We start from the raw sequence: 132,447 nt of genomic DNA, 5'->3' as shown, positions 1-132,447 counted from the left end.
AATGCGTTACTACACCACTGTTTCATCCTACTGGGCACAGACATCAATTCAATGATTCAGCCAGTGTGTGCCAAATGGGTCCTTTAATCAAAAAGGGAAGGATTTCAAAGCATTCACAACTCCCTTGAACAAAATGATTTATATTTCCCTCTTAAACCACACTGACGTTACAGTACATGTCCTTTGTTTTTCAGATAATCTCGTGGGAATTATAATTTGTTCAGTTATTGGAGCAATATTATTAAACTTAATGATAGTAACACTCAGTCAACAGCAGGAAAAATAAAAGGTATGGTAAAGTGATCTTCATGCAGTTCCTTTTCCTTTACACACTTCCTCTGAAAAATACACATTTTATACTACAGTTGAAGTGGGAAGTTTACATACTTAGGATGGAGTCATTAAAACTCGTTTTTCAACCACTCCACAAAATTCTTGTTAATAAACTATAGTTTTGGCAAGTCGGTTAGGACATCTACTTTGTGCATGACACAAGTAATCTTTCCAACAATTGTTTACAGACAGATTATTTCACTTATAATTCACTGGCTCACAATTCCAGCGGGTCAGAAGTTTACATACATTAAGTTGACTGTGCCTTTAAACAGCTTGGAAAATTCCAGAAAATGTCATCATGGCTTTAGAAGCTTCTGATAGGCTAATTGACATAATTTCAGTCAATTGGAGGTGCACTTGTGGATGTATTTCAAGGCCTACCTTCAAATTCAATGCCTCTTTGCTTGACATCATGGGAAAATCAAAAGAAATCAGCCAAGATTGTAGACCTCCACAAGTCTGGTTCATACTTGGGAGCAAGTACCAAGTACCAAAGTATCTATATCCACAGTAAAACGAGTCCTATATCGACATAACCTGAAAGGCCGCTCAGCAAGGAAGAAGCCACTGCTCCAAAACCGCCATAAAAAAGCCAGACTACGGTTTGCAACTGCACATGGGGACAAAGATCGTACTTTTTGGAAAAATGTCCTATGGTCTGATGAAACAAAAATATAACTGTTTGGCCATAATGACCATCGTTATGTTTGGCGGAAAAAGGGGGATTCTTGCAAGCGGAAGAACACCAACCCAACCGTGAAGCACGGGGGTGGCAGCATCATGTTGTGGGGGTGCTTTGCTGCAGGAGGTACTGGTGCACTTCACAAAATAGATGGCACCATGAGGAAGGGAAATTATGTGGATATACTGAAGCAACATCTCAAGACATAAGTAAGGAAGTTAAAGCTTGGTCGCAAATGGGTCTTCCAAATGGACAATGACCCCAAGCATACTTCCAAAGCTGTGGCCCAATGGCTTAAGGACAACGAAGTCAAGGTACTGGAGTGTCCATCACAAAGCCCTGACATCAATCCTATAGAAGATTCGCGGGCAGAACTGAAAAAGCGTGTGCGAGCAAGGAGGCCTACAAACCTAACTCACAGTTACACCAGCTCTGTCAAGAGGAATGGGCCAAAATTCACCCAACTTATTGTGGGAAGCTTGTGGAAGGCTACCCGAAACGTTTGACCCAAGTTAAACAATTTAAAGACAATGCTACCAAATACTAATTGAGTGTATGTAAACTTCTGACCCACTGGGAATGTGATGAAAGAAATAAAAGCTGAAATAAATAATTCTCTCTTCTATTATTCTGACAATTCACATTCTTAAAATAAAGTGATGATCCTAACTGACCTAAGACAGGGAATTTTTACTAGGATTAAAAGTCAGGAATTGTGAAAAACTGAGTTTAAATGTATTTGGCTAAGGTGTATGTAAACTTCCGACTTCAACTGTATACGCAGTTATGCTTTCAAGGTTGTGAGCTCCATTGTACAACAGTTACACATTTCTGGTTTCTTTCTGGTTTTTATTTGTTCAGTGAAACTGCAGCGTCCGCTATGTCAGAGATCAGATGCTGTCTGATGATGGACAAGATAAGAACAGCTGTTTCCAATGGACCTTCTGCAGGATCCAGACCTCTCTCTTTACAGCCACCTCTACAGCGCATAGAGTAGTTGGTCAAGAATTCCTGCAAAGAGAATGACTGCCTCACAGAAAACCTTTCAGTTAACTTCAGTATTATATTCTTCAATAGACATACTCCATAACTGTTTGTACGTAACCCACTTCATTACTTTTGCATCAAGGACTCAGGTATGACTATGTCTCAAGGTCAGAGTTGCAAAAATATTAAATTGTTCTACTGCTGACAGTGAAAGTAAAGTTAATAACACCATAATTTGTCTAGCTCTATGGCAAAACACAACAATGTTGAGTTAAAACAGTACTGTACATAATGACTTGTATATTTGCACTTCTAACTGTAATGCAAAATGTGAATGTGCTGGCATGTAAGAATTATTTTAGAATCATTCCACTACCACACTAATAAATGGTATTGCAGTACTGACTGAGTCAGGTGTGAGGTTCATTGTTTGAATGATTTATGACAGATAGGTTTTGGACTTTGTTTGAGCTGTAAAGATTAAGATGACTTATGTCACATTCACAATCCATTTACTCTGTAATTAATTGAGCCCTCTGGCATAATATTGACACACATTTCCCAACTACGGTACCACAGTCTCAACTAAAGTGCAGTAGTAGTCCACCATGTGGTTATACTGGAAAACTGCTACCACCAGCTACCACCAGCGTTTTGATGTATCTGTTATTCTTTTTTTTCTTTCTTTTTTTTACAGACAACGTGCTGGGCATTGGTCTTCCGGGGGACCCATCATCGTGCGGCTCTCTTCTCCAGCCTTCACCAAGTGTAACTGACAACAAAAATATATTTATTAACGTCTTCACTATCTGAGTTGGGAGCCGGGGTAGGGGCTCACCCGTGGGAGTGTGTCTCGGGGGGAAGAGCCGAGCGGCCTCACTTGAGAGACCAGTGCGATCAACGTTGACGTATGAGATGAATATGTGTGAATGTCTTTGTATTTGACCACATCACCACTACATAACTCGTTTTTTTTGTTTCATTTATTTGTATTTCATTTATTGTATTTCCTATTATTTCGTTTTTGAAAACCAATGTACAATCAATGTCCAAATACTCATACCTGCGTTCTAAATAGTAGGCAATTTAGTTTTGCGAAAATAGAATGTTATATAGTATGTGAAATTTCGAAAATCATGTATGCTTTAAATGCCAGGACGTCATACTAATTTCGGCTTTTCATTTAGTAGAATTTACTGCACACTTTTGAAGAATAGAATCGTCTTTCCAGGCTCACTTGTGTTTCACAACCACTGATAATGAACGAATGGCGGGAATCAATGCAATTAAGCATTAGATGATTCATTTTTAGGATGGGTGAGTCTAGTATGTTGATCTGTTGCTTACTGCATTCGTTTTTACTGAACAGTACATTCAAAATAACATGTAGTAAGATTAGTACACAGTATGTAGTTTTAGTAAGTAGTAGGCAAAACCCGATTTTGGACAGGGCCAACGTGTGAATAGCATATTGCAGTATGAAAGCACCTTTATTTGAGAATTTATGTATACCACCACCTCCTCTCATCCCCCACCTGTAGAATACAATTGTTGTTATGTTGTATTACTAATATCTGAAAGACAATACACAAATATATAAACACTACGAAACTGCAGCAACGAAACAATTCTCCAACAGCAACTGGCCCGGTTGTTGCAATAGAGGGTACACCAATTCTAGTTTCCATCCTTGACTGATAGACGGATTGGGGCCTGGAAAACATGGTTAGTGGACTCTAAAGCTAACAAATAAGAGTTACCAATTACGTATGGGAGAGAGAGAGAGAGAGAGAGAGAGAGAGAGAGAGAGAACTAAGTGGGACTTCACCCCTTCACCCCAGGGAGTTGTTGAATGTTGAATGGAGAGAGCCTGAGTTGTTGACATTATGTAGATAATCCCTTTCATGACCCTCCTAAAACACGCTGGCGCAGGCTTATTAGATTAATTCCCCTCTGACAGTGAGTGAGGGGACAGAGAGTCACACCCAGGGGTAAAGCAGGGCAAACCAGAGGAAAGGCCTACAGGCTCTTCATATCAACATTCCTCACTACCTCTCTATTGCGTCAGTCTATCTATTAGAACTCCATCACTCCCCTCAGATGCAGGAGCAACAGTGTCAACATGTAAGTGAATGTTACATGCCCATAGATGTACGTAGAAGTTGAAGTCACTGCAAAAGAACCTATTAGGTGTCAGTAAACCATGGCTCCGACAGTGGGGTAACCAGAAAAGTCATGCTTTGGAGTTTGGGGCTGGAACTAAAAGTTTCCCCCTCGTTCCTACAGTAGCTGACGAGTTGCATAGCAGCTTCTGCGCTGAATGGACATGCTGTCCCTGCACATAGCTGTACGGTGCGATTACTATGGAGAAGACAAAGAGCACCAGTATGTGACAAGACTGCAGAGGCCAAGCGCTGAATAAACCCCATCGTTGCTGCGCCCAGAGTCATCCACCAACTACTTGCCATTTACGCCTTGGAGCTATAAATACACATACTTAAGATTTATTCTCTCCAGGTCCCAGGGCAACAGAGGAGCAACACCACTGCCCCAACCATGCCAGTCAAGTCATTGTCATGCCATGGATAAGACTTACTGTTTGATAAGTTCTCGAATGGATCAGCTGGGTATATAAAGGGTGTGAGTGATGCTCCACAGCTGAACAAAGTCTGATTGTCCAGGGCAGTCCTTCCCACTATGAGCCAGCCTTCCTGAACTGTTTGGGGGAAAATATTGCTGCCTTTTTGTGTGTTGAGTAAGTCATTAACCCTGACTTAGTCATTGTAATTAGACAACGATTGAATTACATTAGCTAGCCAGGTGAAAACCAAGAGAGGAAACCGTTTTTTCCCTCCTAGTACCACTCTCAGGCCATTCCGAAGTCATGGCTGACCACAACAAGGTATTACCGCGTCCTCTTTTCCGCCGAGATGTAAACTGGGATCCTTTCCGTGAGTGGACACAGCCTAGCCGCATGATCATGGAGCAGGACTTTGGCCTCCCTCCTTTCCTGGATCCAGGCGATGTGAGCTGGATAGACTGGGCTAGGAGGAGACTGGCATCATCATCCTGGCCAGGGTACACACGCCATCCCCTCTTCACCCCCGGCACTGCTCCCCCTGCCGCAGTGGCACCCCAGACCTCAGCCAGACTTCAGAGACAACTGTCTGGAGGAGTGTCAGAGATCAGGACAGGACAGGACAGCTGGAGGATCACACTGGATGTCAATCACTTCTCACCAGAGGAGATATCAATCAAAACCAAGGGGGGCTTCCTGGAGATTACAGGTACTAACATTATTTCTCTGATCTGAGAAACCAGAATATGGTGGCAGTTTGAACATTCATTGTTACTAAAAAGGTTTGACATGCTCCTTATTCAATTACTTCAACTTCTATTTTAAGGTCAACATGAAGAAAGGGAGGATGAACATGGATCAGTCTCAAGGTGCTTTACAAGAAAGTACAAGTAAGTTGTAATAGAAAATAAAGTCCCTCACAATGCTATGACAAAGACATAACGGTAATGAAAGTAAGAACTCAAAAAATAATGTGTGGAATTGAACGTCTTTGCTGTTGATTGCTATAGGAAGACATTCTAAATCGTTTCCCTCGGTTTAATTACATTTGTAAAAACAGATGAAAAGCAGTCTATTGAATCACAGTAAACAAGTCTTTGCCTGTCTGTCTTTGCCTGTCTGATTGTTGTTGTTTGTTTATTGAAGGCTGCCCCCTGGTGTGGACTTGCAGCACGTCAGCTCATCTCTGTCTGGGGAAGGGGTTCTCTTGGTAGAAGCACCCCTCCCAGGCTCAACCAGCACCATCCTCCCCAGTGACATGGTCATCCCCATTCAGATCAAGCACGAGTGTGAGGGGAAAGAGTGATTCCAGTGATTCATTACAATTAGACGTAAAGCTTGGGGTAGAGCTTTAAAGCTGATGTCGGCGTTGACACCTTTTGACAACAATTTTTTGAATTAAGCCTTGGTCATTTAAGATGTCAAACATAGTGGCTTCTATTGCTATTGAAACACCATCACTTTATTTACTCTCACTGTAACTACATGTGTGGCATGTTTTTCTATCATTTCCCGCAAAGACTAGCAAAACCAAGATAAACTGAAAAATCAAGACTGTTGAAGTGTACTTTCTCATTTGTAAACTGATAGATTATCTGGGAGTCAACATGACTATGCCTAATAATGCTGGATTAGTTCTGCAGAGCATATGTTTCAACGTGATCTATTTCTATGAATTGAATCTCCTTTGAACCAAAGCAATAAACAATCCATGGCAAAATGACACATATTGAGGAGGGCTGGGGGCTCTTATGTATGCGGTGTCTGTCTTTGTATTAGAACTGCTGCCTGTGATACTTACTCTAAACTAGACCTGGAAGTAGTAGAACGTTTTAAATGAGTCAAACCAAAAGAACTACTGTGTAAATACAGTATAAAGTGAAGTAATTTCCAGTTTAGTTATTTATCAGACACTCTTATCCAGAGCAACTTCCTGTTATTGCATTCCCTAACGGAATACACTAGGGACAACGACCACATAAGTCAAAGTAAGCAAACTTCCTCAATAAAGCAGACAAGCGTTAGAAAGGTAAGAAAGGTAAGTACAACGCTAGGGTGTGGGTCCTTCCCCCCCCATTCTCTTCTCTCATTTCCCTGAAACTCTTGCCTACTTGACCGAAAAGGACTTGGCAAATGTTCCTGATGGTGGCACTGTTGCCCTGCATTTGCCTTAAGCCTTCAAGTGTGACAGTTTTATGCTAAGAACTCTGTTTAAATACATTAGAGATATACTTGTGCTTGATGTGTGCTCCAAGATCTTATATTCATTGGTGTGGGCGTGTTGACCCATGTCAGAGGCTACAACGTTCAGTCGTTCACTAACAGGAGTTGAAACCCTCTCAGCTGGTACACTGTGACAAATCACATAAACAGCGTTTGGTCAGTAGAGACAGTGAGAAACATCGATGGATACCTCCAGCCTAAAAACATCTTATGGTACTGTAAAACCTCCGATTTCGGCTGAGGCTGTTAAATGTGTTGATTATGACACCATAAAAAAAATCTATTGCATTAATGAATTAATGTTAAAGACAATGCAAGTGATCTACTCTCAGAATTTTGACATGACAGTTCTACAGTGGTCTGCAAACCAAAATATTTAAATGTAATCTGTCCTGTACTTGTACTAGGTGTCACATCCTGTCATTGGCCTGTCATGTAATGTTCTGTTGTCTGATATCACTGCAATTCAGAAGAACCTGAAGTGCAGATAAATGGTTTAGTACTTACACTTAGGGAATGTGACGACTTCACCCAAAGCAAGGTGACACAGATACTTTTTCTGCCTTTGATGTCAGTTATCATAGACACTGGCCCACTTAAGTCACATGTTAATTGTGGTTCTATACATTAGGCCTAATGTAAATGTGACGATTTACCTCAGGTACTGGAAGAAAGAAAACGATGTATGGCTACAAGACTTCAAATCAAATCAAATCAAATTTATTTTTATATAGCCCTTCGTACATCAGCTGATATTCTCAAAGTGCTGTACAGAAACCCAGCCTAAAACCCCAAACAGCAAGCAAAGCATGTGAAAGAAGCACGGTGGCTAGGAAAAACTCCCTAGGAAAAACTCCCTAGAAAGGCCAAAAACCTAGGAAGAAACCTAGAGAGGAACCAGGCTATGAGGGGTGGCCAGTCCTCTTCTGGCTGTGCAGGGTGGATATTAAAACAGAACATGGTCAAAATGTTAAAATGTTAAAATGTTCATAAATGACCAGCATGGTCAAATAATAATAATCATAGTAGTTGTCGAGGGTGCAACAAGCACGTCCGGTGAACAGGTCAGGGTTCCATAGCCGCAGGCAGAACAGTTGAAACTGGAGCAGCAGCACGGCCAGGTGGACTGGGGACAGCAAGGAGTCATCATACCAGGTAGTCCTGAGGCATGGTCCTAGGGCTCAGGTCCTCCGAGAGAAAGACAGAAAGAGAGAATTAGAGAGAGCATATTTAAATACACACAGGACACCGGATAAGACAAGAGAAATACTCCAGATGTAACAGACTGACCCTAGCCCCCCGACACATAAACTACTGCAGCATAAATACTGGAGGCTGAGACAGGAGGGATCAGAAGACACTGTGGCCCCATCCGATGATACCCCCGGACTTGTGTCCAGAAGAGCAGAAGAGGAGTGGGGCTTGACCCAGACAATCCTATGTTTGTTGTATCAAAGGAAACTATTCATAGTGCCTTTAGCCCAATAGGGGCTGATAGAATGTGCAGTGAAATCAACAAATAGGGATTAACACCCATAAACCACTGGAAGCCACAGGAGTGCATTCTGTGTCAGTTGAATATCATGTTTGCAATAGTTATTTTTTCCAAATATGACTGACTATTTCTGGCAGTGTAAGAATCCATAAGACTTTTGGAACATTGCCAAGGTGCGGCCGTTTCTCTCTCAGGATGATACAGAGAGAATCATCCATGCTTTTATTACAAGCAAGCTTGACTACTGTAATGCTCTCCTGTCTGGTCTACTTAAGAAAGCCATTGGTCAACTGCAAAACATACAGAATGCTGCAGCACGGGTACTGACCAAGACTAGACGGAGAGCACACATTACACTGGTTTTAAGCTCTCTGCACTGGCTGCCTGTGAGTTTTAGAATTAATTTTCAGATTATTCTATTGGTTGTAAATCAATCCATGATTGTGCACCCCAATAGATGCCAGACATGCTTTTAAAGTTATGTGCCCAGTAGGTCCCTGTAACGATCGTCAAAAGGAGTAGACCAAGGTGCAGCGTGGTATGTGTTCATCTTGATATTTATTTGAACTCTGAACACTTAAACAAAATAATAAACAATGGAACACAACCGTCACGTCTTGCAGGCTTTACACAGCAGTACAAAAATAAGATCCCACAACTCAAGGAGGGAAAAGGGCTGCCTAAGTATGGTTCCCAATCAGAGACAACGATAGGTAGCTGCCTCTGATTGGAAACCATACCTGGCCAAAACTTAGAAATATAAACCATAGAATGCCTACCCCACACCCTGACCTAACAACATAGAGAAATAAACCTTCTCTCTCCGGTCAGGGTGTGACAGTCCCTCAGGTATACTGGCACTGGCCTTTAACAGTCCCAAAGCAAAACTATGGACATTTTTAAAAGAGATCTTAAAACATACCTTTTTAGCTTGCTTTTCCTTAGGGTGCTTTTTAGTCGTTCAGTTTCTTATTGTCATTCTTTCATTTTTTATCGTCTTATGTTTGTTGTGTAGTAAATATTTCAGTTTTTATTTTCATTGTTTTTATTACTTTGTTGCTATGAATTACATTGTGTTCCTGTCTGAAATGTGCTGTATAAATAAAGCTTGATTTGATTTGATAATAACTTGCATTGGGCCTATATTATGAATGAAAATAAATATGTACATTCTCTCTGCTAGACAAGACTAGGCTTACTGCACTTGTTATAAACATATGTATGCAAGCACATGTTTTATTAAACAAAAATACATATCCTTTTGGACATGTTGTGCAGCTGATTTTCCTGGTGATTTCCCCAGTGTCAAGTTACTGTAAGTAGAAAAATGCAGGCCTCTTTTGATGGACTAAAGCCAGGGTAACCCAACTTTCAATTACTTACCTTACTGTGATCCCAGTCAATAAAACTTATATCAAATGATTTAAATGTCCATGCTACCTTTTAGAGTTGTGGTGTGAGAGATGTTTTAAGTGGGGCTGATGGTGTTGGCATTTGGTGCTGCACTACTGGCAAAGCAGTAAATATCAGAGGCATGGGTTGCCTTGTGTTACCCGCTCTAAATTCTAACCCTCATGTCTCACAGATATATAACTGATCCCTTGCAGTAGAAAGTTCAAGATCTTATCAGTTACAGAACTAAATAAGCTAGTCATTTACCCCACCCATCATACTTTTCTATCCACAGTATGTGGCAAAATGTGTTAGCATGATATTCAAATGGGAAAGGCCAAATATGGTTGACAGTGAGGCATGCTTTCCTCAATTGAATGAATACATCTGTGCAAGCCACAATCTGTAAGATTTCCAGTCACTCCTTGATTTCTTAACATGACTTATGTAATGCCACAAGGCATCCGTTGGGCTTGATATACAGTATCATGTGTGCATAAGTGATTTAAATTAGATAGACCTTGACCTAGTTTCCTGGTCTGGGAGTTATAGTGTTCCTTGGTTTGGGATTTGAAATGAGAGAAGCTTGCTGATTACGGTTTAATGAGAAGTTATAACATTTAAATACCCAGGCCAGTGTTCCTGACAGGGGTTTTCATCATGGACAATGAGGGCTGCCAAAAACAAAGGACTAATGTGGCAGATGAGTGATGTTGGGTATATAATGTAAGGATAAAGCTCAGCAAGTAAGGAAGGGTTGACAACTAAATTAACAGCACACTTTGACCAGGCAGGAATAAACTGTTTTTCTTACGGAATTAGTTCTAGTTAAATTGACAATATTATAGGTTACAATATTTTACATAGCTTACGTAGACCTAAGAACCACTACAAACATTAATTCTTTAGTAAAGTTATATTTGAAAGACATTTCTGTCTTATTATATGGCTTGTTTTTTTTAAGGCAAAGAACACGGCAACAGAGATCCAACATTGACACCTGCAAATACAGCCTGGTCTCATACACTAGATGTAACATAGTAAACATATGGTTACATGAGATAGTTGGTTACCTAAGCCAAAACTGAAGTAGGGTGGTTGGTCACGGTGGATGAGTGAGCGTAGTGAACGTTTAGCAACTCAAAGGTTTCAACTACTTAGTACTTTTTAGCTACTTTGCAACTACTTAGCATGTTAGCTAACCCTTCTCCTAACCCTAACCTTAACCCTTTTAGCTAACCCTTCCCCTAACCCTAACTCTTTTAGCTAAACATTCCCCTAACCTTAACCATTTAACCTAACTCCTAAACATAACCGTATCCTTAAACCTAACCCCTAACCGCAAGCCTAGCTAACAATAGCCAGCTAGCTAATGTTAGCCACCTAGCTAGAATTCGTAACATATCATACGTTTAGCAAATTCGGAACATATACGTAATACGAATTGTAATTCGTAACACATCATACGAAATGGGTGATGGACATCCACAAATTATTACATATTGTAAGGACAGATGCTGGGACACAAGAAGCAAGTACAGGGAGTGAATATTTTATGAATAAACAGACAGGAAACAAAACATGAACAGCGTCTGGACAAGGGACACAATGACATTAATGCTGACTCAGGAAAGAAACTGAGAAAGTGACAGATATAAGGGAGGTAATTAATAACGTGATAGAGTCCTGGTGAGTCCAATGAAGCGCTGATGTGCGTAACGATGGTGACAGGTGTGCGTGATGATAAGCAGTCTGGTGACCTCGAGTGCCAGAGAGGGGAGCAGGAGCAGGCGTGACACATACTGTACCATACGAAATGAAACATAAACATATCATGCTACATGGAGTATCTCAGATTTACACACATAATAATACGAAATGCTCTGCGACCAGGTTGGCAAATTATATTCTGTTGCATGTCCCATGAGATTTTCCACTAGTGTCACAGAAATAGTTTGGTGTGTGATGACATGAAACACTAAGCTGCCTGCCTTCCAGGACCTCTACACCAGGCAGTGTCAGAGGAATCCCCTACAAATTGTCAAAGACCCCAGCCACCCCAATCATAGACTGTTCTCTCTACTACCGCATGGCAAGCGGCACCGGAGTGCCAAGTCTAGGACAAAAAGGCTTCTCAACAGTTTTTACCCCCAGGCCATTAGACTCCTGTACAGGTAATCAAATGGCTACCTGGACTATTTGCATTGTGTTCCCCCCCAACCCCCCCCAAGCCCTCCTTTTACGCTGCTGCTACTCTCTATTTATCATATATGCATAGTCACTTTAACTATACATTCATGTACATACTACCTCAATTGGGCCGACCAACCAGTGCTCCCGCACATTGGCTAACTGGGCTATTTGCATTTTGTTCTTCCACCCACCACTCGCCAACCCCTCTTTTACGCTACTGCTACTCTCTGTCCATCATATATGCATAATCACTTTAACCATATCTACATGTACATACTACCTCAATCAGCCTGACTAACCGGTGTCAGTATGTAGCCTCGCTACTTTTATAGCCTCGCTACTGTATATAGCCTGTCTTTTTACTGTTGTTTTATTTCTTTACTTACCTATTGTTCACCTAACACCTTTTTTGCACTATTGGTTAGAGCCTGTAAGTAAGCATTTTACTGAAAGGTCTACACCTGCTGTATTCGGAGCACGTGACAAATAAACTTTGATTTGATTTGATTTGAGGCTATAATTTTATGTTGATAGCTGTATGATTAGACTAAAGTATGCACTGATGCTAATACACACTTATGCTAGTTACAGTTATTTAAAATGTCTCAGGTCTAATCTATTTCCAAAAGAAATAAGAAATAGTAAACACAAATAAAAATTACAAATATTTCACTCTAAAACAGCAAGAATTCTCTCAGCCTCATGGCAAAAGGTGTAAAATAGCATGAGATTAGCGAAACAAATGCACCCCAAATGAAGACAATTGGCGATGTGGATGCATTAATAAAGTAAGAGTTATTATAAATAAATGTTAGGTAGGCCAATGATGTCAAAAAATGAAGAAGTTATGCTTCTAGTATCAGTATTGTCAGGGTCGGATTAATGCATGGGCTTACCGGGGCTGAAGGCCCTGGGCCCAGGCCCGTGGGGGGGCCCAAGAGGCAGCAAAAAAACAAAGTAAAACAAATATACAGTATATACAGTTGAAGTCAGAAGATTACATACACCTTAGACAAATACATTTAACTCAGTTTTCACAATTCCTGACATTTAATCAGAGTAACAATTCCCTGTCTTAGGTCAGTTAGGATCACCACTTTATTTATAGAATGTGAAATGTCAGGATAATAGTAGAGAGAATGATTTATTTCAGCTTTTATTTCTTTTATCACATTCCCAGTGGGTCAGAAGTTTACATAGACTCAATTAGTATTTGGTAGCATTGCCTTTAAATTGTTTAACTTGGGTCCAACGTTTCAGGTAGCCTTCCACAAGCTTCCCACAATAAGTTGGATGAATTTTGGCCCATTCCTCCTGACAGAGCTGGTGTAACTGAGTCAGGTTTGTAGGCCTCCTTGCTCGCACACGCTTTTTCAGTTCTGCCCACAAATCTTCTATAGGATTGATGTCAGGGCTTTGTGATGGACACTCCAATACCTTGACTTCGTTGTCCTGCTATTTTGCCACAACTTTGGAAGTATGCTTGGGGTCATTGACCATTTGGAAGACCCATTTGCGACCAAGCTTTCTCTTCCTGATGTCTTGAGATGTTGCTTCAATATATCCACATTATTTCCCTGCCTCATGATGCCATCTATTTTGTGAAGTGCACCAGTCCCTCCTGCAGCAAAGCACCTCCACAACATGATGCTGCCACCCATGTGCTTCACGGTTGGGAAGGTGTTCTTCGGCTTGCAAGCGTCCCCCTTTTCCCTCCAAACATAACAATGGTCATTACGGCCAAACAGTTCTATTTTGTTTCATCAGACCAGAGGACATTTTTCCAAAAAGTACGATCTTTGTCCCCATGTGCAGTTGCAATCCGTAGTCTGGCTTTTTTATGGCAGTTTTAGAGCAGTGGCTTCTTCCTTGCTGAGCGGCCTTAGAGGTTATGTTGATATAGGACTCGTTTTACTGTGGATATAGATCATTTTGTATCCGTTTCCTCCAGCATCTTCAGAAGGTCATTTGCTGTTGTTCTGGGATTGATATGCACTTTTCACACCAAAGTATGTTTATCTCAAGAAGACAGAACGCGTCTCCTTCCTGAGCGGTATGACGGCTGGGTGGTCCCATGGTGTTTATACTTGCGTACTATTGTTTGTACAGATGAACGTGGTACCTTCAGGCATTTGGAAATTGCTCCCATGGATGAATCAGACTTGAAGAGGTCTGCAATTGTTTTCTGAGGTCTTGGCTGATTTCTTTTGATTTTCCCATGATGTCAAGCAAAGAGGCACAGAGTTTTGCTGTCTTGCCCTTGCTGTCTCTGCCTGGCCGGTTCCCCTCTCTCCACTGGGATTCTCTGCCTCTAACCCTATTACAGGGGCTGAGTCACTGGCTTACTGGTGCTCTTCCATGCTGTCCCTAGGAAGGGTGCGTCACTTGAGTGGGTTGAGTCACTGACGTGGTCTTCCTGTCTGGGTTGGCGCCCCCCCTTGGGTTGTGCCGTGGCGGAGATCTTTGTGGGCTATACTCGGCCTTGTCTCAGGATGGTAAGTTGGTGGTTGAAGATATCCCTCTAGTGGTGTGGGGGCTGTGCTTTGGCAAAGTGGTTGGGGTTATATCCTGCCTGTTTGGCCCTGTCCGGGGGTATCATCGGATGGGGCCACAGTGTCTCCTGACCCCTCCTGTCTCAGCCTCCAGTATTTCTGCTGCAGCAGTTTATGTGTCGGGGGGCTAGGGTCAGTCTGTTATATCTGGAGTATTTCTCCTGTCTTATCCGGTGTCCTGTGTGAACTTAAGTATGCTCTCTCTAATTCTCTAATTCTCTCTTTTTTTTTTCTTTCTTTCTTTTTCTCTCTCGGAGGACCTGAGCCCTAGGACCATGCCTCAGGACTACCTGGCATGATGACTCCTTGTTGTCCCCTGTCCACCTGGCCGTGCTGCTGCTCCAGTTTCAACTGTTCTGCCTGCGGCTATGGAACCCTGACCTGTTCACTGTGATTACTATTATTTGATCATGCTGGTCATTTATGAACATTTGAACATCTTTGCCATGTTCTGTTATAATCTCCACCTGGCACAGCCAGAAGAGGACTGGACACCCCTCATAGCCTGGTTCCTCTCTAGGTTTCTTCCGATGTTTTGGCCTTCCTAGGGAGTTTTTCCTAGCCACCATGCTTCTACACCTGCATTGTTTGCTGTTAGAGGTTTTAGGCTGGGTTTCTGTATAGCACTTTGATATATCAGCTGATGTAAGAAGGGCTATATAAATACATTTGATTCGATTTGATATGATTTGAAGGTAGGCCTTGAAAAACATCCACAGTTACACCTCCAGTTGACTCAAATGATGTCAATTAGCCTATCAGAAGCTTCATTTTCTGGAATTTTCCAAGCTGTTTAAAGGCACAGTCAACTTAGTGTTTGTAAACATCTGACCCACTGGAATGTGATACAGTGAATTATAAGTGAAATAATCTGTATGTAAACAATTGTTGGAAAAATTACTTGTGTCATGCACAAAGTAGATGTCCTAAACTATAGTTTGTAGACTTGCCAAAACTATAGTTTGTTAAAAAGAAATTTGTGGAGTGGTTAAAAAGCAAGTTTTAATGACTCCAACCTAAGTGTATGAAAACTTCCGACTTCATCTGTATAAGGAAATATATACAGTATATATTATATATGTCACACCCTGATCTGTTTCACCTGTCTTTGTGCTTGCCTCCACCTCCCTCCAGGTGTTGCCAATCTTCCCCATTATCCCCAGTGCATTTATACCTGTGTTCTCTGTTTGTTTGTTGCCAGTTCGTTTTGTTTTCGAGAAACCTACCAGCATTTTCCCCCTTAGTCCTGTCTGTTCTAGTTACTGTTTTCTAGTTTTTCCCGGTTTTGACAATTCTGCCTGCCCTGACCCTGAGCCTGTCTGCCGTTCTGTACCTTGCCACACCACACTGGATTATTGACCCCTGCCTGCTCTGACCCTGAGTCTGCTTGCCGTTCTGGACCTTTTGCACCCTATCTGGATTACTGACCTCTGCCTGCCCTTGACCTGTTGTTTTGCCTGCCCCTGTGCTAGTAACAAACTTTTGTTACTCCAGCTGCTAATCCACAGTTATTTTCTAAAAAATAACTGTGGATTAAGTTTTATCACAAGCACATACAGGTTAACTGCCAAATAAAAGAACCACCAACATAAAGTGTCATAAAGGGGTGAACAGCTTCAATGCGCCTTGGCATAGATTTTACAAGTGGACCTAAACCATGCCAGGAAAATGCACCCCATGCCATAACATATACTTTGTATTAGGGCTGTCCCCAAAGAAAAAATTATTGGTCGACTGAGAGTCGTGTTTCTTTCCCATATATAGACACATCCTATGTGTTTTAATCAAATCAACTATAGGTACTGAGCTTGTCTGATGCTTTAAGCGCACTGTTTGATTAAATAATTAAGACACACAAATGACTAGAGGGAGTTCGACTTGCTGCGCCGCGTATTTTGTTTTTACAGCTGGTGACGGTGTGACTAGCACCCGTTGTCTCTCTTTGCTGCAGTGACCACCACAGAACATCAACAGTATTTATCGCGCTGTTCGTGTTGCTGAAGATGCAACATAATTACAGCCATTTATGACGGAAAAGTTCCGTTACCGAAATCCCTGATTTGTTCAGGAAAAACATTCCCAATTCCCTCAACCCTTGCTCTCTTTATGTGAAACATGTATGCATCACATACACGTGACCAATAGGGCCTGACCTATAGCCTATCATAATCACATCAATAAATTGGTTATAACAAACTCTGAACACCATAACACGTGACAGCAAAATGGATGCAGAGGACGTGACAAATATACGAGAAACGGGGGAATGCTTACTGGTTGCCCAGGCGGTAACGGGGAAGTCAGATGTGTGGAATACATTTAACTAGTTGTGGAAAATACTGGAGATCAAGAAAAATAAGTTAAAGAGCAAGCACTGCGTGCACATTATGTGTGCCGAACAGGTGCTGTCAGATTACAATATAATTTTTCTGACCGTTTGGAACAATGTAAACAACACTTAAGAGTGTGCAAAGCTGTCATCAAGGCAAAGGGTGGCTACTTTGAAGAATCTCAAATATTAATTATATTTTGATTTGTTTAACACTTTTTGGGTTACTACATGATTCCATATGTGTTATTTCATAGTTTTGATGTCTTCACTACTATTCCACAATGTAGAAAATAGTAAAAAGAAAGAAAAACTGTACATTTTTGACTAAGCTTGCCCAGGCTATTCATGCAAATGTTTTATATTTAATATTTCACAATATTAAAGTATTGGACTCTGTTAAACATATAGGTCATAGAAAGTATTACCAGCAGTGTGGCAGCTTCTTCAGAGGTAGTTGAATAAGCTCACGCCTGATGTCAGGTAACAAGTTATAGGCGTGGAAGAGGAAAGGACTGACTTAAAGAAGATCTAAAGGTCTGGTCAGGGAACACAACCATGAACATGACAGTTAAAATAAATAGTGTTTGAGGTAAGGATGACATTTTACATTTCAGTCATTTAGCAGACGCTCTTTTCCAGAGTGACTTACATTTAATTAGTGCATTCATCTTAAGATAGCTAGGTGACCACATACGGTTCCCCTTGCAGTTCCTATCATGGGCTTTTTCAGGAGCATACCTTATTCTGACATAGTAAAAGGTTACCCATTTAGATAGAGAATTAGAGGACTGTTTGCTTGGTTCTTAGCTCTACTGCAGTTGACCGTCTTAGGACGGTAAGTTGGTGGTTGGTGACATCCCTCTAGTGGTGTGGGGGCTGTGCTTTGGCAAAGTGGGTGGGGTAATATCCTGCCTGTTTGGCCCTGTCCGGGGGTATCATCGGATGGGGCCACAGTGTCTTCTGATCCCTCCTGTTACAGCCTCCAGTATTTATGCTGCAGTAGTTTATGTGTCGGGGGGCTAGGGTCAGTCTGTTACATCTGGAGTATTTCTCTTGTCTTATCCGGTGTCCTGTGGGAATTTAAATATGCTCTCTCTAATTCTCTCTTTCTCTCTTTCTTTCTTTCTCTCGGAGGACTTGAGCCCTAGGACCATGCCTCAGGACTACCTGGCATGATGACTCCTTGCTGTCCCCAGTCCACCTGGCCGTGCTGCTGCTCCAGTTTCAACTGTTCTGCCTGCGGCTATGGAACCCTGACCTGTTCACCGGACGTGCTTGTTGCACCCTCGACAACTACTATGATTATTATTATTTGACCATGCTGGTCATTTATGAGCATTTTAACATCTTGACCATGTTCTGTTATAATATCCACCCGGCACAGCCAGAAGAGGACTGGCCACCCCTCATAGCCTGGTTCCTCTCTAGGTTTCTTCCTAGGTTTTTGGCCTTTCTAGGGAGTTTTTCCTAGGGAGATTTTCCTAGCCACCGTGCTTCTTTCACATGCATTGCTTGCTGTTTGGGGTTTTAGGCTGGGTTTCTGTACAGCACTTTGAGATATCAGCTGATGTACGAAGGGCTATATAAATATATTTGATTTGATTTGATTTGACTGAGGATGTTGGCTTGAAATGTATTCTCTTTGATCAGTGCTATGATTGTGGGTCACTGAAACCCCCTTTTAGAAACTGTTATCCTACACTTTTGACCCATCCAGTGGTTTGTTGTGACAAGCTTTGTTACTTGGGGCCTTTACATGCTCCCAGTAGTAATTTAATTGGCCATTTATACGTCAAACTGAGTCAGTGAGAAACATAATATGAAATTGCAGTATGTAGTGTAATTGGTAAAACTATATAATCATTTAATGAATAAGCATTCATACATATTATACATATTTATAAATTGTGTATCTAAAATGTCATTATTTGTAAACATGTATAATAATTTAGGAACATTATAAGAATCCCAATTCATAAGCAATTATGGCATATGTAACAATTTATAAAACATGTATAAGATTATTCATGAAAATTATAGTAAAGGGTAATAGAGTAATCTTTACAGTAGTTTACCTATTAGCCAGTCCTCTGAACTAGTATTCATTTTGAGTCGTTTTTACAATACTATGACTCTTTTATAATGAACTTGTTGTTGATTCAGACATTTTTACAAATCTGTATCTAGAATCATCAAGATTCGAGCAAATGTATTAATTTAAGGAAGCCACACCAGATAATGAATGTAATGTTCAGAATTGGTATTATTGTATATGTCATAGGGGTCGTCGAATGGAGACCAAGGCGCAGCGTGTATAGTGCTCATTCTTTGTCTTTAATGAAAACACTTTAACAACAAAACGACCAACAACAGTCCCGTCAGGTACACTAGACTAAACAGAAACAACTACCCACAAACCCCAAAGGAAAACAGGCTGCCTAAGTATGGCTTCCAATCAGAGACAACGAAAGACACCTGCCTCTGATTGGAAACCATACCCGGGCAAAACATGGAAAACAAAACATAGAAATAGAATTCTAGCACGATCCCACCTAGAAACAGAAAACCCCAAAACCACCCAAAACAACCACCTGTCACGCCCTGACCACTCCACTATGGCAAATTACCTCTTACAATGGTCAGGACGTGACAGTATAGCATCCATCCAGTATTTGAAACATTGTAGTGTGTGAGAGATTATTGGAAGACAGTAGAAACAATTCATTGGAATATACACAAATTATCTAGCTGATTAGTATTGTCATAGGAAAACAATGCCTTGGATGGATCTGTGTTTGATTTGCATATTTTCACAGATCACATAATATGTCATCATGGGAATACAGGAAAATGAACACCGCTCCTAATCATTTTATTTTATTTGGAGCTAGGAGAGAAGGAGTGCAACAATCTCTCTTTGTCATTTTCCTCCTCTTCTTCTTGTCTTGATTGTCTGTGATAGTCATTGCATAATTCACCCTTTCCCACCGGATCCATTTGGTTCCTCCTCCTCAGGAAGTGGAGACGCCAGAGACAAGGACTGCCTTCAGCTGCTGCCTTCTGACGGTGCCTGCGATCGCTCTGCGATGCCCTGTTCATTTCTAGCGAGGAGCTGCAGGCAGTAGCGAGAGACCACGCAGGGGAAGGATGCATTTAAAGCAGGATGTGTGCTGGATGCTGGGAGACACGGCAGCGATAGCAGCAGCAGCAGCGAGCACGGAGGGCCTGGGAAGCGCCCACCCCCTCTCTCTCCTCCTTTTCCTCCCCCCCTGCAGGACCATGCTTGCGTGAGGGATGAGGCTGTGCACAGGGACGCCAGGCCAGAGCTGCGGCCTACTTCTTCTCACAAGAGCCGGGCTCTCGACTGCAAGATCTGTGAACGCTTTGCCACCATCAAATCAGCATCTTTGGTAGGCAGGCTCCCTCTCCCGCTGGGAGGGTCTCTCTCTCCATCCTCTCAGCAGCACATCTGTAGCCATGGCAACCGGATCCCGTTAATAAGTGTCGTTTTTTTCCATCCTCAGGTTCCCCCCTCCGCTTTCATGTGTGTGTAATCGTTTGGATTTATATCAAATCTCTTTCTATATCTGTTTATCGTGATGTGTTTTTGGTTATTGATTTACAAGCTGTGTGTGGACGTACCTTTAGCATTTTCATCCCAGAATAGGAGGCCTGCAAAACAGGCTCATACCTATTGAGCTCTCCATTTGTGGCTACATACAGTATGTACGTGATAGATGTATTAGCATGAAGAACACCACATTGACATTCAAGACACCCTTGTTATGTTCATGTATGTAGCTATTATAATTGACGATGCATGTTCTATGTTACTAGCATGAAATCTGAGCTGAGCAGCCATGATTATTTAGTGAAGAGGAGTGTGCATTATTTCCTGCCCTGGCTAATACTATCCACAGATACTGTACCTAATAATCCTCAAGAATGTACACCAATTAACAACTGCGCGTGTTTGTGTGTGTTCATGTTTGTATGTGTGAAAGTTATGAAAGAATTTGTGACAGGTGGTCATAGAGGCCATCTTTAGTTATAATTGATTGGACTTTACACATGTTGGACTAAAATGCTAATGAGAATATATTTAGTAAATTCTGGAATGAATTTACTGTAGTTATACTACATCAAGGGTGATATTCAGAGACTGTGATCTAGAGTACGCGCAACTACATAGAACCAAATGAATACTGCAGTTACCCTTAGGTGTACAGTACATAGTCTTTGTGAGGTCTCTCTTCTCTATTTCACTTAAGGTATTCTTGCAAAGATAATAAAATATGTCAAGTTATGTGTCAGATTCACAAAGGACATTGTTCTACTGTATTTTACAGTCTATTACTCAGTGCAACTAGGGTACTCGTGTTTCTCCTTTTGTGAGTCCATATTTAACGATATAGTTCAGTACATTTTAATTGTACAGTAGGTATCTCAAGCCCTCTTGCTTTTCACACCTGACTGTTCTCTCTGTGCCCTCTGACCCCCTGACCCCTGTGTCCAGGTCACCAGGTAGATCCAGGAGCATGAGCAGGACTCTGAGCTGCGGGAGCAGATGTCTGGTTATAAGCGCATGCGGCGGCAGCACCAGAAGCAGCTGATCGCCCTGGAGAACAGGCTGAAGGCGGAGATGGACGAGCATAGGCTCCGGTTGCAGAAGGAAGTAGAGACCCACGCCAACAACACTTACATTGAACTGGAGAGACTGGCTAAACGGCACACCGTTCACACAGACAAAGAGGTGAATAATGATGTTGCATGGTAGGACAGTAGGTTTTGGTTGCTGTGAATGAAAATGGAAACTGAAGATGGTCCAGCCCCTTGATTAGATTGCATCCGTAGCATTTTGCCCTTTCAGCATAATGTCAGAATTTTAAACAGCACATCGAAGGGAGGTGATAAACAAAATAAATCTTGGACATTTCATATGTTCCCGTACAGATAAAGGCAGCTACAGCAGAGGAGAAGAGGATCCAGCAACAGATCATTGCCCAGCAAAAGAAGGAGCTGACCACCTTCATAGACAACCAGAAAAAAGAGTACAGGCTCTGTAAAGACAAGATCAAAGAGGTAAATGCCTAAATCATTTACACATTTTTTTCCCCTTGGTCTGAGATTAAACTGTTTGCATTTTCCATGGATTCCATGCATCACCCATTAAGCCCTGGTTCTTATCTGGATGTTGCAGGAGATGAATGAGGACCCCAGTACGCCCAAGGAGGAGAAGCAGGAGCGTCTTTCCAGGCACAAGGAGACGGTGCAGCGCTCACAGGCTGAGGATGAGGCCCACCTTCTGGACCAGCAGAGGCTGGTCTATGACAGGAGCTGCCGTGCTCTGAAACGCAGGACACTGGTCAAGAGGCACGAGTTTGAACAGGAGCAAATGAGAGAGGTACAGTTCCTCTCTGATATTTAGTTTGCCAATGATGCTCATAGAATTGCCTCTAGAATTGTCACCCCAACCTCTTTTGTTAAATGGCCTAATTTGCATTGTAGAAATCTGAAGTACTGTACATTCAAAATGAAATGAGGAGATGAGCAATATGTCCCACCCCAGGAGCTGAATAAGAAGAAGACCCAGAAGGAGATGGAGCAGGCCCTGATGATCCGACAGGACGAGTCCACTCAGGAGCTGGAGCGCAGGCAGCTGCAGACACTGCAGAGGCTCCGTGTTGAGCTGATCCTCCTGCAGCACCAGACCGAGTTGGAGAACCAGGAGGAGTACAACGGCCGGCGGCAGAGAGAGCTGCACAGGAAGCACGCCCTGGAGCAGCGGCAGCAGCCCCGGAACCTCAAGGTGCATAGAATCTATACTGCAGCTGTTGCACTGTACATTTGGTTTAGTAAGAGCCAATGATAAATCATTGTGTGTCTACACATCTAGGCAAAGACCCTTGAATTAAAGTCGCACCCCTGGTCAGACTGAAGCTCAGCCGGTAGTCATAACCGGCAAAATGATTGTTTCTTACTGTATGTTTCTTACGATTGTTTCTTTCTTTCTATTTGTCCTTCTGGAGATGTTGGAGATGCAGATCAAGAAACAGTTCCAGGACACGTGTAAGGTGCAGAACAAGCAGTATAAAGCCCTGAGGAACCATCAGCTTGAGGTCTCTCCTAAGAGCGAGCACAAGGCCATCCTAAAGTCACTGAAGGAGGAGCAGACACGCAAGCTCGCTGTGCTGGCCGAGCAGTACGAGCAGAGCATCAACGAGATGATGGCCTCACAAGCGGTAAGGGCACTACTCACCGTTAACCTCCAAACAGCCACACAATGCTTACTGGTACATGTCTTTTTTAACCCTCTCTCTCTTTCGCTTGTCTCTGTGGTCCCCCAGATGCGTCTGGAGGAGGAGCAGGAAAGGGAGTGCCAGGCGTTGAAGCAGCAGCTGCAGCAGGAGATGGAGCTCCTGGATGCCTACCAGAGCAAGACCAAGGCCCAGACAGAAGCCCAACACGAGAGGGAGCTGCAGATGCTGGAGCAGAAGGTCTCCTTACGCAGGGCCCACCTGGAACAGAAGGTATGTTTTGGTTATGTTGTAACACAGGCTCACCTCTTTAAACTGACCACGTCCCTTATTTGCTTATCACTTTTGTGGTTTCAGATTGAAGAGGAGCTGGACTCACTTCAGAAGGAACGCACTGAAAGGATCAAGCAGCTTTTTGAACGGCAGGAGAGGGAGATGGACGCTTTCGATGCAGAGAGCGCTAGGCTGGGGTTTGGGAGCTTAGGATCGCTGGACTTCCCCAAGGAGGACGACAGATGAAAATGGATGTGGTTGTGGAGGACTAGACTCTTCTCTTCTGGTGTATGGTGTAGGCATGTGCCTGCATTCCCACTGTCAACTTGACCATGGCCATCTCTACAGTGACAACGCCAGATAACCCTCTTTCTCTCTTCCTCTCTAGAGTCTTTTAGATACCACATCACAGCATAGAGCGGTCATTTGCCATGGGAACTACTTTTGTTAAACTTTAGAAAAAGGGGAAAAATCAAACAAGATTAATTCACAACACAAGTTCAACCAAGTGTGTGTAACTCAAAAGTCTTGCGTTGGAGATTACAAGAATAGAATACTTATAAAAAATAAGAACTGACTCTTTCCTCCATGCCATCATCCTCCTTTTGGTATGAATTCAGGAAATTCAGGAAATTTTAGTAAAAATTAGCACTTTGATATGTTTAAGTATTAACTCATCATGTTCATATGATGCTTAATGCGTATGTCACATGGAGGGGCATTGCGATTGTGGAATGTGAGCTGCGGACGACACCGTGGTGTTTAGCTGCTTCTTCTTTCTTTTTTTTCTCACAGAATGTGAATAATACTGTATGTGAATACTACAAGCTAAAAGAAGGTATCGGGACAGTGCCAGATCTTATATGTAAACCGTTTTAAAGAGAGATTTTACTTCATTCCATGTTGTGCTAAAGCATATGGTCCTTCACTTTTTAAACAATTCTGGTACTTTATTTTTCATTGTTCAGTATTTAGGATTTATTGGCATCAGTTTGATCAAGCTGTGTATTTTATCAGAATGATTCAACTCTGTCAAACTGGTTATTATTGCATGCACTTTAAAGACACATTCAGGTTGTGAAGTGATGCATGACTCTGTCCAGAGATTTTAGCCGTTTGTAAATAAAAGTGGTCATTGCATTTTTTGTTTTAATCCCTATTGATAAGCGCCATATTTGATATGAAAATGTCACAAATGCCTTTATTTAAGTTGTGCCTATGAAGCGGGTTTTGATTTGTCGTTGTTGTTCTTTCATGTTTGTTTAGCACGGCCAATACCATTGTTTGTTCCATCCAAATTTGGGAATCATTTAATGTTCACTAATCAAAGGTCTTGTCAAGGATAATGGTGAGAATTGTGCTGTATAACTTTTGATATAAATATTTGTATTTGAGAGCATAAATAGGAGATACAGAAGCATTGGTTGATTACTAATGACGGAACTTCACATTATACTTAGAAATATGTTTTTTTTTCTTGGTAATGCGGTAGATCAAACATACTGAAAACTCGAATCACTGAAGACTTTTATCAGATTGTATAAAAAACACAGTTAAATGGTATCACAGAATTACTGTAAATGCATAGATTTTTTTTTTTAAAGCTGTCTGGTAATAGTTAACCAGGCGGGTGGTTGCTTTGTTCTGGGTTGCATTCAAGTCGTAGCTGTTTAGTAACCAGCTGTATAATGTTTTGCAGTGTTCATTGTTGTTATTGCACATAAGGTTGCAAAATGTGTCCATTACAGTGACTGGGAAGGAAATTGCTTGGTGCTTGATTTCTAATATCACCATCAGCCTTTGACACAGACAGAATACTGGATTGAATGCCTGTCTATGGAATGTTACAACTATTTCAACATGTCCAGGTTTAACAGTTTTGAAAGATTGTTTTAAGTTGAGATCTTTAATGCAACACTGATATTTTGACAGTTGCCTCCAAACCCACACCCTAGTCCTGTTCCTCACACATTGATATCATTTAAGTGATGGAAATCACGCCCTTCCTAGTGGTAGGCTGGGCAAGTGAGATTAAGAATGTTAAAATATCTGACACATAAATGCAACAAAACTATGAACTTCAAAATACATTAATAAACAACTAATACTTTCAATGTAAGAAACCAAGTATGGCATTATTGATACCTCCAGACTCATGACTTGTGGCAAGACTTCAAGTGCCAAAGTTATACAGTAGGCTTCAGTTTTGGAATTATTTGTTGTAAATTACTCCATAGAACGGGGCATATTTTGAGGTTGGAAGGTTTTGGAGAATGTACGTTTTCTTGGCGAATGGTTTAGCTCCATATGCTATTTTCTTTGGGTTGGTTTAACTTGAGACTGGTTCAAACCTGTTATGAACCAAACTGTTTATGTGGACTTATGTTATCAAGAAAGGGGACTTCCCTAAACTAAGCCACACAGCGTTTCCTGTGTGGTACAGAGATTAAATAAAAGAGATTCTCTTGAAACAAGAGGTCTGCATCAACATCCTGCATCCAATGTCAGTGCTCCCCTGAATGAATGTGCAATTATTTTATTATTTCCTGCATTATTACCGTACATGCTTTACGTAAGGTATACCCCCTGACAATTATGTAAGAAATACACAAATAGTTATAGCATATTAGATTCACTAGAAGTAACAATCCATATTCCCCACAGTGCTGTGTGTGTGAACCGGTGGTGAGGGAAGTTACCCCTGCAGTGCTTCCTGTTTCCAAGATGCCCTGTGGTTTACCATCTTACAATGCAGACTGTGTATCTGTTTGATCTGGCTGTTGGGTAAGGACATTCTCATATGGTAGAGGGGTTGTGGCAAAAGCGGTCTACCCTCACCTGAGTTGTGCTGACAGGGATGTGGTCGAAGGGGTTCCCCCTGACATTAAACACTTCTGAGTTGAAAGGAGGAAATGTGGGTCATAATCATGAAAAGTGAAATGAGTGTACTCTTTACATATAAGTGCATGTATTCTCACAGAGCACAATGACTAAACAGGAACCTAACCAGGATTCATGTTATTCATATTGAGTAAAGCAATGATGTGTAGGTGAGTAAGTCCACACATCAAAGTCCGAGACAAGCAGAAATGGAGCAACATACATAATTATACATCACGTCTCAGGTTGGCAAAATGTTTCTGTTAAAAATAACTGTTTTCAGTATTGGCTGTTCCAGACGACTGTGTGATCTCGCTCTCCGTAGGTGATGTAAGACCTTTAAACAGGTTAACATCAGTGGAGGCTGCTGAGGGGAGAACGGCTCATGATAATGGCTGGAACGGCGCAATTGGAACGGCATCAAACACCAGGAAACCATGTGCCTGATATATTTGATATCATTCCACTGATTCCGCTCCAGTTATTACCATGAGCCCGTTCTCCCCAATTAAGGTGGCACCAACCTCCTGTGGTTAACATTCACAAGGCCACGGTGCCAGACAGATTACCAGGACGCGTACTCAGAGAATGTGCTGACCAGCTGGCAAGTGTCTTCACTGAAATTTTCAACCTCTCCCTGACCCAGTCTGTAATACCTACATGTTTCAAGCAGACCACCATAGTCCCTGTACGGAAGAACGCCAAGGTAACCTGTCTAAATGACTATCGCCCCGTAGCAGTCACATCCATAGCCATGAAATCCTTTGAAAGGCTCATCATGGCTCACATCAACACCATTATCCCAGACATTCTGGACCCACTCCAATTCTCATACCACCAAAGTTTCCTCAAAAAAATGTCCAGCACTAAGACATTTTTGGGTCTGCTGAGCGCAAACTTCAACGATGTAAAAATTCAGTTCAACTTCCAGCTTGCCTTTACTGTGAACACTGAGGCTGTACCCGCTTGAAGTTACAGTTTCAGACAGTGGTCAAGTAGGCTACTGTGGCTATTTTGATCATAATTTTGGTCTACCAGAGTGTCCTACCGTCAAAAACAATGAAAAAAATGCATCCCATAACACTTTAACATGGAAATAGCTGTTTTATCATTCAGCCTACGTGTGGTGTTCAATGTTGGCCTACATTCCATGAGACTTTTGAAAAAAACATGCAGGGCTTGACATTAACCACTTGTCCTTCAGACAAGGAGATGACTGAAAATGTTTTTGTGTTGTTTGATGTAAGAAACCATTTCACAAAATAAAGTCCATTATTATTCCCAAACCGTTATTACAGAGAATTAAACAAATTATGCTACCCTCTGCCTATTGTCAATTTAGCTTATTCAAGCCTGTCTCAAAATACAACACTGCATCTTTAAGACAAAAAAAAGCTCTTTACCCGACTTGCTTTTCAAAGATGGCTAGCAATGTACACGTTTTGTGCTCTTTTAGGAAGCAATCACTCCCCCATTGCTGACTACAAATTATTTATAACTGCGCTAATAACTCACTAACTAGCAAAAGATATGAACAAACGTTGCTACATGCAGCTCTCATTTTGATCTCAAAGCAAGCACATGTACTCAAAACCACTCATGCTTTAAACACAGTTCAGTTCAAAGTAAACGGCACAGATCCATATATGGCAATCGTCTATTTGCATATAGGCCTACTGCAGCTCTGATTGGTTATGCTGCACCGGTCTGTGTAGAGTATGGGCTGTGTCCTGTGTGTCAATGCAATTGAATCCTACTCCGATGCATTCTGACTACAACAAAATCTCTTGCATAGTTAGTTTTGCATACTAAGTCTTGCATAGTTTGTTTTGTTTCGGTATGTTGCATTGAAAGTGGCTAATATTACGTTGATTCAATCACAATTTCCACAGTAAAGCGTAACGTTGATAGTGTTAAGTAAGGGGGAAAACGCTAGAAAGTTGAGTGAAGTTCAATCTCATGCTTCTCTGCGCGGGCTGATATTTCTTCTGTGTGGTAGTCCCAGGAAGCTGGGCCCCCGCACATGTGCACAGCTTAGAGGGAACATTGCATACCGCCCCAACAGATCCAGAGATGACGCAATCTCTATTGCACTCCCACCTGGATAAGAGGAACACCTATGTGAGGATGCTGTTCATCGACTACAGCTCAGCGTTCAACACCCTGGTGCCCTCCAAGCTCATCACTAAGCTAAGGATCCTGGGACTGACCACCTCCATCTGCAACTGGATCCTGGACTGACGGGTCACCCCCAGGTGGTGAGGATAAGCAACAACACATCTGCCACGTTGACCCTTAACACGGGGGCCCCTCAGAGGTGTGTGCTTAGTTCCCTCCTGTACTCTCTGTTCACCCACGACTGCGTGCCTGTGCAGGACTTCAACACCATCATTAAGTTTACAGACAACACAACGGTGGTAGGCCTGATCACCGACGACAGTGAGACGGCCTATAGGGGGAGGTCAGTGACCTGGCAGTGTAGTGCCGGGACAATAACATCTTCTCTCAATGTCAGCAAGATAAAGGAGCTGATTGTGGACTACAGGAAATGGAGGGTCGGCCATGCCCCCATCCACATCGACGGGGCTGTAGTGGAGCGGGTCGTGAGCTTCAAGTTCCTCGGTGTGCATCACTAAGGAATAATATGGTCCAACTTTGATGTAAATGTGTGCTTGTTCACAAAATATACACACACCAAAACAGTTGTGAAGAGGGCACGACAACCAGGGGCGGAAATCCCGGGGAAAAATATGATTTGTCCCCCCCAATATATCACTGAAACATAACTATGTAATTTAAATAATATTAATAATACGCAATGAAAGCAATTGTGCTGATTGTAGACACTTAATAGCGCGTTTTTAAGTTTCAAAAGATTGCGACCCCCCCACCCTTTTCCTCAAAATGGTTTGATCCACTGGCAAGGTAACAGAGGGGTTGTAGCCACTGTCTGAAAGGCACTCAATGAACGTAACTGAAGTGAGGTTAATCCAGTCAATCGCGCACTCACACTAGCTGAATATGCAGAGCTAGCGTGCAAATATTAACTATTAAGCTAGCTAGTACCTATTCCATTTATGTGGCCTCGTCAAAGATGGAATCTTTGCTATCGTCAATTTATTCCGAGATCAGCATGCAGATGATGTAAGTTAGTGCTTCAAAGTCCCTGTGATAAGGTTAGCGATAAACTGAAGTCCAAACTGAACAGAACTACACTCTCTTCTACCATTGTCTTAAATATATTTAATGGTCTCGCTGCAAAAGCAAAATTGTCGCAAGGGAACTTTTATTTATTTAACCCGGGTAGCAAAGATTATAGCAAACACCACTGAAACTGAATTGGTGCTCGCTAGCTTTGCAAATTCAGCTATTGTTGGAAGCCAGCCAATATGAAACAAACTATTAAAATTACAAAAGGTTGCAGCATATGTTGTGTAAATGGTGAACTCATACAGCTGTCAACTCTTGTCATTTTAATCCGTTTCACATTTGCTAGCTACCTTTTAGATCGAAGCCCAAATAGAATGATAAAAGATAAGATGATAGAAGCCCATCTCCTACTGTAAATAACCTACACACTGTGTGTGTGTAGCCAGCCAGCCAGGTAGAAAAATGGCAGAAAAATAAAAGACGGACATCAGAGTATTTTTCAGTACACCAAAACGCAAAGTAAGAACCCTAGTAGCCTAATATCTCAAAGACTAGTTGATAAAATGTTCATAAGAAAGAAATGAAATTCTAATGGAAATGTTTCACAGTGATGTCATTAGGCAGAGCAGGCAACAGATGGCACACAGACAGCAGAGTTGGGGACAGATATGCAGGGACAGACTGGCAGAAACAGGGAGTCTCAGGTAAGTTTGTTGAGTCTTTGTTTGGCAACATTATGAAAGGTTCTCCATTTTTTTTACTTGTAAAATAGGAACATAATTGGAAAATGCCATGGATACCCCCACTCTCAACTTAAACTGGTGACTGAACTAAGATTTGTTAAAGGCAATGGTATTGCTGTTGTGATTAGTTGTGTAGTTTTGGGTACCGGTAGTTAGGAGTACGGCAAACACCTTATTTCTTTGGTTCCTCAATATACATTTACCGTATTACAATGTAGGCTATGTGTTACAGCACTACTTTTGGTGTCCCCCTCAGGAATTGCTCTTGAGAAAATTTCATGTAATTGTCCCCCCCAAAGTTGATATCAGATTTTCGCCCCTGACGACAACGCTGAAACTTTTTTGCGATGGGCCTTCGGATCCTCAAAAAGTTCTACAGCTGCACCATTGAAAGCATCTTGACTGGCAGCATCACCACTTGGCAACTGCTTGGCATCGGTCTGCAAGGCGCTACAGAGGGTAGTGTGTACGGCCCAGTACATCACTGGGGCTGAGCTCTCTGCCATCCAGGACCTCTATAGCAGGTGGTGTCAGAGGAAGGCCCTAAAAATTGTCAAAGACTCCAGCCACCCAAGTCATTGACATTTCTCTCCTCTACCACATGGCAAGCGGCACCGACGTCTAGCACCAAAAGGACTCTGAACAGCTTCTACCCCAAAGCCATAAGACTGCTAAATAGTTAACCAAATAGCTCCATGGACTATCTGCAATGACCTTTTTTGCACTAATTCTTTTTGACTCTATGCACACACACACTGGACTCTACCCACACACTCACACATACTTACCCTGACACTCCAACATACACACACGTACACACTCATCACATATGCTGCTGCTACTGTTTATCAATCCTGTTGCCTAATCACTTTATCCCTACCTATTGTATATGTACAGTTGAAGTCGGAAGTTTACATACACTTAGGTTGGAGTCATTAAAAGTAATTTTTCAACCACTCCACAAATTTCTTGTTAACCAACTATAATTTTGGCAAGTCGGTTAGGACATCTACTTTGTGGATGACACAAGTAATTTATCCAACAATTGTTTACAGAACGATCATTTCACTTATAATTCACTGTATTACAATTCCAGTGGGTCAGAAGTTTACATACACTAAGTTGACTGTACCTTTAAACAGCTTGGAAAATTCCAGAAAATGATGTCATGGCTTTAGAAGCTTCTGGTAGGCTAATTGACATCATTTGAGTCAATTGGAGGTGTACCTGTGGATGTATTTCAAGGCCTACCTTCAAACTCAGTGCCTCTTTGCTTGACATCATGGGAAAATCAAAAGAAATCAGCCAAGATCTCAGAAAAACAATTGTAGAACTCCACAAGTCTGGTTCATCCTTGGGAGCAATTTCCAAATGCCTGAAGGTACCACGTACATCTGTACAAACAATAGTACGCAAGTATAAACACCATGGGACCACGCAGCCGTCATACCGCTCAGGAAGGAGACGCGTTCTATCTCCTAGAGATGAACGTACTTTAGTGCGAAAAGTCCATATCAATCCCAGAACAACAGCAAAGGACCCTGTGAAGATGCTGGAGGAAACAGGTTCAAAAGTATCTATATCCACAGTAAACAAGTCCTATATCGACATAACCTGAAAGGCCGCTCAGCAAGGAAGAAGCCACTGCTCCAAAACCACCATAAAAAAGCCAGACTACAGTTTGCAATTGTACATGGGGACAAATATTGTACTTTTTGGAGAAATGTCCTCTGGTCTGATGAAACAGAAATAGAACTGTTTGGCCATAATGATCATCGTTATGTTTGGAGGAAAAAGTGGGACGCTTGCAAGCCAAAGAACACCATCGTGAAGCACTGGGATGGCAGAATCATGTTGTGGGGGTGCTTTGCTGCAGGAGGGACTGGTGCACTTCCCAAAATAGATGGCATCATGAGGTAGGAAAATTAGGTGGATATATTGAAGCAGCATCTCAAGACATCAGCAAGGAAGTTAAAGCTTGGTCGCAAATGGGTCTTCCAAATGGACAATGACCCCAAGCATACTTCCAAAGTTGTGGCAAAATGGCTTAAGGACAACAAAGTCAAGGTACTGGACTGGCCATCACAAAGCCCTGACATCAATTCTATAGAAAATTTGTGGGCAGAACTGAAAAAGCGTGTGCGAGCAAGGAGGCCTACAAACCTGACTCAGTTACACCAGCTCTGTCAGGAGGAATGGGCCAAAATTAACCCAACTTATTGTGGGAAGCTTGTGGAAGGCTACCCGAAACGTTTGACCCAAGTTAAACAATTTAAAGGCAATGCTACCAAATACTAACTGAGTGTATGTAAACTTCTGACCCACTGGGAATGTGATGAAAGAAATAAAAGCTGAAATAAATCATTCTCTCTACTATTATCCTGACAATTCACATTCTTAAAATGAAGTGGTGATCCTAACTGACCTGAAAAAGGGAATTTTTACTTGGATTAAATATCAGGAATTGTGAAAAACTGAGTTTAAATGTATTTGGCTTAGGTGTATGTAAACTTCTGACTTCAACTGTACATATCTACCTCAATTACCTCGTATCCCTGCACACAGGGGCACCAGCGGCAGCGTAGCCTAGTGTTGGACTAGTGTTGGACTAGTAACCGAAAGGTTGCAAGATTGAATCCCTGAGCTGACAAGGTACAAATCTGTGGTTCTGCCCCTGAACAAGGCAGTTAACCCACTGTTCCTAGGCCGTCATTGGAAATAAGAATTTGTTCTTAACTGACTTGCCTAATTAAATAAAAGTAAAATAAAACTAATAGACTTGGTACTGGTACTGTGTAAATAGCTAAGTTATCTTTACTCATTGAGTATTTATTCCTCATGTTATTATTTTTCTATTTATTCTTCTTGTTACTATTTTTACTATTTTTATATTATTATTTTATTTCATTTTATTTTGCATTGTTGAGAATGGCTCTTAAGTAACCATTTCACTGTTAGTCTACACTTGTTGTTTATGAAGCATGTGACAAATACAATTTGATTTGATTTGGCTCCACCTTGGTACTTAATTTCCCAAATGTCATCACTGATCATTCATCACTGTTTTGGTCATGGTTGGTTCAAACAAAAATGGAGTATCCGGTTTATTAGTTATAAACAACACCATAGTTGGACCATCATCATCTGATGAAAAGTGGGCCTCTCTGAAACACAGATGAACCAAACAGGAGTTTCCTGACAAAATCAACTTTTGTGGGTTTCAAGAGCTTTGAGGTGTGTCTTGGTTTGGTGTTGGGGACAGAGACACACTACAGGGTGCGGTACTGTTGTTTCCTGGCCGACTTTGTTGACTCTGACCCTTTCTTTACACTGTCTTTTACACACTGGGGAAAGTCTCCTCTTGAGAAACTTTCGTCCTGTGCATTGAAAAGTTCCCGTGAGCCCACATGCAAGTGTAACCGATGTGAAATGGCTAGCTAGTTAGCGGTGGTGCGCGCTAATAGCGTTTCAATCGGTGAAGTCACTCACTCTGAGACCTTGAAGTAGCTGTTCCCCTTGCTCTGCAAGGGCTGTGGCTTTTGTGGTGCGATGGGTAACGATGCTTCAAAGGTGGTTGTTGTCTGTGTGCAGAGGGTCCCTGGTTCAAGCCCAGGTAGGGTGAGGAGAGGGACAGAAGCTATACTGTTACACAAGGGTTTCTCATGAACCTGAAAATGGGTACAGGGTCTTAACTGACATACGCTGTGAGTTCACTCTGTTTTGTTTCCTCTATATAGAAGAACACAGTTATACAGTATTTTCTTTACTGAACAAAATATAAACACATGTAAAGTGTTGGTCCAATGTTTCATGGGCTGAAATAAAAGATCCCAGAAATGTTCCATACTTTTTGTGCCCAAATGTTTATATCCATGTTAGTGAGCATTTCTCCTTTACCAAGATAATCCATCCACCTGACAGGTGTGGCATATCAAGAAGCTGATTAAACAGCATGATCATTAAACAGGTGCACCTTGTGCTGGGGACAATAAAAGGCCACCCTAAAATGTGCAGTTTTGTCACACAATACAATGCCACAGATGTCTCAAGTTTTGAGGCAGCATGCAATTGGCGTGCTGACTGCAGGAATGTCCACCAGAGTTTTGCCAGAGAATTGAATGGTAATTTCTCGACCATAAGCCACCTCCAACGTTGTTTTAGAAAATTTGTCAGTACATCCAACCGGCAGCTAGCGACTGGAACGAGCTGCAACAAACACTCAAACTGGACAGTTTTATGTCTTCATTCAAAGTCCCAATTATGAACACTCTTACTGATAGTTGTGGCTGCTTTGCATGATGTGCTGTTGCCTCCACCTTCTTGCCCTTTGTGCTGTTGTCTGTGCCCAACAATGTTGTGTTGCTGCTGCCATGTTGTGTTGCTACCATGTTGTTGTCATGTTGTGTTGCTACCATCCTGTGTTGTCATGTGTTGCTGCCATGCTATGTTGTTGTCTTAGGTCTCTCTTTATATAGTGTAGTGTTGTCTCTCTTGTGATGTGTGTTTTGCCCTATATTTTTAATCCCAGCCCCCATCCCCGCAGGAGGCCTTTTGCCTTCTGGTAGGCCGTCATTGTAAATAAGAATTTGTTCTTAACTGACTTGCCTAGTTAAATAAAGGTTAAATAAAATAAAACAAAATAAATAAAATGTATGTTGTTCTCTAAAGCACATAAAACTAACTTTGATGATTGAACCATGTGTACTTTGGATGGTGTCCATACTAATCGTGTCCCTGCTTACAAATATCTGGGCATCTGGATAGATGAAAACTGTCTTTTAAAAAGCATATTGATAAGTTAGTAAAGAAGCTGGGAATACAAATGGGCTTCTTCTATAGAAATAGGTCCTGCCTCTCGATAAATAGTAGAAAGCAGATTATACAGTTGACGTTCCTATCAGTCCTAGACTATGGCGAAATCATCTGTATGAACACAGCTGCCACCTCATTAAAGCCGTTAGATGCAGTTTATCATAGCGCACTGCACTTTATTACGGGCGACAATACTAGTACTCACCACTGCATTCTCTAGCAGGAAGTTGGTTGACCCTCTTTGATGTCACATAGGTTGATACATTGCTATGTTTTTTTTTATGTATAAAGCCCTTTTACAAAAAGTCCCACTGTATCTAACATCATTACTAAACTTTAGACATTCGAGTCACCGCACCAGGTCTCACGGATGGCTAACTCTGGAAAATCCTTTGGTCTCTACTGAGTTAGGTAAATCAGCTTTTCGTTTTCTTACACCTTATTTGTGGAACAATCTTCAACATGTTGTTAAATATGATGTTCTGGTGCCTATACGGCAATTCAGAAAGCTCATTGAGGACCTTATTACTGATGAATGTGTTTTGATTACTGTTTTTTTATTTCTGCCTGCATTCCATATTTTGATGTCTCTATTTTATGTAATTCAGTGCTAATCTGTAAAAGAGACCTTGGTCTCAGTAAAATAAAGGTTAAATAAACAATTTATAAAACTAAAAGGAATTTAAAACGATATCATATGATACCCCAACTGAACAGATTGCAACACTGCATTAACATCTTTTAAAACTTCACAACCACTTACTCTAGGAGGCGACAGCACTACTACAATGAATTGTGTCAGAGTGGGTTGACCTGTTGTGACTGGTACAAAACAAATGACCTCACATATGCATAGGTTATTATATGAATTTGTTAGCACAGCTTTTACAGTACACTACCTTAACTCAAAGATTGTAATCCATTGACAGTCATACTGTTTGTAAATGTATGTGCTCAATCCTGAACAAGGCAGTTAACCCACTAGGCCGTCATTGAAAATAAGGATGTGTTCTTAACTGACTTGCCTAGTTAAAAAAAGGACAAAAAAATAAAAAAATCCAAATGTACAAATTAATATACCTGCAATGCTGTAATATATACTGTAGATACTTCTGGTATCTGTGAACCCTGTGGGAGTGAGCTCAGACCACAGACAATGGTGAACATACACATACATTTAGATTTGGTATATCAAATATAGTAATTCAGGTCTGAAAAACAAATCTGGGAAATGCAGTTGCTTCACAAAGAAAGAGCTGAGCACGTCATTTCCTCCAATGACAAATGGGTGGTTTCAGTCTTTTAAAATGTTTTTCAGGGGAGTGATCATGACTAGTCTGTGTCTAACACTTGGCCTGTGTCATTGTATGGGAAATGAGTGGTCATGTAAAGAATATGTGTCCTCAGCTGACCATATCACAAGCAGCAAGAAGTAAGTAAAATTACATTATAAAACCATTATTGCTATATTTCATATATGGTGAAAAACTATATATTCAACCATGTGGATACTGTAGTACTTGCTGTAATGTCACCTGTATTTATGGAACATCAATGTGCAGACATTAAATGAATGATGATGTGCAAATGTTGAATGATTGTACTCATATGCACAGGTACAAACTTAGTATGTGTCCACTCAACTTGTATTTTGTCCTTTGCGCATTATAAAGACATTTTAAATACTGTAACTGTTACCACAGCTACTTATCGCAATATATTTCATACTTCTAATTTAGATTGTCATGTAACTATGCTAAAGTCTGTGATATAGGTGTTAGTGTGGTGATTTTAATTGTCTCACCTTGCTCCTCAGCATTGCTCTCTCTGTTACTGGCCATTGATTCAGTGAGTGCTGGAGTAGTATGTAGGAAGCAACCGTGTGGGAGTTCCCTACAAAGAAGTTTGAAGCTAACCAAACTCATACACAAGGAATCTGTGGACCTCTTAAAAACATATGTAAGTCAAGGCATAATATTTGTCCAGTATTTTAAACTGGGTAGTTCGAGCCTTAAATGCTGATTGGCTGACAGCCGTGGTATATCAGACTGTATACCATGGAAATGACAAAACATGTATTTTTACTGCTGTAATTACGTTGGTAACTAGTTTGAATGCTGATTGGCTGATTGGCTTAATTATAGCCTCGGGTAACATGTACAGTTGAAGTCGGAAGTTTACATACACTTAGGTTGGAGTCATTAAAACTCGTTTTTCAACCACCCACTTGTTAGCAAACTATAGTTTTGGCAAGTCGGTTAGGACATCTACTTTGTGCAAGACACAAGTAATTTTCCCAACAATTGTTTACAGACAGATTATTTCACTTTATCACAATTCACTGTTTTAATTCACTGTATCACAATTCCAGTGGGTCAGAAGTTTACAAACTGTGCCTTTAAACAGTTTGGAAAATTCCAGAAAATGATGTCATGGCTTTAAAAGCTTCTGATGGGCTAATTGACATCATTTGAGTCAATTGGAGGTGTACCTGTGGATGTATTTCAAGTCCTACCTTCAAACTCAGTGCCTCTTTGCTTGACATCATGGGAAAATCAAAAGAAATCAGCCAAGATCTCAGAAAAAACATTGTAGACCTCCACAAGTCTGGTTCATCCTCATCAACAGCAAAGGACCCTGTGAAGATGCTGGAGGAAACAGGTACAAACGTATCTATATCCACAGTAAAACGAGTCCTATATCGACATAACCTGAAAGGCCGCTCAGCAAGGAAGAAGCCACTGCCCCAAAACAGCCATAAAAAAAGCCAGACTACAGTTTGCAACTGCACATGGGGACAAAGATTGTACTTTTTGGAGAAATGTCCTCTGGTCTGATGAAACAAAAATAGAATTGTTTGGCCATAATGACCATCGTTATGTTTGGAGGAAAACGTGGGACGCTTGCAAGCCGAAGAACACAATCCCAACCGTGAAGCACGGGGGTGGCAGCATCATGTTGTGGGGGTGCTTTGCTGCAGGAGGGACTGGTGCACTTCATAAAGTAGATGGCATCATGAAGACGGAAAATTATGTGGATATATTGAAGCAACATCTAAAGACATCAGTCAGGAAGTTAAAGCTTGGTCGCAAATGGGTCTTCCAAATGGACATGACCCCAAGCATACTTCCAAAGTTGTGGCAAAATGGTTTAAGGACAACAAAGTCAAGGTATTGGACTGGCCATCACAAAGCCCTAACATCAATCCTATAGAACATTTGTGGGCAACACTGAAAAAGCGTGTGCGAGCAAGGAGGCCTACAAAACTGACGCAATTGCACCAGTTCTGTCAGGAGGAATGGGCCAAAATTAACCCAACTTATTGTGGGAAGCTTGTGGAAGGCTACCTGAAACGTTGGACCCAAGTTAAACAATTTAAAGGCAATGCTACCAAATACTAATTGAGTGTATGTAAACTTCTGACCCACTGGGAATGTGATGAAAGAAATAAAAGCTGAAATAAATCATTCTCTCTACTATTATTCTGAGATTTCACATTCTTAAAATAAAGTGGTGATCCTAACTGACCTAAAACAGAACATTTTTAATTGGATTAAATGTCAGGAATTGTGAAAAACTGAGTTTGAATGTATTTGACTAAACTTCCTACTTCAACTGTATATGATGGAATCATCCACAGTCTAATGGGAATTGTAAAACTACTTTTAAGCTATTTTATGGCCAAATCATAATGGATTATAGGCTACCTGTTGGATTTTGTAAAAGTGCTTCCAAGAACTTCCACTAATTTGATATTTATTTTCATTGATCTCCAGAAGGTCAGTCAAGGAGACATGTCAGAGCTGTTCTGCCAGATGTCAATCAACAACGTTCCTGACCCAAACATCTCTGGCCTTGACCCCTCAGAGCGGATGTTGAGCATCTACTCCCACTGTAAGGCTTTCCTACCACACCTGAAGAGGGTCACTGAGCAACAGACAGACTTACAGCCACCATCCAGCTCACTGCTGAGCAAACTCTCTACTGCCCATAACCGCACCAATGGTCTGGCCAACCAAATAAACTGCATTTACCAAACCCTCTTTCCAAACCTGCCCATCCCACCTGAGCCTGTAGACGGACCGACTTCAGTACCCCCCTCTCAGAACGTGTTCCAGCAGAAGGTCTATGGCTGTGTGGTTCTAAAGAGATTCAAGGAGTTCCTGTCACGGGTCACACGTGAACTAAGGACCCTAAAGAGCCAAGTGTGCACTAGGAGGACAACATTTGCAGACACAAATGCACTGTTCTGAGGCTGACCTTCTATTTATTTTATTTATTATTTAATGTACACTTGAATGTATGGAGGCTTATTGCTGCCACTGAAAGAAAAAATGGCCGGCCAATATTTTTCAGTGGCAGCAATAATCCCCACGTCATTTGAACGTCGTCATTTCTGTAATATTTGGTTGAGATGTTAACCAATGAGATTTCAATCTTCATTCATCCACTCAAAAAGACAGCCAGAATTTTGTTGTATTCCCAATGTGTTATCGATATGCTTTCAACCATCTAAAAGCGCAACCAAATTCCATTGAAAAACAATGTCAGATTATTATTTTTTTGTCATGTAAATGTGTTATCGCTGCACTTTCAACCATTTAATAGCACAACAAAGTTCAAATGGGAATAAAATGTGATATATTTTGTATTTATGCAACAATTTAATGTGTTATCACTGTGCTTCATCTAATAGCACAACCAAATGATGTGTATTGCAGCTGAGATTACATTAAAAGTATATAGTGCAAGTGATCAATGCTGTTCGAGATTTTGTGCAGATTCAAATAGCAATTGTGAAGATCACTGACCTGGGACCTTTGCATGCTATCTTGAACATGAATGCTTTCTATGATTATAGAAGACATTTGGAGTTACAGTAACAAATCAAAATCAAATCAAATCAAATTTTATTTGTCACATACACATGTTAGCAGATGTTAATGCGAGTGTAGCGAAATGCTAAGATATTAGATTTTAGATATTACCGTGCAGTAATATCTAACATCTAAGCATTTCGCTACACTCGCATTAACATCTGCTAACATGTGTATGTGACAAATACAATTTAATTTGATTTAATCTAACCTAACAATTTCACAACAACTACCTCATACACACAAGTGTAAAGGAATGAATACGAATATGTACATAAAAATATATGAATGAGTGATGGCCAAACGGCATAGGCAAGATGCAGTAGATGGTACAGAGTACAGTATATACTGTATAACATGAGTAATGTAGGGTATGAAAACATTATATAAAGTGGCATTGTTTAAAATGGCTAGTGATACATTTAATTACATCAAGATGGCAAGATGCAGTAGATGGTATAGCGTACAGTATATACATATGAGATGAGTAATGTAGGGTATGTAAACATTATATAAAGTGGCATTGTTTAAAGTGGCTAGTGATACATTTATTACATACATTTTTCCATTATTAAAGTGGCTAGAGTTGAGTCAGTATGTTGGCAGCAGCCACTCAATGTTAGTGATGGCTGTTTAACAGTCAGATGGCCATGAGATAGAAGCTGTTTTTCAGTCTCTCGGTCCCCGCTTTGATGCACCTCAACATGGCAGTGGATGTGTTGCTCATTTTAAGTTTGTATAAATACTGTTACATTAGTTTGTAAGACAGCCTTAAATTTGGGCTTTAAACTGTATTGCATAAGTGACACAACCAAATATCAACATTTGAAGGAGATGTATCATCTGCTTGGATAGTTCCATCTGTGCCACTGACTTATTCTAGCTTTATTTCCAGTTTGTCTACAAATTCATAATTTATACACTACCGGTCAAAAGTTTTAGAACACCTACTCATTCAAGGGTTTTTCTGTATTTTTACTATTTTCTACATTGTAGAATAATAGTGAAGCCATGAAAAACTATGAAATAACACATATGGAATCACGTAGTAACCAAAAAAGTGTTAAACAAATCAAAATACATTTTATTTTTGAGATTTTTCAAAGTAGCCACCCTTTGCCTTGATGACAGCTTTGCACACTCTTGGTATTCTCTCATCCAGCTTCATGAGGTAGTCACCTGAAATGCATTTCAATCAACAGGTGTGTCTTGTTAAAAGTTAATTTGTGGAATTTCTTTCCTTCTTAATGCATTTGAGCCAATTGGTTGTGTTGTGACAAGGTAGAGTATACAGAAGATAGGCCTATTTGGTAAAAGACCAAGTCAATATTATGGAAAGAACAGCTCAAATAAGCAAAGAGAAATGACAGTCCATCATTACTTTAAGACATTAAGGTCAGTCAATCTGGCAAATTTCAAGTGCAGTCGCAAAAACCATCAAGCTCTATGATGAAACTGGCTCTCATGTGAAACCGCCACAGGAATGGAAGACCCAGAGTTACCTCTGCTGCAGAGGATAAGTTCATTAGAGTTACCAGCCTCAGAAATTGCAGCCCAAATAAATGCTTCATAGAGTTCAAGTAACAGACACATCTTCACATCAACTGTTCAGAGGAGACTGTGTGAATCAGGCCTTCATGATCGAATTGCTGCAAAGAAACCACTACTAAAGGACACCAATAAGACACTTGCTTGGGCCAAGAAACACCAGCAAAGGACATTAGACCGGTGGAAATTTGTCCTTTGGTCTGATGAGTCCAAATTGGAGATTTTTGTTTCCAATCGCCATGTCTTTGTGAGACGCAGTGTGGGTGAATGGATGATCTCCACATGTGTATTTCTCACTGTAAAGCATGGAGGAGGTGTTATGGTGTGGGGGTGCTTTGCTGGTGACACGGTCTGTGATTTATTTAGAATTCAAGGCACACTTAACCAGCATGGCTACCACAGCATTCTGCAGCGATACGCCATCCCATCTGATTTGAGCTTAGTGGGACTATCATTTGTTTTTCAACAGGACAATAATCCAACACACCTCCAGGCTGTGTAAGGGCTATTTTACCAAGAAGGAGAGTGATGGAGTGCTGCATCAGATGACCTGGCCTTCACAATCCCCCGACCTCAACCAAATTTAGATGGTTTGGGATGAATCGGACCGCAGAGTGAAAGAAAAGCACCAAACAAGTGCTCAGCATTTGTGGGAACTCCTTCAAGACTGTTGGAAAAGCATTCCAGGTGAAGCTGGTTGAGATAATGCCAAGAGTGTGCCAAGCTGTCATCAAGGCTATATGGGTGGCTATATGAAGGGTGGCTATATGAAGAATCTCAAATATAAAATATATTTTGATTTGTTTAACACCTTTTTGGTTACTACATGATTCCATATGTGTTATTTCATAGTTTTGATGTCTTCACTACTACAATGTAGAAAATAGTATAAAAATAAAGAAAACATCTTGAATGAGTAGGTGTTCTAAAACTTTTGACCGGTAGTGTATGTTAGATTCACATCTCCATCTCAACCAAAAATCTAAAGAATAGGACTAAATAACATCTAACTACACAGATGGAGCTATCCAAGCAGAAGATACATCTCCTTAAAATGTTGATATTTTGTGGCACTGTATCACGGCTGTTCAAATGATCAGACCAAAGCGCAGTGTGTTCGTAGTTCCACATCTTTATTAACCGTGAAACTAAATGCAATACACCAAACACTTGAAATAACAAAACAACAAACCGTGACGCAGAGAGGAAAACACACTACTCAAAACTAACAACCCACAAAACCAAAAGGAAAACCCCCCTACATAAATATGATCTCCAATTAGAGACAACGAGAACCGGCTTCCTCTAATTGGAGATCATCCCAATAACCCCAACATAGAAATAGAAATCTAGAAAACCCACATAGCAACAGAAAACAAGAAAACCACCCAAAACACCCAATGTCACGCCCTGACCACTCTACTATAGAAAATGACCTCTTATAAGGGTCAGGACATGACAGTACCCCCCCAAAGGTGCAGACCCCGACTGCACACAAACAAAACAACCACAAAACACAAAGGGAGGGTAGGGAGGGTGACAAAAGTCTATGGCGGCTCTAGTGCTACACCCAGAACCTTCCTCTCCCTCTGATCCTCCAGCAACGGAGATGGCTCCGGCTCAGGGTATAACCCACGTTCCGCCTGCAGATCCTTCCGCTTCTGTAACACCGGCCTGTGGACCATTATGAGAGGAATCGGACTGTAGATAATTACCGGAAGCTCTGTGCTGCAGACCACCGCTGGAGGTTCTGGCCTACAGGCCGCCGCTGAAGGCTCCAGACTGGGATGCGTCGCTGGAGGCTCCGGACTGGGAGGCGTCGCTGGAGGCTCCGGACTGGGAGGCGTCGCTGGAGGTTCCGGACTTGGAGGCGTCGCTGGAGGCTCCGGACTTGGAGGCGTCGCTGGAGGCTCCGGACTGGGAGGCGTCGCTGGAGGCTCCGGACTAGGGAGCGTCGCTGGAGGCTCCGGACTAGGGAGCGTCGCTGGAGGCTCCGGGCTGAGGTCCGTCGGTGGAGGTTCCGGGCTGAGGTCCGTCTCAATAGGTTCCGGACTGTAGGCCATCTCAGTAGGTTCCGGACTGTAGGCCGTCTCCGTAGGTTCCAGACTGTAGGCCGTCTCCGTAGGTTCCGGACTGTAGGCCGTCTCCGTAGGTTCCGGACTGTAGACCGTCTCAGTAGGTTCCGGACTGAAAAACGTCGCCGGAAGCTCTGGACGGGGAACTGTCGCCGGAAGCTCTGGACGGGGAACTGTCACCGGAAGCCCTGGACGGGGAACTGTCACCGGAAGCCCTGGACGGGGAACTGTCGCCGGAAGCCCTGGACGGGGGACTGTCGCCGGAAGCCCTGGACGGGGGACTGTCGCCGGAAGCCCTGGACGGGGGACTGTCGCCGGAAGCCCTGGACGGGGAACTGTCGCCGGAAGCCCTGGACGGGGAACTGTTGTCGTAGTATCGTCGCTCCCTCTTTGCTGCTTCAATTTCCTCCCTCGGGCAACGATACTCCCCAGCCTGCCTCCAGGGTCCTTCCCCATCCAAAATTTCCTCCCAAGTCCATTCCTCCAGATACTCCCTCCCACGCTGCTTGGTCCTTTTTTGGTGGGTTGTTCTGTCACGGCTGTTCAAATGATCGGACCAAAGCGCAGTGTGTTCGTAGTTCCACATCTTTATTAACCGTGAAACTAAATGCAATACACCAAACGCTTGAAATAACAAAACAACAAACTGTGACGCAGAGAGGAAAACACACTACTCAAAACTAACAACCCACAAAACCAAGAGGAAAAACCCCCTACATAAATATGATCTCCAATTAGAGACAACGAGAACTGGCTGCCTCTAATTGGAGATCATCCCAATAACCCCAACATAGAAATAGAAATCTAGAAAACCCACATAGAAACAGAAAACAAGAAAACCACCCAAAACACCCCCGTCACGCCCTGACCACTCTACTATAGAAAATGACCTCTTACAAGGGTCAGGACGTGACACACTGACAGCTAAACATAATTCAATATCCAGCTTGTCTACAAATTAATAATTTATATGTTGCATTCAAGTCTCCATCGCAACCAAAAATCTAAGTTAAAGAATAGGATTAAATCAAATCAAACTTTAAATGCATTTTAAATCAAGTTTGATCTGTTTAAGTCCTATTCTTTAACTTATATTTTTGGTTGAGATGGAGACGTGAATCCAACATATGAATTATTAACTTTAAGATTCAATTTTAAATCAGCCAAAGCTTGAAACCCTAGGTGTATATCTATTGTCTATTTTTAGATGAACCCTGGGTTGAATGTAATCAATAGTTGTTGAAGACTTCGCACATGTTACACTGAGTGTACAAAACATTAAGAAAACTTTCTACTCGTCGGGGCATGGACTCTACAATGTTCTTAATGCTTTGTAAATACTGTAATTAGTGATAAACACTAAATGTAAAAAACATTAGGACCACCTTCTCTTTCCATGACATAGACTGACCAGGTGAATCCAGATTAAAGCTATGATCCCCTATTGATGTCCCTTGTTAATTCCACTTCAATCAGTGACTAAGCGGAGGAGACAGGTTAAAGAAGGAGTTTTAAGCCTTGAGACAATTGAGACATGGATTGTGTATATGTACTATTCAGAGGGGGAATGGGCAAGACAAAATATTTAATTGTCTTTGAATGGAGTGTGGTAGTAGGTGCCAGGCACACTGGTTGGAGTGTGTCAAGAACTGCAGCGCTGCTGGGTTTTTCACGCTCAACAGTTTCCCGTGTGTATCAAGAATGGTCCACCACCCAAAGGACACCGAGACAAACATGAAACAACTGTGGGAAGCATTGGAGTCAACATGGGCCAGCATCCCTGTGGAGCGCTTTCGACACCGTGTGGAGTCCATGCCCCGAAAAATTGAGCCTGTTCTGAGGATAAAATGAGGTGAAACTCAATATTACGAAGGTGTTCCTAATATTTCGTACACTCGGTGTATAACAAAGTACGGTTACATTTCAATAGCTCTGTTAAACCTACTCTTTGGAGTGACTTCAAGCAACAGTGAATCTATTTAGTTGTTAAGAGATCTCTTAATAACCATTCTCACAATAGCACATCGGTAATAGTCAGTGAAAAATATCAAAGCTAAGCAGGGATGGCCTTAGTTAAAACCCTGGAAGGGAAACCAGATTGATAGCTATAGATAAATCAACTACTATGTGCTGCCCAGATGTATTATTTAATTCTGATAGTGGATATAACGTTGAAGATCTGACATTTTTTCAAAGGTACAAATTCAACATATTTTATACAAGGTTGTCTATGTTGAAAATTGGTTACCATGATGACATAATCCTGTGGTTGAAATTTCACCCTCAAAACAACAGTTTATGTTGATAATTTTTTTCAAATCTAATGTATTTTCCATGTAGATCCCACGTCACCATACGTTGACAAAGTAAGTTGGACAAAGTTGATTCAACCAGTTTGTGCCAAGTAGGAAACTTCCGTTGGGAGTATAATTAACGTACGTAGTTATATTATGTTTGTGTGGAGAATGTATTAACTTGTGTTAATATGGCCCTGCAGTATTTTTGTACAATAGGGTCATAAATACTTTGAGATTTTAAAATGAATGTCTTTTGTCAAATCTGAGTCACTTTTATAGTTTTGTAAACTAATTTCACATAATGCTTTTCACAGGATGTGCTCAAGTAAAGTCTATGATGTTAACCTTACACTGCAAAAATTCAACCCAGTGGTCCAAACATGAGAAATTATTCTAAACCAGGAAGCAATTGAGACACTGAGTCTGTGATCTCATCTCACAATGACGCATGTCTTGAAGACAGCACAGCATCTGATAGGAAAGATTTTGTGAAACTGGCGGGCTTCTGTCTGGCCAGTCACAAGGTGTGGGTGTGTATGGGTCAGATTATCTGTGTGTTCTGGGGTGATGTGTTCATATAGATGTAATGGTAATCTGCATTACACCATATAAAGCAGATCTGTACTGGCACGCAATATAAGAGTGCCATGATTATTCAAACATTCTATGTCAAACTAATTATCAATGGACTGTCAGTTTACATGATCAGGTGCCAATTACAACCAAAGTATGTTGCGTGAGTGTTACTTGGGTGGATAACGATTGTTAAGTACACGTGTTGGCAGTTGACATGAATGAATGAATGTAACTGATAGTTTGGTAACAGTGAGCATCTGTCGAAAACAATCCGAATAAGCAGTACAGACAAACACCATCAGAAATATTCTAGGCTTTCCTTAGATCACGAGCTCATGCAAAACTGGAAGTTGAGGAGGGATACACTCTAGGTCATGAATCAAGTTCCCTGTTTTAACCCAGAACTTTATTTAAAGAGACAAGTGGGTAAGTGGGCAACATCTGAAATCCTAATACATCACTGGAATAAAAGGTAATTAACACAGATTCCCTTTGGGATTGAAACAGACTTGATAATCATCCTTTTTAGGTGAACCTAAGCGTTCTATTTATCATGTTATTTTCTATATCCAAGATGAGGCGAAAGGTCATATATATATACAGGGAAAATGGGAGGATGATGAAAGCTGCTACAGTCAGCTAAAAGTCAGTCAGCTCACAAAGAACAGACAGAGAAAAACTCCCTTCAGATAAATTTGGCTAATTTTATGGGAGAACCAGGAAGTCTGCAGGAGTATTCTCCTTTGGGAGTTGTTCATGTAAATGTAATGTACTGTGCTGAAAACTACAAATAAAACCAAATTACAGTCAACTATGGTAAATCATTGTTCATTTACAAGAATGCACGCACAATACAATTAGGTCAGTATGTTCAAGTTCAAGGTTCAACTTTATTGTCCCAGAGGGAAATTGGTTTGGCAGCAAAGGAGGATTAAAAACAGCATTGAACAAACAGTATAAAATCCACATGGATTACAATGACACACAGTTCTAGTGAATACAATGGTCTAGCTGGTCCATCAATACTAATAGCCATCAATACTAATATATACAGTAGGCCTACTAGTGACCGACATTAGAAGCACAAAAGTATAGTGAGCCAAAGTTGTCTAATAAGTAAAGTGTCCTGTGCAATCTTAGGTCATCTTGTCAACAACATATCATCAATGTGCTGACAAAACCCCCAAAACATTAACGGCAACATCACCTTCATCATCATCAACAACATTTTACCATCGTCATCCTCAAAATCACCCCTAGCCTACCTCCATATCTTCCCTGTATTCAAAAGGGAAATGGCTATAGGGGTGACAGAGTGCTTGTACCATCAGTATTAACAGTGGGACATATACTGGGAGGCAGTGGGTAGGACCTGGAACTCAAGGTGTAGGGGATGGGCACAGTCAGACAGGATGGATTCTGCCTTCTTCACCACTTATCTGTTCTCTTGTACAGGTCAGACAGACTACTCTGCTGGACTTCCGTGATCTCACTGCCCACTTTCACTATTCTAGCTATCATTGTGCCAAGATACTTGTAGTTGTCTACACTGTCTATCGCCTGTCCTTTGATGATAATGTTGTGAAGGTAGGGGGGTGATGCCTGAAATCCATACACATATCTTTGGTTTTTGTCACATTCAGTTGTAAGAATCCACTTCGACACCAATGTACAAAATTCTCAACAACAGGGCCATGGGGCAGTTTCATTGGACTGAAGGAGACTAACTATTACAGTCATCCCTAAACTTCAGTCTCGGTTCTCGTACTGGCTACGACAATCATCAGTCTACAGGATATAGAGGAGTGATGAGAAGACACACCCCTGGGGTGAGCCTGTTGATGATGACAGCTCCCCTGACAGGCATCCATTCACCCTCACGCTCTGGGTTCTGTTGGTTAGAAAGTCGAGGATCCAACCCACTACATGAGAGTCTACACCAAAAGCATTAGTGAGTTGGTTCACTAACAGATGGAGTTGAATGGTGTTAAAAGCAGATGAGAAATCAACAAATAAAAACTTGCCATGAGTTTTTTTTGCTACCCTAGATGTTTGCACGGAAGGTCAGTTAGGGTGACAGTAGCATCCTGTACACCCCGCTTAGCCTTATATGCAAACTGAAACAGATCAAGAAGGTGCTGTGTCTTGTCCAGAAGCGCTTTCTTAATCAGTTTCTCAAAGGACGTAATGACCAAGGAAGTCAAGGTGACTGGTCTGTAGTCATTAAAAACCTTTGGGTGGTTGTTCTTGGCGACTGGGATCACAGTAGACTGTTTCCATAGATTTGGCACCCTCTGCTGGCTGAGCGACTTATTAAAGACGTAATTAAAGATAGGGCCTAGTTTCTCTGCACAGGAGGTGAGCAGGCGGCTACCTATATTGTCTGGTCCCGGGTAAAACTCCTGTGCCATTTGATTGTCAGAATTAAAGCCATCTAGTGACACCTTTTAAAAAAAAACTTTTATCCCCACAATAGTTTTCATACCATCCCAGGCCGAGACTAAATTGTTACCAAGATCTCTTTCAATTGTCCTTGTACATCTGTTTAGCTCTCCTGATTTCACCTCTTTCTGCAGCCTATTTAAGTCAGTAAGGTTTCCATCTTAACATTTATCTTACTGTTTAACAGAACCCTGAGAGACTTGCTAACCCAGGGCTTAATATTGGGGTACGTAAACCTTCACAACCTTATCTGGGATGACTACATCTTCACAATATGAAACCCAGGAGCTAACAGCATCAGTGAGATCGTCAATATCAGCACGACTCTTTAAACATTTAAACAGTACACTCATTCAATACACCCCTATAGGGTCAGGGAGGAATCTCAGTCCAGTTCTTAATCCGCTATGTAAGCACTTTACCCCTCGACAGGGCTGTGTGATATACCGGGATAAGGGCCATGCAGTTGTGGTCAGCTGTGCCCATTTCAGGGGTAGGGGGGGATTTATACGCTCCCTTAAAAGAACCGTAACACAAGACCAGGATCTTGTGATTTCTGGTGGGCATGTGACGTACTGATGAAAGTTCCTCAAAGTTTTTGACAAAGTACGGTGGTTAAAGTCCCCAAGGATGATGTTCGGGGCATCTGGAAATGTAGTTTGTAATTTCTGTGTCATCTGGAGTATTAACTATGCGGCATTACTCTCATTTGCCTTCGGGTGGATGCAAACCACGGTGAGGAATATTTAAGGAAATTCCTTGGGCAGATGGTGGGTGCGCAATGACACGTATATCCTTTGTGCATAGTTTTTCCCTAAACAGTAGGCTACAGTTTTGTACCAGCCCTCATTCACGTAAAGACACTCCACAACCCAGTGTCTTACCAGTAACCTCGGGCCTCTCGGTCCAAGCGTATAGGTGCTCCAAACCAGTCAATCACCAACTCACAGTCCAAGTCCATATTCTTAAACCATGTCTCTGTAAGAGACAGAATACAGGAATTTCTGAATTCATGTTCGAAACGAACATGGGCTTGCAGTTCATCAGTTTTACGAAGAGACTTGGCATTTTCTAGAATGATAGAAGGCAGGAGAATGCGTGACAGAGATTGGCGCTTTGTCCTTTCCCGGACTCCACTCTTCCCCCGCTTTCTCATCTTGCTGTGTAGCCCGCCAGCAGCCCGCTGGTAGAATCCCATTGACCATTATTATAATCAAATGCATCAAGGTTTGGGTAGATTAGATCCAAGGGAGGATTGGCATTCTGGGGATAATTCCATTGGAGAAGAACACTTCCTGCTGTACTGGATCCATTGATTATGAATGGGGAAGTTCTTGCAAACTTTGTGCCAGGTGAAACACCATCCACTATAAAAACAACGCTGCTAACGCCATGTTCCCGAAAGGAAATAGAGGAAGAGTTCAACACTGCCCTTTCTATTTCATTGATCTACTAGATCATTGTATTCCGTGACTTAAAACAGATTATCTAAAACTGGTCAAATACAAAATAACAAACACAGACAGAGAAACATTACATTACATTACATTACATTTAAGTCATTTAGCAGACGCTCTTATCCAGAGCGACTTACAAAATGGTGCATTCACCTTATGATATCCAGTGGAACAACCACTTTACAATAGTGCATCTAGGGGTTAGAAGGATTACTTTATCCTATCCTAGGTATTCCTTAAAGAGGTGGGGTTTCAGGTGTCTCCGGAAGGTGGTGATTGACTCCGCTGTCCTGGCGTCGTGAGGGAGCTTGTTCCACCATTGGGGTGCCAGAGCAGCGAACAGTTTTGACTGGGCTGAGCGGGAACTGTGCTTCCTCAGAGGTAGGGGGGCCAGCAGGCCAGTGGTGGATGAACGCAGTGCCCTTGTTTGGGTGTAGGGCCTGATCAGAGCCTGAAGGTATGGAGGTGCCGTTCCCTTCACAGCTCCGTAGGCAATCACCATGGTCTTGTAGCGGATGCGAGCTTCAACTGGAAGCCAGTGGAGAGAGCGGAGGAGCGGGGTGACGTGAGAGAACTTGGGAAGGTTGAACACCAGACGGGCTGCGGCGTTCTGGATGAGTTGTAGGGGTTTAATGGCACAGGCAGGGAGCCCAGCCAACAGCGAGTTGCAGTAATCCAGACGGGAGATGACAAGTGCCTGGATTAGGACCTGCGCCGCTTCCTGTGAAAGAAACACTTTGCAGCTGGTTGCTGCAAGAGCATGCACACCATGAGAGTACAACCTGAGTTGAATGGAAACTAGTTTAGATGGGCAGTGAGGTCTGTGTGTGTTTGTCATGTTTGGCTAAGGTAAGGGTGACCACCCTCACCACAGCATAAACACTATGACTGAAGGAGCAATGCTAGAACTGATGTCTGGGAAAAACAGTATATGAGGAAGTTGAAGGTTTTTGAGAAGGTTAATTACATAAATGCACTTTGATGTTGATTAAGCTCAAAGCAAATTCAAGTTTCATTCTAGATCTCTCACCAAGGCTGTATGAATTTTTTTTAAATGCTGTAATTCCTACTTTATCATTCAAATTAACACCAAAATAATACACGTGTTGTATTTAATGTTATCCCAATAAAAAGAGGTCACATCATTTACATTATTCCTCGCTACAATAACATCCCAAAAAAGGAATGAAAATATTTTATTTTACAGTACAAACATACAGTATATGGATATATGGATTTTCAAATACAAAGACAGCTAACATGCGTAGCTAACATTCATATATGGGGGGATAACATTGTTCCCATTTCTAACAGTCAACAAATGCTTGTCTGCGAAGGTTTCATTCTTTGTAAAAGTCGGATGCACAATTCACTTGAAAGAACAATCTTCAATATCAGGAGGGTGTTGCCATAGCTCAAGTACATTTGCAGTATGCTACACTGTATACCAGTACCAGTATGCTAGGCTGGTCAGTTAAACATCGCAACGGCAATACGTACTTTGTTTCTATTGGTCAGTAACTTGTTAATGCACATGGAAATCTAACCTTTGATTCCAAATTGATGGCAGTGGCAGCACAACAATTATGGTGTGCATGATGGTATAGATAGAAGACACATGCTCTTGGTTTTCCTTGTGCAAATTTGTTTAGCTCATTCCACCCAGTGCCATACAGTATAATAGGAGATGAATTGCATGCACTTTAATAATAGCACTACATGATTGGCTATTGCTTTATTGCGATATTATTACTGATTTATTGCTTTGCTATTGAATTGATTATTGATTGATAGCATTTAGTGCATTGTTTATATTCTTGCATAAAAAAGTATGTTGTGACAGATACAGGTTGTCATCAAAACTGCATGCTAAATTCATAACATACCAACTGTTAATCTGTGTATATTTGCATAGTTACTCATTCATATTTTCAATGCAGTCCATTTGTAAAAACATAACAGTGTCAGAAGCTACTAGACAGTAGAAGCTTAAACCTTCCCCTGATCAAAAGCTCATAGCAACTCAAAACCAAACCATAAACAGAGGTTTCTAATAGTTTGTCAGTGTACTTAGTCAGTGACGTGCAGTCAGGGTAGGCCCCGTTTACCCTGTGATAATGTAACAAAAAAAGCTGTTATGAAAAGCCAAATTAAAAAACTAAATTGTATAAAACATTTTCATTCTTTTTTGTTCATGTTTTTTCTCAGTGAATCTGGTGTTTTTTATGCAAAACCTCAGGAAAGGCGTTAGGGTATTCATGCCTTCCTTTCTAGCCATTCAAATCGTTGACACTGCAGTCGTTCCTGACTCCAGTCACTGTTAATAGACAGTGACTGAGCCAATTTCATATTTTACGCATGCGTATTGCCTAAACATGTTGTGTGGGTATTGCCTGGGGTAAACTGTGCATATTTGGGCATGTCTACATAATTTGACGCTCGCACCGCTTGAACTGAACAAAGCTAGCTAGCTAGCAAAAATAACCTGACAAATTGACACTATACTGCACCTCAAACAATTTTCGAAGTTGAAATAATGTAACATACTAATAGAGTGTTCAAAGAGTGGAATGTCAACTAAAATTAAAGTTAAAACCATATAGAGGCAGCATACAGGATCTCTACAAGACGTGGCATGACAGGTAACCGCCATCTGTCAGGCAGGCGAAAAGTGAGTACTGGGCTGTCCAATTGTCTGAAACATCATTACCAATTAAGACTTTTTACCCCGACTTTTACACATCTTGGACATTTGCTTTATCTTTGTGGACATAATGGGAATGGGAATTACTTTTTGAGTCAGTGTGAAAATGGAACCGAAGGAGGCCTTGGTGATGTGTATCCCACACGACCGTTTGAATGCATTTTTCAGTAATTTCGATTGTTGATATGAACATTTTGTTAGAACCTTATTTATTATAATCGTGTGTGTGTGTAATAATATTTCACATGATAATATTATTATGAGTGTGTGTGTTTGCGCGAGAAGCGCATTGGAAGAATTGTAAATCCATTGTGAAAGGCTATGGAGTATTCAGATGAAATGTGTCCATATATTGGTCTTTTAGTGCCACCTACCAGTTGTAACTGTGGATGCTAGATTGGTCTATTGCTGAGTTGAGCAGTGCATCATTTTGTCAGATGATATGAAATATGCCGCAATCGCATCTTGGCTACATAGGTATTTACATTTGTGACTCATTTCAGGAAACTAGGCGTATGTTGTGCGTCACTAATTCACTACTTCAAAATGTGTTTTTGGGCAGAAATGCCTTCTGGGACATGAGAACTTTCATGTGCCTTAATAACAAACTTGTATGCAATCTGTAAATACGAATACAATTGTTAAATTACGAACTTAGTTGGTTTAGCCACGGAAAAAGACAGGAACCTTCCCGCTAGCTAGGATTGGCTGAGATAATGGATGGACTGGACATGGCGAGAGATAAGTTCAGATTGTTCTGCAATGTAGCACGCTTCTGTCTATGACATAAGCTGCTCAGTATGTGTAGGTAATCCTTTCTAACGCAGCTTTTTTTAAAGATATCACGAAGAACTACAAAAGTGTTGCTAATGCGCTCCACTTTCTGGAGGTCCACGTTTTGAAATCAGTGGAATGTCCGGTGAAAGCAGAGTATGATAGCAAAGGAGATGGAGAAAATTCTGCCGTTTGATAGCAAATATGCGGAGGGAGTCAAAAATAGAACACACAGAAGGCTGTTGTATAAAACACCAGTCTCCGGATTACATCTTCAAACTAAGAGAAACTATGGCATCCGTGAGAGGGAGAAGCGTTCATCCATGTACACGGGTAAGAGAGTCTAGCTAGCTACATTTTCAGAAATGAACTGTTTCTAATTTTGTCAGAAAGTAATTTTCATTGCAAGGTAAAGCGTACTGTTAGCTAGCTAGCTAACGTTAGCTGGCTGGCTCGCTAGCTTACGTTACATGTATGATCTGTGTAGTAATATTATTTGTATCTAAGAGCCATTTGCATTGCTAGTTATAGCCTAATGTTAGCTAGCTAATATTGAACCCAGTTGGCTAGTTTTTAGCTACCAGCAGATTCATGCAGGGTAGTAACGTTATGAGTTGGAATTATGGTTTATTGTTTAACTAGCTAGCTACATGTCTAAACAAAAAACTCCACTATGCAAGTAATCATTTCACTGTACCGTTTACACCTTCTGTATCCTGTGCATGTGACAAGTAAACTTAGATTTTATTTGATAAAGTGTGTGTTTACCAGAGACGGTAAGGTGAAGAACAAAATGACCTGCACCAAAGTCAAATTAGGATATAACATTAGGCCAATGAGACAGTGTTCAAGTTCTAAAATTCTCCAGTAGAATGCCCTGCTTTTATTTTGTCACACTCACAACCTTAAGCTATTTTCTGTAATTAGCTCACCATTAACTTGTAAATAATGATCATGTTGTGAGTTTATTTTCCTGTAATAAAGAATATAAATTAGTTAAAGTAAAGACATTGTCAGCAATATGATATGGTCATTATTTGAACTGGCTAGCCAGCTAACTCAACGTTAGATAGCTGGCTAACAAGCAAGAAACGAACCACAACATTGTTTAGAAAGTTGGTTTTAGTTGTCTGGTTTGCTAGATTGACATATACTAAATACATTTTTAAACGGATGGATTTATTGGTGTTAAAATACACCAGTTATGCAATTTTGGACCACCAGGCTGCTGATGTCATACAGCCTGTCAGTTTTGTGTTTATACTTTTTCATAACAACGACAAGTTTGATGTCGGACGACAATAGAATGTCCATGATGTCACTGCGACAACTGTCTACAGACATGTCGCTAGACGTAGTGTAAACCAGCCTTAAGTCTTGAAAGCTTTGGTTGTTTAGTACACTACTGTACTCACTCTGCTTAGCACATGGCCTCACATGTGAATCCTTAAAGAGATGGGTGGGGCTAAGGCTTAAGAGGGTGTGAACGATTCTGAATTGGTGTAGACAAAGATGAGCTCTCCAGTAGGTGTACCAAAACATTCAAGGGACATTTTCTCAAAAGTGGGGTTATAAGTTTATCAACTTTCTAAGCAGAATTCCTTTCCCATTGTTCCTCAACTGTAGTGTATGATATACCATTTTCTACCTCTTTGAGTCTCTACTTTTATCCAATGTAAAAAACACCATTTCAATTTTTGATACATAAGACCAAATCGAGCCGGTTGGTCACATTTGGTGAACATTGTTGTCAATTTTGGTTAATAGCCTGTGTCACTCTGGTTGTTGGAGCCATCTGTTGCATGGTGAACTTGGGCTTCATGAAGGTTTATTTGTGAGTAAATCTGGCTTTGATAACAGCCAGTGCTTACCCAGACACCAACCACACGTCACTGCTTAAAGTGTGCTCTAACTGGCCACTAAATTAAATACCATAAAAGAGTGCTGGTGCTGCATAGTAATAAAAAAGGTGGAAGATCCTCACTTGCACAGGTTCGTCGTGTCCATATTCAAAAAGCGAATGTTCATTCTTGTCTCGATCTCAATATCTTTCAGTATCTGAAAATAAATAGATTTACTACCAGTATATTACATAGTTACTAAACTCTGATGATGCCTTCAACTATGTGTACTCTAATAACAAGACATCAATTGTGCTGCTATTGGCAAACAGCAAACAGCAGAGGGATGGGGCTGGAGAAATGTAACCACTTTAAAATTCTAAGACAGAGCAATGGATGCGAGGACAGACCATCCATCATATCAAAATTATAGTTTTAACCATATTTTGAAGCTATACAGTGTTTGTTTGCAAAACCATTGAAAAAGAAAAGCTAAAGCTAGACACAAAATAATGTTTTATTACAAACCTTTAGGAAATGTTCAAAAGTGATCCCCTCGTAAAACTCATCTGGTTCCTGAGAATGAAGAATGAGATTATTGAATATAATTTAAAAAAAACTAATAACAGGTTCCAGGTCTAACACTCAGAGTGAGGAATATAATGTTTATAAAGCAGCCGTACCATGTGACCCATGGAGATACTGGCTACCTCCAGCATGGCAGCGTCTGCTATGCCTTTAGCCGTTTCCTTCCCCAGGGCTCCACTCCGAGACAGCAGCTCCTCCACTACCTACAGTACATACAGAGGCAAGGCAGTCATGGTAACAACAGTGATAGGCAGATAGAGTATTTTTTGTATTTCAAAAGATAGGCCTAGGCAGTGGCTTACATGTCGGTACTCCTCCAGAGTGATTGTTCCATCATTGTCTGTGTCATGCATGTTAAACAGGACTGGGGAAAATAAATAAGAAAGTGTTAAACTCTTTTCTGTTGGTCTGTCTTTACAAATATTTCCTTAACAAAGGTCTGCAAGTGTCACGAGGCATCACTGTAACGCATTTGCTGAGTAATGCTGTATATTATGGGATATATTTGATATTGTTTGTTTATTTATCTTTTGCAGAAACAGCAGCTACTCTTCCTGGGGTCCACAAAAAACACAAAACATGACAAGTAACAAAACACTGATACACTGTCTGGAGGAAAAATGTATAGTCTGGAGGGACAGCCTTGAATTGTACATCTTGTCTCATACAATCATTGGTTCCTGTAGGTGCTGGGTAGAGATATGAGGGGGAGACTGTCATGACCCCCCCCTCAGCCCTTTTGGCAGAATGCCCAGAATATGTTCTATAAGTTAAGATATGAGATGGTGCCAGACACACGCAGGAACCAACCTTATGAACCATGCCTATGTAGCTTGTCTGTGTAAGCAGTATATAAGAGAAGTAACGGGACTGCCCCGGGCAGAGCTCACTTCAGACCGGTACTTTATGCATCTAAGTTTGCCTATGTTCTCTCCAGCTTGCTGACAATAAATAGTGATTCATTTAAAATTGACTTCGAGTGTCCCTGTGTTGAATTTCGATGAAAATTTGATCAGTGATTCCACCTGTGGAGCATCCCAGTGAAGGTCTGCAAGGGAGACATAGTGAGAAAGCGTAAGTGAATTTCCCATCTGACCAAAGACAAAGTGGACCCGCCCAGACCAGACTTTTACTGAGAGCTGCCCGGGAGAAGATACCTGATCTGTGAACCTCTGAGGGACATGTCATCTGAATTTTAGTAAGTCAATTTAAATGAATTTGTATAATTAAAAATAAAATAAAACTAAACATAAAATGGTACCACTAGTTTTGAGGCTAGAACTAGTCTTAAGAGAAGACTAGAGTGAGGGCAAGTAACGGTACTATGGTAAAGCCCCGCTGACAGCTGTCTGTAGGCATTTATAAGAGAAGTGTCTACGTGGTCTGCAGCCACTACTAATAGCAGGTTTTATTGAGCATGAGGTGTAATTTGTTTATGTATAGGAAGTAGCGGCAAGAAAAATATTGAAGATACATATGGTGCATAGGAAGTAACGACGAGAATCATTCAAGATGCAAATGGAGTAATATGGGAGATTACCGAGTGTGTTTGGGAATAGCACTAAGTGAATGTGAATGTGAGAGTTGTGCGAGTGTGGAAAGGACGTGTTAAGCTGATTGAAATTTCAATAATAAGAGAAATTATTAGTGTTAAGAGAAGAGAAAATGTGGATATAAGTGGTAAACTGAGTTCAACAAAGGATTTACATTTGGGATAATAAGAAGGTTGAAATTTGGATAGTAAGAGGTGTATGTGAAGAGATGAAAGGAGAGAGTACTCTTCCTGAATATGCTGTTAAATAGAATGCTAGTGTAAATTTCAACTTAAATGTTATTTGTCACATGCGCCGAATACAACAGTGAAAAGCTTACTTACAAGCCCTAAACCAACAATGCAGTTTTAAGACAAAAAGTGTTAAGAAAGTATTTACTAAAATAAAGTGAAGTAAATAAAAAATAAATTAATAAGAAAAATAACAAATAATTAATGAGCAACAAGAAAATAACAGTAGCGAGGCTATATACAGGGGGTACCGGTACAGAGTCAATGTTAGTTGTGGTAATTGAGGTAATATGCACATGTATGTAGAGGTAAAGTGACTATGCATGGATAATAAACAGCATAAAAATGGGGTTGGGGGCAATGTAAATAGTCCAGGTAGCCATTTGATTAGCTGTTCAGGAGTATTATAGCTTGAGGGTAGAAGCTGTTAACCTGTTATGGCTAGGGGGCAGTATTTTCACAGCCGGATAAAAAACGTACCCGATTTAATCTGATTATTACTCCTGCCCAGAAACTAGAATATGCATATAATTATTAGCTTTGGATAGAAAACACGCCAAAGTTTCTAAAACTGTTTGAATGGTGTCTGTGAGTATAACAGAACTCATTTGGCAGGCCAAAACCTGAGAAGATTCCATGCAGGAAGTGCCCTGTCTGACAATTTCTTGCCCTTCTTGATTATCTCTATCCATTACAGGGGATCTCTGCTGTTACTTGACACTTCCTACGGCTCCCATGGGCTCTCAGAAGGCGGCAAAAAGCTGAATCGTGGCTTTGCAGGCTCTGGCTGAAAAAAAGTAGCGCGTTTGGATAGTGGCTGGTCACAGTACTGTGAGACTCAGGCGCGTGCCCGAGTCGACCCCATGCTTTGTTTTCTTTCGTCTGTTTACCTAAACGCAGATTCCCGGTCGGAATATTATCGCTTTTTTACGAGAAAAATGGCATAAAAATTTATTTTAAACAGCGGTTGACATGCTTCGAAGTACGGTAATGGAATATTTAGAAATCTTTTGTCACGAAATGCGCCATGCTCGTGACCCTTATTTACACTTCGGATAGTGTCTTGAACGCACGAACAAAACGCCGCTGTTTGGATATAACTATGGATTATTTTAAACCAAACCAACATTTGTTATTGAAGTAGCAGTCCTGGGAGTGCATTCTGACGAAGAACACCAAAGGTAATCAAACTTTTATAATAGTAAATCGGAGTTTGGTCAGGGCTAAACTTGGTGGGTGTCTAAATAGCTAGCCGTGATGGCTGGGCTATCTACTCAGAATATTGCAAAATGTGCTTTCACCGAAAAGCTATTTTAAAATCGGACACCTCGATTGCACAAAGGAGTTCTGTATCTATAATTCTTAAAATAATTATGTTTTTTGTGAACGTTTATCGTGAGTAATTTAGTAAATTCACCGGAGGTTTGCGGGGGAGTATGCTAGTTCTGAACGTCACATGCTAATGTAAAAAGCTGGTTTTTGATATAAATATGAACTTGATTGAACAAAACATGCATGTATTGTATAACATAATGTCCTAGGTGTGGCATCTGATGAAGATCATCAAAGGTTAGTGCTGCATTTAGCTGTGGTTTTGTTTTTTGTGACATTATATACTAGCTTGAAAAATGGGTGTCTGATTATTTCTGGCTGGGTACTCTGCTGACATAATCTAATGTTTTGCTTTCGCTGTAAAGCCTTTTTGAAATCGGACAGTGTGGTTAGATAAAGGAGAGTCTTGTCTTTGAAATGCTGTGAAATAGTCATATGTTTGAAAAATTGAAGTTTTTGTATTTTTGAAGAATTTGTAATTCGCGCCACGCCTATCATTGGATATTGGAGCAGGTGTTCCGCTAGCGGAACGTCTAGATGTAAGAGGTTAAGAAGTCTTTTGGACCTAGACTTGGCCCTCTGGTACTGCTTAAGTACGTTTTTAGGATCTAAAGACCCATGCCACATCTTTTCAGTCTCCTGAGGGGGAATAGGCATTGTCATGCTCTCTTCACGACTGTCTTGGTGTGCCTGGACCATGATAGTTTGATGGTGATGTGGACACCAAGGAACTTGAAGCTCTCAACCTAGTCCACTACAGCCCCGTCGATGAGAATGGGGGCATGTTTTGTCCTCTTTTTTCTGTAGTCCACAATCATCTCCTTTGTCTTGATCACGTTGAGGTAGGTCAGGTCTCTGACCTCCTCCCTATAGGCTGTCTCATCGTTGTCGGTGATCAGGCATACCACTGTTGTGTCGTCGGCAAACTTAATGATGGTGTTGGAGTCATGCTTGGCCATGCAGTCATGGGTGAAGAGAGAGTACAGGAGGGGACTGAGCACGCACCCCTGAGGGGCCCCCATGTTGAGGATCAGCGTGGTAGATGTGTTGTTACCTACCCTTACCATCTGGGGGTGGCCCGTCAGCAAGTCCAGGATCCAGTTGCAAAGGAAGGTGTGTAGTCCCAGGGTCCTTAGCTTAGTGATGAGCTTTGAGGGCACTATGGTGTTGAACGCTGAGCTGTAGTCAATGAATGGCATTCTCATGTAGGTGTTCCTTTTGTCCAGGTGGGAAAGGGCAGTGTGGAGTGCAATAGAGATTGTATCATCTCTGGATCTGTTGGGGCGGTATGCAAATTGGAGTGGGTCTAGGGATTCTGGCATAATGGTGTTGATGTGAGCCATGACCAGTTTTTCAAAGCCCTTCATGGCTACAGATGTGAGTGTTACAGGTCGGAAGTCATTTAGGCAAGTTACCTTGGTGTTCTTGGGCACAGGGACTATGGTGGTCTGCTTGAAAGATGTTGGTATTACAGACTCGGTCAGGGACCGGTAGAAAATGTCAGTGAAGACACTTGCCAGTTGGTCAGCGCATGCTCAGAGTACATGTCCTGGCCTTGTGAATGTTGACCTGCTTAAAGGTATTACTCACATCGGCTACGGAGAGCATGATCACACAATCGTCCAGAACAGTTGGGCAAGTTGCTGCAGGGGGTGCAGAGCTATTGGCCGGGGTAGGGGCAGCCAGGTGGAAAGCATGGCCAGCCGTAGAAAAATGCTTATTGAAATGATCGATTATCGTAGATTTATTGGTGGTGACAGTGTTTCCTAGTCTAAGTGCAGTGGGCAGCTGGGTGGACGTGCTCTTATTCTCCATGGACTTTCCAGTGTCCCAAAAGTTTTTGGAATTAGTGCTACAGGATGCAAATTTATTTTTGAAAAAGCTAACCTTAGCTTTCCTAACTGACTGTGTATATTGGTTCCTGACTTCCCTGAAAAGTTGCATATCGCGGGGGCTATTCGATGCTAATGCAGAACGCCACAGGATGTTTTTGTGCTGGTCAAGGGCAGTCAAGTTTGGGGTGAACCAGGGGCTATATCTGTTCTTAGTTATACATTTTTTGAATGGGGCATGCTTATTTAAGATGGTGAGGAGAGCATTTTTAAAAAGCAACCAGGCATCCTCTACCGATGGAATGAGGTCAATATCCTTCCAGGATACCCGGGCCAGGTCGATTAGAAAGGCCTGCTCGCTGAAGTATTTTAGGGAGCATTTGACAGTGATGAGGGGTGGTCGTTTGATCGTAGAACCATTACGGACGCAGGCAATGAGGCAGTGATTGCTGAGATCCTGTTTGAAGACAGCAGAGGTGTATTTAGAGGGCAAGTTGGTCAGAATGATATCTAAGAGGGTGCCTATGGTTACGGATTTAGAGTTGTTGATAGGTTCCTTGATAATTTGTGTGAGAATGAGGGCATCTAGCTTAGATTGATTCACCTATGGTGTCCAGGGCACAGCTGGGGGCTGAGGGGGGTCTATAACAAGCGGCAACATTGAGAGACTTGTTTCTAGAAAGGTGAATTTTTAAAAGTAGAAGCTCAAATTTTTGGGGCACAGACCTGGATAGTATGACAGAACTCTGCAGGCTATCTCTGCAGTAGATTGCAACCCCGCCCCCTTTGGCAGTTCTATCTTGAAGGAAAATGTTGTAGTTGGGGATGGAAATGTCAGGATTTTTGGCCGCCTTCCTAAGCCAGGATTCAGACATGGCTAGGACATCCGGGTTGGCGGAGTGTGCTAAAGCAGTGAATAAAACAAACATAGGGAGCAGGCTTCTAATGTTAACATGCATGAAACCAAGGCTTTTACAGTTACAGAAGTCAACAAATGAGAGCGCCTGGGGAATGGGAGTGGTTCTGGGGGCTGCAGGGCCTGGGTTAACCTCTACATCACCAGAGGAACAGAGGAGGAGTAGGATAAGGGTACGGCTGAAGGCTATAAGAACTGGTCGTCTAGTGCGTTCGGAACAGAGAGTAAAAGGAGCAGATTTCTGGGTGTGGAAGAATAGATTCATGGCATAATGTACAGACAAGGGTATGGAAAGATGTGAGTACAGTGGAGGTAAACCTAGGCATTGAGTGACGATGAGAGAGGTTTTGTCTCTAGAGGCATCAGTTAAGCCAGGTGAGGTCACCGCATGTGTGGGGGGTGGAACAAAAGGGCTATCTAAGGCATATTAGGCAGGGCTGGGGGCTCTACAGTGAAATAAGACAATAATCACTGACATTAGGGAGAGGCATGTGTAGCCAAGTGATCATAGGGTCCAATGAGTAGCAATAGGTGAGTCAGGGAGCCGTTTAGTAGTCGCTACTACGCAAAGCGAGCTGGAGACAAGGTGATTCAGACAGCTAGCGGGCCGGCGATGTCGCAACGGAAGAGCCTGTTGAAACCACCTCGGACGATTACATCGGCAGACCAGTCGTGATGGATCTAGGGATGACCAAATTTGGGAGATCTCTAGAAACGTAGAGAAAATTGGCAATGCTACTCAAAATGCCATGGAACAATTGAATGGGGAACTAAAAGAATTGCGTAAATTGGCTCTGAAAAACAGAGAGGCTCTTGACTATCTTTTGGCAGGTCAAGGGGGTGTCACGTTCTGACCTGTAAAGGTGTTATTTGTTAGTGTTTAGTTTGGTCAGGACGTGGCAGGGGGTATTTGTTTTATGTGGTTCAGGGTGGTTGTGTGTATGTGTCCATGTAGAGTGGGGTATTTGATTTATTAGTCCAGGGTTTTGGTTATTGTTCTATGTTAGTTTATTTCTATGTTCTGTCTAGTCATTTGTATTTCTATGTTTAGTTAATTGGTGTTGGGGCCTTCAGTTGGAGGCAGCTGTCTATTGTTGCCTCTGATTGAAGGTCCTATAATTAGGGGTGTGTTTGTATTGTGGATTGTAGGTAGTTGTATTCTGTTTTGTGTTCTTCACCTGACAGAACTGTTAGTGTCGTTTTCTGTTAATTGTATACGTGTTTCATTTTGTTTCACCTTCTTCAGTATTAAAAAGAAGATGAGTATACACTTCCCTGTTGCGTCTTGGTCCTCCACACACAACAATCGTTACAGAACTACCCACCACAACCGGACCAAGCAACAGAAGAGGGAGCAGCCAAGGAAGAGGGGGGACTACAGGGAATCGTGGTCATGGGAAGAAATCCTGGCGGGAGAAGGTCCGTGGCGAAGGAACGGTGAGGACCGGGAGAAGTACGTTGGGACGAGGCTAGCAAGGAAGCCTGAGAGGCAGCCCCAATAAAAAAAAGAGGTACGCAAGATCTCGCCCATGTGCACGCACAGTCCGGTGCGTGTGATCTCAGCCCCAAGCAAAGGCCGTGCTAGAGTGGGCATCCAGCCTGGAAGGAGGATGCCAGCCCAATAGGTCTGGCCACCGGTACGCCTCCGAAGTCCAGGCTACAGGACACCTCCTCTACGCACGGCGACCATCAGGCCCCTGCATAGCCCAGTCCGCCCTGTACCAGCACCCCGAATGTACAGGGCTACTACTGCCATCCAGCCAGGACGGGTTGTGCAGGAGGTGAGCTCGAGACTTGCAGTACTCACCCAAGGCCCGGTGTATCCTACTCCTGCTCCTCGTAGAAGCCCACAGGTGCGTGTCTCCAGTCTGGCTCCTCCAAAGCCAGCACCGCGCACCAGGCTTCCCGAGCGGCAGCTCAGTCCAGCTCGACCTATTCCTGCGCTACGCACAAGCCTACAGGTGCGTGTATCCAGTCTGGCTCCTCCGAAGCCAGCACCGCGCACCAGGCTTCCCGAGCGGCAGCTCAGTCCAGCTCGACCTATTCCTGCGCCACGCACAAGCCTACAGGTGCGTGTCTCTAGTCTGACTCCCCCGAAGCCAGCACCAGGCTCCCAGTGCGGCAGCCCAGCCCAACTCGTCCTACTGTTGCCCCTAGCACTAGCCCTGAGGTACGTGGGCCTAGTCCGGCGTCCCCTACGCCAGCCCCATGTACCAGGCCTTCAGTGCACGCGCCTCGCCCAGATGGCACAGCGACAGCGCCTAACCCAGAGTGCCCGACGACAGTGCCTCAGCCCGAGTGTCCGGCACCTATGCCCGAGAGAGAAGTGTTCCACAGTCCGACGCAGCCAGAGTCGCCCTCCAGTCCGACGCAGCCAGAGTCGCCCGTAGCGAGAATCCCAAGTCCGAGGTCGACAAAGAGGGACCTCGCCCCAGAGTCTGCAAAGAAGAGGGGTGAGCAAGTGGCGGAGCGAGGGATACGTCCCGCTCCAGAGCCACCTCCGTAGGGACTAGTATGCGGGAAGGGGGGAGCGTTGCAGAGGCATCGTTGGTGACGATAGACAGGGGCCTTCGTTGGCAATGATAGACAGGGGCCTTCAGTTGGAGGCAGCTGCCTATCATTGCCTCTGATTGAAGGTCCTATAATTAGGGGTGTGTTTGTATTGTGGGTAGTTGTATTCTGTTTTGTGTTCTTCACCTGACAGAACTGTTAGTGTCGTTTTCTGTTAATTGTATATGTGTTTCACCTTCTTCAGTATTAAAAAGATGAGTATACACTTCCCTGTTGCGTCTTGGTCCTCCACACACTACAATCGTTACAGGGGGCACTCGTCCAATCATTTGCGATGAATGTTGTACTTTTGTCCCAGATCACTCTTCTAATATGACTGATCACACTGAATACATATAATTCCCCACAACCAGAGTGGTAGCTTGCAACATGGTTGGAATCCCTGTTTGGAAGTTGAGGATCCCAAATTGCAAAAAAGTTTGCATAATTGTGTTATTAACATGTTGTGTATGTGTGTATTTTTGATAAATTCACTCCTGTTAATAAAAGTATAACCTTTATTATGATGATAGTATGACCATACTAATTGGATTGTATAACCCAGAATGAAGGGTTTGAAAGTGTCTATCATTACATCTTTAACAATTATTATCATAGAAGTGATAAGTAGGGAATGTGGAGGAAAAATGTATAGACTGGGGAGACAGCCTTAAATTGTACATATTGTTTCACTCAATCATTGGTTCCTATAGGTGCTGGGTAGAGATAAGAGGGGGAGACAGTCATGACCCCCTCTTCAGACCTTTTGGCAGAATGCCCAGCTTGCTGACAATAAAGAGTGATTCATTTAATATTGATTTTGTGTCCCTGTGTTGAATTTCCACGACAACTGATAGACAAGGAGTCACACAAATGTAAAATACAACGCTATACAAACAATACAACAAAATGATACCAACAATACAACTACAAAATAATGTGCGCGTTTGAGTGTGTCTGTGTGTGTATGCCCTCACAGTCTCTGCTGTTCCATGAGAAGTTGCTGAATCCACTTTGTAAAGGTCACTTTAATATAGATCTGTGGTATCCCAGCAGAAAGTTTCCAATTATTGAGCACATTATTGATTCGAGTCACAGTGTGAGCCATAGTACACCTCAAATGTGTACAGTATCTTGTACAACCAATGTTTTCAATGTCATTGTAGTAAGTACACAAGGTAACAATAATGTTGGGTATCCATTTAAATGTAGTGTAACATTTGCCAGTGATACTGAACTGCAATACATCTATCTTAACACCACTCCATACAGTAACATTTTAATGATTGCACTCACAGCGGAGTTTTTCCCTCCTGATGCTCTCTCTCTGTTCCTCTGTCATGTCCAGTGCTGGAGGTCTGAAGTGGGACATGACCACCAGGAACTCCTCAAAGCTGATCTCCTGGACAGTCCCCTCACCATTCTGATGGAAGTTTCTATAGAGGGATACGAGCAAGGAACATAAATACCTTCATTGTGTGGATATATATTTTTTGTATTGCTCATTAGAAAGTAACCATGTGTCATTCTAGAAACAACCCATAGGCACTACGTCCTAGGCACTTCACATAAATGTGAAAGAAATGGATACAGTATACAATATGGTAATAGCTCCAACTTGCATATTGATATCTTAGGTTGTATGACTGCCATATCGATTATACATATTCAATCCTTTCCGATCTACACAAATGCTAGTGGGTAGGGGCTAATGGCTAGGGGTTGTTTCTGGACCAGGCTCACATTTGACTAATCCTGTGAGGTACCACCAAACCTACTGTCTAATGAAAATCATACTATGTAGGTTAAAGCTGGGGGCATACTGAGAGCAGTTAATCTTAAGTCTTGTTCTTGTTGAGGTACTTAACATAAACATGATAAACACCAACCTTTTGTCAAAGAAGGCCTCTATAATTTGGGTTCGGATCGGATTGCATGACAGGTCTGGAATTGTGTTGAGGTCATCTCGTCTACAAGTGAAAAGACAAGAAGATAATTAGGTTTGCAGCAGGAAGCTGGTCAATTATAATACCTGCTAAACAAAAGGCAAAACAAAACCTGTTAGGCTAGTTTATGCTAAAGAGATGGGAAGAACCACTTAATCAAAAATGCATTATGCCAGGATTACACCCATGTGTGTCTAAAAACACAAAAGTAATAACATCACAAGTTAAAAATAAAGTGTGTTAGGATGTGTATGAATGCCAAAAATGATTAAGGAGTCTTACCTCAGCGTGTCTTCATTGTGGCTCAACTGCTTGAATCTTTTGTGCAGGATTCCAATCTGCTCGAAGGAAACTGAGGAACAAAAAAGGGACTGTCATGAGTCCAAGACAGAGAGGTACATCCTGCCAACCTACCACAGCAGGTTAGAGGCCTAGATGGATGGAGCGGAAATGATGTGCATCTTCAAGATGCATCTCCAATTAGCAAAATGCCAGGCAGCATATCAGTTACCACTGAATGGGCAGGAAACCATGACAAACTGCAGAGTAATGCTGTTAATGGAACACAATTGTTTTTTAATCTTTGCAAATACAATTTATGTTTGTGTCCTGTTCTTATCTCTAATGTATCATCCAGGCTGCCTGATTTGACATCCTCAGGCTTAACACATTATACACACGGTGTAAGCAGAGAGCAGTGCTGAATGGTTATTCAGCATCTATTTTCAGTTGATGCCATCTTTCCTCATGTGAAAAGTGTATATTTGTATATTCAGATGTAAAAACTATTTCACTTTGCGTTCTCTCATTGTCATTGTCTATGTGAGTGCATAGAGTTTAGAGAAATACATTGTTTTTTAAATGTGTATATCTAATGTAACTTAAATAAACTGAATATTACATGCAGTCTGAGAGAGAAAAAACTGTTCTGGCTGAACAACAGGGATAAGCTCAAAGTATTTAAATTCATTCAAACAAGGACTGATGTCTAACAATCTCCACAATATTTGAATTGAGAGTGAGTGAGTGAGTGATTGTGTGAGTGAGTGAGTGTTTTTCAGTGTGTACAAACAATACATTCCTCAGGTTATTGTATGGGCAAACTAGTATGTGAAGAGCTAATATTGGATTACCAGTGGTATGTCGGAAACTAACTGAGGGTGGGGATTTCAGACAATGTCAGAGACAGAGAAAAAAAACTCTTTGTTCATGGCCTCATTGCTTGCATGTTTTTCTGAAGCTATAAACACAATATCTAATCTATTATTCATGGTGGTTCAATCAAGCCTACAATGTAAACGTACATAAGATACCCGGAGAAAAAAGTTACTACTCCACATGCAATTTGCAGTTTGAATATTTTATAGCCACTGCATGGAGATACAGTACCTGGCCTACACTAGTGTCTTTCTATCATCATGTCAGAATACAGCCCTTAAATAAATATAGGAGATTCATCTGGTCTAATACTACTACCAACTTTAATTTCTTTCATCTGACTTTAGTCACAAGGACATTCCATAGTTGCTCAAACAGTCTTCTCCTTGTTCTGCTTTTAATTTAGACATGCTAGTGTGATAGAATGAAATGTGTCTTAGTGCCATAATGAAAATAATAATACAGTATCATAATGTGTACCAGCAAGCAATATGCTAATCATTTAAAGGTATATGAATGTTGATAATACGATCTGTGTGCTCAGTGATGTCTGTTTGTGCTGTGTTTGATTGGTTATGCCTAAGAATTCCTATAGGGGGTTGGAGAGGCTATATTGACACGCCTGGTGCCAAAATTTATGATGACGTACACTGAGTGTACTAAACATTAGCAATTCCTGTCTTTCCATGACAGACTGACCAAGTGAATCCAGGTTAAAGCTATGATCCCTTAGTGATGTCACCTGTTAAATCCACTTCAATCAGTGTAGATGAAGGGGAGGAGACAGGTTAAAGAAGGGTTTTTAAGCCTTGAAAGAGAGTGAATGGGCAAGAAAAAAGATTTAAGCCCCTTTGAACAGGGTATGGTAGTACAGCAGGTGCCAGGCGCACCGGTTTGAGTGTGTCAATAACTACAATGCTGATGGGGTTTTCACACTCAACAGTTTCCTGTGTGTATCAAAAATGGTCCACCACCCAAAGGTCATCCAGCCAACTGTGGGAAGCATTGGAATCAACATTGGCCAGCATCCCTGTGGAACACTTTCAACACCTTTTCCGAATGTTTATATACTCAAAGGATGTCGCTCAGCTGAGAGTCGAGTGGAGATGAATGGATTAATTTCAGTAGTCCTGATGAGCCCTTCCCTGATAGCTACACTGAACAAAAATATAAACGCAACATAAAGTAAAGTGTTGGTCCCATGTTTCATGAGCTGAAATAAAACATCCAAGAAATGTTCCATACGCACAAAAAACGTATTTCTGTTTACATACCTGTTAATGAGCTGTTCTCCTTTGCCAAGATAATCCAGATGTGGCACATCAAAAAGCTGATTAAACAGCATGATCATTACACAAGTGCACCTTGTGCTGGGGACAATAAAAGGCCATTCAAAAATGTCACAGATGTATAAAGTTCTGAGGGAGCATGCAATTAGCATGCTGACTGCAGGCATGTCCACAAGAGCTGTTGCCAGATAATTTAATGTTAATATCTCTACCATAAGCCGCCTCCAACACAGTTTTAGAGAATTTGGCAGTACATTCAACCAGCCTCACAACCACAGATCATGCGTATCGCATTGTGTGGACAAGTGGTTTGCTGATGTCAATGTTGCGAACAGAGTGCCCCATGGTGGCGGTGGGGTTATGGTATGGGCAGGCATAAGCTACGGACACAGAGATACCGTGATGAGATCTTGAGACCCATTGTCGTGCCATTCATTCGCCACCATCACCTCATGTTTCAGCATGATAATGCACAGCCCCATGTCACAAGGATCTGTACACAATTCCTGGAAGCTGAAATATCCCTGGTCTGCATACTCACCAGACATGTCACCCATTGACTCTGAATCGATGTGTATGACAGTGTGTTCCAATTCCCGCCAATATCCAGCAACTTCACACAGCCACTGAAGAGGAGTGGGACAACATTCCACAGGCCACAATCAACAGCCTGATCAACTCTATGCAAAGGAGATGTGGTGCCCTGCATGAGGCAAATTGTGGTCACACCAGATACTGACTGGTTGTCTAATCTACGCCCCTACCTTTTTTTAAGGTATCTGTGACCTATAGATGCATATCTGTATTCCCAGTCATGTGAAATCCATAGATTAGGGGCAAATTCATTTATTTCAATTGACTGATTTCCTCATATGTACTGTAACTCAATAAAATATTTGAAATTGTTCCATGTTGTGTTTATATTTTTGTTCAGTATAGTTTATGCTGGCAAGAACAGCAGCATGGCACTAGTTAAAATAAAATGATGCTTATTTCAATGGGAGAAATAACGTGTAGTATTTGTCACCTTGACCTGCCAATTAGCTAACGTAACAACAAGCCGATGAGAATGACCAGTGCAACGGTGTATCAAGGTACTTGCCAACGTGAGTTGCTTCCCACCGGGCAACTGTATCACATGTCGCCGGCAGTAGCTAATGTGGCCAATTTGTCCATCCCACTTAATTTTATTCTATCATAGGATTGCAGCCTACACAATAAATAATTTGTAACCATCTCGAGGTCACCGTGATACAGTCTAACTACAATGTGGATAGTTTGTGCTGCAAGCCGGCACTGCAACAACACGGGGCACAGTGTTCTTCACTTCCACTTGTCGAGAACTGCTGTCCGGCAGTAAAAAGAGGGAAGTAGCTAGATAGAGTAGCCAATATAAGGCCTGGATGACAGCTAAAGCACATTTATTGCAGTGATTTTCACTGAAAATGTACAACTACGGCATTAAAGTCTACATTTTAGTTAAAAAAACTGAAGAATTACGGAATGGTTTTGAACACTCTCCCAAGTCCCAATTCTGGTAGCCAAGTTTCAAATTCTCGCTGAAGTTTCTAGCCACAAGCATAAACTAGCTAGCTGGGAAGGGCTCATCAGGACGACTGACTAAACCAAATCCGTTTGTCTTCCCGGCCCCTCTCAGTTGCACGACATACGTTATCAGTTTGGGCACAGGCGTGCCCATATAGCTTCTCCCATACGGGGCAGGGCGCGTGGAGCTTCCCAGTTCATTCATTACACTGACGTGAAGCTGAAGTAACTTCTCTGTGTGATTCATTTCTATATTTCCCTCCTTTCAGGTATGAATTCGATTTAGAATATATTTCAAATCCAATCAAATAAAATGTTGTTTGTCACATGCTTTGTAGACAACAGGTGTAGAATAACAGTGAAACACTTACTTACGGGTCCTTTTCCGACAATGCAGAGTTAAAGATCATTTTAAAAACAATTCAATAGAAATAGTGACGTGAGGAATAAATACACAGTGAATAACGAATACAAATAAGGAGTAAAAATAACATGGCTATATATAGAGGGTACATTGTTATTCTTCATGTCAGAATGTTACAGATGTTTACTGTGTGTTATTAATTAGCAAATGTATTTGAGTGACAATATAAATGTGCTATTTGGATGTTAAGAACCACTCGGAAATTTGCCATTAGCCCTTTTGCTAACTAGCTACCTTGGAGGCTAATCACGAGTTTCATGAGGTGTCTGCGTGATCAGAGCGTTCCCGGTGCAGCTGTGAGTGTGAGAGAGAGAGAGGGGGAGAGAGAGAGGGGAGAGAGAGTGGCCATGCTCATCTCCTGTGTGTGTGTGTGTGTGTGTGTGTGTGTGTGTGTGTGTGTGTGTGTGTGTGTGTGTGTGTGTGTGTGTGTGTGTCAGTGAATGGGTGAGTGAGAGAACTTTTGGGAAATGTGAAGCTGAATTATGTTGTTATTGCAAAGTAGAGCACTAAGATGAATTTATACATGCTCATACATGTTGTCTTTGTTTATTGAAGTGAGTTTATATAGGGATAAGATTTGATAACAATGGTATAAAGATAGAAACGGCACAAGGATAGTTAATAGTGATAATTCATAAAGGGATGTGTCATGCATTTAAAAATGTTAAAAGGTTGATAATTGATAAATGCAGCATACTGGTTTACTGAACAATAGTAAAAGCTATGCAAATGTAAAGAATATATTCATTTGTGCACTTGAGAAATGTATATAAATTGTTGATGATTTTATGCAAAAGATTAATTACACTGATGGGAAGCTGAAGCAACGTCTGTGTGATTCATTTCTATACCCCACCACCCCCCACCCTCAGGGGTATAACAGTAGCTCTTCTCCTTGCAAGGCATCAGGGAAAACACTGCAATAGGCTACTTGTAAAGATTCTCATCCAGTAGTGCTGTAGCCTACAGCAATCTATAACTCATGCTGTTTTGCTCGGTAAATAGCCCCCAGAACACCTACCACACAAGATGACGTTGTTATGGGGATCCTGTATTGTGGGGCGTTTCATTTCACAATAATGATACACTTTAGCGCAGGATTACATAAGCCTAGAAATATGATTCTTCTCAATAATTATAATGGTATCCTACAGGAAACAACGTAATACTCACAGCCGGTCTTCTCTGAGAGATCTCTGTATTCGGGTTCATCAGGTAACGACTGTAATGCGCCCATAACTCAGTAAACGTGCCAGCCGACCAATCCAGACGCATGAAAATAACGATTGGTCTCGCTCAGGACAACGCAGGTAGGCTACTGAAATCGAAACGGTGTCAGTTCAGTAGAACAGATATTCTTTCATTATCATATCCCCAACAACAAATCATGTTACAGGTCGATATGTACTGTAGGCTGCAAGGTCCTAATGTAAATGCATTTCAAGCTGCCAGCCTCTGCTGAGCGCGCACTTCCGCAACTTGGCTATCCAACGACACAACACTTTCTTCAACAGTGCATTATTTAGGTTCCTGTGATCTAGTTCTCATACTACAGTCAGCAGTGTCCTACTTAGGCTACATTGTAGTACAGTACGACATTCAATGTTTAACGCTTTATTACATGAGCTGCATTCATATCACTTGCTCTGCAGTCCTCTGTAATGTAACCCAGTCATATAAAAGACCCTGCAATATTCCATATTTTTCCATATTCCGAACGTTTGTTGAAATTGACAAATGTTGTGCCTCTAAAGTCTACCTTGAAGCCAAACCTTCCTAAAACAAATATATTGCAGTTCTGTTTTCTTGGGGAGAAGACTCTGAGCATTTCGTATTATTCTGTAAGTAAATCTGAGACATTCCATTTAGTATGATATGTTATGTTTTGTGTAGTTACATAAGACAGATGGTTAAGGCAAAAATGAAAGTAGGGTGGTTGGTCAGGGTGGATGGGTGGACATATAATGCGAATGTCTAGCAACTCAAATTTCGCGAGTTCGAATCTCATCACTGACAACTTTTTCATTTTAGCTACTTTGCAACTACTACGCATGTTAGCTAACCCTAACCCTTTTGGCTAACCCTTCCCCTAACCTTAACTGTAACCCCTAGCCTAGTTAACGTTAGCGAGCTAGCTAATGTTAGCCACCTAGCTAGAATTCTACATATACGATTTGCAAATTCGTAACATATACATTACCAGTGAAAAGTTTGGACACACCTACTCATTCAAGGGGTTTTCTTTATTTTTACTATTTTCTACATTGTAGAATAATAGTGAAGACATCAAAACTATGAAATAACACATATGGAATCATGTAGTAACCAAAAAAGTGTTAAACAAATCAAAATATATTTTATATTTGAGAATATTCAAAGTAGCCACCCTTTGCCTTTATGACAGCTTTGCACAATCTTGGCATTCTCTCAACCAGTTTCACCTGGAATGCTTTTCCAACAGTATTGAAGGAGTTCCCACATATGCTGAGCACCTGTTGGCTGCTTTTCCTTCACTCTGTGGTCCAACTCATCCCAAATCATCTCAATTGGGTTGAGGTCGGGTGATTGTGGAGGCCAGGCCATCTGATGCAGCTCTCCTTCACTCTCCTTCTTGGTTAAATTGTCCTGTGTAAAAAGCGCCAACCAGATGGGATGGCGTATTGCTGCAGAATTCTGTGGTAGCCATGCTGGTTAAGTGTGCCTTGAATTCTAAATAAATCACTGACAGTGTCACCAGCAAAGCACCATCAAACCTCCTCCATGCTTCACGCTGGGATCCACACATGCAGAGATCATCTGTTCACCTACTCTGCGTCTCACAAAGACACGGCAATTGGAACCAAAAATGCCAAATTTGGACTCATCAGACCAAAGGACAGATTTCCACCAGTCTAATTTCCATTGCCCGTGTTTCTTGGCCCAAGCAAGTCTCTTCTTCTTATTGGTGTCCATTAGTAGTGGTTTATTTGCAGCAAGTCAACCATGAAGGCCTGATTGACGCAGTCCCCTTTGAACAGTTGATGTTGAGATGTGTCTGTTACTTGAACTCTGTGAAGCATTTATTTGGGCTGCAATCTGAGGTGCAGTTATTCTAATGAACTTATCCTCTGCAGGGGAGGTCACTCTGGGTATTCCTTTCCCGTGGCAGTCGTCATGGGAGCCAGTTTCATCATAGCGCTTGATGGTTTTTGCGACTGCACTTGAAGAAACTTTAAAAGTTCTTGAAATGTTCCAGATTGACTGACCTTCATGTCTTAATGTCGTTTCTCTTTGCTTATTTGAGCTGTTCTTTCCATACTTTGGCATTTTACCAAATAGGGCTATCTTCTGTATACAACCCCATACCTTGTCACAATACAACTGATTGGCTCAAATGCATTAACCTCTAGGGGATCCCTTCCCGTTCTTATCCCGTTAACGGGATTGATTTTGACAACAGCCAGTGGAAAATCAGAGCGCCAAATTCAAAACAGCTAAAATCTCATAATTCCATTTTCTCAAACAATCAACTATTTTACACCATTTTAAAGATACACTTCTCGTTAATCCAACCACATTGTCCGATTTCAAAAAGGCTTTTTGGTGAAAGCATAAAATTAGATTATGTTAGGACAGTTCCAACACAAGAAAAACCACACAGCCATTTTCCTAGCAAGGAGAGGCGTCACCAATACCAGAAATTCAGCTAAAATTATGCACTAACCTTTGACGATCTTCATCAGATGACACTCCTAGGACATTATGTTACACAATACATGTATGTTTTGCTCAATAAAGGTCATATTTATATCCAAAAACAGCATTTTACATTGGTGCGTAATGTTGAGAAATGTTTTCCCTCCAAACCTTCCGGTGAATGAGCACAATGAGCACACATATTACAGAAATACTCATCATAAACTTTGATCAATATAGAAGTGTTATGCACAGAATTATAGATACACTTCTCCTAAATGTAACCGCTTTGTCAGATTTCAAAAAGGTTCACGGTGAAAGCACAATTTGCAATAATCTGAGTACAGCCCAGAAGACACCAATAACAAGCAAACAGAAACCCGCCAACTTGGAGTCAATAAACTAAGAAATGACATTATAAATATTCACTTACCTTTGATTATCTTCATCAGAAGGCACTCCCAGGAACACCAGCTCCACAATAAATGTTCGATAAAGTTCATATTTATGTCCAAATAATGCATTTTGTTCGCGCGTTAGGTTCACTATCCAAATCCACAACGCGCATGCTTACTTAGTCCAGACGAAAAGTCAAAAAAGTTATACTACAGTTTGTAGAAACATGTCAAACGATGTATAGAATCAATCTTTAGGTTGTTTTTATCATATATCTTGAATAAAATTCCAACCGGACCTATCCGTTCTCTTTAGGAGTGAATATGAACTCAGCTCGCTCCTAAGTCCTTGCATGTGACTGAGCCCATGCCTTATAATGGGACACCTACTTCCTTGTGCTGTTATTCCCATCAAATTCACCATAGAATCTTCAAACACCGTTCTAAAGACTGTTGACATCTAGTGGAAGCTTTAGGAAGTGCAAAATGAACCCTAAGTCACTGTATACAGTCAAGGCAATCACTTGAAAAGACGACAACCTCAGATTTTTCACTTCCTGCTTGACTTTTTCTCAGGTTTTTGCCTGCCATATGAGTTCTATTATACTCACAGACACCATTCAAACAGTTTTAGAAACTTCAGAGTGTTTTCTATCCAAATCTACTACTAATATGCATATTCTAGTTTCTGGGCCAGAGTAGTAACCTGTTCAAATTGGGTACGTTTTTCATCTGGCCGTGAAAATACTGCCCCCTAGCCCCAACAGGTTTTAAGAAGGAAAGAAATTCCACAAATTAACTTTTAACAAGGCACACCTGTTAATTGAAATGCAATGGAGGTGACTATCTCATGAAGCTGGTTAACACTTTTTGGGTTACTACATGATTCCATATGTGTTATTTCTTAGTATTGATGTCTTCACTATTATTCTGCAATGTAGAAAATAGTAAAAATAAAGAAAAACCCTTGAATGAGTAGGTGTGTCCAAACTTTTGACTGGTACTGTATTACGAGTTGTAATTCATAATGTATCATACATAATAGGTCATGGACATCCACAAATTAATAACATATCATACTATAAGAAGTATCTCGGATTTACATACAGAATAATACAATATGCTCTGAGACCAGGTTGAAACCAGGAAAGTGAAAAGAAACTGAAAAATGAAGAAAAAGAGGACCATGGGGGATTACAGAGGAAGTACAAATAAAGTTACAGCCTTTTTTTAATTGCCAAATAATTGCCAAAAATAACGTCATGAGTAAAGAAAACATAAGTAGGCCCCAATTGAAGGATTTATGAGTAAAACACTTCTTCACATTGTTATCTAGACAGAGTAGGTTATTGGGGTGGTTGAGACTTGGACTGACTGATTACCTGACTATTTGGGGTGAAATATGCAATAGCCATTATGGCCTATAGCCTACATAAACTTATGTTACCACTATGTCCTGTGTGGCTCAGTTGGTAGAGCATGGTGTTTGCAATGTCAGGGTTGTGGGTTTGATTCCCACGGGGGACCACTACGTGGGAAGAAATGTATGTATTCACTACTGTAAGTTGCTCTGGATAAGAGCATCTGCTAAAATGTAAAATGCACTATTGAACAAAATCTGATGAGTTGGTTTTTTCAAGTGAAACCACAATGTTTTCTATTACTCAAGCTTCACGCCACAAAATGCACTGTCACAGTGAATGTGGGAATTGTGGTGATCTTGACATGCTGCAGTCATCATTCACAATGTATCATCTTTGGAACAGATACAAGATGCACTTGTAGGATAGTTTATAAAATAAACTATTAACCCCCTTATATCATAATATTTTATTTTAGAAGGATTTACAATAGATGTGAAGTGTTTCACAAAATGTATTCGTTTTTTATTCTTTAATAATAGGGAGAGCAAAAATATACCACACTTTTCTCTGTATTCTCTGTTTCAACTTGTATTTATTGAAGGATACCACATGGTGGCAGCAGTTATTAAACTATAGAAAGCATTTTCTGGAACCCATCTCACCAAATGACTGAAAAGTAATTACATGTACAGTAGATGGCATTGTTGGACCCTCAGACCATTTTCACGGAGGCACACCGAGTTATGCTTTATAAAGACATAATGTTTATTATACAAGAGCACTATACATACAGTATGTTGCGGGCTATAGTTACACTGTTGTAACACACCCCTATGTTAGTGTCAAATAGAGAACAGTGTGTTGGTTTTACATTACAGTCATTTAGCAGATGCTCTTACCCAGAGCAACTTACAGTAGTGAATGCATACATTTCATTTCATGCATTTTTTTGTTGTTGTACTGGCCCCCCGTGGGAATCAAACCCACAACCCTGGCATTGCATACACCATGCTGGCATTGCAAACACCATGCTCTACCAACTGAGCCACAGGGAAGCTACATAATGGCTACTGATGCTGATGGTTTTAGTCACTGACGCATCCATGATCATTCATGGCAGTTTAAACAGACACTTTTTTCTTATGCACATTAACAAATATTAAATGAATGAGTCTAGCTGCCACTTAACAAAGGAACAGGTGCACACTAAGTGCCATGTTGTGTCTAGCTTAATTGGCAACAGTTTGCCCACGGGGAAAGGTAAGATTGTAATTCTGTATGAAGGAGATTTTGAACTCTTTTTAAAAATACATATCCATTGCTGTTGTGTGCATGTTGAATGTAGATGTGGAAATGTTGTACAAACAGCAAATAACCATCCAAACCTGTCACAGACAGCGTGAGTGCGTTGTAAATGTTGTGCTTCTGACAAGATAACTCTGCCTGCTTGCTATCTAGAATCTCATACGCTTGCATTTACTTGAAATTAAAAAGCCAATCTGAAAGCTCAACAGTGGGAGCTATTACACAATGTCACGGTTCTGAGATTACAGCCTGGCTCAAGACTGCAATCTCCTCAGCCGACAGACACCCAAAACTGACACCTCTGTGGTTGCTTAACAGAAAGTTTACAAATCCATATTTTCACCATCTCCCATCTCATTCTGAGACAGAGGCGGATGTCTTGTTATGCACACATGGTACATAATAATAAAATGCAGGACGACAGGATCTTTATAAATTCGCTATACTTTATTAGCTAGACTCAGGCATGTTCCTGTCTCTGGCCATGAAGAACTGCAATGACCTCATGATTGGTCTTAACCAATCATAGCACAGTATGTTATGCAGGAGAATGTAACCAATAGTAATTCAGTATGCAAGCACATATGAATTTTACAGTGGGTTACCGTTTAGATATTTAGCTCCTATGTCCGTTTGAACAGGTTCTTTATTATATTCCTCACTTATTTATGGATGGCCCCCTGTTGGCAAATGGCTTTTTAAAGGAGCCTGTACTCTCAGTGGAACAGAGAGCACATTAGAGGGGGCAGGTCAAAGAGGGGAGAGTATCACTGCATGAAAAGGCACATTTACGGGTCGAACAATCCAGTGCACATTTCCAAAAACATGCAATTTCTGGAAATTTGCAGGCAAGTGTCCAGCCGTGTACGGCCCTGCACTCATCCCATATGTCTCCGATAACGGACCACTTTTGTGCGCGGACATGCATGGGCGTGTATATATCCGGAAACAGTTTTTGGGCTAGACGTGCCGCTAGCGCCCCACCTCGACAACATCCGGTGAAATTGCAGAGCGCGAAATTCAGAATACAAAAATCGTAATATTAAGCATTCATGAAAATACAAGTGTCTTACATCGTTTAAAAGCTTAACTTCTTGTTAATCCTTGTTAATCTTTGTCAGATTTCAAAAAGGCTTTACGGCGAAAGCATACCATGCGATTATCTGAGGTCAGCGCCCCGCGTACAAAAGCATTAAAAACACTTACCTTTGAAGATCTTCCTCTGTTTGCAATCCCAAGGGTTCCAGCTACATAACAAAGGGTCGTTTTGTTCGATAAAGTCCTTCTTTAAATCCCAAAAAAGTCAGTTAAGTTGGCGCGCTTGATTCAGTAATCCATCTGTTCCCCTCGTTCAAAATGCATACAAAGGAATCTCAAAACTTCGTCCAAACAAGTCAAACAACGTTTCTAATCGATCCTCAGGTACCCTAATATGTAAATAAACTATACAATTTAAGACGGAGAATAGTGTGTTCAATACCGGAGATAAATAACGAAGTGCGCACTCTCATCCACGCGCGCCACAAGACTACAGTCAAAATGAGAGCCACCTAGAAAAACGACAAATTCTAGCTCATTTTTCAAAAAACAAGCCTCAAACCCTTTCTAAAGACTGTTGACATCTTGTGGAAGACATAGGAACTGCAATCTGTGAGGATTTCCTTTGATTTTCCCATAGACAGCCATTTCAATGGGTGGTCACCTCAAAAGAAAAAATATTCCGGATGGATTCTCCTCGGGTTTTCGCCTGCCATATCAGTTCTGTTATACTCACAGACATTATTTTAACAGTTTTAGAAACTTCAGAGTGTTTTCTATCCAATACTACCAATTATATGCATATAAGTAACAGGCAGTTTACTTTGGGCACCTCGGTCATCCGAACTTCCGAATTCTGCCCCAATCCCTAAGAAGTTGAATCCCCTGAAACGACCACACATGTCCACCCACTACCAGGACATATCTTGAAATTCCAGTGCACGTTTTAATGTCAGTTGCATTACATCTCCGTCCACGTCCGCCCACATCTCTCCAATAAATGTCAATAAATTACTGTGCGCTTGCTCAAGGCTACACATGCTTATTCGCCCCCACTGAATGCTAATGCTAGTCACTGCTAGCTTGCCTTAGTGGCTGTCACTGGTATATTAAATACACAATGAATTTTTGAATTAATTAATTACAGTGAATTATGAATAAAGGAATAATTGTTATTTTAATATTATTAATATCACATATCAGGGTTCCTACACCTTTTCAGAATTTTTCCCCCACCACTATTACGGTTTCCTAGCATCTCACGACATCGCTATACTATGCTATCGCTAAACATCTCTTATTTCCTTGAATAAAACATACAAATCCACTTAATCACTTCTTGAAGGATGATAATTTAGGCTAAGCAGGGCCTGAAACTAAAGTAACCAACATGGAGACATGACCTGGGCCAAGCTGGACGACTTCTGCCAGTACTCTGCTTTAGGACTGACCCCAATTAGTTGACTGGTCGATTGTTTGGTCGTTAGGCTGTTGGTCGACCGAGATTATATATATTATATTATATTATATTATTATATTTGCGCTCATCTCAGTGCGGAGGCCTAGACTAAATGCCAATTTATGCTTGATCCGAAAATGTGGTCGGAGACTCCATATGGAGGTTGTGATGAAATTGTGGAGCCTCCAGAGGCATGAAGAGACCAAATCAAGCTCTGTACCACATTGCCATGTGCCTCCCAAATGTTGTAACAATGTGGAGGGCTCTGTATAGCTTCGCATTGACATGATTGTTTGACGGTAGGTGGGAGAGTAGGGGTTGGTAATGTTCTCTAGTTGCGCCGTGATTGGCTGTGTTCTGTCACTCATGGGGATACTAAGTCACCGCCAAATCTAAGGGTAGAGCTCGAAACATGAAGACCCTTGAGTGCTGCCATAGGGTTACAATGGAAGTGCCCATCCAAGAAGGCTCAAGGTCATTGGCCACAGATAAAATGAGGTCAAATCACGTTATATCTACAACAGCTTTCATTGGACTGATCATGTCAACATCATACTTTCACAATCTTAGCTAGCAAGCTAGCAGTCATCATTAAGAATCAAGTCGACAATCTCCTTTTTAATCCTTGTCATATGAAGAGAAATTATAGAAGAAATGTATCGGTGCTCATCGGCCATTGGACATAAACATTACACAACAAGTTGGAAATCGCAATTGAGTGGTGTGGAAGGAATCAGTGGCTAACCGCAATCATTGCAAAGCAATCACTAGCCTGCTATTCAGTGGAGTGGGTGTGTGGTCCCAAGTCTGGGTTTAAGGGTCTCTTTTCCAAGTTTAAAAGGATAAACATTCAACATTGGCCATGGTGTCAATCCAGCATGACTTCTGCCGTGCTCAAAACTACTGGAAACTCAGAACTGAATGAGTTGGGATTCTGTCGCTGTACATTTCAAAAGTGCTGACCAAATAGTGACTTCATCCACTTATCCACTCGTCGTGCCCTTATGCTATAGTTTGTACATCTCAATTGTCAGTAGAAACCAATTTTTTTTAAGCTCGTCAGCCATATCAGCTATGTTTTTTTAAGAGTCAGTAAATGAGGTTGAATTAACTGTTTCGCTGCCAGACAAGGCTCCGCTGATGGCCAGGTGTAACAGTAGTAAGGTTTTGGGACTGGTGTTGGGTCTCTGCTGTTGGGACAGCTTTATGCAGGCCCTAACAGTGTGTGGGCATCTTTTTTCACCGTTATAGTGCAATTCATGTATTGTTTAGTGTTGTGTTGTGTAGTTCTTTGTAGTTTGCCCCACCATGATTTACATGCTGAAATCACCACTGCTCCCACCAATTTGTCCACATTCATTGTTTCACAACTTGTGTGAATTGTTTTATGTTTGATTGTTAGTGTATTACATATATCACCAGTAGTACATTTACCATTCATTCTTATCATTTCTAATCTACAATGTCTGTTACATTGGTTACTGTAATTATTTTAATGCATTCAATATTACTATTCCAGTCTTCCCGTTCTCATTGTCTGAGTGGACACATTATTTGCAGAGTGCACAACCTATGCTACACTTGTGAGAAACACGTTTTGGTTTATTTCATTCCATTGAAAAGTTTTGTCAATTTAGTCATTTTCTTTTGTTTGGAGCGCTCCTGTCACTGTTGAGTAAGGACGCATAGAAATAGGCCTATAGGCTACCTGAGAAATCTTTCCAGCTTTCTGACTTTTGATAACCACTCAGCGTGAAAGCGAAAAATGTCATGCTCTGATCCAGTGGAAACGTCGTAAAATAGGCCTACCTGATTACTTTTTTATCAGTGCTTGACTTGGACTGAAATATGTTCCGGTACTCATTTGTGGTGCAGATACTGTTTATATTTAGTTGCAGGAGCTCCACAATACTTTTGAGCTAATATTCAGGAGCTCAAGCAGTAGAACAGGGCACAGAATTGTTTATACAATGTTGCAAGTTCGCTAGGGCAAGCTTCAGGGTTGGACCCAACTTAATAGCTGATACAATGTTTCAAGTTTGTTGCAGACAGGCCATGTGTAGCCAATGTGATTTATAGGATGTACATTTTATCAAATCAAATCAAATGTATTTATATAGCCCTTCTTAGATCAGCTGATATCTCAAAGTGCTATACAGAAACCCAGCCTAAAACCCCAAACAGCAAGCAATGCAGGTGTAGAAGCACAGTGGCTAGGAAAAACTCCCTAGAAAGGTCAAAACCTAGGAAGAAACCTAGAGAGGAACCAGGCTATGAGGGGTGGCCAGTCTTCTTCTGGTTGTGCCGGGTGGAGATTATAACAGAACATAGCCAAGATGTTCAAATGTTCATAAATGACCAGCATGATCAAATAATAATAATCACAGTAGTTGTCGAGGGTGCAACAGGTCAGCACCTCTACCGCTCCTGCTGTCTCTAGAGAGTTGAAAACAGCAGGTCTGGGACAGGTAGCACGTCCCGTGAACAGGTCAGGGTTCCATAGCCGCAGGCAGAACAGTTGAAACTAGAGCAGCAGCACGGCCAGGTGGACTGAGGACAGCAAGGAGTCATCATGCCAGGTAGTCCTGAGGCATGGTCCTAGGGGTCAGGTCCTCTGAGAGAGAGAAAGAAAGAAAAAGAGAAAGAGAGAATTAGAGAGAGCATACTTAAATTCACACAGGACACCAGATAAGACAGAATAAATAATCCAGATATAACAGATTGACCCTAGCCCACCGACACATAAACTACTGCAGCATAAATACTGGAGGCTGAGACAGGAAGGGTCAGGAGACACTGTGGCCCCATCCGATGATACCCCCAGACAGGGCCAAACAGGCAGGATATAACCCCACCCACTTTGCCAAAGCACATTTTCTACCTGCAGGCTGCAATGTTTTTATTTGTTGGCTTTATGTAGGATTTTTATTTATTTATTGGCAACGGCAATAAAAGTTACTTTTAAGATTTTAATTTAGATTTTGATTAACCACATGACAATGCTTTTGAGATATGAAGACATTATTATAAATTAAATGCAACTGTTTCAAGAAAATGTGCATATGAAAACCATAACTGGCACGCAGATTGGTATAAATGGTAAGATAAATTGGCATTCAACATGAGAAAGGTTGCCACGGCAACTTCAGGAGAGTAATGGCAGAATCTGTGAAAGCTAGCAGAAGCTGGAGGAGAATAGTTGGGTCAGGTTAAGTTTTTTTTCTTCTTGTTATCTAGATCTCTGGCGCCCTCGTGAGGCATTTGCCTTATTTCATCAAACCGTAAGCTTTAAGCATCAGACAAGCTCAATGCATATAGTTGATTTTATTAAAACACATAGGGTGTGTCTATATGTGACCGACCAGCAAAATTGTAAATGGTGTTCTTTACATTGGATAAAAGTAGACACTCAGAGCTAGACAATGGTATATCATACACTACAGTTGAGGAACAATGGGAAAGTCATTCTGCTTTGAAAGTTGATAAACTTGTAACCTCACTTTTGAAAAAATGGCCTTTGAATGTTTTGGTACACCTACTTGAGAGCTCTTCTTTGTCTACACCCATTCAGCATCGTTTACACCGTCTTAAGCTTTAGTCCCACCCATCTCTTTAACCTCTTTGGGCTAGGGGGCAGTATTTTGACGTCTGGATGAAAAGCGTGCCCAAAGTAAACTGGCTGTTACTCAGGCCCAGAAGCTAGGATATGCATATAATATAAAGATAAAGATATGCATATAAAGATTTGGATAGAAAACACTCTAAAGTTTCTAAAACTGTTAAAATAATGTCTGTGAGTATAACAGAACTGATATGCCAGGCGAAAACCCGAGGACAAACCATCCAGAAAAAAAAGTTTCAGCCCACCACTGATTCCAATGGCTGTCATGTTTAATATGAAGGGAAAACCTCCCAGATTGCAGTTCCTAGGGCTTCCACTAGATGTCAACAGTCTTTAGAAAGATTTTCAGGCTTGTTTTTGGAAAAATTAGATAGAATTTGTAGTTTTTCTAAGTGGCTCCCATTTTTGCTGTAGTGTTTTCACAAGCGTGGATGAGAGCGCGTACTTTGGTGTTTATCTCTGGTAAAGACAATAACGATTCTCTGTCTTAAATTTGATTGTTTATTTACGTATTAGGGTACCTGAGGTTTGATTATAAACATTGTTTGACTTGTTTGGAGAAGTTTATTGGTAACATTTGTGATTCATTTTGTATGCATTTTGAAGGAGGGAAACCGGTGGATTATTGAATGAAGCGCGCCAGCTAAACTGAGTTTTTGGGGATATAAAGAAGGACTTTATTGAACAAAAGGACAATTTGTGATGTAGCTGGGACCTTTTGGAGTGCCAGCAGAAGAAGATCTTCAAAGGTAAGGCATTTATTTTATTGCTATTTCTGGATTAACAAGAAGTTAAGCTTTTTTCTGATGTATGACACTTGTATTTTCATGAATGTTAAATATTACTATTTCTTTCATTTGAATTTCGCGCTCTGCAATTTCACCGGATGTTATCGAGGTGGGTCGCTAGCGCCACATCTAGCCCAAATTAAGGGTTGATCCAAGCGTTCTGTCCTAACAACAGCAGTCAAGCACCCAAGCTATCGATGGCTAGCTTGCTAGCTACTTCCAGACACAAATGAGTGAACAGCTCACTCTGACCATTTTACTCACCCTAGCAGAGCTGGTTAAGCTGTTTTTATGTTATCCAGAGCACTGCAATTGTGCTACTGGCAACAATTTACGTTTTTTTTGCCAACGCTTACTGACACCGGCCATATTCAACGGGTGTTGACTGTTCATAAATTTGTCAGTTATTCTGTGCTCTGGCACACTCAGATGGGAGTGCTCTGAAATCAGTCTAGAGTGCCAATGCGAATTTACCAGATACACATATCAACAGTTGTTGTAGTGACATCATTAACATTCTATTGAAATGGTTACTTGCATAGTGGAGTCTTTTGTTAAGACATGTAGCTTGCTAGCTAAACAATGAACCATAATCCCAACTCATGACATTACTACCATGCATGAATCTGCAGGTAGCTAACCAACTAGGTTCAATGTTAGCTAGCTAACATTAGGCTATAACTAGCAATGCAAATGACTCTGAGATACGAATAATATTACTACACAGATCATACACGTAACGTTAGCTAGCGAGTCAGCCAGCTAAGCTTAGCTAGCTAGCTAACAGTACACTTTAACTTGAAATGAAAACAACTTCCTGACAAAATTAGAAACATGTAATATCTGAAAATAAAGCTAGCTAGACTATCTTACCCATATACATGGATGGACGTTTCTCTATCTCTGTCACAGATGCCATGGTTGCCCTTAATTTGAAGATGTAATCCGGAGACAGGTCTTTTCTCCATCTCCGTAGCTATCATACTCTAATTCCACTGATTTCTAAACTCGGTCCTCTAGAAGTTGGAGAGCAACACTTATGCAGTTCTACTATGCAATATATTTTTTTATAGCCACATCAGACAGGATTACCTACACATATTTAGCAGCTCAAATAGACAGAAGCGTGCTACATGGCAGACCAATCTGAACTGATCTCTCCAGCCCACTCATTATCACAGGCAATCATGGATAGCAGGAAGGTTGCTCACTTTCTCTGTGACTAAACCAACTAAATCAATTTTCACCTAAAACTGCTTGTAGCTCAGGACCTGAAGCAAGGATATGCATATTCTTGATACCATTTGAAAGGAAACACTTTGAAGTTTGTGGAAATTAATGTATATTTCTTTTTTTGTTCCATCTTTGAAATGCAAGAGAAAGGCCATCAAATAATATTGCAGATTAGGCGCAATTTAGAGTTTGGCCGCTAGATGGCAGCGGTGTGTGTGCAAAGTTTCAGATTAATCCAGTGAAGCATGGCAGTACTGGACTATATTGGTACACCCAAATGTTTCCCGAATAGGTCAATTGATAAGTACATAACTATAGAGAACATACAAAAATGATATGGTAATACAACATTTAAGTTTAAAAACTCCCAAGAATCTCATACATGATGGATAATTAGCTTATACACTAACTTTCACACATCTAGATGGCCGGGCGGGGTGGGTATGGAGCCAGAGACAGCAGAAGTTCAAACTGTAGAATCCAGATCCTACATTTGAATTAAAAAATTTATTCTATCAAACAAAACTATGCAATATTTTATCTCTGGGACCCTCAGGATGACAAATCAGAGCAAGATTACTGAATGTAAGTACGTTATTTATCTTCAGAGGTGAATGTATCAACCCAGTTGCCATGAAGTAGGGGGGCTTGATGAACCACACCGGTTTGCCGTTTTGCAGGCCATCCTCCTCATCGCTCATCAGGTCAACATTAACTCCCGTCCAAATGTCTCTCTCATCCTCTGCAAGCGCTCTCAACCGTGCCTCTAGAAGCAAAAAACTGAGAAAACAATAGAACACAGTAAACAAATGCATCAGTCTCAAGTCATGCATATTCATAAAATTCAAGTCTGAAATGTAAAGCCCCACCAACCCAAGATTGAGAGATAATAAAGAGGAATTCCAACCTTTGACATATATCACTCTGGCCTTGATGGTAGTTCACCCAAACAATTGTTGATATCTTGTGGAATTACTGAGATTATTGGACTATTTTGAAAACAAAAGCTGAAAGGGGCTCCACATGCCTTTGGCTCTGTGCACTGGATGTATCACCCTCAAACACCTACCAAAAGGCAATTATAATCAAACAAGATATGCAACAAGTTATGCATATGATACTGGCAGTGCACAGAGCTACAGGCATGTGGACTAGAGTAGGAAACATCATTTTTGCCAAAACGTGTACCTAGCTTATGATTACTGCTATTTTCAGTAAAACCGTCAATACAGTTTTGATACAGAGGCAATTAGTGTTCCAACAAGTACAGCAATCAATGATTATTAATGGAACTACGGGGCAATAGCAACGTCTGTTTTCATTCTTCTCTTCTAGACTCAAATACATAACTTCAAAAATGTAATAGGGCCATGTATGCACTTTGCATTCCAAAGACCAGGAGTAATAAACCTAGAGGTACACAGAAGCTACTTGCTCAGTTGGTAGAGTATGGCGCTTGCAAAATCAGGGTTGTGGGTTAGTTTCTCACAGCGGGACCAGTAAGAAATAGTACGAAAATGAATGCATTCACTACCGTAAATCGCTCTGGATAAGAGCATCTGCTAAATGAATTAAATGTAAATGTACAAAAAGGCTTACCTGCTTTCTCCTCTGGCAACCCTTCTTTGCATGTTTCTCCAAGATGTGTGTCCCCTATGTTCTCAGGTAAGCCTGAGACATATGCCCACCTCACATATTCATAATAGGTGGCACAAGACAGTGCAATGGGTATAAGAAAAAGGTACATTTTATGTTGTTTTGTTGGGCAGAACACCGGTGCCTTGCTATCGATTGTAAAAAGGGCATTAAGCATACCTTTGAGGGTTTCACTCTTTTTCTCATGCATAAACACAGCATTGTCTCAGATGTGTATGCAGCTATGACACCATGCATTGTTGGGCAAAAACACTACATCTCATTCACTCTATTTATACAATTGTACAAGCAAATTATATGAGTGCTGTGTATTAAATGTACTAAAAAAACATGAACAGCTAGCTAGCAATAACATAAGCTAGCTAATAGGACAAAATGTATGCTAGCTAGTACCTGGCGCTGAGCTAGCTAACGTTTGTGTTTAGCAATTAGCATGCGACATGTAAGATAACATTTTTATGAAAAGTAAACTTTTAAAATACATAGAATTTGCATGGTTCATATGTACACATGTCAATACACTTAATTTGAGCCATTCTGTGTAAAAAATAAAAACATTTAAGAGCCAAAATATACTGCTCAAAAAAATAAAGGGAACACTTAAACAACACATCCTAGATCTGAATGAAAGAAATAATCTTATTAAATACTTTTTTCTTTACATAGTTGAATGTGCTGACAACAAAATCACACAAAAATAATCAATGGAAATCCAATTTATCAACCCATGGAGGTCTGGATTTGGAGTCACACTCAAAATTAAAGTGGAAAACCACACTACAGGCTGATCCAACTTTGATGTAATGTCCTTAAAACAAGTCAAAATGAGGCTCAGTAGTATGTGTGGCCTCCACGTGCCTGTATGACCTCCCTACAACGCCTGGGCATGCTCCTGATGAGGTGACGGATGGTCTCCTGAGGGATCTCCTCCCAGACCTGGACTAAAGCATCCGCCAACTCCTGGACAGTCTGTGGTGCAACGTGGCGTTGGTGGATGGAGCGAGACATGATGTCCCAGATGTGCTCAATTGGATTCAGGTCTGGGGAACGGGCGGGCCAGTCCATAGCATCAATGCCTTCCTCTTGCAGGAACTGCTGACACACTCCAGCCACATGAGGTCTAGCATTGTCTTGCATTAGGAGGAACCCAGGGCCAACCGCACCAGCATATGGTCTCACAAGGGGTCTGAGGATCTCATCTCGGTACCTAATGGCAGTCAGGCTACCTCTGGCGAGCACATGGATGGCTGTGCGGCCCCCCAAAGAAATGCCACCCCACACCATGACTGACCCACCGCCAAATCGGTCATGCTGGAGGATGTTGCAGGCAGCAGAACGTTCTCCACGGCGTCTCCAGACTCTGTCACGTCTGTCACGTGCTCAGTGTGAACCTGCTTTCATCCGTGAAGAGCACAGGGCGCCAGTGGCGAATTTGCCAATCTTGGTGTTCTCTGGCAAATGCCAAACGTCCTGCACGGAGTTGGGCTGTAAGCACAACCCCCACCTGTTGATGTCGGGCCCTCATACCACCCTCATGGAGTCTGTTTCTGAACGTTTGAGCAGACACATGCACATTTGTGGCCTGCTGGAGGTCATTTTGCAGGACTCTGGCAGTGCTTCTCCTGCTCCTCCTTGCACAAAGGCGGAGGTAGCGGTCCTGCTGCTGGGTTGTTGCCCTCCTACGGCCTCCTCCACATCTCCTGATGTACTGGCCTGTCTCCTGGTAGCGCCTCCATGCTCTGGACACTACGCTGACAGACACAGCAAACCTTCTTGCCACAGCTCGCATTGATGTGCCATCCTGGATGAGCTGCACTACCTGAGCCACTTGTGTGGGTTGTAGACTCCGTCTCATGCTACCACTAGAGTGAAAGCACCGCCAGCATTCAAAAGTGACCAAAACATCAGCCAGGAAGTATAGGAACTGAGAAGTGGTCTGTGGTCCCCACCTGCAGAATCACTCCTTTATTGGGGGTGTCTTGCTAATTGCCTATAATTTCCATCTGTTGTCTATTTCATTTCCACAACAGCATGTGAAATGTATTGTCAATCAGTGTTGCTTCCTAAGTGGACAGTTTGATTTCACAGAAGTGTGATTGACTTGGAGTTACATTGTGTTGTTTAAGTGTTCCCTTTATTTTTTTGAGCAGTGTATTTATAACAGAAATTAAAATCACCCGAGACGCCATCTTGTTCTCATTAACTTAACTACATACACATGTAGCTAGCTTAGCTAGCTCACTCGTTTTTCACTTGGTCAAAACACTTAAATTATACATCAAAATGTCCAGAATACTCATAACAGTTAGATTTTGAAAACTAAACTATGCTGAAAAATGTTACAAACCTGAAAACAGGATAAATATGCAGATACTGAGAGTTGGCTTCTTTTCACTGGGCTTCTCTTCCAACACATGACGAAATAGGGAGTCACGCGTCTGTAGCCGTTGAACAATTAACGTGACATGCAAAGTCTGGAATTTTTCTGGAACTTGTTAATGCATAATTGGAAATTATCCCAGAAATTCCCGTATCACGCATGTGTTTGGGGATACGCGGGAGTTTGCAGGAATGTGTAGGAAATTTCCACCTACGACCGTGCACTTCAAATTTTATAGGAATATAGCAGATCCGATTTCACCCAGAAACCCAGAAGCTTTTCACACAGTGTATGAGCTCTGAACAGATCCAACCTCGTGAAATAACGAGTTCATATTCTACTGCAACTACACCACTTGTTGCTCACAGTGCCTTTATATAGCACTCCTAACAAATTCCATGCAGTAACCTGTCACTCGTATGGATATACACACTAAACAAACCACCTGTTCGTAAAAACAAAACAAAAACAGAAAAGTTCCCAAAAGTCTAAAACAAATGGTGAAATTGACACGATAGTGGTTATAGTCAATATCTGGTGCCGTGTATTTTAACTCCATACATATGCATGACTGGTGTAGTTCGTACCAATGAGAGACTCCATTTAAATTGGTACCTTGAAGCCCGGAGAATAGTTTGACATGGTTTAATTCTCCTCTTGCAAATGGCTTCTGACAGCTGAGGGGAGCAGAGAACATTACAAGCTGCACAGGTCAATCAGTTTCGAACATGTTCATTCATTTTCTTATTTCGGGAAATGTCTTAGAGGTGCTGCCTATTTAATACGTAGTCAATTTGGTCGGATAAATTAGTGGTTTCACATATTTGCTTTTGTGTCTGGCTCATGCACTAAATAATGTCCTATGTTTTGCTTGTGTGTATAATGAGAGAATGTGACATCATGCAAGAGAGAGAGGGAGAGAGGGGGGGCAGTGTGTAACTGTTTTGCATGCACAAGGCTTTCACAGGAAAATAAGTTGACAGGGCACCGCAGCCCTGCCTCTAGCTCTCAGACAACAGCTGCTCAGAGAGAGAGGACATCCTGGGGGTGCTGAGGAACAGAACATCTCTCTCTTTATCTGTCTCTATCTCTCTCTGTCCTTTTCTGTCTCCCTCTCTCCTTCTCACTTCATCCCATACAGGAACAGGTGTGGTGTAAGACGCATGGAAAGTTGACCGATGGCCAGTTGTGAACACCCAAAATGAGGCAGGTTGAGCAGATTGTTTTTTATAATTGAGGTCAAATCCTTTGTTTGTTGTTCAGGGTTGGGAAATAAATGTTTTGGAGAAATTTAATGATGGTATAATTCTAAGGCCTGAACATTTTCCAAATGGCCCGCCTAGCGAAGGAAAGGCACCCTGTGTGAAAAGTTGTATGAGAAACAGTGGGATACTCTGAATGACCTAAAATGATAAATCCCATATTATTTTTTCAGTCATGCCAACCCAAGCTGTACTGTCCACGTGGGCTTATGGTAGGCCTACTATAGAAACAGATGGATGAGGCTTTCAACTGAGTCAGAAATTCACAGGTTTCAGATTTTATTCCCCCCATAAAGTGGGAGAAATCTAGGACTGTAGTGCACATGAGATGGAGTTTGCAAAACAAATGGCCACTGGATTGATGCAAATAATAATTTTATCATTCTGCTAGTTGACATTTAATTGAGAAGGTTTTGGGAAAGCCTTTCCATCTACCAGAAGACGGTTAGGCCTATCATTAGCATCGCTATATTTCTTTCTGTTGCTTAATTGTTTGAAACCTGGACGTTTTACTTCATATTATGAGTCATGTCTTACCTTGCTTTAAAGTAGCGAAGACAAAATCCAACCAGGTTATGCAATAGCACTGTAGTACAGTATAAATGTTGAGGGAAATCTTTTTTAAATACTTCCTCATATGCGCTCTTCTTTTGTATTGGTTTTCAAATCAACTTTCTGTCATTGTCTAGCAGGCAAAGGCATTATCGTAGTCATATTAGCAACCCGTGGTAGCTGTTCCATTTTTAGATACCCCCTCCCCTCTTTCTAAATTTCGAACAGATATTTCCATACCCACTCACATGTGCGGTGCACATTTTAGAACTATGTTTTCCTGCAAATTGTATTTTGGAACATTCATGGGTAGGCCTACCGCTGTGTGCACATAGATGCACTTAAAATGTGAAGAAATAATAGTGTATCAACATTTTCAGCTAAACATTCTGATCTGTTCCATGAGCCGTATTAATTGATTCGGCGTATATCTCCACTACACTACTCTAATATGCATCAGTGGGGATTAGAAGTGAGTATATACAATGCTCACTGAAAACATTTTCACTGTGTTGTGATATTGATAGGGGTATTAGGCTTGCAAATGTAATACGAGGAAAGCTACAATCACTATGTAAGCATCTCAGCTAACACAATTTATTCATCTCAGAATTTAAGCTGACTGTGTAAAGCCTATTAATATCATAGAGATCCTGATGTGATAGAAAAATGTCAAGAGCTGTACTGGAACTTAAAAGTTACAAAATTACTTTCCCTCTAACCGGCCTGGGAGATCAGATTGAAAACTCATTAAAGGGTGAAGCCTGGGGTGTTAAATTACCTGATCACACTGGCCTCACCTCAAAGTAGTGACCAGAGCACTGAGCCATGACTAGTAACTGAATGAGTTGGGGGTAGGGGATGGGTAACATTACAGTTATTAATGACTTTAACCTTCCAGTCACCCTCTCTAGAACATGATTGGAAAGTGTTTGCAATCACGGTGTCAGTGCTTACTACACAATGTGCATGACTATCAATCATCTGATGTAAGCTGGGTTCCTGAGTGGCGCAGCGGTCTAAGGCACTGCATCTCAGTGCAAGAGGCATCACTACAGTCCCTGGTTCAAATCTAGCCTCTATCACATCTGGCTGTGATTGGGACTCCCATAGGGCGGTGCACAATTGGCCCAGTGTTGTCTGGGGTAGGCCGTCGTTGTAAATAAGAATTTGTTCATAACTGACTTGCCTAGTTAAATAAAGTTTATATTAAAAATAAATACTCACATAGGTTGTGTCTACACTTGGCACTTCAATATGAAGATTGCATTGAAAAGACATGTCTAGATGCATGAAAGTCATTTTGTGTTCAGATCTGGCTGACCACTTCATTGTGTGTGGATTTCTCCTCAGTCTGGATGCAATCAGGCTACTGAAGCACATACAGTGGGCGACATCATCAGCACAAGTCTCCAGAAGATGTGTGTTTTGGGACCGATAGGCACCTTTTCATGACAACATTGGAGGAAATATGTCCCTAGCCTGTGAGGAACGTGTTTGCTGGCCTCATAAATGCAAGCCAGCTAGCTAATATTTAGAATAACATTTTATTTTTTTGGCTAAAGTTATGCTAACCCGTTTGTAATCCCTTTAGCATTGCTTGTTAGCTTGCTGGCTAGCTGCAGAGGTTAGCTACTGTTTGTAGAATTCGTACTGGCATTTGAATATAGAGCGGTAAAAGGGAATCTGGACACGCTGTGGACACAGTAGACACATTTAAACGTAGGTGAGATGCATAACTGGTTCGGAATTCCATGATCAGAACTCAATGAACAGAATACTTAACTGTCAAGTCTAGACATGGCCATACAGGACATTTGACAGCTCAAAAACAACTCAAACATAATACAGATGTAACATTAATAGTACATGAATATGATTACATAGGTATATCCAGATTTGTTTTTAATTACCTTAAATTACCAGTCTTCCTAAGGGTATCACTGTAATTTTTCATTGCAAGTAGTTTGCCCAGTTAAACTCTGTACTCCTCACTAAAGAGGAATAAGAGAGTGAGGGAGAGAGGGCAAGGGAGGGTGAGATGAAAGATATAAAAATGAGAGAGAGATGGCATAAGACAGCAGCAGACATCTGACCCTCTTCCCTGTGATTGAAAATGCAGTAAAATATCAGGTTTGACTATTCCAGGGTTTTCCGGGGTGAAAGCAGTTAACTCAAACACACACACACACACACACACACACACACACACACACACACACACACACACACACACACACACACACACACACACACACACACACACACACACACACACACACACACCCAATGGCATTGATCTTGTTCTACAAACTGCAGTTTTCCCCCATGGTATCCAGATGAGCTCTGCCTGACAAACTAGTGTTTTCTCCATGCCAACTTAATTCACCTCGACAACAATATCCGAGGTGGGACTGGTTGGGGGATGAACAATCATTCGTTTGATTGCTTGGAAATGCATTCATAGAAGGTTCATTATTTACATAGCCTACTATTTTCATGCTGTATTAGTCATAGTGTTGTGCAATAGCGTTGAAGTACAGTATGCTTGGCTTAGTCAGTAGACAATATAATGTATAGGAATGACCTTCACAACCTAAGTTACTATATGTAGGCAGCAGGGGGTTGATTTCCCTGCTCCGTCACATCAAAGAGGGAAAATGAAAATGACTCAATCCAAAGGCTGTTTGTGGTATACAGATGCATTTGCATGGTTCCACAGTTTGTTGCTCAGTGTCACAAAGGGAGAGCAAGAGATTCCATTAGGGCTGTCAGCAAAGGTCTCCTAACAATGGGATTAAATAGCTGCATTTTAAGAATGGAGGGTTTGTGAGAATGTCCTCAATGATGTGCAGAGGGAACCCACAGTGTGTAAAACATGACTCATGGTAGCTTGTGTACCTCTGTGTGCAGTACTGTACAGACGGATTAAACCTTCCTGGTATGTAACTGGCATATTTCATTCCATGCGTCATTGTTCATTTTCCATTTTATACAGAAAGAAATTGAATTCTTATAGGGCAAGGCAGACCTGGAGAAGCGTGATGTGGGAAAACAATTAGAAACTCATTTTTCATTTGAGTTAGAAACGTTTTGTTGCTCAGGCTAATCCAATCTGTGCAGGAAGGGATTTTCTTCCTAGAATGCTGCCAATGGAAACATGAAAACAGTGAGAATGGCATAGTTTATCGCCATAAACAGACACATTGGGGATATGTCACATAAACATATTCACATATTCAGTCTGGCCATTACACTCCATCGTCTGTGTACTAAAATACTATATTGCAGTTAGACTTGAAGTGTGGCTATTGTTGAAACTTAATAGTGGTCTTCTGTGGGTGTTTTACTGTAGCATCAAGTATATATTACTGATAGGACATTATAATTAGGGAGTCTAACTCTGGGGAAGAATAGAGTTAGTGGATTCTCATCGATAGCAACTCATCTTTCACATAAGAGCAAAAATAAATCTGAAAAATGTTCAAGCATTAAATAAAAAGTGGGGCAAGAAGTTAGTAATGGTCATTTTCATCATTGGTGCATTGAAATATGGTGCGTTGTTGAGGAACTATTATCTATTCATCATGATGCTGGTTTTTGAGGCCCATATCATATTTCAAGCTCCTGGAAACACTCCCAGTTAATGAAAAATACTATCATCAACTATGATTTAATCATGCCAATGTATTCAGTAGCACTGATTAAATGTTTTGCACTGCTTTTGTACGCCAAGTGATGATAAATGACAGTAAACATGCTTGAAGTGAAAGATAGGGGAAGATACAATAGTTCTTTGCTAAAATAACACTATAGCGTAGGTTACTAAGGAACATATACACGTTTAACTTATGACCTTTAACCTTCTATTTCCCAGATCTTCTCCCTGTTTATTTGATGTCTCTTTCCACTACCCTGGCCTCTCACCCTTCCTTAGATTTACACCTGCCTTCTTCCTCTAGATCTGTCACTCCTGTGATGGAGGAAAGGTACAGATGGCCGATGAACCCTGCTGGGTCCGTCTGTAGCCTTCACCTCTTCCCCTCTACAGTCCTGACTCCGAGCCCCATGGGCAGGCCACTGTCAAACCCTTATCAAATCAAAACCGACAGAAGGCAGGTGCCCACAATATACACCAGCTGTTCCTTACTCTCCCCCGACTCCATGTCTGTGCTTACCGCTGCAGACCCATTACTCAGGATTTGAAGCAGCCATTTGTAATGTCAGTAGGTGAAAGTCTGTTCCTCTCATTTAAAATGAATCGTATCTTTAGCCTTCAAAATGATTCTTGCCACAAATGTGCCATTTTCATATTCACCTGTTAAGTCTGTTGTACTTTACATTATGTCCATAATCCGCAGCACCAACAGCTGCCAATTCTCCCAAAACTAGTGTAATAGATACCAAAACATGCAGGAGACTTTTGAGTATTGCGAGTGAAATATTAAAACAAGGCAACTTTATGTTTGTATTTAGGAATGAAAAGTGTCAATTCGAGCAAATAGGTGTAATACAACATGGATGTACTGTATACAGTATGTGTTAGTATCTAGGAAATTGTAAATGTTTTTAATGAATGTACATACCGTGATGCTGTTTGACAGGTGTTTTTCTCCTAAATAATCAAGTCAAGGATTTCAATAATATCATGAACTAGAAACAACGGAGTGTACGTTTAGCTCCCTGTGTAGATGCCACTGACTGAATTTGGCTCAAGGACAGTTTAAATTGACTGTCAATCCTTTTATTTCAGTCATAGTGAATGCATAAGGGATGTTCACACTGCAACAATAAATACCCCATGTTCACTGTTGTAGTTTACTTTTTGAACACTCACATTTGTGTATTCATGTACAGTGCCTTCGGAAAGTATTCAGACCCCTTGACTTCTACATTTTAAGTTACAGCCTTATTCTAAAATGGATTAAATTGTTTTTTTCCCTCATCAATCTACACACAATACCCCATAATGACAAAGCAAAACCAGGTTTTTAGACATTTTTGCAAATGTATTTAAAAACAACAACTTAAATATCACATTTACATAAGTATTCAGACCCTTTACTCAGTACTTTGCTGAAGCACCTTTTGCAGCGATTATAGCCTTGAGTCTTCTTGGGTATGACTGTACAAACTTGGCACACCTGTATTTGGGGAGTTTCTCCCATTCCTTTCTGCAGATCCTCTCAAGCTCAATCAGGTTGGATGGGAGCGTTGCTGCACAGATATTTTCAGGACTCTCCAGAGATGTTCGATCGTGTTCAAGTCTGGGCTCTGGCTGGGCCACTCAAGGACATTCAGAGACTTGACGTGAAGCCACTCCTGCGATGTCTTGGTTGTGTGCTTAGGGTAGATGTCCGGTTGTAAGGTGAACCTTCGCCCCAGCCAGAGGTCCTGAGTGATCTGGAACAGGTTTTCATCAAGGATCTCTGTACTTTTCTCCGTTCATCCTTGCCTTGATCCTGACTAGTCTCCCAGTCCCTGCCACTGAAAAAGATCCCCACAGCGTGATGCTGCCACCATCATGCTTCACCGTAGGGACGGTGCCAGGTTTCCTCCAGACGTGACGCTTGGCCTTCAGGCCAAAGAGTTCGATCTTGGATTCATCAGACCAGAGAATCTTGTTTCTCATGGTCTGAGAGTCTTTAGGTGACTTTTGACAAACTCCAAGCGGGCTGTCATGTGCTTCTTACTAAGGTGTGGCTTCCATCTGGCCACTCTACCATAAAGGCCTAATTGGTGGAGTGCTGCAGAGATGGTTGTCCTTCTGGCAGGTTCTCTCATCTCCACAGAGGAACTAGAACTCTGTCAGAGTGACCATGGGGTTCTTGGTCACCTCCCTGACCAAGGCCCTTCTCACCCTGGCTGCCCAGTTTGGCTGGGCGGCCAGCTCTAGGAAGAGTCTTGATGGTTCCAAACTTCTTTCAAATAAGAATGATGGAGGCCACTGTGTTCTTAGGGCAGAAATGTTTTGGCACCCTTCCCCAGATCTGTGCCTCAACACAATCCTTTCTCGGAGCTCTACAGACAATTCCTTCAACCTCATGGCTTGGTTTTTGTTCTGACATGCACTGTCAACTGTTGGACCTTATATAGACAGGTGTGTGCCTTTCCAAATCATGTCCAATCATTTGAATTTACCACAGGGTGTCACGTCCTGACCAGTATAAGGGATTATTTGTTATTGCAGTTTGGTCAGGACGTGGCAAGGGGTGTTTGTTTTATGTGGTTCGGGGTTTGTTGGGCTATGTTCTTGTTAGTTTATTTCTATGTTAGTTCTAGTCTTTCTATTTCTATGTTTAGTTAATGGGGTTGACCTTCAATTGGAAGCAGCTGCTCCTCGTTGCTTCTAATTGAAGGTCTTATTTAAGAGGGGTGTTTTTTCTATGGGATTTGTGGGTAGTTGTCTCCTGTTTTTTGTCTGTGCACCTGACAGGACTGTTTAGTGTCGTTTGTTGTTTTGTATACGTGTTTCTTTTGTTTTTCCTTCTTTGAATAAAAATAAAGAAGATGAGTATACACATTCCCGCTGCACCTTGGTCTACTCCTTACGACAACTGTGACACAGGGGGACACCAATGACCCACAAGTGACGAAAGTTTAGACCAAGATGGACCTTTCTCCAAGGAAACGACCCAGGACTTTTATTCAGGAAAAGAAACAACAGAATGCGCCACAGCGCTGGGTAACAATAAACCAAAACCAAAAACCTAGCTCTATTTTATATCAATATATTCACCTGTATTTACCCCCAAAATTATATGCTACTTAGCTTCTAATGTGGCTATCATAAAGAACTACAAATGCCATTATGATCTGGATGAGACTGCCGAATCAAAGGAAAGGTAAGAATCTCTGGATTAACTATCTAATGTTAGCAAAATTTAGTCATGTTTAAATGGACAATTCTGTGAATTGACACAATACCCGTTAGCAAAGGTGTCAGCTAGAGGTGACATTTAGGAGCTTGCAGGGATTTGTAGTCTTGCATGATGTGTACTTTGATTCTAATTAACATTTTCGAATCTAAGAGTAAATAGAGACGAATATATTGATGAATGTCACCTTGTTTGAGAGAGATTTACATGGTTATCAAAACGTATTTGAAGTGTTCCTAAAAATTCACTAAGGGAAAAATGTATGGTGGAAAAAATGATTGAACCCATTTCCCTGTTTGATCACTACTTTTTATGGGTATTATGGCACCTCCACTGTGGGGCTCTATTGTACTGAGTACTAGAAAGCAAGAGATCAAAGCAAAGAGACTGGGAATGAGTATCGAGCACTGGTATCCAGCCTCTCTCCTGAGCTGTGGGTGCAGAGACATCACACATTGTCTGCAATTATCAACAGCATGGGGGGTGCATAACCAGCATGGGGCAAGATGAAAATGTTTACCGCACATGAAACTGGCTACATTATGCCACTAAATAGCAGCACAGCAGGGATGAACATCGTCAAATATTCATGCCCTGTTCACTTGTATTATTACCTAATGTATAATTCATTTATTATAACTGGCAGGAACATGGGTGGTAGACAGCTATGAGACATTACAATGGTGATGCACCGTTCTGAGCTGGCCCCACGGATGGATAATGAATTGATATACTCAAACTTTCACTCACAGGCATACCCACACATACAGACATGCATACACAGGCACGCACACACACATTGTCTTTCAGTCAAAGAAGCACCTCTGCCTGTTGCTGACAGCAGATACAAGACTGAAAAAGTCCAATCACTTCCTTCATGCTGAGCCAATAAGAGCTCCAGTCTGGCAGGAGAAGGTAGGAGAGGAGACTTTCAACACCTGTATACCTAGCCACAGACGTCACTGCATTTCCCTGGTATACATCCGAATCAGATGCTCACACACCATTGCCTCCTCAGCAGCCTTCCCTAGAGGCACCACAACCCCCAGCTTGTTGGGAAGCTGTCAGACAGTGACAGCCTGTCAACGGAAAAGAGACAACGGGACAGAGTGGGGAGAGGAATGAGGAACATTCTTTTGTGTCTGACATGGGAATGCTGGGCAGATGATACGAGTTCTCTATATACCTTCTGCTATTTGATGAGAGAGTTTCTGACTCATAGCCTTAGTGAGGCATAGCTACTGTTGTTGTAGCCATGTGAATGAAACACCTAATCTCAACTCCACCAGAACCCAACTGTGCAAATTAAAGACGTGACATTTCCGGCCACATAAATAGCTTTGGGAAGGAAATATTCAGCTAAAAAGCATGTTCTCCTCAGTGCGTATTAAAGTAAGCACTGAAAATCAGTAGGGATGACTGCGGCTGCTTCTGGTGTTATGTAATGTGCAAGTCGTGCTCCCTGTTCTGATTCTGCCTCTCAGCCCTGCTAATGCAGCCAGATACTTTCCCCACACTCACAGGTGACCTGAGAGGAGATGAGTTAGGGGGCTTCCTGCTGCCCTTCCTGCAGACACCTGTAATGGAGTTTGGGGTAATTATGGAGGAGTGAAAGCCCTCTACAGAGTGTCTGGGCTCCAGCTCCGACCTGTCACCACTCCCCTGTGGTGGTGGAAAAAGTACCTTGAGAAAAAGTAAAGATATCTTAATAGAAAATGACTGAAGTGAAAGTGAAAGTCACCCAGAGAAATTCTACATGAGTCAAAGTGTAAAAGTGTTTGGTTTTAAATATACAGTGGGGGGAAAAAGTATTTGATCCCCTGGTGATTTTGTACGTTTGCCCACTGATGAAGAAAGGATCAGTCTATAATTTTAATGGTAGGTTTATTTGAACAGTGAGAGACAGAAAAACAACAAACATATCCAGAAAAACGCATGTCAAAAATGTTATAAATTGATTTGCATTTTAACGAGGGAAATAAGTATTTGACCCCCTCTCAATCAGAAAGATTTCTGGCTCACAGGTGTCTTTTATACAGGTAACGAGCTGAGATTAGGAGCACACTCTTAAAGGGAGTGCTCCTAAACGCAGCTTGTTACCTGTAAAAAAGACACCTGTCCACAGAAGCAATCAATCAATCAGATTCCAAACTCTCCACCATGGCCAAGACCAAAGAGCTCTCCAAGGATGTCAGGGACAAGATTGTAGACCTACACAAGGCTGGAATGGGCTACAAGACCATCTTGGTGAGAAGGTGACAACATTTGGTGCGATTATTCGCAAATGGAAGAAACACAAAAGAACTGTCAATATCCCTCGGCCTGGGGCTCCATGCAAGATCTCACCTCGTGGGGTTGCAATGATCATGAGAATGGTGAGGAATCAGCCCAGAACTACACGGGAGGATCTTGTCAATGATCTCAAGGCAGCTGGGACCATAGTCACCAAGAAAACAATTGGTAACACACTATGTCGTGAAGGACTGAAATCCTGCAGCGCCCGCAAGGTCCCCCTGCTCAAGAAAGCACATATACATGCCCGTCTGAAGTTTGCCAATGAACATCTGAATGATTCAGAGGACAACTGGTGAAAGTGTTGTGGTCAGATGAGACCAAAATGGAGCTCTTTGGCATCAACTCAACTCGCCGTGTTTGGAGGAGGAGGAATGCTGCCTATGACCCCAAGAACACCATCTCCACCATCAAACATGGAGGTGGAAACATTATGCTTTGGGGGTGTTTTTCTGCTAAGGGGACAGGACAACTTCACCGCATCAAAGGGACGATGGACGGGCCATGTACCGTCAAATCTTGGGTGAGAACCTCCTTCCCTCAGACAGGGCATTGAAAATGGGTCGTGGATGGGTATTCCAGCATGACAATGACCCAAAACACACGGCCAAGGCAACAAAGGAGTGGCTCAAGAAGAAGCAAATTAAGGTTCTGGAGTGGCCTAGCCAGTCTCCAGACCTTAATCCCATAGAAAATCTGTGGAGGGAGCTGAAGGTTCGAGTTGCCAAACGTCAGCCTCGAAACCTTAATGACTTGGAGAAGATCTGCAAAGAGGAGGGGGACAAAATCCCTCCTGAGATGTGTGCAAACCTGGTGGCCAACTACAAGAAACGTCTGACCTCTGTGATTGCCAACAAGTGTTTTTGCCAGCAAGTACTAAGTCATGTTTTGCAGAGGGGTCAAATACTTATTTCCCTCATTAAAATGCAAATCATTTTATAACATTTTTGACATGCGTTTTTCTGGATTTTTTGTCTCTCACTGTTCAAATAAACCTACCATTAAAATTATAGACTGATCAGTTCTTTGTAAGTGGGCAAACGTACAAAATCAGCAGGGGATCAAATACTTTTTCCCCCCACTGTACATAAGTATCAAAAGTAAATGTAATTGCTAAAATATACTTAAAAAACTGCAATATGTAACTTTTTGGTCAACCTGACCAAATTCACATATACATGTGTGTTATAGATCTGTCATTCTCATTGAAAGCAAGTCTAAGAAGTGGTAGATCTGTTCTAGGAGCTCTATTTCTATACTTTCGGTTCTTAAGTTACGTTTTCGCGTCTTTTACTTTTGTACACCAGCTTCAAACTGCTGAAAATACAAATAATATTTTGTATTTCGCATTAGTTTAGATGGCACAATGATTCTCTACACAATGACTGCTTGTTTTGTGACATAAACTGAAATTAGGCAAACTATTAGAATTTTAGGAACCAGGAAATGGCAGAGCGATATATGCATATTACACCTTATGCATCAAAAGTAAAAGTAGAAATCATTTCACATTCTTTATATTAGGCAAACCAGACTGGGGGGGGGGAGAATAACCAGGGCCACACTCCAACACGCAGACATAATTTATTAACCAGGCATTGTGTTTAGTGAGTGTGCCAGATCAGAGGCAGCAGGGATGACCAGGGATGTTCTCTTGATAAGTACGTGCATTGGACCATTCCTGTCTTGCCAAGCATTTTGAAATGTAATGAGTACTTTTCGGTGTCAGGGAAAATGTATGTAGTAAAAAGTACATTATTTTCTTTAGGAATGTAGTGGCTTAAAAGTAAAAGTTTAAAAAATCTAAATAGTAAAGTACAGATACCCCGCAAAACTACTTAGGTAAAAATACTTTAAAGTACTACTTAAGTACTTTACACCACTGAGCCCCTGCCTACACGATGTTCACCCTGCTGTATCTCAGCTCCACTCTCCCACCAGGGCAGAGCTGTAAAAAGGTAATCACTTCTCAAATGGGCTCTAAGAGTAAGCCAGCCTGAAGGGCTGCCTCGAGGAAAGAGCAAACCTTCTCACTGCAAAATCAAAGAAAGCTTAAAATAGAATGTCGCTTTTGGTATGGCTTTATAGATTGAGCAGGAGGAATGAAGGAAGTGTTATGTGGTTCTTCATTAAATATTACTTCCATTCATAGAAAGACTATATTTATGAGAATACATACTGTAGGTGTTGAGACATACAGAGATGCACAGAGATACACACCCACAGAAATGGAGAGAAAAGTTAGTGTGAACAAAGTAGTAAAATAAGCATGAGTATCTCCTGGGGTTTCCAGGGAGGATTCTCTAGTAGGCTGGTCATCTGAGACCAGACCACATTACTAACATTTCAGCATCTGCAGTGGCTTCCTTACCAATTGACCATAGCCACTGCCCAAGCCTGAAGCGGGGTTGTTTCGGATGCATGCAGTCCACATTCAAAGTTCCCAAACGGCAAAAACATTCAATGAGATCCAGGGATATGGTGCAACAAAAAAAAGTTTATTCTTCATATATATAACAAACATGATTCTCCAATCAACTTAAAGCATTTATTACTTGACATGAAAAATACATACTATGGCCTCTTTATATGTACAGTACCAGTCAAAAGTTTGGACACACCTACTCAAGGGTTTTTCTTTATTTTTTACTATTTTCTACATTGCATAATAATAGTGAAGACATCAAAACTATGAAATAACACACATGGAATCATGTAGTAACCAAAAAAGTTAAAAAGAAATCACAACATGTTTTATATTTGAGATTCTTCAAAGTAGCCACCCTTTGCCTTTTGCACACTCTTGACATTCTCTCAACCAGCTTCATGATGTAGTCACCTGGAATGTATTTCAATTAACAGCTGTGCCTTTTTAGAAGTTAAAAGTTAATTGAGTGATGAGCTCTACAGCAGTCTCACAACTCAATCGCTGGTTGAAAACTGTTTTCTGCCCCTCCCAAAAGATAGAATTTGTAGATAATTGGCCCTCTTTCTGGGACTCACCCACAAACAGGACCAAGCCTGGCCTGTTGAGGAGGGACGGACTCCATCCTAGCTGGAGGGGTGCTCTCATCTTATCTATGAACATAGACAGGGCTCTAACTCCCCTAGCTCCACAATGAAATAGGGTGCAGGCCAGGCAGAAGGCTGTTAGTCAGCCTGCCAGCTTAGTGGAGTCTGCCACTAGCACAGTCAGTGTAGTCAGCTCAGCTATCCCCATTGAGACCGTGTCTGTGCCTCGACCTAGGTTGGGCAAAACTAAACATGGCGGTGTTCGCCTTAGCAATCTCACTAGAATAAAGACCTCCTCGATTCCTGCCATTATTGAAAGAGATAGTGATACCTCACATCTCAAAATAGGGCTACTTAATGTTAGATCCCTCACTTCCAAGGCAGTTATAGTCAATGAACTAATCACTGATCATAATCTTGATGTGATTGGCCTGACTGAAACATGGCTTAAGCCTGATGAATTTACTGTGTTAAATGAGGCCTAACCTCCTGGTTACACTAGTGACCATATCCCCCGCGCATCCCGCAAAGGCGGAGGTGTTGCTAACATTTATGATAGCAAATTTCAATTTACAAACCCTTGAGCTTCTAGTCATGAACTCTATGCAGCCTACTCAATCACTTTTTATAGCTACTGTTTACAGGCCTCCTGGGCCATATCCTCACTGAGTTCCCTGAATTCCTATCGGACCTTGTAGTCATAGCAGATAATATTCAAATTTTTGGTGAGTTTAATATTCACATGGAAAGTCCACAGACCCACTCCAAAAGGCTTTTGGAGCCATCATCGACTCAGGGGGTTTTGTCCAACATGTCTCCGGACCTACTCACTGCCACAGTCATACTCTGGACCTAGTTTCGTCCCATAGAATAAATGTTGTGGATCTTAATGTTTTTCCTCATAATCCTGGACTATTGGACCACCATTTTATTACGTTTGCAATTGCAACAAATAATCTGCTCAGACCCCAACCAAGGATCATCAAAAGTCGTGCTATAAATCCTCAGACAACCCAAAGATTCCTTGATGCCCTTCCAGACTCCCTCTGCCTACCCAAGGACGTCAGAGGACAAAAATCAGTTAACCACCTAACTGAGGAACTCAATTTAACCTTGCCCAATATCCTAGATGCAATCGCACCCCTAAAAACGAAAAACATTTGTCATAAGACATTAGCTCCCTGGTATACAGAAAATACCCGAGCTCTGAAGCAAGCTTCTTCCGACTAGCTTGGAAAGACAGTACCGTGCAGTATCGAAGAGCCCTCACTGCTGCTCGATCATCCTATTTAATCCAACTTAATTGAGGAAAATAAGAACAATCCAAAATGTATTTTTGATACTGTCGCAAAGCTAATTAAAAAGCAGCATTCCCCAAGAGAGGATGGCTTTCACTTCAGCAGTAATAAATTCATTGACTTCTTTGACGAAAAGATCATGATCATTAGAAAGCAAATTACGGACTCCTCTTTAAATCTGTGTATTCCTCCAAAGCTCAGTTGTCCTGAGTCTGCACAACTCTGCCAGGACCTAGGATCAAGGGAGACACTCAAGTGTTTTAGTACTATATCTCTTGACACAATGATGAAAATAATCATGGCCTCTAAACCTTCAAGCTGCATACTGGACCCTATTCCAACTAAACTACTGAAAGAGCTGCTTCCTGTGCTTGGCCCTCCTATGTTGAACATAATAAACGGCTCTCTATCCACCGGATGTGTAGCAAAGTCACTAAATGTGGCAGTAATAAAGCCTCTCTTGAAAAAGCCAAACCTTGACCCAGAAAATATAAAAAACTATCAGCCTGTATCGAATCTCCCGTTCCTCTCAAAAAAATTAAAAAGCGGTTGCGCAGCAACTCACTGCCATCCTGTAGACAAACAATGTATACGAAATGCTTCAGTCTGGTTTTAGACCCCATCATAGCACTGAGACTGCACTTGTGAAGGTGGTAAATTACCTTTTAATGGCGTCAGACCGTGGCTCTGCATTTGTCCTCGTGCTCCTAGACCTTAGTGCTGCTTTTGATACCATCGATCACCACATTCTTTTGGAGAGATTGGAAACCCAAATTGGTATACACGGACAAGTTCTGGCTTGGTTTAGATCTTATCTGTTGGAAAGATATCAGTTTGTCTCTGTGGATGGTTTGTCCTCTGACAAATCAACTGTAAATGTTGGTGTTCCTCAAGGTTCCGTTTTAGGACCACTATTGTTTTCACTATATATTTTACCTCTTGGGGATGTCATTCGAAAACATAATGTTAACTTTCACTGATATGCGGATGACACACAGCTGTATATTTCGATTAAACATGGTGAAGCTCCAAAACTGCCCTCGCTGGAAGCCTGTGTTTCAGACATAAGGAAGTGGATGGCAGCAAACTTTCTACTTTTAAACTCGGACAAGTTTAAAAGTAGAAGTTCTAGGTCCCAAGAAACAGCCGATCATTGTTGGATCTGACAATTAATCTTGATGGTTGTACAGTCGTCTCAAATAAAACTGTGAAGGACCTTGGCGTTACTCTGGACCCTGATCTCTCTTTTGACGAACATATCAAGACTGTTTCAAGGACAGCTTTTTTCCATCTACGTAACATTGCAAAAATCAGACATTTTCTGTCCAAAAATGATGCAGAAAAATTAAACCATGCTTTTGTTACTTCTAGGTTAGACTGCCTCAATGCTCTACTTTCCAGCTACCCGGATAAAGCACTAAATAAACTTCAGTTAGTGCTAAATACGGCTGCTAGAATCCTGACTAGAACCAATTTTTTTTATCATATTACTCCAGTGCTAGCCTCCCTAAACTGGCTTCCTGTTAAGGCAAGGCCTGATTTCACGGTTTTACTGCTAACCTACAAAGCATTACATGGGCTTGCTCCTACCTATCTTTCTGATTTGGTCCTGCCGTACATACCTTCATGTACGCTACGGTCACAAGACGCAGGCCTCCTAATTGTCCCTAGAATTTCTAAGCAAACAGCTGGAGGCAGGGCTTTCTCCTATAGAGCTCCATTTTTATGGAATGGTCTGCCTACCCATGTGAGAGACGTAGACTCAATCTCAACCTTTAAGTCTTTATTGAAGACTCATCTCTTCAGTAGGTCCTATGATTGAGTGTACTGGCCCAGGAGTGTGAAGGTGAACGGAAAGGCACTGGAGCAACAAAATGCCCCTGCTGTCTCTGCCTGGCCAGTTCCCCTCTCTCCACTGTGATTCTCTGCCTCTAACCCTATTACAGGGACTGAGTCACTGGCCTACTGATGCTCTTCCATGCCGTCCCTAGGAGGGGTGCGTCACTTGAGTGGGTTGAGTCACTGACGTGGTCTTCCTGTCTGGGTTGGCGCCCCCCCTTGGGTTGTGCTGTGGCGGAGATCTTTGTGGGCTATACTCGGCCTTGTCTCAGGATGGTAAATTGGTGGTTGAAGATTTCCCTCTAGTGGTGGGGGGGGGGGGGGGGGGGGGCTGTGCTTTGGCAAAGTGGTTGGGGTTATATCCTGCCTGTTTGACCCTGTCCGCGGGTATCATCGGATGGGGCCACAGTGTCTCCTGACCCCTCCTGTCTCAGACTCCAGTATTTATGCTGGAGTAGTTTATGTGTCGGGGGGCTAGGGTTAGTCTGTTATATCTGGAGTATTTCTCCTGTCTTATCCGGTGTCCTGTGTGAATTTATGTATGCTCTCTCTAATTCTCTTTTTCTCTCTTTCTTTCTTTCTCTCTCTCGGAGGACCTGAGCCCTAGGACCATGCCTCAGGACTACCTGGCATGATGACTCCTTGCTGTCCCCAGTCCACCTGGCCGTGCTGCTGCTCCAGTTTCAACTGTTCTGCCTGCGGCTATGGAACCCTGACCTGTTCACCGGACGTGCTACCTGTCCCAGACCTGCTGTTTTCAACTCTCTAGAGACAGCAGGAGCGGTAGAGATACTCTCAATGATCGGCTATGAAAAGCCAACTGACATTTACTCCTGAGGTGCTGACCTGTTGCATCCTCGACAACTACTGTGATTATTATTATTTGACCATGCTGGTCATTTATGAACATTTGAACATCTTGGCCATGTTCTGTTATAATCTCCACCCGGCACAGCCAGAAGAGGACTGGCCACCCCTCATAGCCTGGTTCCTCTCTAGGTTTCTTCCTAGGTTTTGGCCTTTCTAGGGAGTTTTTCCTAGCCACCGTGCTTCTACACCTGCATTGCTTGCTGTTTGGGGTTTTAGGCTGGATTTCTGTACAGCACTTTGAGATATCAGCTAATGTAAGAAGGGCTATGTAAATACATTTGATTTGATTTACTCTATGTATGTATGTATGTATGTATGTATGTATGGTCAAAAGACTATACCGCTCCCGCGTCTAGCTAGGACTCCCCTCCCCCCGAAGGCCCAACTTCCTGCCTTTATCCTATCACTAACACACTTACCACAGTACAATGAATGGGAAAGAGGCGGAGATAAAAACTAAAGTACACTAATAACAAAGGAATATACACTGCTCAAAAAAATAAAGGGAACACTTAAACAACACATCCTAGATCTGAATGAAAGAAATAATCTTATTAAATACTTTTTTCTTTACATAGTTGAATGTGCTGACAACAAAATCACACAAAAATAATCAATGGACATCCAATTTATCAACCCATGGAGGTCTGGATTTGGAGTCACACTCAAAATTAAAGTGGAAAACCACACTACAGGCTGATCCAACTTTGATGTAATGTCCTTAAAACAAGTCAAAATGAGGCTCAGTAGTGTGTGTGTGGCCTCCACGTGCCTGTATGACCTCCCTACAATGCCTGGACATGCTTCTGATGAGGTGGCGGATGGTCTCCTGAGGGATCTCCTCCCAGACCTGGACTAAAGCATCCGCCAACTCCTGGACAGTCTGTGGTGCAACGTGGCGTTGGTGGATGGAGCAAGACATGATGTCCCAGATGTGCTCAATTGGATTCAGGTCTGGGGAACGGGCGGGCCAGTCCATAGCATCAATGTCTTCCTCTTGCAGGAACTGCTGACACACTCCAGCCACATGAGGTCTAGCATTGTCTTGCATTAGGAGGAACCCAGGGCCAACCGCACCAGCATATGGTCTCACAAGGGGTCTGAGGATCTCATCTCGGTACCTAATGGCAGTCAGGCTACCTCTGGCGAGCACATGGAGGGCTGTGCGGCCCCCCAAAGAAATGCCACCCCACACCATGACTGACCCACCGCCAAACCGGTCATGCTGGAGGATGTTGCAGGCAGCAGAACGTTCTCCACGGCGTCTCCAGACTCTGTCACGTCTGTCACGTGCTCAGTGTGAACCTGCTTTCATCTGTGAAGAGCACAGGGCGCCAGTGGAGAATTTGCCAGTCTTGGTGTTCTCTGGCAAATGCCAAACGTCCTGCACGGTGTTGTGCTGTAAGCACAACCCCCACCTGTGGACGTCGGGCCCTCATACCACCCTCATGGAGTCTGTTTCTGACCGTTTGAGCAGACACATGCACATTTGTGGCCTGCTGGAGGTCATTTTGCAGGGCTCTGGCAGTGCTCCTCCTGCTCCTCCTTGCACAAAGGCGGAGGTAGCGGTCCTGCTGCTGGGTTGTTGCCCTCCTACGGCCTCCTCCACGTCTCCTGATGTACTGGCCTGTCTCCTGGTAGCGCCTCCATGCTCTGGACACTACGCTGACAGACACAGCAAACCTTCTTGCCACAGCTCGCATTGATGTACCATCCTGGATGAGCTGCACTACCTGAGCCACTTGTGTGGGTTGTAGACTATGCTACCACTAGAGTGAAAGCACCGCCAGCATTCAAAAGTGACCAAAACATCAGCCAGGAAGCATAGGAACTGAGAAGTGGTCTGTGGTCTCCACCTGCAGAACCAGTCCTTTATTGGGGGTGTCTTGCTAATTGCCTATAATTTCCACCTGTTGTCTATTCCATTTGCACAACAGCATGTGAAATTTATTGTCAATCAGTGTTGCTTCCTAAGTGGACAGTTTCATTTCACAGAAGTGTGATTTACTTGGAGTTACATTGTGTTGTTTAAGTGTTCCCTTTATTTTTTTGAGCAGTATATTTGGTAAATATAAATCATAAAGATACATACCTAATATTTCATCACATACATTCATATTTCATATATATGCACACACACATACACGGAGCTCTATTTTCTGTCTTGTATACAAATATGTCTACATTGGCTCTAACAGCATCACAGCATCTCTCTGCTCCTCTGCTACGTTACTCTCTGTGTTAGGTCTTTATCTCGCCCAACATGCAAGTCCCTGACAGGCCACTGTCTGCAAGTGATCAAGTTCCTTGTCTCTCGCTGGCCTTTCTGTGTACTGTAGACCACCTGTGAAATCCAGATTATAGTTTACTGCTCAAGCCATGGTGCAGCAGCACTTGGTGAGAAGGAGTGTGGGAGAAAATCCCAGTGACCATTTCATGGCTCAATAAGTACATTGCTTCAACTTATGCTAGTTCCAGTATACTTCTGCTACGGTAGTGGACATTTGGTTAGTAGACAGACAGATGAATTTATGTGATGAGAGTAAAATATCACCAAATGATTTCCTTTAGGTAAGAAATAAGACATTGGCTACTGCATAAGATTTTCCCTGACAATTCACGTTGGTTACTCAGGATCTGTGAGTGTTGTAGTCTGATTACATTGAAGGGGATGTTTAGATGGAATTGGATGGAATTCCTCATCAGCCTCTCAGCCACATGCCGGTATATACAATCATCTGCAATTTGATAGAGTACACACATTCTATTCCTGTGGCAAACCTCTGCAGAGTGCAGACATCCCTGTGCTTGTGCCCTCCCATCTCCTTGCCAAGCTGTGCTCCCGTTGTTGTTTCTAATTACACTCTCATCTTGTTCCACTGTCATTGAATCAAATGGCAATTTCAGGTTCAAGACGTGAGCATGTGGTCTTGGTGAGATGCCTCCCTGTACCTCAAGCACTCCAGACCATGAATAACAATGCTGGAGGCTGGAACCACCATCATGGCTGTCCTATTAGAATACTAGTCTCTCTCTCTCTCTCTCTCTCTTTCTATTTATCTCTCTTTCTCGATCTGTCTTTCTCTGGACCAGCTTACAAATTGTTCGATGACACTTTATTTGGATAGTCCATCTCTAGATGCTCTATAGACTATCTACCGACTTTCAGAAACATTTCAACTAACAATCTACTAACTAGCTCTAATCCTAACCTTAACCCTTATCCTAACCCTAGCCCTAACCTTAACCTTAACCTCTACACTAACACTAACCCTAACCCTTATTCGAAACCTAACACTTGACCTATCCGTAACCTTAGCAAGCAGTTGCTTATGAACAGATAGTTTGTTGATACGTTACATGACACAAGTATGTGGACACCTGCTTGTCGAACATATCATTCCAAAATCATAGGCATTAATATGGAGTTTGTCCCCCCCTTTGCTGCTATAACAGCATCCACTCTTTTGGGGAGGCTTTCCACTAAATGTTGGAACATTGCTGCGGGGACTTGCTTCCATTCAGCCACAAGAGCATTAGTGAAGTCGGGCACTGATGTTTGGTGATTAGGCCTGGCTCACAGTCGGCATTCTAATTCATCCCAAATGGGTTTTATGGGATTGAGGTCAGGGCTATGTGCAGGCCAATCAAGTTCTTCCACACCGATCTCGACAAACCATTTCTGTATCTACCTCGCTTTGTGCACAGGCGCATTGTCATACCTAAACAGGAAAGGTCCTTCCCCAAACTGTTGCCACAAAGTTAGAAGCACAGAATTGTCTGGAATTTCATTGTATGCTGTAGCGTTAAGATTTCCCTTCACTGGAACTAAATGGGCCTAGTCCGAACCATGAAAAACAGCCCCAGAACATTATTCCGCCTCCACCAAACTTTAAAGTTGGCACTATGTATTCGGGCAGGTAGCGTTCTCCTGGCATCCGCCAAACTCAGATTCGTTCATCGGACTGCCAGATGGTGAAGCGTGATTCATTACTCCAGAGAACGCGTTGCCACTGCTCCAGAGTCCAATGGCGGCGAGCTTTACACCACTCCAGCCGACGCTTGGCATTATGCATGGTGGTTTTAGGCTTGTGTGTGGATGCTTGGCCATGGAAACCCATTTTATGAAGCTCCCGACGAACAGGTGCTGACGTTGCTTCCAGAGGCAGTTTGGAACTCGGTAGAGAGTGTTGCAACCGAGGACAGACGATTTTTATGTGATTCAGCACTCGGCGGTCCCGTTCTGTGAGTTTGTGTGGCCTACCATTTTGCGGCTGAGCCATTGTTGCTCCTAGATGTTTCCACTTCACAATAACAGCACTTACAGTTGACCGGGCAGCTCTAGCAAGGCAGAAATTTTACGAACTGACTTGTATCCTATGACAGTGCCACGTTGAAAGTCACTGAGCACTTCAGTAAGGCCACTCTACTGCCAATGTTTGTCTATGGAGATTGCATGGCTGTGTGAACAATTTTATACACATGTCAGCATCAGGTGTGGCGGAAATAGCCACATCCAATAATTTGAAGGCGTGTCCACATACTTTGGTTTATATAGTGTAGTATGACCATCTGTAGCGCATTTAAATCCGGATTATCCAAATAAATTGGGACCAATTGTTCTTCTGCTTTCTGTTTTTTCTTTCTTTCTTTCTTTGTACCAGATATGTTGCATTTAAGTCACATATATATATTTCTCAGTCATATACCCACCATGCTATTTAGCGCTGTGCAGCAGAGGGATTTTCGGACTTGCAGATGTTTACATTCTCCCCATAATGTCCTTCCAATTAAGATGTGACATTGTTTAAGCCAAGGAGGAAGATTTATTACTGGACAGCAGCTGCCTGAATTAGATAGATGTGGCCTATTAAAATACTGCTCTGGTCTTTCCTTGGGACTGCCATATTAATCTCCTCTTTGCACATTCATCCCTCTGTGCCTCGCATCGCAAGGCTTGTTTGGCATGCGGAAGCAGATTAGTTTCTTAGAGCGCCTCTCTTAAGGTAATCTCTCGTCCTCTGTCTCCCAGAGTGATACTCTGTCTCCCCAGCTGGACCAGTGGTGCGACAGGCGGCAGTTGGGAATTCCCATCCTGCTTTAACCCAGTAATTGAAATTGTTCGGGTATAAAACAGTAACAGTAACTCAGTGCTGGGGGAATTCATTGGTACAGATGAGATTTTACCTGACCTACTTCTGGTACACCTTCCATGGTACAGACTTATTGGGGCGTTCTGGAAGCCATTTGGAAATAAGGGAAAGGCTGATCGATTGGGTACCATGACAGTTAAGTCCCTCAAGAGTCCTCATTCTCGCTCCTTGGATAATGTTCAGACCTAGAGGAGTAATGTCCAGACCTAGAGGAGTAATGTCCAGACCAGACCTACACTTAGAGAAGTAATGTCCAGACCTAGAGGAGTAATGTCCAGACCTAGAGGAGTAATGTCCAGACCTAGAGGAGTAATGTCCAGACCAGACCTACACCTAGAGAAGTAATGTCCAGACCTAGAGGAGTAATGTCCAGACCTAGAGGAGTAATATCCAGACCTAGAGGAGTAATGTCCAGACCAGACCTACACCTAGAGAAGTAATGTCCAGACCTAGAGGAGTAATGTCCAGACCTAGAGGAGTAATGTCCAGACCTAGAGGAGTAATGTCCAGACCTAGAGGAGTAGTGTTCAGACCTAGAGGAGTAATGTTCAGACCTAGAGGAGTAATGTCCAGACCTAGAGGAGTAATGTCCAGACCAGACCTGCACCTAGAGAAGTAATGTCCAGACCTAGAGGAGTAATGTCCAGACCTAGAGAAGTAATATCCAGACCTAGAGGAGTAATGTCCAGACCTAGAGGAGTAATGTCCAGACCTAGAGGAGTAATGTCCAGACCAGACCTATACCTAGAGGAGTAATGTCCAGACCTAGAGGAGTAATGTCCAGACCAGACCTACACCTAGAGGAGTAATGTCCAGACCTAGAGGAGTAATGTCCAGACCTAGAGGAGTAATGTCCGGACCAGACCTACACCTAGAGGAGTAGCTAAACTAAGCATTTAATAATAACAGATGAATAATGCATTCGTGGAATCATTGTTTAATGGTGAAAAAAAGGGATTTATTTCAAGAACAGTTCACAAGTGTTCAATTTGAAAGTCATCTGGCCTAGGTCTTTAAAAAAAGAAAGCAATATCATCTAATTAGAGAGGAATTGTTTTGATTATTGATGCAGGTGAAGTTTTATGAGCATGGTGTAAGATGTTGACAGAGAACAGCCTTTTTAAAAGCAATTCAGTCATAGTTCACACCCAGATAGCAACGATCCTCAATTACTCACTTTGTGATGAGGTGATACATACATGTTGTTTGTTTTTGCCTTTAGTAACCACCGGTCTTATGTAACCATACCAAACATAACATATCGTACAAAATGTTGTGTCCCAGATTTACATGTATTATTTTACGTCTTGTCAATGAAACCAGGCTGGAGTGGGAGACAGTCTTAAAAGTGAAGTGGCCTTTTCTTCTCTGAACAATGAGTTGTCTAGCTCATTTATGTTTGAAATGCAGAGGAGGCGACTGGCCTTAGTAATTGACTTGCGGTACCTCCCTATGCCTATATTGGCCTACTGATTTCTCCCTCCTAATGAAAATGAGTGGAAGAACCGTAGTTTGAGCTGGATTTTACTGATGTGTTGTGCCAATAAGCTCACACGTACACACAGAGACCACGGCCAGGCCATATCTGCTGATAGATGCAGGGAAGCATTGAGTTGTGTAGTTTGGATATCTCTGCGCCTCGGAGCCAACTCTCTCCACTTAGGGGAAGGAAACAGAGTGGCGTGAGTGGAATGTCAAGTGTCAAACTGACATACCGCCGGCACTCTCAGTGACTATCGCAACCACTACACTCTGCTAAATTAATCACAGACCATTCATTAGGAAACATCTTAGCAAATCAAACATCTTAACAAGTCACGTAAGATGGAGATTTCATTAACGGGATAAGATTTACTGCTGCATTCTTTCACACTGACAATGCGAGCTGGATTGACATTGACCTTGTGTTTGGCTGTTTGTTTCCAGTTCATGTTTGACTGCAAAGGGCAGGTTGGAGGTTTATGTGTGACTCTGGTGTGGCGGCTAGCTTCAATAACACGCCTCCCATCACTCTGCTCCTGTCTGACATGAGGGACAGGGCAACTTCTCTTGCCCTTTCACCATAGTGTCCAAATATCCCCATTAGACTAACCTGGTCTTGAATGTTAATGAGTTTCTATTATGTGGTATATTGAAAAATGAACATTGATGAGGATGAACTTCATGAAGCGATTATGTTTCATGAATATTAGTGTCACTCCTTATTAAATTCAACATCAAATGTCAGCATCTCATTATCTCTCTCGTCATTGACATGACACAAATAGAATACATGCATGTGTGCATACAAATTAGGAGACACATCAATTTTCAAATGGCATGGCTTTATGATGCCTGTCACGTAACCTGTTGGGAGCACAACAGGTCTGCAAAACAAAGACACTATTTTTATTAACACTATATCGGATTAGGTTTACCCCGTTGAGTTTGGCTTTCCATCAGGAGGTTTTGCCCTTTTATACACTTCTCTACAGCTAATGGAAAAGTTGGGTCAACATTAGTATTCAAAACAGGGAACTTGGTTTGATTGTCTGTTTGGCCATAACTGTCAACTATGCTACCTCCTCCCTAAAAAAATTGTCCTGGTGTTGTAACCCATCGTTAATTAGTGTGGAGTCTGCAACTGGCACAGGCATAATGGGTCATGAAAAGCTTATTCCACTCGGTGTCAACAGGGGAGATAGACTTTGATTCAGTCCAAATCTGCATACCCAATTTACATTTCAAAAGGCACCCAGCCCTTTAATTTCCATGAAATTGGGTGTGTATTAGAGAGAGAGTCGGATACATGGAATAAGAAAATAGGTCCAATATGATTTTCACTTGGGGGACATTACACATGGGAAATCATCAGAAAGATTACTGTGGTGGATAACTTCCCTCTTAAGTAATTGTTAGCTTTCAAATCATATTCATATCCGAATAGCTTACCTGACTCATGTTATTTAAAAACGTCATATTCTAAACCCCTGTATATTTTGGTTACCTATGCATGTGATGTCTGGTGATGAGGATTTTGCAATTCGCCAATACTGTACATCTTTTCAGTGCATGTATGTGCTGGTACATTCCTCTATATTTTGATTCGTTTTAGATAGCAAATCTATTTTCACTGCATGTTTTATGTCCCTGAAAACCCCATACACTGGAATCTTACCAGCTGAACCGAATCCTTTATTGACCGTTTGTAAAGTAGCTGAAATGTTCAGTGTCCCATGACATGGCCTCTCATCTCCATAGCCCTAGGACAGACAATGTCAAGGCCATGTCACTTCCTATTACACTCTGATGGACATCCAGGTGACATGATGTTGCAGCCTGGTCTCACAGACTAAATGTAACATACTATATGTAAATCCAGGACACTCAAGTAAATATGATATGTTACATTTGGTATGGTAACATAAGATAGAAGTTCACTTAATTAAGGCAAAAAACGAAAGGAAGGTGGTTGGTCGGGGTGGATGGGTAGGCGTATAACGGGAACATCTAGCAACCCAAAGGTTGCGTGTTTGAATGTCATCATGGACAACTTTGCAACTACTTACTACTTTTATCTACTTTGCAACTACTTAGCATGTTAGCTAACCCTAACCTTAACCATAACCTTAACCCTTTTAGCTAACCCTAACCCTTCCCCTAAACCTAACCCTAACCTTAACCCTTTCAACTAACTCCTAACCTTCATCGTAATGAACTAAATAGAGTGTCTTGGATTTATGTACAGAACAATACAAAATGCCCTGAGACCAGGTTGGATGTAGACACCAGACACGCTTCCAGGAATAGACAATGACAAGGACCTGACATGACCTAACCAACCAAATTCCCTGACCCTGAGGGAATTCAAACTTTATTCAGGGTTATGTGATTTCATGTTAATTAAATCAGACTAGGGTCGGGTTTCCCAAAAGCCTCTTAAGGCTAAGTTAATCTTAGAACCATAGGATCCTATTGTTCTAACGATAAACTTAGCCTTAAGATGCTTTTGGGAAACTAAGTTGGTAAACATGTTCAGGGCAAAACAAACAAAAATTATAATCATACAGTCTTCAAGCAACGAAGTTTGCACTTCGAAACAATATTCAGCAACCACGAGCTACGGAGCAGAACTTCATTGACAGTGGCTTTTAAATCTGCTCTGACATTAGTGTGATCATCTGATTAAGTTCTGCTCTTGAAATCTTGACTGGATGAGATTTACTACAGCGGCTGCCTGGCTGCAAGAAAAAGTTTGCTCTGTGCCCTCACTTGAACTTCCAAGGAGAGACCATGACTCCCAGCCTGACTCCCAGTCATCATTACTGAAATCAATACTTTGGGCTGGCAATGTTGCGTGCCCTTAGCTCTTCCAACTCACAGGTTTTGTCTGATGATTTCATGGCTTTGAGTAAAGCTTTGACCTTTAATTCCAACCTAAAACCATTTCACTGTTAACTTAATTTTCTATCACTAACCTCTAGCTCTAGTACCCAACCCCTAACCCACACCCACTTTTTATTATGCTCATTCATACACACAAAGTAAGTTAATGATAAAATTAATGAAATGCAAACCTGATTGAAATATGAATATACAGTTGAAGTCGGAAGTTTACATAAACCTTAGCCAAATACATTTAAACTCAGTTTTTCACAATTCCTGACATTTAATCATAGTAAAAATGCCCTCTCTATAGTCAGTTAGGATCACCACTTTATTTTAAGAATGTGAAATGTCAGAATAATAGTAGAGAGAATGATTTATTTTAGCTTTGATTTCTTTTATCACATTCCCAGTGGGTCAGAAGTTTACATACACTCAATTAGTATTTGGTAGCATTGCCTTTAAACTGTTTAACTTTAGTCAAACGTTACGGGTAGCCTTCCACAAGCTTCCCACAATAAATTAGCCTATCAGAAGCTTCTAAAGCCATGACATAATTTTCTGGAATTTTCAAAGCTGTTGAAAGGCAGTCAATTTAGTGTATGTAAACTTCTGACCCACTGGAATTGTGATACAGTGAATTAAAAGTGAAATAATCTGTCGGTAAACAATTGTTGGAAAAATTACTTGTGTCATGCACACAGTAGATGTCCTAACAGACTTGCCAAAACTATAGTTTGTTAACAAGAAATTTGTGGAGTGGTTGAAAAATGAGTTTTAATGACTCCAACCTAAGTGTATGTAAACTTCCGACTTCAACTGTATCTTAAAGATCAGTGTTGTGTAATATTTTTGCCATCAATGCTGTTTCCTCTCTATAGTGGAGGTTGAGCCCGCATAGAAGTAAACAGCTTCATTACTTGAGAGGCTGACTACCCACAGAACTGTAAAATTGGTCTCAAAGATGGTATTGATCCAGCCTCTCAAAGCAGCACAGTTGTGACCAGACTCTCAAACATCTCTGTGTGATAGTTCCTCTATGCTATCCTCTTGCTGCTGTTCTCTGAACCAAGACTCCAGACCCTCACTGCATCACAAGCCCTTAACCAACAATGTGGTTTTAAGAAAAATAAGTGGTAAGTAAAAATAGATAAGTAAAATTTTTTATAATAAATAACTAATTATTAAAGAGCAGCGGTAAAATAACAGTATCAAGGCTATATATACAGGGGGAACCGGTACAGAGTCAACGTGGAGGGGCACAGGTTAGTGGAGGTAATTGAGGTAATATGTACATGAAGGTAGAGTTAAAGTGACTATGCACAGATAATAAACAGAGAGAAGCAGCAGCGTAAAAGAGGGGGTGGGGGGGCAAAGCAAATAGTCTGGGTAGCCATGTGATTAGTAGTTCAGGAGTCTTATGGTAGGCAGTGATGCAACCAGTAAGGATGCACTCGATGGTGCAGCTGTAGATCATTTTGAGGATCTGAGGACCCATGCCAAATCTTTTCAGTCTGCTTGAAGGGGAATAGTCTTTGTCGTGCCCTCTTCACGACTGTCTTGGTGTGTTTGGACCATGATAGTTTGATGGTGATGTGGACACCAAGGAATTTGAAGCTCTCAACCTGCTCCACTACAACCCAGTCGATGAGAATGGGGGCATGCTCAGTCCTCCTTTTCCTGTAGTCCAAAATCATCTCCTTTGTCTTGATCACGTTGAGGGAGAGGTTGTTATCCTGGATCCAAACAGCGAGGTCTCTGACCTCCTCCCTATAGGCTGTCTCATCGTTGTCCGTGATCAGTGTCATGTCGTCGGGAAACTTAATGATGGTGTTGGAGTTGTGCCTGGTCATGCAGTTATGGGTGAACAGGGAGTACAGGAGGGGACTGAGCATGCAACCCTGAGGGGCCCCGTGTTGAGGATCAGCGTGGCAGATGTGTTGTTACCTACCCTTACTACCTGGGGGCAGCCTGTCAGGAAGTCCAGGATCCAGTTGCAGAGGGAGGTGTTTAGTCCCAGGGTCCTTAGCTTATTGATGAGCTTTGAGGGCATTATGGTGTTGAACGCTGAGCTGTAGTCAATGAATAGCATTCTCACGTAAGTGTTCCTTTTGTCCAGGTGGGAAAGGGCTGTGTGGAGTGCAATAGAGATTGCATTCGATCTTAGTCCTGTATTGATGCTTTGACTGTTTGATGGTTTGTCGGAGGGCACAGTGGGATGTCTTATAAGCGTCCGGGTTAGAGTCCCACTCCTTGAAAGCGGCAGCTCTACCCTTTAGCTCAGTGCGGATGTTGCCTGTAATCCATGGCTTCTGGTTGGGGTACGTATGGTCAATGTGGGGATGACATCATCAATGCACCTATTCATGAAGCCAGTGACTGATGTGGTGTACTCCTCAATGCCATCGGAAGAATCCTGGAACATATTCCAGTTTGTGCTAGCAAAACAGTCCTGTAGCTTAGCATCTGTGTCATCTGACCAATTCTTTATTGACCGAGTCACTAGTGCTTCCTGCTTTAGTTTTTGTGTGTAAGCGGGAATCAGGAGGATAGAATTGTGGTCAGATTTGCCAAATGGAGGCGAGGGAGAGCTTTGTACTCGTCTCTGTGTGAGGAGTATAGGTGGTCTAGAGTTTTTTTCCTCTGGTTGCACTTTAACATGCTGGTAGAAATGAAATTAAAATGGATTTAAGTTTCCTTGCATGAAAGTCCCCAGCCTGTAATGTCTCTCTACGAGAGATGGGTGTAGGAGTCAGGCGCAGGAGAGAAGATAAATCCAATAACCAGAGTTTAATAAAGTCCATCAAAAATTCATACAGGCACCGGACAAAAATACACAGTCCAACAATGACCAAAAGAACGAAATCCCAATTGCATAACCTGAATGAAAAAATGATGAACATAAACAACGTTTCCCAAACATAACACAGGGAAACGAAAAATAAACCCGCACGACATAAAGCGGGTAGAAAGAAAATAAATACCCACACTAATCAACCCAAACAAGAAACAGGTGCACAACAAAACAGACATGACTAAACGAAAAGGAAAAAAGGATCAGTGGCAGCTAGTAGACCGGCGACGACGACTGCCGAGCACCACCTGAACAGGGAGAGGCGCCACCTTCGGTGGAAATTGTGACAGTACCCCACCACCCGACGCGCGGCTCCCACAGCACGCCGACACCGGCCTCGAGGACGACCCGGAGGACGAGGCGCAGGGCGATCCGGGCGGCGGTTGTGGAACTCCCTCAGCAATGATGGGTCCAAGATGTCCCCCCTCCTTACCCAGCACCTTTCCTCCGGGCCGTACCCCTCCCAATCCACTAGGTACTGCAGGCCCCCCACCCGGCGCCCAGAGTCCAGGATGGACCGTATAGTGTACGCCGGTGCTCCCCCGATGTCCAGGGGGGGCGGAGGGACCTCCCGCACCTCAACGTCTTGCAGTGGACCAGCTACCACCGGCCTCAGGAGAGACACTTGAAATGAGGGGTTAATACGATAGTGAGGGGGAAGTTTTAACCTATAACATACCTCGTTTATTGTCCTCAGGACTTTAAATGGCCCTACAAACCATGGCCCCAGCTTCCGGCAGGGCAGGCGGAGGGACAGGTTTCGGTCTCGGACAGGTTTCAGACCCGGTCCCCCGGCACGAATACTGGAGCCTTACTGCGGTGGCAGTCAGCGCTCACCTTCTGCCGTTCACCAGCCCATTTAAGAGATTCCTGGATGGCTCTCCAGGTCTCATTTGAGCGCTGCACCCAATCCTCCCCTGCAGGAACCTCGGTCTGGCCCTGATGCCATGGCACCACGACCGGCTGATAGCCCAACACGCATTGAAACGGTGACATGTGAGTGGATGAGTGGCGGCGTGATTTCTGGGACATCTCAGCCCATGGAACGAACATCGCCCACTCTCCTGGCCGGTCCTGGCAATATGACTGCAAAAACCTGCCCACATCCTGATTAACTCTTTCCACCTGCCCATTACTCTCGGGGTGAAAACCAGAGGTCAGGCTGATCGAGACCCCCAGACGCTCCATAAACGCTCTCCACACCTGGGACGTAAACTGGGGACCCCGATCAGAAACTATGTCCTCAGGCACCCACACGGAAGACGTGTGTAAACAGGGCCTCTGCGGTCTGTAGGGCCGTAGGCAGACCGGGCAAAGGGATGAGACGGCAGGACTTAGAAAACCTATCCACAATGACCAGGATCGTAGTGTTCCCCTGCGATGGAGGAAGATCGGTGAGGAAATCCACCGACAGGTGGGACCAAGGCCGTTGTGGAACGGGAAAGGGCTGTAACTCCCCTCTAGGCAGGTGTCTAGGAGCCTTACACTGAGCGCACACCGAACAGGAGGAGACGTACATCCTCACGTCCTTAGCTAAAGTGGGCCACCAGTACCTCCCTCTAAGCCCATGCACCATCCGATCAATACCCAGATGACCAGAGGAGGGTAGTGTGTGAGCCCAGCTGATCAATCTATCGCGAACACCAAGCGGAACGTACTTCCGACCAGCTGGACAACCTGGTGGAGGGGGTCTGATCGTGATGCCCGCTCAATGTCCACCTCCCACACCACCGGTGCCACCAGACAAGAGGCTATGGGAATGGGTATGGGTAAGTATGGGAATGGGATCGATCGAATGCTCCTCAGTATCATAGAGACGGGACAGTGCGTCAGCCTTAGTGTTTTGAGAACCAGGTCTATACGAGATGGTGAAGCGGAATCTTGTGAAAAACATCGCCCACCTAGCCTGACGGGGATTCAGTCTCCTTGCTGCCCGGATGTACTCCAGATTACGGTGGTCAGTCAAGATGAGAGAAGAGTGTTTCGCTCCCTCAAGCCAATGTCTCCACACCTTCAGGGCTCTGACCACAGCTAGCAACTCCCGGTCCCCCACATCATAGTTTCGCTCCGCCTGACTGAGCTTCCTAGAAAAGAAAGCCCAGGGGCGAAGCTTGGGGGGTGTGCCCAAGCGCTGGGAGAGCACAGCTCCAACCCCAGCCTCAGACGCATCTACCTCTACTATGAAGGGAAAAGAGGGATCCGGATGTGCCAAGACGGGAGAATCAGTAAACAGAGCCTTCAGACGACCAAAAGCTTTGTCTGCCTCTGCCGACCACCTCAAACGCACCGGGCCCCCCTTCAACAGTGAGGTAATGGGAGCAGCCACCTGTCCAAACCCCCGGATAAACCTCCAGTAGTAATTGGCAAACCCTAAAAACCGCTGCACTTCTTTTACCGTGGTCTGAGTCGGCCAATCACGCACGGCCGCAATGCGGTCACATTCCATTTTCACCCCAGATGTGGAAATGCGATACCCCAGAAAGGAGACGGGTGGTTTGGAAATCACACATTTCTCGGCCTTGACGTATAGGTCATGCTTCAACAATCGTCCAAGTACCTTGCGCACCAGGGACACATGCTCGGCGCGTGTAGCGGAATAGATCAGAATGTCATCGATGTAGACCACCACACCCAGTCCGTGCAAGTCCCTGAGAATCTCCTCTACAAAGGATTGGAAAACTGCTGGAGCATTCTTCAACCCATATGGCATGACGAGGTACTCATAATGGCCAGATGTAGTACTAAACGCGGTTTTCCACTCATCTCCATCTCGGATACGCACCAAGTTATATGCGCTCCTGAGATCCAATTTTGTGAAGAAGCGTGCTCCGTGAAATGACTCCACCGCCGTGGCTATGAGAGGTAGTGGGTAACTGAAACCCACTGCAATAGAATTTAGACCTCGATAGTCAATACACAGATGCAGACCTCCATCCTTCTTCTTCACAAAAAATAAACTCGAGGAGACGGGTGACATGGATGGCCGAATGTATCCCTGTCTCAGAGATTCATTGATATATGTTTCCATAGCCACTGTCTCCTCCTGGGACAAGGGATACACGTGACTCTTAGGAAGTGCAGCGTTAACCTGGAGGTCTATCGCACAATCCCCTCGTCGATGTGGTGGTAATTGGGTCGCCCTCTTTTTACTGAAAGCGATAGCCAAATCGGCATAATCGGTGGGAATGCACACGGGGAGACTTGGTCTGGACTCTCCACCATCGTCGCACCGATGGAAACACACAAACACCTACCTGAGCACTCCTCTGACCACCCCTCTAGAGCCCCCTGTCTCCAGGAAATTTTAGGATTGTGATCAGCCAACCAGGGAAACCCCAGCACAACTGGAAACGCAGGAGAATCAATGAGGAAGAGACTAATCCGCTCCTCATGGCCCCCTCGCGTCACCATATCCAGTGGAACCGTGGCCTCCCTGACCAGCCCTGACACTAGTGGTTGACTATGTAAGGCGTGCACGGAGAAGGGTTGGTCCAACTGAACCAAGAGAATCCCTAACCTATTAGCGAACCCACGATCAATAAAACTCCCTGCTGCGCCTGAGTATACTAGCGCCTTATGCTGGGAGTCAGGGAAAAATTCAGGAAAGGAAACATACACATACATATTACCAACAGGGAGCTCTGGGTGAGTTTGGTGCGAACTCACCTGGGGTGTTCGAGCAGCACTCTGCCTGCCCTCTCAACTCCCTGACGAGCTCCTCCAGCACCGGTCAGCAGTGTGTCCTCTGCGACCACAACTGGTACAGGAGAAAGCTCCTCCTCCAGTCGGCCTAGCAGCAGTAATTCCCAAATCCATGGGAATCGGAGCAGGTGGGCTGGGAGGTGGAACAAGCAGGACCCGATCAGGATGCCCACGGGCAGCCAGCAAATTGTCCAGTCGAATGGACATGTCGATGAGCTGGTCCAACGTAAGGGAAGTGTCCCGACAGACGTCCTCTCGTAGGCTACACCTATAATGGTCTATCAGGGCCCTCTCATTCCACCCCGCGCCTGCAGCCAGGGTCCGGAACTCCAGCGCGAAGTCCTGTGCGCTCCTCATCTCGTGCCTCAGATGAAACAGACGTTCACTCGCCGCTCTACCCTCTGGTGGATGGTCGAACACAGCCCGGAAGCGCTCCATCGTACTCCCTCGGGAGTGCGAGTCGAACCCCGCTGGAACTGGATACCGTTGGAGAGGGTGATGGTGCAGGCTGAAGAGTGGCGGAGGATGGTGTAGCGATACCACTCCTCTCCCATCTCTCCAGTTTAGACAGTACCTGGTCCATAGCCATTCCTAACTGGTGGAGAACGGCCGTATGTTGATTTACTCGCTCCTCCATGGATGGGGAAGGCGAGTCTGCTCCTGCTGACTCCATGGATTTGGTTCGGGTTTCTGTAATGTCTCTCTACAAAAGATGGGTGTAGGAGTCAGGCTCAGGAGAGAAGATAATTCCAATAACCAGAGTTTAATAAAGTCCATCAAAAATTCATACAGGCACCGGACAAAAATACACAGTCCAACAATGACCAAAAGAACGAAATCCCAATGACATAACCTGAATGAAAAAATTATGAACAAAAACAACGTTTCCCAAACATAACACAGGGAAACGAAAAATAAACCCGCACGACACAAAGCGGGTAGAAAGAAAATAAATACCCACACTAATCAACCCAAACAAGAAACAGGTGCACAACAAAACAGACATGACTAAACGAAAAGGAAAAAAGGATCAGTGGCAGCTAGTAGACTGGCGACGACGACCGCTGAGCACCACCCGAACAGGGAGAGGCGCCACCTTCGGTGGAAATCGTGACACAGCCTCTAAGAGCGCCGCCTCTGGATGAGCATTTTTCTGTTTGTTTATGGCCTTATACAGCTCATTGAGTATGGTCTTAGTGCCAGCATCGGTTTGTGGTGGTAAATAGACAGCTACGAAAAATATAGATGAAAACTATTTTGGTAAATAGTGTGGTCTACAGCTTATCATGAGATACTCTACCTCAGGCGAGCAAAACCTTGAGACTTGCTTAACCTCTTAGGTCTAGGGGGCAGTATTTACACCGCCGGATAAAAAACGTACCCGATTTAATCTGGTTACTACTCCTACCCAGTAACTAGAATATGCATATACTTATTAGATATGGATAGAAAACACCCTAAAGTTTCTAAAACTGTTTGAATGGTGTCTGTGAGTATAACAGAACTCATATGGCAGGCAAAAACCTGAGAGATTCCTTTACAGGAAGTGGCCTGTCTGACCATTTATTGGCTTTCTTTGACATCTCTTTCCAAAACAAAGGATCTCTGCGGTAACGTGACACTTCCCACGGCTCCCATAGGCTCTCAGAGCCCGGGAAAAAGCTGAATGTCGTCATTCCAGCCCCAGGCTGAAACACATTATCGCCTTTCTCAAGTGGCCGATCAGGGGATAGTGGGCTTAGGCGCGTGCACTGGTCGCCCCCGTCTTTCTTTTTTTCACTCTATTTACCGAAACGCAGATTCCCGGTCGGAATATTATCGCTTTTTTACGAGATAAATTGCATAAAAACTGATTTTAAACAGCGGTTGACATGCTTCGAAGTACGGTAATGGAATATTTAGAATTTTTTTGTCACGAAATGCGCCATGCTCGTAACCCTGATTTACCATTTCGGATAGTGTCTAGAAGGCACGAACAAAACGCCGCTGTTTGGATATAACGATGGATTATTTGGGACCAAACCAACATTTGTTATTGAAGTAGAAGTCCTGGGAGTGCATTCTGACGAAGAACATCAAAGGTAATCAAACTTTTGTAATAGTAAATCTGATTTTGGTGAAGGCTAAACTTGCTGGGTGTCTAAATAGCTAGCCCGTGATGGCTGGGCTATGTACTTAGAATATTGCAAAATGTGCTTTCACCAAAAAGCTATTTTAAAATCGGACATATCGAGTGCATAGAGGAGTTCTGTATCTATAATTCTTAAAATAATTGTTATGCTTTTTGTGAACGTTTATCGTGAGTAATTTAGTAAATTGTTAGTAAATTCCCGGAAGTTTGCGGGGGGTATGCTAGTTCTGAACGTCACATGCTAATGTAAAAAGCTGTTTTTTGATATAAATATGAACTTGATTGAACAAAACATGCATGTATTGTATAACATAATGTCCTAGGTGTGTCATCTGATGAAGATCATCAAAGGTTAGTGCTGCATTTAGCTGTCTTCTGGGTTTTTGTGACATTATATGCTAGCTTGAAAAATGGGTGTCTGATTATTTCTGGCTGGGTACTCTGCTGACATAATCTAATGTTTTGCTTTCGTTGTAAAGCCTTTTTGAAATCGGACAGTGTGGTTAGATTAACGAGAGTCTTGTCTTTAAATAGCTGTAAAATAGTCATATGTTTGAGAAATTGAAGTAATAGCATTTCTAAGGTATTTGAAAATCGCGCCACAGGATTCAACTGGCTGTTATGTAGGTGGGACGATTTGGTGCCACCTAGCCCAGAGAGGTTAATATTAGATTTCTTGCACCAGCTGTTGTTTACAAATATACACAGACTGCCACCCCTTGTCTTACTGGAGGCGGCTGTTCTATCTTGCCAATGCAGCGTAAACCCCGCCATTTGTATGTTATCCGTGTTGTCGTTCAGCCACGACTCGGTGAAACATAAGATATTACAGTTTTTAATGTTCCCTTGGTAGGCTATTCGTGATCATAGCTTGTCTAGTTTGTTATCCAACGATTGTACGTTGGCTAATAGGACTGATGGTAGAGGTAGATTACCCATAAGCCGTCGGATCCTTACAAGGCACCCCGACCTACATCCCCGATATCTCCGTCTCTTTCTCCTGCGAATGATGGGGATGAGGGCCTTGTCGGGTGTCTGAAGTAAATCCTTTGCGTCCGACTTGTTAAAGAAAAAATCTTCGTCCAGCACGCGGTGAGTAATCGCTGTTCTGATATCCAGAAGCTCTTTTCGGTCATAGGAGATGTGATAGAAACATTATGTACAAAATAAGTTACTAATAACGTGAAAAAACACACACAATAGTACAATTGGTTAGGAGCCTGTAAAACGGCAGCCATCTTCTCCGGCGCCATTATTAGAATATCTGTCTGCGTTCATCTAGGATTGATCTCACATAGCCCAACTGTCCTGTACAAAACAATTTGAAATATTTTGCGCTGTTGGAATCTTTTCCTTTGAAAGGTATTGTGCAAGTCCACTCAGTCATGAGCAATGCATGAACACTGAAATTCAAATATCGGAAGCAGAATGTCCTGTCTGCTATCGTGATGGTGTTGGAGCAGCAGACATGGCATGATTTAATATTCTTCCATTGAAACAAACTGATATTCTTGAGGAAGAACATAACAACTGTAATGCTAATTTGAGGACATGAGATTACATGAGTTGGTCACGTGCAGACAATTATACCCCTGCGAAGGTATGCTGGTTTCAGGAAATCCCACATGAGTGCTTGGACTCAGGTTCCCTCAGTAATATCGAGTTGTGTAATCGTAAATTAACACCGGACTGTCTTGTCGCCTTGGATACGTCTCCACAGGGTCACCTTGGAGGAAGCGGAGAAGCGGGGATGGTCCCTACGCATATCCCCACCTAGGCTGGGATGTAATGGGATGGTAGATGTGTGGAATGAGGCCGACAGTGCAACCGGTTCTTGCGGACAATGACTGATTGCCTGGGGAATGCAACCATACATGTTGCATTACTGCTACATAATTGACTTTAGTGGCAGACAAGATCCCCAAGGGCTAACGGTTTATCCACAATATCAAATTTTTTTGAGCAAGAAGCAACATTCTTATGAGGATGTTCATGTCAAGACGTCCCAATATGCAGACCAAAAGGTAAAAAAGTAAAGCCATTATACATGACCTTGTGTAGAGTAGCATCTGTAAGAGGCCAACACTCTCACTAGCCCAGGGCCCTCTTCAATTAAAAACTGTAACCTGTAACGTTATAAGTCAATGACTGTTCTCCCTGTGTTATGAGAATTCAAGTTTATATTGACTTGCTGTTCATGCTTTATTTGTTTCACCTTGTAGACATTGTTTTGGTGAGTACATTCATCAAAATGTGCAACAAGCATAAAATGATTTATACGGGACATAGCCTACTACAGGATTAATTGAATTTGGCCCACAGTTCTGTATGTTCTCTTAAACTTGAAAAGCTAACACTTGTAAACCCTTATGAAGGTCTACTGACCAAAATATTGTTTTGAAGTGATGCCAGCCAGTGTGCAGGAGTTTCTGTTTTAAATTATTCAGTGTGCTTCACCAAACACCTCAAGGTGTGACAACTTTTCCTTCTCTAACTCATTAAAACACTTGAAAATGTGAAAAGTTGTGATAAACAACATAACACACAGGGAATATAACACACTGGAGGCAATTTAGTTAGTAGCTAACACTCCAGGCATTTACAGTGAGTATACCAAACACTAGGAACACCCAGTCTCAATTCGTCAGAGCATGGATCAACAGGGATGTTGGCCCATGTTGACTCCAATCCTTCTCACAGTTGTGGTGGACCATTCTTGAATCACTGTTGGAAACTGTTGAGCGTGAAAAACCTAGTAGCTTTGCAGTTCTTGACATAAACCGGTGCGCCTGGCATCTACTACCATACCCCGTTCAAAGGCACTGAAATCTTTTGTCTTGCCCATTCACCCTCGGAATAGCACACATACACAATCCATGTCTTAAATGTCTCAAAGCTTAAAAATCATTCTTCTAACCTGTCTCCTCCCCTTCACCGACACTGATTGAAGTGGATTTAACAAGTGACATCAATAAGGGATCATAGCTTTCACCTGAATTCACCTGGTCAGTCTATGTCATTGGAATGAGCAGTCCATCAGAAAACAAAGAGGTGTATAGCAGGAACCAAGGAGAAGTGAACTTGGCTCTGACTCTTTGGGGAGGCTGGTTAATTGAGCTTCGGTCTCTTTCCTGGCCCAATGACAGCATATTTAGTGTCAGCACCCATCAAGCATCTGTCGGTCTGCTGTGTCTCTTACCATGACTGATTGTCACACACAGGCGTTCAGTTGCTGGACAGAGACAGCCTACCACTGTGTCACTCTCAGTGGTTAATGGCCCCCTCAAGGAATGTGACAGTAATACTAGTTGAATGTCCAGCCTGACCCTTGGCTGCATATGACCATCCCCACGGAAACACTAACACAAACACTGTCATAAAATGATCAGAGTACTAGAGAAATCCTTTAAATCCTTGTGGCAGTTTTGTTGTCTCTAATATCTGTGTCAAATGGGCAAATTATGTCCCCCATATCGTGCATTCGTGACTTAAATTGTTATATTTTTTTCCCTGTGTGACAAGGGACGATGGTTCATCCATGGAGACACACGGTCAAAAACATCTGTATAATGTTTAGTGTATTCCAGTCATATAACCTGAAGTACCCTGGGATTCCACGGTGCCACACGACCCAGCAGTAGACATAAGGATTTATTAAACAGTTTTTGTTCTGAAAAAGCCTTGGTGCTTTCTGAGCATCCTGAGACCTAACGATGAGTGTGCCGTCTGCAACTTAATGCTGCCGCTTTGTGACACACACTGGTCAAGGTCACTGACTGTTAATGTTTCGTTGCCTCAGCTATTGACACAATCACTTCCCGGAATGCACTGGAGGCTTTATATTGCTGAATGTGTCAATAACTCATAGTATAGACACTGTCTGTGTTGCATCAATATGCCTCTATTCATTGAATGTGCTGCGTTTAGTTTCATAAAGCACGTGGAGTCTCCTACACACCCATCAGCCACGATCCATAAGAGGAGGAGAGGCATTGAGAGACTTCACAAGGCCCTAATGTCCAGCATGCTGCCATGCAAACCTGATGAGACTGAGTGTGAGCTGTGTGACATGGTAGTGATGAGAGGCGAGGCTGTGGAGATCACCTGCAGGGGTCACACAGAAATCTGTCAGGGCATTTGTTAGAGCCTGCCCTGTTCCGTAATCCCCTCTGGTTGAGACCCCCATCTCTCTCTTCTCTCCCTCCAGGGATTCACCACCGAGTGATGCCCCCCTCCCTTCCATGGATTTCACATGGATTCACAGAGAAGGTCACAAGAGGAATTTCAGTGGAAAGTATATGACAGGTGGGGATTTTCCATTACACCTCCATTACGACTGACATAACCTGAGAGAAAGGCTGGGATGGAAGAGCTGCACAGTCGCAGGAAGAGAGGGGAAAACAGCTGCTTATATGCTACAGCTAGATAGAGACGACGGAAACACGTACGCACGCACGCACGCACACACACACACACTTAATGTAGGGTTCATACACCAACCAACAAAGTGAGATAAACAAGCTACATCATAGCTGTTGGCCTCTGAACAATATGTTTTTAGCTCAGAGAAACAAAACAAACTGAGTTAGAGAAAAAAACACTCATAGCCCTTGTCAAATGAAAACTAACAATTTAACTTTGAGGTGTCTATACATTGAGGCAGGTTGCCAAAAAGTTCCCTCAAAGAACCTACTCAATTTTGACTGATCCTTTTTTTGAGATCACTATTTACTTGTTGTTCAATTACACAGCGAAATGGTAATGACATAAATCTTACCTACAGTAATAATGTCACTTTTGTTTTAAAACAAGCAACATTACATTCAATTCCCTACCAAGTAGTTACCATCATAGATATCCTATTCAGTTATTCGAATCCCTAATTCTATGGTTTCCAATGTATTGTATATATTTTTAAGGCAAAGAAACCATGGTTGCCAAGTAATTTATGTGAAATATCAGGTAAATACCATGTGAAACAGGACTGTGTTACCTTGAGGGTAATCTGGTAGCACCAGACGAGTGTGTCTCTGAATGTGGAATGTATTCCATAAAGCCTGTCAGGCTCGAGGGTTAAATGCTCGGAGAGATTGAGGGAGATAGAGGGAGAGAGAATGGTAGAGATGCAGGAACATGTTTCTCATTCCAGGCAGACTCTCCAAGTGCCCCTATGAGACTAGTCTTCCATGAGGGGCTGGCCATTGAACATGAAGGGTCCCCTTAGAGATCTTTTCCACCTGTCAGGAAGTTTTCATGTCCAGGCTGCCTGTACCAGGCATGCATTCTTGATGGAGAGACAAAGCAGAGGGATAGCATGTGCACTTTCATGACCAGCATGGCAGTCACCGGGGGCTCCGTGAAACTGCGGTACGCAACTGCCGCGTGGGCCTTGCAGACAACATGATGGCGGAGACCCCACTCTTATCCAGAGCAACTTAAAGTTAGTTAAGATCGCTAGGTTAGACAACCACATATCTCAGTGATAGTAAGTACATTTTCCCTCAATAAAGTAACTATCAGCAAAGTCAGTGCCAGTAAGGGGGAAAAAAGACAAATGAGAGTGTTAGTTCACAAAAGGCTTTTACTTTTCAGGTGGGATGGGGGAGGGGTGAAGAGGGGATGCAAGGGGGGGGGGAGTGCTGTGTGATTATTTAAGATACTCTATAAAGGGTTTCAGATGTTTTCGGAAGATGGGCAGGGACTCTGCTATTCTAGCTTCAGGGGGAAACTGGTTCCACCATTGGGGTGCCAGAACAGAGAAAAGCTAAGTCTGGGCTGAGCAGGAGCTGCCCTCCCGTAGGGGTGGGAGGGCCAAGAGACTAGAGGTGTAGGGTTTGAACATAGCCTGAAGGTAGGGATGGGCAGTTTCTCTTGCTGCTCCATAGACAAGAACCATGGTATTGTAGTGGATGCAAGCTTCGATGGAATGCAGTGGAATGTGCGGAGGAGCAGCGTGACATTGAAGAATTTGGGAAGGTTCAACACCAGGCGCGAAGCAGAGTTATGGATAAGTTGCAGGGGTTTGATGGCACAAGCCAACAACAAGTTGTAGTAGTCCAGACGGGAGATGACAAGTGCCTGGATTAGAACCTGCGCCACTTCCTGTGTGAGGTGGGGTTGTACTCTATGGATGTTGTAGAACATGAACCTGCAGGAGCGGGTCACTGCTTTGATGTTTGCAGAGAATGACAGGGTGTTGTCCAGGGTCATGCCAATTTTCTTTGCACTCTGGGAGGGGGACACTATGGAGTTGTCAACCGTGATGGAGAGCTCTTGGATCAGGCAGGCCTTCCTGGTAGTAAGAGCAGCTCTGTCTTGTCTAGGTTGAGCTTGAGGTGGTGGGCTGACATCCAAGCTGAGATATCTGCCAGGCATGCAGAGATGCATGTTGCCACCTGGGTGTCAAAAGGAGGGAAGGAGAAGAGTAGTTGAGTGTTATCCACATAGCCATGTCTTGACATGTCATCATACAATATGTGTGAAAC

At 42.2% G+C, this 132,447-nt stretch overlaps 4 protein-coding genes across 5 annotated transcripts; 3 read left to right on the top strand and 1 right to left on the bottom strand.

Annotated features, from left to right (window-relative positions):
* Positions 1 to 4,823: 4,823 nt before the first annotated feature.
* LOC100196153 (heat shock protein, alpha-crystallin-related, 1) lies at positions 4,824 to 6,468 on the top strand. Its single transcript, NM_001141182.1, is given in 3 exon segments — positions 4,824 to 5,292; positions 5,410 to 5,473; positions 5,730 to 6,468. Coding segments are annotated over 3 exon segments (627 nt in total). The 5' UTR covers positions 4,824 to 4,889; the 3' UTR covers positions 5,890 to 6,468.
* A 13,347-nt stretch (positions 6,469 to 19,815) lies between these two features.
* On the top strand, positions 19,816 to 25,797 carry taok3b (TAO kinase 3b). Its single transcript, XM_014130559.2, has 8 exons — positions 19,816 to 20,180; positions 21,287 to 21,523; positions 21,724 to 21,852; positions 21,971 to 22,174; positions 22,340 to 22,579; positions 22,800 to 23,012; positions 23,118 to 23,300; positions 23,385 to 25,797. The coding sequence occupies exons 2-8, from the start codon at positions 21,338 to 21,340 to the stop codon at positions 23,544 to 23,546; spliced, it is 1,317 nt and encodes a 438-aa protein (XP_013986034.1). The 5' UTR covers positions 19,816 to 20,180; positions 21,287 to 21,337; the 3' UTR covers positions 23,547 to 25,797.
* Positions 25,798 to 36,195: 10,398 nt separating this feature from the next.
* m17 (IL-6 subfamily cytokine M17) lies at positions 36,196 to 39,757 on the top strand. Of its 2 annotated transcripts, none has more exons than XM_014133348.2 (3): positions 36,196 to 36,317; positions 36,702 to 36,844; positions 38,662 to 39,626. In XM_014133348.2, exons 1-3 carry the CDS (start codon positions 36,260 to 36,262, stop codon positions 39,136 to 39,138), a joined length of 678 nt encoding a protein of 225 aa, XP_013988823.1. In that variant the 5' UTR covers positions 36,196 to 36,259; the 3' UTR covers positions 39,139 to 39,626. The 2 variants fall into 2 exon arrangements, with proteins under 2 accessions (XP_013988823.1, XP_013988833.1); XM_014133358.2 differs by having other exon boundaries at positions 36,232 to 36,317; positions 38,665 to 39,757.
* Positions 39,758 to 51,319: 11,562 nt separating this feature from the next.
* Positions 51,320 to 72,361, bottom strand: tescb (tescalcin b). Its single transcript, XM_014130344.2, has 8 exons — positions 72,013 to 72,361; positions 66,706 to 66,775; positions 66,367 to 66,447; positions 65,774 to 65,913; positions 56,367 to 56,428; positions 56,160 to 56,267; positions 56,005 to 56,052; positions 51,320 to 55,693 (listed from the first exon to the last, which is right to left on the bottom strand). Exons 1-8 carry the CDS (start codon positions 72,074 to 72,076, stop codon positions 55,616 to 55,618), a joined length of 651 nt encoding a protein of 216 aa, XP_013985819.1. The 5' UTR covers positions 72,077 to 72,361; the 3' UTR covers positions 51,320 to 55,615.
* Positions 72,362 to 132,447: the final 60,086 nt, after the last annotated feature.

This window comes from Salmo salar, chromosome ssa01 (assembly GCF_905237065.1).
Source record: "Salmo salar chromosome ssa01, Ssal_v3.1, whole genome shotgun sequence".
Taxonomy (NCBI): Eukaryota; Metazoa; Chordata; class Actinopteri; order Salmoniformes; family Salmonidae; genus Salmo; species Salmo salar.
Note: the sequence above shows the minus strand (reverse complement) of the source record. Positions and strands in the feature narration are given on the sequence as shown.

Coding starts and splice junctions, on each gene's coding strand:
- taok3b (XM_014130559.2), top strand. CDS start 21,338: ATGTCTGGTTATAAGCGCATGCGGCGGCAGCACCAGAAGCAGCTGATC. Junction 21,524..21,723: donor CCGTTCACACAGACAAAGAG/GTGAATAATGAT, acceptor GTTCCCGTACAG/ATAAAGGCAGCTACAGCAGA. Junction 21,853..21,970: donor GTAAAGACAAGATCAAAGAG/GTAAATGCCTAA, acceptor TGGATGTTGCAG/GAGATGAATGAGGACCCCAG.
- m17 (XM_014133348.2), top strand. CDS start 36,260: ATGAGTGGTCATGTAAAGAATATGTGTCCTCAGCTGACCATATCACAA. Junction 36,318..36,701: donor CATATCACAAGCAGCAAGAA/GTAAGTAAAATT, acceptor CTTGCTCCTCAG/CATTGCTCTCTCTGTTACTG. Junction 36,845..38,661: donor TGGACCTCTTAAAAACATAT/GTAAGTCAAGGC, acceptor ATTGATCTCCAG/AAGGTCAGTCAAGGAGACAT.
- tescb (XM_014130344.2), bottom strand. CDS start 72,076: ATGGGCGCATTACAGTCGTTACCTGATGAACCCGAATACAGAGATCTC. Junction 56,429..65,773: donor CAGGAGGGAAAAACTCCGCT/GTGAGTGCAATC, acceptor TATTTTCCCCAG/TCCTGTTTAACATGCATGAC. Junction 56,053..56,159: donor GTATCTCCATGGGTCACATG/GTACGGCTGCTT, acceptor CTTCATTCTCAG/GAACCAGATGAGTTTTACGA.